Source organism: Corvus moneduloides, chromosome 11 (genome assembly GCF_009650955.1).
Source record: "Corvus moneduloides isolate bCorMon1 chromosome 11, bCorMon1.pri, whole genome shotgun sequence".
In the NCBI taxonomy this organism is placed as follows: Eukaryota; Metazoa; Chordata; class Aves; order Passeriformes; family Corvidae; genus Corvus; species Corvus moneduloides.
In genome coordinates this window covers 13,150,575-13,294,753 of record NC_045486.1, presented here as the reverse complement: position 1 = coordinate 13,294,753, position 144,179 = coordinate 13,150,575, and the positions used below count along the sequence as shown (strand labels likewise).

The 144,179-nt window shown below is 39.3% G+C and overlaps 3 protein-coding genes and 2 long non-coding RNA genes across 30 annotated transcripts; 1 reads left to right on the top strand and 4 right to left on the bottom strand.

Moving 5' to 3' along the window:
* Positions 1 to 3,810: 3,810 nt before the first annotated feature.
* Positions 3,811 to 14,518, bottom strand: ARF4 (ADP ribosylation factor 4). Its single transcript, XM_032120382.1, has 6 exons — positions 14,233 to 14,518; positions 8,100 to 8,180; positions 7,499 to 7,608; positions 6,294 to 6,365; positions 5,655 to 5,780; positions 3,811 to 4,767 (listed from the first exon to the last, which is right to left on the bottom strand). Exons 1-6 carry the CDS (start codon positions 14,297 to 14,299, stop codon positions 4,681 to 4,683), a joined length of 543 nt encoding a protein of 180 aa, XP_031976273.1. The 5' UTR covers positions 14,300 to 14,518; the 3' UTR covers positions 3,811 to 4,680.
* Positions 14,519 to 16,122: 1,604 nt separating this feature from the next.
* Positions 16,123 to 38,478, bottom strand: DENND6A (DENN domain containing 6A). The gene is made up of 20 exons (XM_032120379.1): positions 38,157 to 38,478; positions 35,108 to 35,146; positions 34,959 to 35,001; positions 32,139 to 32,251; positions 31,066 to 31,146; positions 30,589 to 30,694; positions 29,404 to 29,483; positions 27,899 to 27,961; positions 27,197 to 27,252; positions 26,736 to 26,858; positions 26,462 to 26,557; positions 24,328 to 24,422; positions 22,512 to 22,577; positions 22,357 to 22,421; positions 21,626 to 21,715; positions 20,866 to 20,919; positions 20,670 to 20,779; positions 20,002 to 20,104; positions 18,452 to 18,526; positions 16,123 to 17,974 (listed from the first exon to the last, which is right to left on the bottom strand). The coding sequence occupies exons 1-20, from the start codon at positions 38,460 to 38,462 to the stop codon at positions 17,843 to 17,845; spliced, it is 1,896 nt and encodes a 631-aa protein (XP_031976270.1). The 5' UTR covers positions 38,463 to 38,478; the 3' UTR covers positions 16,123 to 17,842.
* A 2,624-nt stretch (positions 38,479 to 41,102) lies between these two features.
* Positions 41,103 to 45,346, bottom strand: LOC116449181. Its single transcript, XR_004242266.1, has 3 exons — positions 45,264 to 45,346; positions 43,512 to 44,722; positions 41,103 to 43,002 (listed from the first exon to the last, which is right to left on the bottom strand). It is a non-coding gene; the product is annotated as an uncharacterized LOC116449181 (long non-coding RNA).
* A 134-nt stretch (positions 45,347 to 45,480) lies between these two features.
* SLMAP (sarcolemma associated protein) lies at positions 45,481 to 129,964 on the top strand. Of its 26 annotated transcripts, XM_032120352.1 has the most exons (25): positions 45,481 to 45,558; positions 45,678 to 47,028; positions 78,758 to 78,911; positions 85,473 to 85,545; positions 86,356 to 86,392; positions 87,790 to 87,852; positions 88,877 to 88,972; positions 89,243 to 89,314; positions 89,990 to 90,130; positions 90,721 to 90,858; positions 92,086 to 92,254; positions 92,340 to 92,390; positions 92,903 to 92,953; positions 96,375 to 96,437; positions 102,053 to 102,109; positions 105,504 to 105,587; positions 105,845 to 105,904; positions 111,077 to 111,199; positions 111,731 to 111,805; positions 115,658 to 115,978; positions 116,793 to 116,910; positions 117,224 to 117,395; positions 118,810 to 118,944; positions 122,396 to 122,485; positions 123,485 to 129,964. In XM_032120352.1, exons 2-24 carry the CDS (start codon positions 46,831 to 46,833, stop codon positions 122,477 to 122,479), a joined length of 2,535 nt encoding a protein of 844 aa, XP_031976243.1. In that variant the 5' UTR covers positions 45,481 to 45,558; positions 45,678 to 46,830; the 3' UTR covers positions 122,480 to 122,485; positions 123,485 to 129,964. The 26 variants fall into 26 exon arrangements, with proteins under 26 accessions (XP_031976243.1, XP_031976249.1, XP_031976244.1 ...); XM_032120358.1 differs by lacking the exon at positions 96,375 to 96,437 and having other exon boundaries at positions 78,758 to 78,905; XM_032120353.1 differs by lacking the exon at positions 122,396 to 122,485 and having other exon boundaries at positions 78,758 to 78,905.
* LOC116449182 lies at positions 76,660 to 77,977 on the bottom strand. The gene is made up of 3 exons (XR_004242267.1): positions 77,917 to 77,977; positions 77,343 to 77,412; positions 76,660 to 76,901 (listed from the first exon to the last, which is right to left on the bottom strand). It is a non-coding gene; the product is annotated as an uncharacterized LOC116449182 (long non-coding RNA).
* Positions 129,965 to 144,179: the final 14,215 nt, after the last annotated feature.

Below are 144,179 nucleotides of genomic sequence, written 5' to 3'. Positions count from 1 at the left end.
CCTGGAACCAGAAGATGGAGCTGTTTAGAGAACAGACTTGCCTGGTGCTCTACCTCCCTTCCAAGAAACGGCAGCTCGCTCCTGCTCGCTGTGCTGGCACTCGGGCTGCTGCCTCTTTCCTCCTTCAGAGCAGGGAGAGGCAGCGCACAGGGAAGCTGGAATCTGCAGGAAGCAAGTGGTGAGGACAAACACGGCACTGGAACAGGCCCTTGCACATAGCAGATAATCCTTTACTACATTTAGGAGGAAATTCAGCCCCCTGAGCTGGTGGTGGGGAATCTCCAGACACAGTATCCTCCCTTTAATTAGGAAACTGCAGCAGCAGATGCTGACTGCCAATAGCAGCCTGTCAGGAACATGTCAGCATGTCTGGAATGAGAATGCAGCACTAGGGTTTAGATTAAGAAAGGCACAGTTCAAAAAACCTGGGTTTTTTGGGTGAAAGACAACCCTTAAATACACCTTTGGCCCAAAGCCCCATGCTCCCAAGCTGTATTTACATCTGTGTGAGGTAACATACGGTGCTTCCTACTGCACATATGGTGATTTTAACTCCCATCTTAGCTGTTCCTACATCTCTGGACCTTGCCCAGCAATTAATTCTTCCTCTCTAAATCCCATCCAGAACCCACATTTGTGGAAGTCCCATTCAGCTTGTCTCTATTTTATTTCATAAACCTAAACTCACCTGTATTTGTTCCTCATCCAGCAATTGGAATGGTCCATGCCCTTCACAACAAAAGATGGGGTAAGATTTTCTTTGCCTCTTTGTGTGTGGAATTTGTTTGTTTTGATTACTCTACTTCCTCAGACCAGCCATTAAGGAAAAAGGAAAATCTCTTTGCCTTCTACTTGAATTTCCCATCTCTGATTCATTCAATTCAAGAGAGACTATGCTGCTTCCTGCCTGGCTGTTGTCTAAGGAGGGAAAAGTTTCTTTTCTCACGCTGGATCCTGCTGTGGACAAACTCATCACTCACAATAACATGACAGAACTCAGGAAACTGAAGCACTGGCCTTCTGGAGGCAGCAGACTTGGCTCGTTTTTAGGCTCTGGGTATTGAGAAATGTTTACCTGTGTATTTGATACACACAAAATAAACCAAGTTCTGCCAGATCCCTCAGACTGGTCTGGCAACTTGGAACTCCTATTATTCTTTTCCCTGACCATATCCATTCCAGACAAAGGGGTCTCTTAGCCTCCTGTGACAGTACTTGAATTCTTGCACATCTCTTGTGTCATTGCTATTTTTGAAGGGTATAATTCAAGCATTGTGTAAAGTACCTTCATGTATCGTGATAAAGCAAGCAATGATGCTAAATATGATTGAGAGAAGGAGGAAGAAAGGAGAGGAGAAAAATGGTATGAAAAACCCAAGGGGAACAATACCCAGTGTGCTAAGGCATCAGAGCTTTCAACATCTCTAACTGTGTAGTTGCCTCGTTTCTCACATTCTTGGCATAAAAAGAAAATAGCTTCAAATCTTCCAGCTCCTCCAGTAAGAGGAAAGGCCTTAAACATTTCAGTTTTGGCAGGTCTGCTTTATTCATAAATCCAACAGCAGCATACAGAATGTAATTTCTTAAGTCCCCATTCTTGACAAGGGTGGGAAAGACTATTTGGACACGGTGATGTGCAAAGTTTCATCATATTGCACTCAAACTGCCTTTGTCCAAACCTTTTTAGAAAGATTTCTTAACAAGGGACTAATAATTGGGCTCTGAATTTTTGTTACTAGCAAAACCCAAACCAGTGCTTTACACAAACGGGCCACTCCTGTAAGCAATGAAAAAAATGAAAATCATGCCATGTACTTAATCTAGAAATAAATTGTCACCAAGGTCAAATAAAAGAAAACCCACTCATTCTTCAGTACTTTGCTCTCTATAGTTAAGCTGGCCATCTGACACACTGAAATAAAGCCTCCCATATACAAATATTACTTGACTAATTCCCCAGTGCAGTAGAACTTACCCATTGTTTGAATATGAAGCTGATGTTTACAAAGAGAAATTTCAGCTACTGAAACTCACGATTTCCTGTCACTACAGTGAATGAGGAACACATTTTTAGCAGTCTCATGCCTGTTCAAGATTTTGAACTTCTGGGACAGCAGCTCAGTTCAGGTATTTGACTTCTGATAGGGAAATGACAAACCATGTTACTACCTAAACTCTTAACAGACATGAAAAAATCGGATGCTCAAGGGAATTTCATCTTCCTCTGGCGAGAAGGGCTGTACTGTATGTTGTTACTGATATACAACATTAACTTTGTCTTACTGTATTTCCATGCAAGCTGTAGCCTTAACCCTCACGCAGACTCTGTCACTCTTAAATGAGGCTGAAGATCTTAATTACTTTCTGACATTGAGAAATTATTCATTTTATAGCAGAATTACACCTACTGATACAAAACCCAAACATGGTGACTCTGAAATATGAACTTATACACATGCTACAACTCAAAAGCATAGTGGCTTAACAGAGCTCACCTAAACTTGAATATTAACTAATTTAAATAATTAAATGTCTCCCAGGCAGAATGTTTCCTTCATGGTAATAGGCCTAATTTAAGTATCTACTGTTTCATTTAAATACTACCTCTAACTGTGTAACAAGCACTGTTTCATTTTAACCTACTGGGACTACAAAAACCAGCTTGCATTAGGCACAAGCTGTCTCTTCTGAATAAGGTGTACCTTTTAAGGTTTAACTCAAGGAACTGCATTGCTAGAAATATGCACATCAACAGCTACTGATCAAATGCATGGGTATATCAGCTTGGGTTAATAAGTAATCAGCATTTCATTAAAGGTGCAGGCAAAACCCTTCTCACCTTACACTGTCTCCTGGGTTTCCGTTACACATTTGAAGACACTTAATTACTGTATTCAAAAACTCTGGAATGTTCCCTGCTTAGCTGTGTTCACAGTAACAGTACCTTCTAAGAACTTAAACCTCACTTACAGCAGAAGCTGCCCAGGAAGGTGTTCTGAACCAAAACTAGCTTGAGTTTACTGGACCTCATCACCAGGATTTCTTGTAGCAAGGGTAACCAGACCTGGGTGGAAAATGAGGAGCACTTAGCCTGAAACTGCAACAGAATCATGCTTTCAGTTCCTGAAGACATCCAATCAATAGAACAGCATATTTTAGCTGGAGGGTTGAGCAATATTTGCCTTGATACAGCAGACAGGCAACAGAAAAACAGATTCTAAACTACCCATTAATAGTGGCCTCAAAACACGTTAATTTATGCCTTTCGAACTACAGAGGTGTAAGGGGACAGAAATATGAAAGCTGACAGTAGCAGTTGTATAGAGAAGATTTTGGGGGGCGATTATCAGCATTATTGTAATATTTGCTACATCCCTGTAAAAGCACTCAAGTTACCTTCCCAGCTAGCCACCAACAAAACGTGTGACTCTCCTACTGGAACCCACATTGGTTTTCACATGTAGATACAACTATGAAACAGACATGCATGCTTTTCAGGCAGTTCGAATTTGTTTTATTACAATTTTTTAACTGTTAGTATTTTCATATCTGGACATCTTAAAAGGAATTTTAGGTTTACAACTTCAAAAGACATTACAGAATTATGTAAGCCCCGATGACAGCTACTCTACTGCACTGTATACAATTTGGTTGCCTCCCTTCTGTGTCCTGCTCTACACAGCTCCAAACAAGTGAAAATCTGAGACTGGTGTTCATATTCAAGCTGCAGGAAAGCTCAGTATATGGAAAAAGAATAAGTGATAATTTGCATTCAACTATTTCAGGACTCAAGAAGAGCATACACAGAACTATACATTTTATCATTTTATTAGGAATAATTCCAAGTGGGTTATGAAGAAACTAATTCATTGAGTTTGATGAATTTTCCAAAATTTCCTTATGAAGATATGTTCACCAACAAACAGTAAAACTTCAGCAGAACTATTATACACTGGGCAAAAATAGTCAGGCTGATACCAAAAAGCAACATGCAACATAAAAAAAAAGATACAACATAAAGGAAGACAATCTGCTGAATATTAAAAACAACCTCAACATGAGCTCTTCGCAACCAGCACAGAACTATTCTACCCATCAAATCCAATTCACACAAAGGCAAGTTGGGCTAACAGAACCCAAGGATTAATAAAATGTTCCTCAGTGCAGTAGATTTGTATAGTGTTTTAGAGTATTTCCTTGGCTTGGAACAAGCAGTATTAGGAAATCTTTTTGGCAAGGGAGAGAAATAAATACATACGGAATGCTACATTTTTAAATCAGCAGACTGTCTGAGGAATGAAACAGGGCATCAGTAAACTAAGAGTAGCAGGGAGAAAAAAAATTAAAACATTAATTTATTGGGGCTCAAAGAGTATTCAAAACAGATCTTAAAGATGTCACAATAACTATACTCAGGCATTTAGGCTAACAAGGGGAATAAAATCAGAAGATACACTTTTTCCAAGTTAAGGAGATTTTTTACCCAAGCATATTGCTATCTTTGCAACATGTAGCTCGGTAAACAATAATTGGCAACGAAATAAGTTGAAACGCTGTAATATCCTGCCCAAATATCAGTTCCAGATACTGTAATAACCAAGATGCAAACTAATTTTGTTGTAACAAGCCTAGACCACTTATATCAAACATGTCCCTGGTGAAAGAGTCATCCAGTTGGAATTAGCGTTTTGAGAGTTCATTTGACAGCCAGTCAAGTCCCTCATACAGACCAGTTCCTTGTGTAGCACAGGTAGCCTGGACATACCACTGTTAACGCAGAACACAAAAATTAAACTTAAATACTGACAAAATGCAAGCTAAGTTATGACAGTATGTGAGACTCTTTAGTGTTGTTATAACTGTGTTAGTGTTGTAATAGTGTTCTTTCAGTACTGTTTTGTGCTGTAAGTAGGGTCAAGATTGAACAAATGGTATTTTTTAAAGTTTTGAGAAGTACACATAGGGTAGAGGAGGTTCAGACATTATCCAGAAACTCAAGTGTTGGCCTACTAAAGGCTACAACACAGTTTAAGGCACCAAGAAACAAATACAGAACTTGTATTTGGTTTACATGCTGAAAACGACTTCTTGTCTCTGGAAGACTGCTCTTCAGGAGGTGGACATGGAATTATCTAAATGAATGGACCTCTGAAACAGCTTCTATGGACAGGATCTTTGTGTGTCAATACAAACACTGAGACTACAAAAGGTGGGATGGTTTATGTGAAGCAAACCTGCATCTCTAAAGCTTGAGCAGATGGAATCAAACGCTTCAGAAGCTACTTAATTTCCTCCTGGAAGTGGGAATGCAGAATGCATTTGGTCTCCCAGAATATTGTGAAAACAGAAAAGCCCATCACATTCTTTTGTCAAATGCTGGATGTGTGTATTTCAGTGACTGACTGGAGTATTTGTATGTTTTCAGAAAAAGGTAAAAAATGAAACACCTGTAACAGCTGTACACACTGGATTATACTTCTAAATCACTTACTTTGAACAAGGACCTGAATTACGCGTTATAAAGTTTAGCAGCAGTTATGTGCATCTTTCTACAGAAAGAGGTGAAAACTACCCTTTCCCTTAGAGGAAATTCATGTTTATGATATAAAATAGAAGTAGAAAAGAGTTCAGCAATCAGAAAGTTTAGCACTTACAGTTCTGTTACGCAGGGACTGAAGACCTAGTTTATCTGTCATTTCACTGATTGCCATGGCATTTGGCAGATCCTGTTTGTTTGCAAACAGAAGCAGCACTGCATCTCGCAGCTCATCCTCCTGAAGCTAACAGAAAATATAGGCATGTTATTAAATTACCTCAGTTAAGTATATCAGTTACTTCAACAAACACTAAAAAAATCTAAATACTGATTTAAGGGTTGTAAACATCTTCACTCTTGCTCCTGAAGTCACTAATAAGTATTGAGTGAAATTTAACTAATATACAACAGAACTCCTGCAATTAAAGAAACATTTTTCAATTTAGAAAGTTTAAATTTATGGGCACCCTGCTGATGAAACATTCTCTAGCACCAATTTGTTCTTCCCAAATTCTTTTTCTGCTGCATCTATCAAGGTTTCATGAATGAAAGGTTTTGACACATTATTAGTTCTCTACAGAGTTGAAATTACAACTCTGTGCACTACATGACCCAGAATTACCACGTGAATACAATATGCACTGTACAAAGTCCCTAGAACTTTTAAATCCTAAATCTCTTAGGGAAACTGACAAACATCCAAAAATAGGACAAAGTCAGTCTAACAATAATACTTCAAGAAGATACTGATATTTACCATTTTCTGCAGCTCTTCTGCTGCTTCCTGGATTCTCTCTCTGTCATTGCTGTCTACCACAAAAATGAGGCCCTGTAGAAAGTTTAGCAGATTTGAAAAAACCAATGCAAATGTGCAGCACTATGTTAAAACTCATATTGAATATTGTGATTGCTTACCTAAGAGAGGGGACAAATTTAACAGAAATTTCTGTTTAAACAATGCATGATGTGTGTCTGAACAACTACCTAAGTCTCAACTTCAAAATAAAGTTATGAAAAAAATGCAGCAAAATTACAAAAATGAACTCTTCCCCCCTCCCCTTTCACTCATCATATTGAAAATCACAAGTGCTTCAACTTCTCATATTTCACTGAAAAAACCCACACTGTTAAAGGAATGTCTGAATTTGTTTTAAAAAGTTTGTACTAAACAGTATTTTGAATAGCATCTCTGTTATTCAAGTGTCCTTCTTACACAATTTACTCTTAACCTTTCAGTTTGAAAACCTTACTTTTATCATTCTCTTCAATGAAAGAGATGTGTCTTTTAGAAGTATTCAGTAACAGGACAGTAATAAGGAACTGAAATTAAGTATTACTCTGTTCACAACAATAAGGTGCAAGGTCCCTTTTGTCAATCCAGACCTCACTATTTTTCTGCACCAATCATATGCATTGTGCTGCACACAAATATCATGGAAACAATTCTATATTCAACACAAAAAAACTCCAAACAAACCCAGTCCAAAAGTTTTCTGACACTACTAAGCAATTTACGTCATTACTTGTGAACCAAAGGAATCACATTTATGTCCCAAAAACTGACTCTAGTCACATCAGGGTGAAGCTGATACTTTTTCATCAACTGTTAACAAGATCTTTTATCATATTTTAGACACTCAGCTTACTAAAGACACTGATACAGCATAGTAAAAGCCGTATATTTTAAGAGTTCCTCACAAGAAACCAGCTGCTCTGGCACATTACAGAACACTGGTAAATCCTAAAGGACTCGATCCTTGGGAGGCTACACTCACAACTAGGCTTGAAGCCCTTAGAGTAAACTAACTTCAACTAGAATAAAATCTGGGTACCCTCAGCAGTTGCAGGTTCTAGTGCAGAGCCTTTCTGAAAGAAAGAAAACAACTTTCCATATATACTCTACAAAACACAATGAGGCTTTACAAAACAGGTCTTTAACTACTGCCATCTGAGAACTCTTACCTGTGTGTTTTGGAAATAATGCCTCCAAAGAGGTCTAATTTTATCTTGACCACCAACATCCCAAACTGTGAAACAAATGTTTTTATATTCTACCGTCTCCACATTAAAACCTAAAAATGAAGGAGTTTAGTAATTAGAATATTTAATTCTGGTGTTAAAACATAATTCTAACCATGTTAAAGATAGATACTTCATAAGCTACACTTCTCCCAAGTATGTATAAAATGGCTTCTCAATATTGAATTGGTGGATCAGGAAGAAAATTGACTGAAGGGAGAAAAAATAATAATCACTTAAATCCAAGTCCAAGTGGCTGAGCAAATCTTCCAGCCACAAACTGTGAGGCTCATGGTGTTTGGGGGAAGAGGTGCTACTGATCCGGTTCCTATCCTCCTGCGCATCTGCTACTGGCCAGAGTCAGACAACGGATTCTGGTCAGGATGTCTCTTTGGTCTGACACAGTTACGTTATGGCAGTACCAGACAGTTCATGTTTGTCTTGATTCTTATTCTAACAGCAAAGATAGGAAGTCCCTGCACCCTTCAGAAGCCTGTCAGGTTTAGAATAACAAGAATAAAGATATAAGAACTGGTGATCTTACCAATAGTGGGAATTGTGGTGACAATTTCTCCTAGTTTCAGTTTATAAAGAATGGTTGTCTTACCAGCAGCATCCAAACCAACTAGAAGGAAGAGAAAAATTGATTTAGTTCATAAACTGAACTACAATCTGCTAATTTAAAAACATGCCATTGTACATGCAGAGTACTAGGGGTTTTTTTACTAAAACCAGCTTTTTAAACACTCTTAATTAACTGCTGATAAACTATGTTTTTCCCCACCTCCTCTACCCAGCACTGAGAGAGAACAAGCCATGAAGAAAACAAGCTCAGTAAGACACTTCCATTCACAACCTAAGGATTCACAAGTTTCTAGTCATCTTTCTTAGTATTTGTGTTAATTAAGCTTTATCATTCACTTTGGAAGTTTCTTCTGTCTAAATCAGGAAGATTTTAAAAGCCTAGCAGTAATCTACAAGCAGCACACAATTTCTAACTGATCACACATTTGTTACTTCACTAAGCTCAGGAAGGCCTCACTTACTCAACCTTCTGCAAAGTTCAGCTTCACAGGCACATGGACCAACTGAAGCTGGCACTATCCATCAAAGACACTTCTGTGTTCCTTATTCCAGTCTCTCCTCCCTTTGCTAAAACATTTCTTTAGCACTGACAAAACCACGTATATAAGGAATCTCTCATCATCCCTCCACATACACCCCAAGGGCTGTAACTTCTCTCCAGGATATCGCTTCTATACATTGAGATGCACTAGGATGCGTCCATTAGGAGCCTCCACTGTTGGTCTTTACACAAGATCTGCTGCACTTAAATTTGCTCTTCTGTTTCTAAAACAAAAATTAAGCTTGATGTTTTTCCAAATAAGCTATGTGGTATTAAATATGTGATCCTTAAGAAATAAAATAAAATCAAGCCCAAAAGACTTTTTGGAAACATATCACCAACACTGTATGCATACATTGTAGTTTTCCAAAACTATTTGTGAAACTGCTTATTGTGACGCATTTTAGAACACATAAGTGTAACTCAGAATAGAATTCTTCAAATTAGAACCCAATACCTAGCACACAAGCACCTCCATAAACAGCAGGTACTAAACACCACAGCACAAAATGTCTATCTGCGAAACTTAACACAGTCAATCACATTTTGTCCAAACAAAAATATACCCCATCAAAAGAATTAATTCTTTTGCAAGAAACCAAATGCTATCCTCATTTTATAAGGATAATACATATTCTTAAGTGCTCTCAGTTAACTACCTACTCTGCAACTGCAATATATTAAGCTTTAAGAGGTTTGGTGACTTGCCTATTAATAATACAACTGTTTCCTTAGAATCACCAAAAAAATGGAATTCAAAATTACCTACTTACTCAGAATGAAACCAAACTCTTGAAAAACCTCCTCTTTCTCAAGGCACAAACTGCTGTTGCAGCAAACTAATTTAAAAACCCTATCTATAATTGTCCTATATTCTAATAGTGCACACAGGATTAAACATACCAATGCAGTTTCTTTGGTAATGTGATTGCAAGTTAGAAAAAAAAAAAAGTTGTTCTAATCCTTAATGTCATGACAGTATGAAGGAAAGAGGGTGGGGTGGGAATCTACCACCAAAACCAAAGCTCCTTGACTGCCCAAATACTCAAAATGAAATTTAAGGGTTTTAAGTTTGCTGTTGTGTAAGTGTTGGTTTCTTTCAGAAACACACACAAGCATGAACAAAAAAAAGCTACAGTGCAGCAGAAGTTACACAAGAACTTGCAAGTCATGAAAATTGTAAATGCCACAATTTTCCCCACACCAGTGAAGTGTCAAGTCACCTTACAAAACCCTCTAAGCCAACTTATGAACCCTCAAACACTCCATCTATGCTGAAAGGCAATGTTTGTAACAGCACAATGCTTGAAACCCAACATTATTTTCACACAGGTCAGCCTCAAGTAAGCACTTGTTAGGATGCCTAGATCTTGATAGGAACATATAATGCCCATACATGATATGATAGGGTTTTTTTCCAGTAAATTAAACATAACATAATTTAGTGAACCACCAATTAGTTACAACTAGTACTCAAAATTCTCCTCTTACTGCTCCCCACCAAAAAAATAACTCTGTTATCAATATAACAAACACTGACAAAATCTGTTAAAATTAACGATGTAAGAAAGATGCCACTGTCTACACAAACTGTTAGAGCGTATTTGAGGTTTATACTAACAACAGAGATAAAGACAAAGAAAAAAGCTAATCTCATTTCAAAGAATGTACACGGGGTATTGAGATCCATTTGAAGACATGACTCAGAGTTAAGAAATTAGAAACTAGTCAAGAATTTTAAACTACTTTCTAAATTACAAAAATATTGCCCCAGTTACCCACTCTACCCTTGTGCCATGACCCACCAACACCTCAGTGGTGCTGGCAGAAGGCTACAGTGCCTATGTAAGCACAAAGCCCAGAGACTTTGCTTAAATCCACTCTTACCCACAACTCTTGATTAAGCCATTGGACTTTGCACTGAGGCAGGCTGAGCTATGGGGTTATGGATACATGTTTTCTTCTGGCATCACACTTGAGGCAGAAGCTTAACTGAGGGAAGGACCTTATGCAAATCACCGTGACCCTATTTGCAAAAACCACCTCTTTTGGTCAAACTGCAAATGCTATGAAGCCTAAAGAAGCAAGTCATGAAAAGCAAAGCATCCATTCATATTTCTTACTCCAATTTGCAATTTACCACCCTTTTCAAAAATTTCAGAGCACTAAATCACACTTAATCTTTTGAGCTGGTAGAAAGTGTAACTATTTTTTTTAGTAATCCAAGAATAAACACGTTTACATTTGAACTGGAACACTAAATTCAAATCTATGAGCTACTGCCACATCATAAACTTCATCAAGATTAAAAGCCACATCTTAAATCCCCAAACAAAGTAAATTTCCAATTCTATATTTTCACTGATTCTACTGCCTGACTGACCAGTGTCAAGACCAAGGTGTACGAGACTCGATGAAGAGCTAACGTTCAGCAGTTGTACTGCAAAGCACCAAGACTACAATAAAGTACAGATGGGAAGCACAGACCTGTACTTGCAACCATTTATCTTTAAACTGAATCAAACATCCTCTTCTTCTAGCTGGAAAAAAAATATCTACAATGCTTTCATGTGCTGCTAAAATCACTGTGTTTCTAAGCCCTTTACTCCTCTTAAAGAGTGTTTTATTTACAGCCTGTTAGTTGTGTTTCTAAATCTCAAGCTTCTAGTTCACTTGTCCCTGGCAACATCATCCCTGACCACATCACATCCTTCATTAACCAACTTCCTCTTTGATCACTGGTGGCTGAATATCAAGCTGCCTCTGTTATCACAGCACAGAACTTCATAAAAACTATAGAATGCCAACAGCATGCAAACCAACAGTTGTCTAAAAAAACACCCCCACAAATAAAAAACAGCTAAATGGTTATGATCTGTACAGCGACACAACTCCCAAAGAATCTGACATTTTCCACCCAATGGATTTAATAATTACCTTTGTATTTGAAACTCCTGAGTAGTTGCTATGTCAGTTAACACTTGCACAGCTACACCAAGATACAGAACACTAAATTATGATACTGGAAGGTGCACAATGAATTTATATCTTTTTTTTTCAAGGACAGAAGACCATCAGTGAAGAGTTTCACAGACAGGTGCATGTAGGGTTAGGACTCAAGTGTTTCTACTCTTGATGCCCCAGCTGCCTAATCTGACTTTCAGACATTCAGCCCTATCCCACAGTTCTTTCTTTTCCCTCATGTTATGCCTATTTATAAAGAAAATGCATGACTCTTTTTTTCAAGCATTTCTTCCAAACAGTAACTTAATGTTCTTGAAAAATAATTGCACAAGTGCATTTTTTAAAAAACAAAATTACTGTAACAGGATAACATTAAATGTCCACCTATTATCATAAATGGAGTTTGAGAACGTAACAGATAAGTGAGTGCTGTTGGTAATGGTCCCTGATGAGAAATACTCAAATTCTGCAGAACTCAATAGCACAAAGTCTGTTCTAGGAGCTAAATTAATTCTAATTTATCTTCAATTCTGCAGAAACCAAAGAAAGCTGTGAAAAGGGAGTTAGAATTATAAATTAATCATCTGTTCATTATCAACTCACATAATATTTTTCCCCTAAGTACTTTACCTCATAAAGTTATTTCTTAATTGGTGTTCTACATATGGAAACTTAAATGCTTGGCCTTGTACAGCCCATTCTCAAACCACACACCAAAAATTATAACCTTGAGGAAAAGTTTTAATTCTATCCCAGTATTCATTTCATTCAGATGTCTCTCCTCAAAGTACTGATATATGATGTAGAATGCTATAAAGAGATTATTTTTTGTTTTACAGGTATACACAAATTATGTCACATCCAGTGTAACATTCTGCTTCTAATCATCCAGTTTGTCCTGTAACACACTCTCATCACAACATACCCCAAGTTTTACTCTCCTATACTATCTAACAAATATGGTGCTGTCCCATGCTCTGATCCAGCCCCGCATTTTAATATAAGGCCTTAAAATCAAAAATTTTAAGAAATAAAAAAATAAATTCATTTGAACAAACTGCTAGAAAGTGCACCTTCCAAAGCCATCTCTAACCTAAATTTGACCTAATTTCCTACCAATGAAGAGCTTTGCAAGCGGTTTTGATATGTATGACATCACTTTCCTGTTTTCAGTACTTTGCAGAATGTAAGAGAACTACAAATACCACAGAGACTGTCTCATCCTACAACCTACAGTCAAGATCACTTGAAGACTTCACTTCGTTCATTAAGAGACATATGAAGAGTCTGGCTGTTAGGGAGACAATCAAATTACCTCCTTGAAACCAACACATGAACTAAATAGCCTTGAAGACTAAAATTACTGGAATTATTTTGAAATGGATGAGAGTCTCTAATTTCAAACAGATAAGGTACAACAAAAATTACTGGGTATGCAATAACAAACTTTGCCATCACAAAATATATGGAGAACCTGAAAGATTATAAATAAAAAAAGCTGCACTGCTGTGTCTGCTGTGCATATCCGAGCAGCATTGGGGATGGGTGTGTGCCAGGAAGTTTCAGTTAGAACCCACTCCCATTGCTGGCTATATCCAAATGAGCACTTTATATAGTTCCTTACAACAAGCTACTTCAGTCAATGGCCATGAACTAAATTCCATTCACTTTGGTAACAGAATTTGAGAAAAATTTAGAGGCTAAGAACTGTTTGTACATAAAGCTTGCAGGGGTGGGTAGGTGGGTGGAAGAAGGCAGGGAAGAACTCAAAGCGGAGGAGGAAATACCAATGCAGTATGTGCTGGCTTTGACCTTTTGAACTATAATCTGAAAGTGAGAATCTTCAAGAGCCACTGGCTCCAACTCCTACTCAGCCCGTGTCAAGGGAACAGATAATTTCAAAATAAATGGATATTCAAAATAAATCATTATGGGGAGACAGTAAAACTAAGCAAGTACTGCAAGAGCAGCTAAAAGGTTTTATGGGTTTGTACACGAGGCACAGAACTAATGCCCACAGAGGCTATACCGAAACGCCCTTTCACAAGAGTCAGGATACAGACAGTACAGCTCCCTACAGCTGCCGAAAATCGGCCATTATACGGCAGTTCTTACGCCCCTGGTGCTGCACACACCAGGCTTTGTCACATCCTGCTCGCAGAGCCGCAGTGCCGGGGCAGGAGGGCACGGCCGGGGCGCGGGGCTCGCTCGGCCCCTCGCCCGGGGACACCCGGCCCTGCCCGGCCGCAATTCCATCTTTGTTCCGCGCGCGGCCCGGCGCAGGTGCGGGAGCGGGGCTCGGCCTCGCCGTGCACGGCGGGACCAGAGGGCGGCGGGCGAGGCAAGGAGGGGAACGGGAACACGGCGGGAGAAAAGGAAGGGCAAATACATCCCGATCCGCTCACCCTTCCGTCCCCGCCACTCTCCCAACGCCCCCCCAGCCCATGGGACGGGCACAGCGCGGTGTCCGCGCCCCGCAGCCCGGGACCGGGCGACTCCCCCGCTTTGACCCGCGGCCTCCCCTCCCCCGTCCGGCGAGACTCGGCTGTGCGGCCCCGGCCGGCCCGGGCTCCGCGGTGTCCCTCACCCATGAGGATGCGCATCTGCTTCTTGCCGAAGAGGCGCGAGAAGAGCGAGGAGATGGTGAGGCCCATGGCGGCTCCGGCGGCGCTGGGCGGCGGCGGGGGAGCGCTGAGGGAAGGAGGGCGGGAGGGAGCGCGGCCCGGCCGGTGTGCACGCACAGATCCCTCCGCGCGAGGGGAGGCCGGCGGCGGCGGCGGGTGTTCTGTGACCGGGGACCTCGCTCGGTCTCTGCCACGTCACGCTCACCGCGGCCGCCCCGGCTCCAACGCGGACACGATCACGTCACGCTCGCCACATCCCCCGGCCGCAGCACCGCCCTCCGCCACACGGCCCCGGCGAGGCGGGGACTACAGCTCCCGGCAGGCGCCGCGCCGCCCTGAGCCCCGCGCGCATTTGCCGGTGCCGCGGGGTACGACGGGGGATGTAGGCGGGCGCACCCACCCGCCCAGCTCAGCTTCCGGGTCGCGCAGGGCACGCTGGGTGCGGCGGACCCCGCCTCGGCCGCCGGGACACGGGGCAGCCCCGGTAACGCTGCGCTCGCAGCCCGCAGCGAGAGACTGGTGAAAAAAATCCTCGGAGAGCCTCCAAATGCACCCCAATAGCGACAGGGACAAAAATAATAATAAATAATTTTTTAAAAAATCAAACAAGCCCACCCTCCGCCCCGAAAAAGCAAACCAAAACAAACCAACAAAAAGCAGCACTGTGATATGTTACTATTACTATACTATTATTATTTTTATATCTCTATCCACTACTACAGTAGTGATTCTTAGGCACCCCGGGCACAGCAGGGCCGTGTTCTCACCCCGCCCTGACCCTCCCCCGCGGCCCCGAGCGGCAGCACAGGGCGAGCGTGGCACCGAACTGATCTCGGTCTACAGGCCAGGGAGCACCAGACACCGGGAGGTAAGAGGGGAGTAAAACTGAACCAAGCCAGGGTTAACAGTCTATTAACAGAAGGTATTTACTTATCCTCTACTAAAGAAAAATATTGTTAATGATCTTTATTAAGATACTCCCAAACCAGATCCTAACATTTGGCTACTAAGCCAGACACTTTAAGCTGTTCTTTTCATAGAACCATAGAATAGTCTGGGTTGGAAGGGTTGGATCATCTCATTCCACCCCCATGCCATGGACAAGGATACCTTCCACTACACTAGGTCCTCAGTGTCCTATCCAAACACAATCGTGAACACGTCCAGGGCTGGGGTATTCACAGCTTTGCTTATGGGTAAGGTTGAAAATCTTGTTCTAAATTTTGTTCTTCTGAACCAAAAGCCTGGTGTTATTAAGATGGAAAGTTGTATTTTTATAAAATAATAAATCATACCTTAAATCTAGGTCATGCCTAAGATGTTAATGTGATCCTGATCAACTACGAAAACTAGCAGGAAGCTGTAATCTAAAGAGCGCAGTTCTAGGTTTCCAGTACTTACCTATCTTCTATTCAGAGCATTCAGTGTTTACGCTTTTTTTTTTTTTTTTTTTTTTTTTTGGCTAGGAAAGTTAAGCTTCCCTGTACTTGAGGATAGTTACTTTCTAGATCTCCAAGCTGGCCTATTCTTACTGTGTCTGAGTCGTTACTAGATACCTTTCAGTATTTCAGTGCTTTGAGTACAATCTAATAAACGCTTGCTTTAGAAGTGAACACTAGCTTTAAAACCCAGGCCCTGCCATTTCCTTTGCTGAGGATCCTGCAGCTCTGTCATATTCCAACCATGATGTGTAATCAAACTACAACACTACTCCATCACATTTCTGGTCAGCTCAGGCATACAGCTTCATCAAGCAGCAGTCTTTGCAAGCTGAACAGCTTTGCTTACACAGGAGAGGGGAAAAACCAAACACACCCATTTTCTAAGTCAGGTAACTTCCAAAGAAAAAAAAATAAAAATCAGACTCTTTTATTTTTGTTTAAAAAAATACGTATTTGCAGTCATGTGCTAGTTATCATAGTTGTTACCAGTTTACATGGAACTATACAGTGCTCCAGGTTAAATATTTAAGATAACTTAGGATATGAATGGCCACTTAATAATTTCTAGATTAAAAATGCTTTTCATCAGGACGTGCAAAAAAAAATTTTTCAAGTTAGCAATTAATGCTGAAGTGGTATAGTTTAAGTAATGTGATACATTAAACTTTTGGTCATGAGTAATTGTGTACAAAACATAACAGTATTAAAATACATTATTTTCATAAAAATACAGTTGTGACACTTTATATCTAAATAAGACATTTTTAGAAAGATGGTATGAAATATTTGTTATACAAAAGCATTTTCTTATAGCAGGATTATGTCATAAGTTTTTAAAAATGCTATCCAAGCGCTTAAAAGCGGAGTGGTTTTTTTAAATAACTGTGATGCACTTGACATATAAAAGTATATGCTGTGTATACACAGTAGCATTACATTTACTGTACTTGAAACTGGTCAAAGTACAACACTACATGTGGAACAGCTGAGTTCTTATATACCACTGAAACTTGTTCAAGAAGATAAACATCCCATTCTTGTTGCTTAATAATGCAAGAGGAAATTACTCTTTATGCATGTCTGCTGTATGCACATACCGAGAATAATTTCATGCTACAATTTTTTTTGCCAGTCTGACCTGTCCAGAGGCTTTTTTCAGCTGAAGCCAACATCTTCTCCCTCCAGTCTCATCACCTCCTCAAACACTTGACTAGTGTAAGCCACAAATAATAAGGTTACAAATTATAACAGGAGCTGACTGGTATGATGTCCAACCGAAACAGACTGTGTATCAGCTAACTCTACCCAAATCACCGATTTTAAAATCCCTATTAGAACACCACAGTGTTTATTTCCTGTGATGAACACTACATGCTTGCATTTACACAAGTGACCACTTGAAATCCTGGATGTCAACAGTTTAAAACCACAAATTAGTATATAATTACTTTAAGGCATGTAAGAGCACCCTAATAACTGACACTGAGTGGAAGAGACTTCCCTTCAGAAAATTTTTGTCAGCTGCCTTCTCTTCTTTAGAGATGTCAAATCAGTATCATTTTGGAGAGATGACAAGAAGGAGAAATGCAGAAAGTTAAGAACAGATCTGGTAATTTCAGTTGTTCCTAAACAGTTTTGAAAGCTGTGATTTACTAGTAAAATACCTCAGTTAAAAGGTATTCTGGCCAAATCACCAATTTGTCAGTTGGACTTACCACTAGCTAAAAACTAAAACAAAAAAAGAAAGAAAAATAATTAGATACTACATCAACAGGACAGTACAGGATCAATATTGCCTACCCCTGAGTAGGATTGGGTATAGCAGCACCAATTGGAAAACATTCTGCAATGCCAGCACTGCACTGTAGTCCTATACTGTGGCACAGCTTCATATGACCACAGATTATTCTTTAAGAGCACTTATTTCAAACAGTATTAGACACAAGAATCCCTTTAGTTGCATTGGTATTGAAGTGGAAAAAACAGTGAAAATGATATAGTGGGCTATACTATTAGTACAGTCCAGTTGTAGTGTTAATGTTTTACAGCTGTGTTCCAAACTTGGTAAGCCACTGTCTTCTGTGAGACTATTTGCCTTTTGGTTTTCAGCACCAAAAGAGCCCAGTAGAAATCATGTTGTGCCAGTTTTGAGCAAGATGTCCTGTAAGTCATCTGGCAGCGCCAGTATAATATCATTGATGTGTGTCTGCAGCTTTTTCAGTGTGTCAGTTTTCACAGGAAGATGTTCTCTGTCAGCCTGCAACTGCAAAGATACCAGAAAACATGATTTCTACTAAAATTGCAAGTTTACCTTAAGAAATATTGAAGTCATGTATTAGAAAATATGGAAAATGAATTCCTCATTTGTTGACTGAGTAGGAGTTTGGACAATAGCAGGTTTTCTCAGCAATCATACAACAGTGAGAGCAACACTGATGTGGACTTTCAGTTATAAAAAGAAAATTTGGTTTTCTTCTTCCCTGGGGATTCAGCTCAGTTCCAGAGTTCCAACTAATTTAAAAAAAACCCCAGCAATACAATGCTTCCAGCATAGCTGGCTGATGTTGGGAAGCCAAATAACTTTTCAGGCATGGCTGAAATTGACTGTTTTTGTTTTGAAAGCCTGAATGAATGATTGACTCTTTACCTACATCAAGAAGAATATTTTCATTTATGTACTTGAAAAAACAACTATATAATGCTTTTATGTAGCTAAGTCATGTTCAATTCAGTTACTTACCAGTTTATTTTTTAACTTTAAGACAAGATCCACCGTTTCTACCTCAGTATGCTTCTGACTCCAGAAAACCAAGTTCTAAAATTAAAAAAAAATTAAGTGTTTAAATATTTATGGTTACATGTGTAATTTTCAAAAGTAGTCTTAAGCTATAACTAATGTTCAGAATAGGTATTTTCTTTATTCCTATGCCATTTGCTAACCTCACTTGACCCATGCACTGTCTTTACTGTGAGCTGCAAAATCTACTTTATTTGCCTGTTTGCCCAGTACTTCACCTAATAGCAAACTTGCACACAAACACAATACAAATAAATTAAAGGGGGAAAAAAGTCTTGCCAAACAGGTTTAGTTTGAAAAAGAGCATCTACAATGCAAAATGGCAGTGAATGATTAGCAAATCAGAACTGCCAGCACAATGCAATATTAAAGCACTTCAGGGCAGTGCTTACTGTTTCTAGGGCATTAAAGGAGATCACAGTTGATAACTAGTAAGATACAATCAAGTGAATTTTCTTATGGAAGTTCTGTTCCCCTACCCCCTTATGACTCACCTATGAAAGACATTTGTTCATGTACAGGGAAACATTTCTTTTGTGGATCAAAAGAAAAAACAATAAAGAAGCAGAATTGGTAATAAATTTGTAACACATTTCCTTTTCTTTGATTAAATCAATGTCAAATACAGTTGGATAGAGTCTATGTTGTATAACTGACCTGCAAATTATTTGGGCTGCTCTGTTTGAACAATCTGTTTGAATTTGCTACATTGTACTGTTTGGGAATTGACAAGGCAAGGGATAACAACAAATAGCTTTTGAAAAATAACCAGAGCAATCTTGTTTGCTTGTTTTAAAGCTGTGGCATTGCCTTCCTTTATTTTTGTTCTTCCTATTCCCTCCTAGCTGTACAATGTCTTCTCCTCTTGCAATTCCTTTATCGGTTGTTCTAACTCAAATTATATTGATACCCACTTTGGCTTCTTAATTAAGGAAGGGATCTTACAACATAAAAATATTTATGTGGCATTTTGTTATATATAAACAGATTTCATTTCTCAGCTTTCACTTACTGTGGATCAGTTGTAGGCTTATTTACTAACCATGTCTAATTAGCTGTCAATTAGCCTGTCAAATTCGCTTAATTTTTACCTTTAAAGGTACGAACTCTATCACAACTGAAAGTATGTTGTCAAGGATGCCAAGGATGGAAGCTGAACAAAATAATATTACCAAATAAGAGGAAAAAGCTTTTTTTGGGGGGTGGGTGTGTGTATTTGATTTTTAAAATATACAACAAACCAAAAAGTACTAAAGGTATGTTTTACAAACGATGACAGTTATGACAAGTGAACTGTATTTCATATTGTTCTCTTGCTGTGTTAGTTCTAGCTTGTACTTGTTTAACAAATTCATGTTTTACTAGATCAGAATTCACAAAACTGTCAAAAATTTCACGTTCAACCTATGAAAATGGGAGTAAAACTGACTTGTGGGAGAATATATTTTTATTGCAAGATGATAAATATAATCATAGGCACACATTTTTCTAACCTCATTACAGAGTGCTTCTAAATGAAGGGCCTCTAACTTCTGTGTCATTTCTTTCTGCCGGCTCCTAAACCAACCATCAAAGTTTGGCGATTTCAAAAAATGCCTGGTAAAACACCAAAGAAAAATACATTTTATATTTTAAGTACAATTTGGTAACAGGGTTTTTTACATCATCAAATGTAATTATATTTGAGATTGAAGAAGATATTAGAACCCTTTCTCTACTTTCCAAAAGATGTAATATTCTGAAGTAGAGATTAACGGGTGCTTCTATTAATTAAGAGAAGGATTGAGAAAAGAAGGTAAAGAACGTGTCTGAAACACAATAAAGATTAGGAAATTTTAGGAAAAGAAAAATCAAGGCTCAGTTTGAAACAGCCTAATTTTTATCTTTGTGTTTTATTGGAAGGAGGAATCAAGCTAAGACCAGAAATAAAACCACAAATAACACTATCTAATAATCTACAGAAACCTGTAACGTTAGCAGAGAAAGAGATTTAGGCACGTAAAGTATACTTAGTACTATCAATTTCTATTAAAGCATATATTCTAAAAGAAAGCCTTATTCAAATCAATCCTGATTTTAAGTTTGCTCAGGAAAAAAACAGTATTAATACTACTGATGTGTCTTAATTTAGATAATTTTTTATGCTGATGAAATAAATTACCTGTAAAGTCCTATCCAATCTCCCTTTAAACCTGAGGTGAGCTGTGGTCCTGCTTTTTCCAGTGTCTTCATGAAGTCATCTTGGCTAAACTGCCTCAGCTGTGGTGGACTCTGTGGAAAGAAAGAAAATAAAAAATTAGCAGACCTTAATTTCTCCGATCACCAATTTCCACCTCATTCAAATTATACTTCCTTACCTTCCAGGGTGATATGCATTTCTGCAAAGGCATTAGGCTTGCCACATAACGTTCCTGGGGAAAGGAAAAGGAAAGGTTGTTTGCATAACCAGTATTAAAGATACACAGTCCACGTGTGTGTTTACTTATTGCTTGTGACCACAGCATTTTCTCTTCTCAGTGTTAGTACAGGGTGCGGTTGTGCGTATTTACCACATGAGAAGACAAGAAGGAGCTTATCTTATACAGATTGTACTTCCCAACTCCAGAACTTTAAGGCAGCAAAGTTCAAGAAGGACATGAGGCAAAGAAGGACAGGAAGCAAACATACACATAGAATATCTATATCCTGAACTTCAGCCACTGGTAAACAATCTCTCTTTCCTTTGGGAACAGTCTACAGGTACCTTCATATCATGGGTGATTCCAAACAGCAACCACACTTCATATCAAGTGTTTGGAAGAGATTTTCTGAGTCCCTCACCCAGACATTAGAGTTAGAACTAACCCACGGAACACTGTCTGAGCTGTGGCCATCTCTGCTCTAGCAAGGCTTGGCACAGGCATGGCCAGAGCCCCAAGGTGTCCAAGGCACAGGGAGTGGGGCCATGGCCAAGTGTCAGGTGTGACAGCAGGAGGCACCTGTGCCTCGCCAGCTGGACCCAGTACTGGACCCAGGCTTGATTCCAGGGGTACACTGGAGAGCTACTGGACTTAGGGTAACTCCAGAAAAACTACTCCTTGTTACTTACGTAAAAACTCAATTAGTCTAAGAACTCACTAATGGAATAATGAAACTTTCCGTCAATTCCAAGAAATACCGCCGAAGTATCACACTCTGCGCTTCCGTAGGACGTTTCTGTTGTACTCCCTTAAAAAAAACCAAAAACAACAAAACACAGTCAGTCTGTTACTCCAAAGTATGTAGGTAGTTGTGGTGGGTTTACTTTTCATGAATATTTATTCCAGTGTTTCTGTATTCATTTGCCATAAGCCCACACACAGCACCTCCTACCCTGAACCTGGAAAGGAAAGCAGTAGCATCAAGTCCTTTTGTAAAGAAATATTTGTCTTTGCAATTACTGATTTTTTTATTTTCATGTAAAGAAACTCAAGGAAAGAAACGTTTCTATAAACAACTGTTTGCAAATCAGTTAAAATTTGGTAGCTCTGAGTCTTACATGCCTCATGTGTGAGACTTTTAGACCAAAGAGACTGCGGGTGGCAGAGGATGGAAAACCTCAACAGATGAACAGATAAATACTTGTAATCCTCTAAACTATTAAGCTAATTTATTGAGTCCTACCATTCATATGGTTATAGAAGCTGCTAACAAGGCAGCAGCCCTTCTACAATGAGGGTGTATATCAATCTATTTAGTTATGACTGGGGCAAAGGAACCAGAATCCAGTTTCATTTTGATTACACAGTGCAGCCTTAAATGAAAATACTGTACAACAGTACACAAAACACACAAACCAGTTTCCATTAAGAAGTGACCTGCACCATTACCTTTTGCAACTGCTTAACGATTTCTTCATCTTTGTTCAAGTATGGCTTATAAGAGGTGTAAACACCTAAAGAAAAAAAGCAGCATATAGCCAAAGGAGAAATGAGGTATGCCTTTTAAAATCGTAACACTGGCAATTTAACTCTGAAGTTATTACCAGGTTTGGAGTCCAAAGTTTTTAGGTTCTTCAGTTTTTTCACTTTCACCTGCTTTGGAACTTCACCTGCCAAAACGCATAAAGTCATCTTACTTGAAGCCTATCTAATATTGTAAGAAACATTAGAAGCATTGACAAGAATCCAAGTACATATCCAGAACACACATGAACGACAGCAAATAAGACTTTTCACTTTATATACGGGTTCCTTGTTGAAAAGAAAAAACCAAACAAAATACCTGAAAATCAACAAAAACACGAACAAGCAAAAAATGAACCAAAAAACCCCACAAACAAAACCAGCCAAAGGATGACCTTCCAAATCCAAGAAGCCAAATAAACATACAGATATATAGCAGTGAATAATTGTTTTCTTAATTTCATATTTTTATTCCATCTTCCTTTGTTCCCCTTAGTGTAAATGCTTTTGGGAAAAAATCTTTGGTACCTTGGCAAAATTAAAAATTGTATAGAGGAAAATAAAATAGTAGCCACGGATTTAGTGTTGTAAGAAAATTAATTTAAGCCTCCTTTGTCATATGCCATACTAAGGGCTTTTGTTTTGTTTTTCCAATTTATCCTGCTCCAACCAGTAACTCTAAATCCTGTTATCAGTCTTGCAGCCTCAGCAGAACCTTCCTCCTAAATCTATTTGGATGCTTGACTTTAGAAACAGTAAAATTGCTATTGAAACTGCAGAGTGGGGGAAAATGTAAAAAAAAAAACCAACAAAAAAAAAAAAAAAAAAAAAAAAAATCAGAAGCTCTCTCTTTATCCCTAAAGAAATAAAATATACATTTTTCAAGACAGGTCAGACAGATACATCTCTAGAACTTCCTGACTAAGCATTTCCCATAACTACATCAAAACTACAATTTCATACTTAAAGCTGCATATCAGATTTGAAGGCCACCTGTTTATACGGCTTTTCAGAGTTTAATTAAGAGTCTACTATCCAAACATTAACTACACAACAGTGAAGTAACTCCTCCCCACACTACCCTAAGCCCCCACAGGTATTCTGACCATAGACAGACATGGTATTTTAAAGTAAAGCAAAACCTTGCCTAATTATATTGAACACAGTATGTAATCTTTAATTAATTCAGTGTATTCAGAAATTAAAATTAACTTCTTCTGCAAAAATTAATTTTATGGTGTTTTATCTTAACTACATATTTATGCATTCCCACTGTCAGAACAGCATAGTGAACCTGTCACAGCAAACAGCTACATTCAGGAATTTCATACAATAATTAGAGTGGTGCAGTATTTTACTACAGGCTGGCAATTGACATGTTATACAAAGATTACATCAAAATTCTACTCAATCATGTAAGGAAATCATCCAGACTGAACAATTAATAATTACTGGAATATTGCCAAATTAGAAATATATTATCAAAATATTGTCAACAACTTTTTATATTACTGTAACATTCAAACTTAGCTTTCACACAGGTCTTATGTTCTGTGCTGGCTGTGACTGATTTATTACATTCTACTCACACTAAAATTAACATCAGTAATATATTATGTCTCATTTTAATACCTTATTGGTAGAGATACAAAATCAGGACTCTGTGAAAGGTAGAACGTTATTACTAATGAGTATTACTACCTTTTGCATTTAATATACTAGATTTGACAAGACATAGAGAAGTCAAGATTCTAATTTCACTTGACAGATTTACATCCATGAAAATTTAGTTAGCATTAAACTAAACTAATGGAACATAATTACATATGTTTGTAAATAAATAAGCACACAGTTAGATCCCATCACACAGGATTGTAAAAGATATTTTTATTTTACCTGGAAGTTTGATATCTCCAATTCGGATAATGTGAGGCCAGTGCTGAAGTGTTTTAGCAAAAAAGGGATTTGTCACCCCTAGAATGACAGATGGCCTAGAAAAATAATGACAGTGTTTAAAATACAACAGCAACAGCTTTTGCCCTAACAAATACAAAAGGTAAACTTAAATTCTTAACTTGAAATTATTTTCCTTTGGTATTTAAGAGAAACATTTTAAATTGCACATAAGAGCACAAATGTTTATCAAAGTTTCAAAGTTTTAGAAAATAAGACAGAGGCATCTTAAAGTACAAATGGGAGTGAAGAATAAAAATTACATCATCTGCTTAGACTTGGCTAAATTCTGCCCATTTGCAATGGCGAGAACAGGGCATTATCTGTTATTGGAGTTTTGTGATGTGTTGGTTTTTTGTTGGTTTTTTTTTTTTTTTTTTAATGAGCAGGAATCTGACCCATATTTGAAAGACAAATTGCTACTTTTCAAGGTTTGATTGTAACAAACTCTCAGTGCTTGAATGTGCACGTCATTAAGAAAATGAGACACTTGATATGCCACTTGCTTTAAGCAGTAGTTATCAAGTGATGCAGCACAAACACATTAACAGCACTATGCCCCAGCTCACACCCTGCCAGATTTTTCTGTCTGCTCTGTGCTTGGCATCTGGCTTGGGGGGTGCACAGGGGCACCCAGGGAACAAGAGGCAATAAGAGCACAGGGCTGCTGCTACAGCATAGGCCTGCAGAATTTGGGATTTATAGCACTGATATGATGACATAGGAACATATTTTTCAATATAGTGGTTTCCACCCATTTTACAGTCAAACATCAGCTAAGGAATATAGCAACAAGTCTCACTGAACCTGCCATCTTAAAAATAAGTTATCATTTTGTCAGATTGGTCTTAAAAATCACAAAATTTAACACTTTCTGTACACTATCCTTAAGTTTCCCTGCCCCCCTCTTACTAAAGTAATAAAATACACAGAATTGGCATCATTTGGATTCTTCACCTTCTTAGATCCACGGCTTTAAAAACCTATTTCCAATTTTTCCAACTGTTTGTTTTCCATAAGAAAGAGCAATTTCAGCTCTATTTCAAATACTAATCCATGTAGTGACCAACCTTTCTATTTTGCTACAGTGGATGCAATTTTGAAACACATGCAGTTTAACCAAACTCTTCCTGGAATTATTTTTAGAAACTAAATTACATACTGCATAACCATTCCCATGGAACACAATCTAAAACATATTGCCTATGTTTATGTGTTTTTCCACTGCTCTATCTCTGGAAATACATCAGTTGAGAGGAAAACTACAGTAAAAAAACCAACAAAGCAAACAAAACATCCAAATCAACAACCTCTGCCTGTTCTGATATTAGAAGAAATTTATCTATTAAAAGATCAGTGAATCTAGCATATGCACTCCATTCCCAAATCAAGCTACATTTAACTAACATGTATTAAGAAATACTGGAGGCATATGCTCTCAAAATAAGAGCAGGATTTAGAAGAAATAAAGAGGAAAAAATGTGTCCTTAAAGCAGTTTTAAACATCACTGGTTTTGGACATTCACATTCTTAAAAAAAATAAGCTTAATTTCTGAATTATTTACAATAATAACCTAATAAATTTAGTGAAGAGATATTTGATTTTTAAATTGTCTCAGTTAGGACACCAACTGACTTAGCTTTACAAAACAGCTGTATGGATGTTGGATTCTACAAGTCACTTTGTTTTGCAGTTAATTAAAAACTAAAACAATTACAGCAGAATTTCCAAGGAGCTACTCTGGAGCTGGTGTTGCACAGACAAACCCTTATGGAAAAGCAAGAACTTTTCTTGGTTTCACACTTGCAGTTTGACTCATTCTGTAGAGAAGTATCCAGTGAAGCTCAAGCCTAGTTTAATTATGGCATTGTTTCATAACTTCTTTGTCCTATCTAACTGGAATGAAAACTTGTATCAGTTGTTTACTGCACACTGAAAGATAAATCTTACCAAAAAAAAGTCTAAACCTTATTCTCTAATGATAGAAAACCAGAATAGTTAACAGTATTTTAATCCTAATTTATGGTTAGAAGTGGTTTTGAGCAACATCTTCCCCAGAGAGTTTTATTTACTTACGGGGCTTGTGTGCGAGTTGTGTATTCTTTGAATTCACTGTCGTGGATGGTGAAGTATGGCCTGAAATCACTGCAGTATTTCAGTGGTGAAATGCAGCTGCAAGGTACAAAGAGGATGAGCTTGGTTTATGTATTCAGTGCAAACTTTCATGAAAGACACAAGCAACTCTAAACTTTGTAATGCTTTTTCACACTGAGATCAAATGAAGGTCCACTCAGCTGCAATGTTACACTGACTCCCTTTAACATTAGTTAGGAAGCTGTACTACATTTACCTCACAAGGGCCAACACAGTTTCTGAAGACTCTGCTGGTGACGGTGCCATCACAACAAGTGGTTCTCCCAGCAGCACCAGCTCCCAAAGCATCTGAATGTGAAAGAACACTGGACAGAAACACCTAAAAACAGATTGAGGTATTTTAATACATTTGACATCATAAAATACATATTTCTTCTGGTTAATAAAGGGATAAAAAGGAAGTTTGGAGTAGTATTTTAATAGTAATTTGAAAACATAAAATACTCTTGTAAAATGGAACATTTAATGAACTTGCTCATTTATTGCAGTTTCAGCCTGTATATTGTCCAAACTGTGTTTTGGCAAACTTCACAGAAAAAGAGTATTAAAACCAACACTGATAAATGTCGCATACAAGCAATGAGACATGTTAAGGAACTGTCATAATCAAAAAACGTGGGAATTCACAACTAGGAATAGATCAGCCCAAACTCCTACCTGAAAAGATCTACTTCATGAACAGTCGGTAAAGCCATGGAGATCTGAGCATCTGCCTAAAAGACATCGCAATGCTTGGTTTTTAGTCATCAGAACACCTAGGTATTAAATGAAATGGTTTCCCTTAAATGCTTACAGACAGTAGACAGTATATAGCCTAATTATTTATGTACTGCTGCAGTATATAGCACATTATCTCCACAACTACCTTTGTGTTCCATGAGCAAGATAGCCCCCAAGACAGACACACACCCCCCCCCACTTACAGGCATGTGACTTTCAGTCCAGAAAAGATATAAAATACTGAAGCTGTTTTAAACAACTGCACATGAAAGCACAGACAGATTTGTTTAATAACCATCTCCTATGACTAAAGACTTTTAATTCTAGATTCATCCTCAAAAAAACCCAAATTATCCAAACATTAAAAGATTGTTCAGGTTAGTAATTTTTTCAGCCAACTATCTTCTTCCAGGACCTGGATATCTATCCCTGCTTAGGGTAACTGGGTTAGAATATCCTTTCTATAAGAATCCAGATCGGGACTCCTCCATTCAAAGTTTCAAAGACTGTGGATTTCATTATTATCAAAGTGTATGACAATTTGCTACCAATCTTTTCTAACAAGTTTAAAGTAAAAGAATGAAAGCACATCTCTAGCTTTGTCTGGGTTTATATACAATATCAGTATCTAATCTCTACCTGGTGCATATTCTGTACTATCGGTGTTGTTCCAGGCTTGTCACGATATGTTGGAATCCGCAACTTGGAAAGAAAAAGAAAGATTTATTTTCCCCTGTATTGAATCCAGCAGATACTTAAAATGCTGACTTAGAGATAATTTGTAATATTTAGAGAGGATATACTGCAGCATGATGCTTGTTTACAGAACTTCCACCTACAGAATTTCCAATTGCAAATTGAATATTAGAATATGAAAATAACACTCTAGTTAAAAAAGAGACTATTGGTAAAATAAGTCAAACTTGTTACTGTAATTTCAATTAAAATACCTCTAATGTTGGAAAGAATGATCTGAAATAAGGTCTTGGGGGTTTAAAACAGTACAGAATTACTTTTAGAAAAAATCCTCTCCTAAAACATTAAGATGTTCTGGTGAATGAGGCAGAATCCAAATAGTCTGAACACAAGTATACTTCTCTGGTCTCACAGTTTGCATCTGTAAGTCCTGAGTACTAGAAATGTGGTCATACTGGAGGTTGGTATGCACAAATGGATGTCATTTACACACAACACTTAAAACTGCCCAAGCAGAGTAAGAAAACAGGGACACAGTATCACTGGGCAGTAATTAGTTTTACTCAGTTTAGGAATGCAATTTCAGCTCTCATGGGTAAGAATTATTTATGAGATAAAGGCAGGCAATACCCAAGCAAGATATATCTGACACTCCTCATCATCCAGCACCCAGAACTGTTTTATTAAATTTCTGCTTTCAGAACAGCTTCAGAAACTTCTTTCTCTCCCTGGTGATGCATACGTCTTGCCATAAACTTGAGAGCATCTGCTGAGAAGGTACTTCTGGCTGTAACCTCCAATTTCATCAAACCCATTTAATGGCATTTCATATGGAGATGTTACGACTCCCAGTGGCCCAGTTCTTAACCACTGTTTAAGCTCTACACTTCCTCCCCATGCACTAAATACAACTTCTTTAATAGTTTTCTTCAGACATATTTCACTGCCATTGAAAATTATAAACAGCACAAGCAATTATTTCTGCTGTGTGGGCCAAAAATGATTTTTACTTGTCCACTTTCAGGAACGAGAATGATTTTCATCAATATATTTAATTTGCTTGACTGGAACTTAACTCTCAGTATTTTCAAGTGCTACTTTACGTTTGATTTGACAAATATAATTAGCACTAAAGTCTCCTAGAATACAAATTGCAGAGGGATGATACAGACACTGCAATTAATAGTTGTACTGAAACATCGCTTTTTAGTATCTACAAAAATTAAAAATTAACCTAAGCACCATAAAAGATCCTCCCCCCAATCAAAGCACTGAATCAGGATCTTCCAGACCTTCACTCTGAGTGCAGTAAACATCTGTTTACTGCTCTCAGTAAACTCCTGTTTGGAAGAACAGGACAATGAAAACAAGGCACAAGGCTGTGAGGACCTGTACAGTAAAAGGTGGGGGAAACACCCTCAGAGAAGAGCAAGTGCAGGAGTACTTACCTTCATTATAACACCCATAATCGGCAACTGCAGAACTTTCCCTGGTACTGGTGGTGGCCAACGATCAACGTCACTACAAACTGAAAGAAAATATGAGAGTTTCTGTAAGCTATAAACCATGATCACAGAGTCACCTTTGTGCACACTGCAACTTTAAATTAGTGCTAATAGTCCACAGCTGTTCTACTTGTCTCTGGATCACACTAAATAAGTTTTACAGCCTTTCAGACATTCTATATGTATTATTCCATTAGAACTGTAAAGTTTTTAATTTCAAGAAAACAGTGTTCTCTGGTCTTCCATTTTTTGTAGCAACAGGACTTCCAATTAGGTGAAGAAATGTTATCTGCAAAACCACAAAAGTATGTACTAAAAAACTTTGAAAAGAACACCTACATTTATGTACATTGGCTACTACTGCAGAACCAATAAATACCAGCCGTTAAGAAAAAAGTTGGCTTCTATCTTGGCTAGAAAGTTCTCCAGCATTTTCTTGTGAACCATTATGAATATAATACATAATTCTCATAGTTTCTGATTATTTTGCTCATAATACAACCTCTCAAGAAAACAGGTGATTGAAAAATGCAATTCCTTCATGGTTTATGCAAATTGTTGCTCAGTGAAAGCAAAAAAGCGAGAAAGTTGGATGGGGCAGGCACAGTACACAGAACAGAGCTCTTTCAGGCAAAGAGCAAATAACTTTCCTATTTGTCCTTCTCCAGCTCTTTCAGCTCTGCAGTAAGGCTGAGGCACCTGCTACCAGTGCTGCTCTGTTGCTTTTTCCATTTGGTCAAAAAACAAACAAATCACACACACAAAGAAAAACAAACCTCAAGCAAGATGACATTTGTACAGTTGCTTAGCAAAAGTTGTCAGACTGCCCAAAAGGTCTTGGGCAACAAAGAGTGCAAACTAAGGATTGCCATCAGCTCCTTGTGCTCAACAGCTGGTCCTGAAACACACACAACCCTAGATGTGTTTCAGGAAGGACCTCCAACTCTCCCAGGGAGGATCCAGAGTTCAGTTAGCTCTGTTCAGTGATCTAGAAGTCAAGCCAGTTTGCTAAAATTTCAACCCTCTACCCTGCAAGAAGACAAAACCACAAACTAGAACACGACAGTGTTGCTTATTTCTCCAGAACAAGTACGTGATAGCGTAAGAGCTCCGTTGTAAGATCAGTACCTGCTTCCAGGAAAGCTTCACTTTTTTCAAAATATTCTGGCGCTATTTGCTTGAGCACAGTACGAAAGAGATGGACATAAGGCAGCTTGCTGATGAGGACCAGCGACTGGAATAAGGAGTTACAAAACAGAAACACAATTTCAAATTAACACTACCCCTCGGTTCTACTGCACCTGTTCCCCTCAGACAACACCAAGTGTGACTTTTCTCACATATGCAAGCCAACGACACATCTGACTACAGACAAACTGCAAACAACCCCAAAACTTCCCAACTTTTTGTTTTTAAACACAGACACAAAACTATCTCTTCTGACAGTAGAGCTGGAACATAGCACAGCTGATGCAAAATTAGACCAATTTAACATAAATTAATAACTAATTTAGTTAGAGAGCAAGACAGTTTTCCTGTTCCTCTGCAGTCACTGAAAAATAATTAATTTGCAAATTAATATTTACCTAAAAGAACTGAAATTACCTTCTGGAAATAGCCTCTTTTTAATGATTTGTCTCGAACTTGTCTGAAATACACATAGCCATAGTAATATGCTGAATCTTTCTGCAAAAGAAAGGAAAGAATTCAATACAACCACCTGATATTGCCCCCCTTTCTGAAGCATTCAACAGACAGTTTAAAAGCCTATTCCCCTGCAAGCTCCAAAGTTGATTAGCTACAATAAACTAGAAGGATTACTGTGTTTATTGGCATAATCTTTTTTCAGTAAGTACTTCAAAGAGAAAACTTCAGTGTGTGGAAACAGCTGTGCTTTCTGGCTTTACTATTTTTATATCTACATTCTCCTGACACACTGTGAAACCAAAAATAGAAATAATTTCCTGAGGAATAAATCAGCATTAACAATTCTGCAAAGTAGCACTAAAAAGATTTTAGCAGTTAAAAACCTTAAAGCCCTGACTTGAAGAGATAAAACCTAGTCTTTCAATGTACTAGTTTTACAAAAGATTCTTGGAATATTACAGAAGTAGGCTCTCACATTTCAAAGACCAGACATCAGCTTCACCCTTCCTACAAACAGGAATTCATGTGTTGGCCACATAAACAGAACTAAATTGAGTTTGAGAATCAGGCTTCCAGAGGCCTCAATATTCCCTATGGACATGATGAGAACAACTTTTGGCCGCTACCTCTTTTAGGTAACTGCTCCATCTTCAAAAAGTGAAGGGTGGAAACTCAGAGCGATAGCCCAAGTTGCTTGGATTTTTTTTTAATAACATTATTAAGCACTTCGTATTTCCACAGCAGTAATGGTTCTTACAATTTGATCTACAGGTTTCTAGTCAATAATGAAATAGATCTGGGCTTCAATTTAATTCCTTGTAATCGAAAATCCATACTAATAAAACTTAAAGAATAGTTAATGAAACTAATTATTATTATAATTATAATAACATGCTACAACAAACATGAGTTTTGACTTTCAGGACATCCAGTTCAGAGATTTTTCTTTTCAAACATTATATTTAAAGGCGAAGACCCACAAATTAACATTACCCAAAAGAAATTTAACTTCATTTTTTCTCATTTCCAACCTTTAAGTAAACTGGTAGATCTCTATCCAATTGATCCAGAAAACAACACAATGAGACCTTCCTTCCAGGAGACCGTCGGAATCTAAAACAAAACTGTGTGTCCCCAAGACAACCTACATGGGGGAAGAAATAAACAACAAACAGACAGTATTCTGAGTTTGAGCCTTGTTTAACGTGAGCACTTGCTTACAGCCAAAGAGGTATCAGAGTTTTGGTTCATTTATCTTGCATTGCTCTTGTGAACATTTATATCTTCATAATTTTATAAGTGAAAAATTTGGCACCTTTGGCAACAGTAAATATACTGTCCACAACAAGGAAAGAAAGTCACTGCCTCACAGTGACTATCATGCCCTCAAACAGGTCAAATGGCTGTTCTCCTACTGGCATTACCCATTTCATCGGTATGCCTGTATAGTTTTCATCATCTTAGCCATGTCGTTCCTCTGCTAAATGGCTGCACTTTCCCTCTTTTTTTGACACCATACAGTTCACACAGAAGTCACACTGTAGGAGTGCATTATGCTGATATCTGTAAATCCACAGGCAGGTCTAGGATTCATCATTTTGAAAGCTGCAAAGCTAATTGCTGAAAACTAAGTGAAACTGAGTAGGACTTCCCAGTAATATCCCCAAGGAGTGAAGTTTTCCTTCATTTCTATCAAAATGAAATTCTTAAAGAAAAATGTAACTAATTCTCCAGGGAACTGTTCACCAGACTTGAAACTTCAATTTCATTTTCTCTTTCAGTCACACACATTCTGCTACAGCAAGCACAGACAGCCCAGCCCCTCAGTCAGAGGTACTGGCTGTGCACAGCAACACTGACATGCCCAGAGCACCCAGCTGAGTCCCAGAACCCCTTGAAGCTGCAGTCAGAAACCCTCAATGCACCAAGACAAAACCAAAAGCAGCAAAACATGGTGTGATGGGATAACTATCTAATTCAAATAGATAGTGAAAGCAAGTGCTCAGCAACAGATCCAATGATAAGAAGAAAAACCACAGCACATGACAATAACACAGCACTAAATATTTGCTTCAACTTTTCAAAGCTTGTTCCCTTCATCCAAAGAAAATACCTCACAAACTACTATATAAACCTACACACAGAAGACCTAAAAGTAAATTACCCTTAATCATTAATGTGTTGAAATATAATTCAGAGTATCATGTCTTCTTATGGAGCAAGCTCTTCCAGAAAAGATTGGTAAGTGTCTGTAAATGTCTGTTCTACCCATGCAGAGAAGGTCCAAGCATTATTTTAAGGATAACTGTACTGGGAAACTCAGCTTAAAACCACAAAGAGTGTCATCATCTAGTAGCTGACTAAAACAACTTTCCCCTCTAAATTCATAGCCACAAGTACTGGAATAATATCTCTTTGTAGTTGTAAGAGAAAGAAGTTGAATTAACCTTTTGAGCCATGAAAACCTGGGATGGACTGACCTCACATTTAGCTGCAAGCTAATAACTTCTTTCACTGCTATATTACATCAAGCTTTCTTTTTTATGTTAAGGCCTATGATGAAAAAATAAATCCTACCAGACAGGATGCACTTCCAGCCTTGTGGAAGGCAGGTTTTACACAGGGAACCCCTCCTACACCATTTGAAACTTAAGCCTACCAAGATTGATCAAGAACCAACAGTTCTTAATAGGGACACTATAAAAAGCAAAAAAGTGGGATTTTTCCCTGCTGAAAGTAGAACCTCCTTACCTATTCTGCCTAAAGCAACTTTACTACACTCTTATTTGAAAAAATACACCAAAAATTTTTAAGAAAGCAACCTTCGTCACTAACACATGATTTTGTGCCTTCAAGACACCTTTTAAAGACTGAAGATACAACCATTAACAATGAGAGTAGTGAGAAGATATCATTAATTCATCTTCTCTTTCAATAACAGAAAGAAGCTCTGCCTCTATTTACATACAGAATAGCAATAGCAGAGAAAATATCTTAATTTTAATGACATTTAGACAAAGGAGAAAAACTAGCCAAAATACTTTAAAATAAATTACATAAGAGAGAGCTCACACACATTAAAAGCACAAATCTGCATCACCCCCTGTCCAAGCTGTTACACTGCAGAGCATCCACAAGCAGAGTCAGTGCAGTTACAGGCACAAGGCTGGTCCTGCAGGTTTTGATTTTTGTATAGAAATAAACGTGAAAGTGAGTGTCTGTACTTCTGCAATATCTTTTTGCAGGTGGTCCAACCCATCAGCCACATGCCCCAATTTCTCTTTGGGAGCCGAAGTTTAGATTCAGGAATAATTAACAAGCAGGACCACACACAGGCACAGCAAGAATGGAGAAGATGGCTGAGGTTTTCCCTTCACAACCATTCTTTCTAAATGCTTTTGAATTTAAAAGTCAGATTCACTGTTATGAACTTAGAAAATATTTAGTGCTTCATGAGAAGAGGGTTCCATATACTTCCATTTGTTTTATTAAATCCTTCAAATTCCGTGCCTACTCTCCTTTCTACAGTGACAATACTATTATTTTGTTTAAAGAGCAAAATTAAGATGTTCATTCTTTACTTGCCAAGTATTCTGAAACGTCTGCACAAATGTCACTGGAAGGTCTTACACACTTACATAAACCGGAGAAGAATCCTCAAACCTTACTGCAATGCAGACAGTTGCAGTTTTATATTTAACCTTAGCTACAACATTTCTGTATTGCAATATTAATTAAGATATATAAATACATATTTGATCTAAAGCCCAGAATACATCCTGTCAAATTCTATCTTTTTTAACACAGTTTAGTCCCACAACAGATGACTACAGAGTAAAGGAAGCACTTACCCGAATTAGAATCTGGAAAAGACAAATAGCAAATATTGGTTTTCTAAAAGGTAGGGAAAAGAAAAGAGAGCTGTTATATTTCCTGAGATATAATGTATTTATATATTTCCTAAGCTAAAACCAAATTATATACAGCAACCATGACTTACCTCTTTATCTGTGAGTTTGGAATGTGGAGGATATATTACCTACAAGAAGAAAATAGTATTATTTTATTTGAAAACAAGCTGGGTATAAGCAGTAAGTTTCCATCAAATATTTTAACAATACAACCCTTGAACACCTTCCTAGCCTGAGGACATTTTCAATTGTAAGCTATTAATATTATGTCTCAGTTCTTATCTTCATATGCTTTTAAGCTTTCTTGATCACCCATCTTTACAAGGTATTTTGGATGCCAGTTAAGAGACCATAAACATTCATTTAAAAAGGTGTATTCAGAATGTATATTCAGAGTACTTGAGATTTTTCGTGCAAAAGGTCTCAAAGGAGAGCAAGATTACATCTTCTAGATTTAACTTGTACATGCAAAATGCACTAGATTATTACCTTTAAAGCAAACACACACTGGTGTCTGAAATCTGTTGCAATCAAAAGTTAGGTTGGAGTAACCAAAATTCAGCCACAAAACACCCTCTATATTAATACTAACTCTTGGAGGATGAACACTAGCCCCGAATGACAACTGTGAAAGCTCAAGGAATAAACTCAGTGTCATGGCTTTTTGTACTTACAGAAAAAAAAAAGATAACGTAAAAAGTTTTTGCAACACAGAAACCAAAAATGATGCAACACAATGTAAGATGTGGAAGCATACATTACACTTTTTATTTAAAAAAAAAAAAAAAAAGAATGTGCAAAATCAGTGATTATGCAAGCAAGTGAGAACAGAATGTACAGGAAAGAGGACAAACCTCAGATACTTAAATTTCACCTAAAAAGGTCCTCAAAACAACCCACTCCAAAACTACTGAAATGAGTGGCTACCTTGCAAGCAAATGAAATTTGAAATAAATTCCAGGATTATGTTTCAAAGGTTTCAGAGCTCCCAAAACTGGGACCTAGTCCAGGAAATTCAGAATGCAGGAACAGTAGCTCCATGCAGAGTCCTCATCTTACCATACAGCTAACACCCCCTTATCTCATTTAATCTTGTTCTACAAATATAAGTAAATTTATCTCCTGATAAAATAAGACTATCCTGCTCTATAGAAAACAACAAATATACCCACTGGCTGATCTCTGACTAAGCACCTTTCTGTCCCCCAGCCATAAAGTCTCCAGTACATTTTTTTCCCCTCAGTCTCCTACCAAATGATGTCCAGCTGTCTAAGACATTATGAAGGAAAGCGTTTCAGCAACTAAAGCTGAAAGCAGACACGAGTGGAACACATGCATTCTGCATGTAGCAAACCCATCAACCATCTTTTTTCCAACTCTGAATATTTTCCTTTGCTATCTTATGCTAAGAAATACACTAAATGTAACTCTCTCAGTAGCTGAATGATGCTGAAATTATCCACATTTAATCAGAAGATTGGCATACAGACTTGAATGCATACTTCTCCTCACTAGCAGGTGTTTCTTCCCAGAATTCCTATATAAACTGAAAACTAATTATTCTTCCTGCAGCTACATTGTGGAAAAAAACCCCCAGGCCTTAGTTCTGTAAACATTTTAAGTTCCATTTTAGGCACCCAGTTAAATCAACGTGCCTGTCAACAGAGGGGTCTGCAGCCAGGACAGAGGCCGTGCTTCCCTCAGCCACTGGGCACAGCAGCTGCCCAAGCCACAGGTTACACAGAAACGTTTGTCTTTGTTGTTAACACCACCTTATAACATCAAGAAGAGAACTCAGATAATTAGCACAGTATGCTGGCGTTTTATTTGCATTTATCTTTGGTGAACAGTTATGTATTTTACATATTATAGTAGCTGGATTAGTTGAATTTTAGGCTAGTCTGCCATGCATTTATGCTGGCATCCCTTTAAGGCGAGGCAAAGAAAAAAACTTTCCCAGCAGACCAAGAGTTTGCTGCGCAGTCACATGGTGAACAGGGTGAAACAGGATGTGAAAACTGATGCGAACGATAGTTCTTCTCTCCGTTTCTCAGCACTGTGAGCTCCCTGCGCACTCCCAAAGCAGTGCCACAGCTATCCTGCCCGTGCCCTCGGTGCATTCCCAAAGCAGTGCCACAGCTGTCCTGCCCGTGCCCTCGGCGCATTCCCAAAGCAGTGCCACAGCTGTCCTGCCCGTGCCCTCGGTGCATTCCCAAAGCAGTGCCACAGCTGTCCTGCCCGTGCCCTCGGCGCATTCCCAAAGCAGTGCCACAGCTGTCCTGCCCGTGCCCTCGGCGCATTCCCAAAGCAGTGCCACAGCTGTCCTGCCCGTGCCCTCGGTGCATTCCCAAAGCAGTGCCACAGCTGTCCTGCCCGTGCCCTCGGCGCATTCCCAAAGCAGTGCCACAGCTGTCCTGCCCGTGCCCTCGGCGCATTCCCAAAGCAGTGCCACAGCTGTCCTGCCCGTGCCCTCGGCGCATTCCCAAAGCAGTGCCACAGCTGTCCTGCCCGTGCCCTCGGCGCATTCCCAAAGCAGTGCCACAGCTGTCCTGCCCGTGCCCTCGGCGCATTCCCAAAGCAGTGCCACAGCTGTCCTGCCTGTTGCACAGAGAGCACAGCTGTGACACTGCCACGGCCCGGCATCCAGCTCGTGTTGAAGGGAAACTCTTCAAACCTGTAGAGAACCTTTTCACACATCTCAGTGACCTGGAGAACGCTGTTAATTATGAAGACCACTCACATTCTCCTTATTATCACGCTTTCTAACACCTAGATGCCATGGAAATCGGCACTATTCGTATGCAACGAAAGCCGACGATGTACTTCATACAAATCTCGGCACGCAAACCATTATTAATGCAAACCATTAACAAGGGCCCGCTGACAGCACAAGCAGCACCATGAGAAGAGCTGACCGAAGATCACCAGCCTCACCCGGGACAGCCGGACCAGTTCCCCAGGGCGCTGCCTCGCTCGCCACTCTGGGGCTCCGCACAACCACGTTTCCTCAAGCACGGCCGAGCTTCCCCCGCCTCTGTGCAACACCGGGACCAGAGGAAGCGCCCGATTCCGGCGGGGCCCCGCCGCAGCCCGCAGGCCGCGGGGCGAGCGGTGCCCCCCGCCCACCGCCGCACGTACCTCCACGGCCTGGCCCAGCTCCAGGTCGAAGCCCACCACACACACGCAGTGCAGCCAGGCTGAGAAGCGGTCCCAGGGCAGCAGCGACAGGCACTGGTCGAGACTCTCCGGCTCCGCCGGCGCCGCATCCTCCGCAGCCGCCTCGGCACCGCCCGGCCCCGGCTCCGGGCCCCGCTCCCGCCGCGACATGGCCCCGACCCCGGCCCCGCCGCGCGGAGTCACGTGACCAGCGGCGCCCCGCCCTCTCCCCCTCGAGCCGCCCGGAGTGGGAGGGGCCAAGCCGGCACCGAGGGGAGGCCAAACCATTCCTGAGGGGAGCGGGGGGGGGAGCGCCCCCCTGCGGCCCGGCAGGGAAGGGCGGCGGTGCCGTCGGCCCGGCCCGGCCCCTCCCAACAGGCACCGGGCGGGCGGAGCTGCGCGGACAGGGACAGGGACGGGGACGGGGACGGGGACAGGGACAGGGACGGGGACGGGGACGGGGACGGGGACAGGGACGGGGGCAGGGGCGGGGGCAGGGACAGGGACAGGGCATCAGCTACCCGGGCTGCAGACACCGCACCCGGCCCCGGGGAGCCCGTCCCACCGGTGCTTAGCGGGGTGCTCGTGGCGGCAGCTCTGCAGGTAAAGGATCAATCAGCTTTCTCTTCCACTTCGACATGTCCGTGACAGCACCTGCACGGGGACGACGTGGCCGCCAAGTAATTAGCGGGCGTATCTCCATCGTGTCCTTTGCAACGCTGAGCACGGCTCCGGAGGGAGATGGAAATACCCCTCTGGCTGATGACTGGACAGCTTCACCCTCACAGGAAACTGGGATAATAAAAAAAGCATCCAAATCTCTTAAACTCTCTTTTAGTGCCTTAGCCAAAGCCCAAGCTCTTTATTTAATAATGTAAGAGCTTTCAAATATTCTTTTAGCACAGTCCAACAGCTATTTATATTTCATTATGAAACATTTTGTAGAGTTAAAAGTGCTAAATAGCGATTTTATTTAATTAAAAAAAAATTAAAAAGAAGTCATGCATGCACCCCTCCAAACTCCTGACCTCTTTTTATCGAATTATTCACACTAGACTTTTGGTTGACTGCTACTAGAACAGCTTCAGCAGCAGTAGATGCAGACAGGCTGCTTACCTGAATCACTACATGTCATTTTTTCTCCACGACAGGAGTTGTAAATATTAAAACCAGAATAATACATCTATACATACTTAAAAAAATTTTAGGACTCCTTAGATGCACTGTTTTCTTAAGACCCATTAACAACATTTGTTTATCAAAACCAAACTGCTAGAAGTTAAACTATGCTTTGATCATTCGAGTAATTTTCTAGACAAAGGCATAACAAACATATAACTCAGACAAAATTATGGCACGGTAATAATTTGAGATATCAAATTATATCATGGATATAATTTGAGCCTTCAGTTATCATAAACCATTAGTGGCAAAGTGAATATTAGATACAAACTGAGATAGGAATGGGGTTCTGCAGTGTGCAGCCTCAGGCAGGGCTCTACAGGAAGATTCTCACTATCTCCAGCTGCTTCATGTATCTTACAGTGATACCATGCAACACTCACAGATTTTTCAAGTAGTTAACTCCTGAATTCTGTAAAAGATTACCATCCAAAAAAAAGACATGACTAAGACTGAGCTTAATCAAGTTCAACTCAGCGCAATGATTCTCAGTAGCATTTCATTTGCTGTTCCCATTTAAGAACTGAAACAGCCTGGCCAAAAGCTTTTATCACTTGGTTTAAGAAAATACTCCATCTCACTGCTTCTTATAAGCCCTCCCTTGTTTGTACTTTTATACTTTCCCTTGCTTATATTCTTGCTGTGATGGGCAAACCAAAATTTTAGCTATTATCATCATGCATGTACTTCTAGATTTTGCTGGCCCCTATTTTTTTCATGTCAATTAAAAGTGTATGTGAAATAATAAGAATAAAGTACTTACTAAGAGTGATATGCTCTGCTCATTTTATTGAACAGTAAATTAATTCCACCTGATGCTTAACAAATAATGTTTTGGCAGAAGAAAGTTAAGAGAATAGACACACAATCTTTGGTAAGTACTGAAGAAAGGATTCTCACCCACTGGAGACATTCCCAATACTAGGGAAATGCTGGTTCAGAAAGATTTTCACCTAGCCATTTCATATACATTTTAGTTTTGATAAATTGTGATTATCTTCTTCAATTAAGAAAGAATGTACGTTAAGAAAAAAAATATTTCTGCAACATTTAGAAACATCTGAGACTGCTTTCTGCTTCAAGAAGTCTCAGTGCAGGACAAAAGATAGACTGATTCAGAGTTGGGAACCTACTAATTGAGAGCATTTTGCTACTTCTTGCAATAAAGCCTCATGAAACACTAGGGCTCTGCATATGGAATGTGCCCTTACAAAGCTCCATGAACTCAGCCTAGTTTTGCAGAAGTACAGCCATCTGTTAATATTTGGAAGGGTTTGGACAAGAGAGACTTCTAGAAAAAGCACACCCTGTGATGTCAGTTGCTAGAATAAAAATGAGCAAAGGCCTATGTGGGACAGCTGGGTTCTAAAGATCCACAACTGTTCAGTGTTTGAGCCTGCCTTCCTTTTTTCCATGCTCTATCTTGCTCCTACAGCTGTGATCTCCATGGCTCTGTCCCCCCCTCTCTCAGCAGGATGCTTTCTATCAGGTAGCAGCAAATGTTGTGTTGGCTGCTGGCTGGCCAGGTTCCATCAGCTTCAGCAGGGAGTGACTGTGCAGACTGCTCACATCCACAGAGTAACACCAAAGAACTGCATAAACATCATCTGCTCATCTCACCTTCCCCCTCCATCCCCCGCCTCGAGATTTCAGTTTAAAGCAGTATTTTATTTGTACTTGAAAATTAGATTTGGTCTAATAAATACATTCATTTAAAACAAATAAACACACACAAAAAAAAGGTTGTAATTATTTTTGAAGCACCTTTTCTATTTTTCAAACAGCCACAGAAAACATCAAACATTTCAAAAAGTCAGTATTAATATTGACTGTTTAATTGATATATTAATAGAAAAGCAAATAAGAGCTGGTCACATGATGACTGTTCTGCTAAAATGATAAAGCAGTGAAAATGCCAGATACATTAACTTGCCTGATTTGATTTGAAATGAAAAAAATACTGCATGTAAAATTAGTTATGTATTAGCATAACATGTATTAATGGTATGTATGTTACATTATACTTATGTATATACACCAAATACATATATTATCAACATACTATGCAATGTACATTGTATATATAAATGGATAGGATATATAGTACATAAATAATATATTTTAAATCATTGTATAACATTCATATTTGTTACATAACGTAAATTGAATAGTATATTCAGTATATGCTTACTACATATATTGCATTAATGTAATTGTCTATTATGTTGGTAAGACACTCATTTGTATACTGGATACTTGTATCTTTTTTTTAATGCAAACCAGAAATAGGAGCAGGGAAGGATCTGAAAGAAAATGGAATAAATGGAGAACCTACCTGACAAGAGAGGATTAAACTGGCTAAGTTGCTTATTTTTTCAAAACTAATGCTGAAAAATAATGTAATCGTTCTTTACATAACCAGTCAGAGTTAAAAGATCATGAACAGAAAATAAGTCTGAAACTAAAGAACAATAATAGCACTAAAATAAAAAAGTGTAACTGGTTCACTAAATCTGGGGTGATAATTAGAATCAATTTTTTAAACACTGGAGAAAACTTCTCTGAAACAGTTCCTTACTTTTTGGCAGCTTGGTTCAGAATGTTTTAGAAGCTACTTCTGAGGCAAGCTTGTTTTGCAAAAGATACATAAGGATGTAAGTAACAGTTTAAACTCTGCTTTACGTTTCCACACCGGTCTATACAGCAGTAAATGCCTTCTTAGACTGTCATATTTTAAATGTGGTATGGCAATTATACATGGAATTTGTTGTATTTCTGAAAATCAGTAAAAAATTGATTGGATAAATTGTTGATGAATATTTCAGGGATGAGAACTCAGTAGAAAACTGCATCTCCAACTTTACCTGTTTATTCAGCTTTCACTATCAGTTTGCATCTCAATTTTTACACTAGAAACGGAACTGTTGCTATACATGACATGCCTTAGTCATTCTAAATGTAACAATTTCTCTGGAATCAACATCTCCCACTAAGCAACTGGTTCATACCTCTGCAGTGAAAACTTAGTCTGATACATATTAATTATTGTGGTAGCCCTTTGGATCATCATTGCACAGTACTCAGAAATGTGGCACTGAGTTGCCTATAATGCTGCTTGGTGCTTTTCTTTTTGAGTCAGTTACAGTTACCTCAGAATTCACGATAGGCTTCCATCAGCAAAAGACCTCATTTTTCATCAAGTCATTACAACTTCGACACCCTCAAGCCAAAATCCAGATGTTTTTCAGGTATGCACATAAACTACCTCAGCTGCATTTTAAGTTCCTGAAACAGCCACCAGCTCTTTAGGGGACAAATGTGACAGTGACAGTCCCCTCCTCTCCCTTTCCCTTACCCAAGATGGCTATGGAGAGGGCTCTTTCTACCCTCAGCTATGATGGCTATCATAACATTTTCATGGACTTCCTGCCCGGAAAAAGGATGGACACAGTGGGATCGTGCTGCCCTTACTTAACATGGCTGCGAGGTACTCTGCCTGGTTCAGCTGTGTGACAGCGTTTGTAGAAACGAAGCAGGGGCTGACATTTCCTCCCTCCTCCTCCTCTTTCTCCTCCTCCTCTGAGCACAGCACAGCGGCCGAGCACTTCACACAGAAATCCTCATCCACCTGTTGCTCTCCACAGTTCTGGGAAGGACACTTTCTAGTAAGCAGCAGACATTTCATAGAATACCCATACGATAATTGGATCCTCATTTCAGAATGCAACTGCTTTCTATGTTTTCATTTTAGCCTATGACTCTGCCCCTGATAACTTCTGAACTCATCAAGCAATTTGAAATAGGAGTTAAAAAGTCTGAGGGTAACTACACCCATGCAGCTCCTCTGAGAGCTGGCACGCATGCAGAGAAGGAAGGCTCAAATTAATGTTCTCGATGAGCAGTGGGTACAGCTCAGTTGTTACATGAGCCATTCGGCAGTGCCAAAGAGAACTAGAAAGGCAGCTGGCACATACCATTGCTTTCCTGAGAGATTGTCAGAGTCCAATTTCTCCAGGGGATGAAGTAGGGTTCAGGCAAACATAGTATTCCAGTGGCTTACAGTTTAAATTACATACTTACATTATTATTATGTTATTATAAATACTTAGAGAGAACATCAGAGAAAGTTATCCACTGCTTAGTTTATTGTTTTACCTGATTCTCTTAGGTCCTATAGATGGTAATGGATCGTCTTCATCTCTAATTTTACTTTCAGTCTCCTTTCTCCATTAAACATGCAGACAAAAATACAGAAAATGCTCTCAGAAACATTCTTTTAATTCCAACACCTGTAGTACCCTTTGCTCCCAACTTTTTACACTTTGCAGTTCCAAAGCGCTCTCAATTATTTCTACTTTTGCAACTGGTTCTCTCAAATATAACTCCTAATGGACCTAAATTTATTCTCACTTTCTCCATCCTCTTTTTATACCCCTTTCCTTCTCCCTTTGATTAGTTATGGCACCTTGTGTGCTGTAAGCAACAGCCACACTGAATTTGCACTTATTAAAACAATTAGTAAAAGTAAATTACAATTATATTTATCACAGTAGTACAATCTCATAAGCTGATGAAAGCCACGGAGTGGTGTGCGAGATTTTTTTTTTGCCCCTGTCAGGAGAATTAAAACTATGGATAAACAGTTCTAAAGCTTCCACCTATCAGTTGTTTGTTTTTGTCTTCATAAAATCAGACTTGTCTTTAATCTTGGATTTCATTTCTTTGTTTCAAACACAGATGCTACAGCCTGGTTTTGCTGTCTTTTTCTCACTGGATTGTTGGACGAAAATTAGTCTGTAACAAATCAAACCCCCTCCCCAAATCACAGTGCAGTCAAAAAGAAAGGGAAAAAAAAATGAAGGCAGCCCTGAGATTTTACTGTCCTACAACTCAGAACACACCAGTTGTGCTTTGTCTCACACACTGCACTGCCTTACCTTGATCGCTGCTTTCCCTTCATCCACTCCTGAACTGCCTGGCCCAGCTCCGCTCCTGTCCTCCACGGCTGCCAGCTCTTTCTGCCATCAGAGAACCCTCCCATATCCCTAATCCTAACACCTTGTCACAGGGTAATTATAGTGCTGGCACGACTACCAGCATCTATCTTATATCACACAATTTCCACTTGTTTGCTTTACAGGCAATGATGGAATTAAGAATGTATTTGGACTGGAGAGACTTGTTTGGCACCAGCCTACCATATGACCTTGACAAGCGACCTTTCCTTGGCTTCTACAAAACGGGCATAAATATGACCTTGGATGATGCTCCGTGACGTACTGAGGGAAGACACAGCACCAGTGACCCCACCTCAGTCCTGTCCCTGCAGCCACTGCTCCAAGAGTCCCCCTGCTCCAGCTGCCAACCTGAAACAAGACATGGCAAACATGGCCAGCATTCCTCCCGCCCCAGGACACATCACACCACACTGCGGCTCGCTAGGTTTTTAATCTGGGATCATAAAACCACCAGAAGCGCACAGGGAAAGCAGGCGGATGTTCAGGAGACTCCTGCAGTTTCCCATGCAAGCTCTGCTGAGAACGTGTCACCTCAGCTCCTGCTCTAAGCTCCACTCTTTCACAGAACCACAGAATATTCTGAGTTGGAGTCAGATCATCGAGTCCAATTCCTGGCGCTGCACAGGGAGCCCCAGGAATCCCACCCTGTGCCTGAGAGCGTTGTCCAAAAGGTTTGTGAACTGGCAGTCTTGGGGAGCCTATTCGAGTGCTCGACCCCCCTCTGGGTGAAGAGCCTTCTCCTAAAATCCAACCTAAACCTCCCCTGACACAACTTCACGCCGTTCCCTCCCCTTTATTTATAAGGGCTGACGGCCCCCGCTCGTCCCCTCCCTCCCAGAGCTGAGCACAGCGACGGCAAAGCGACGGCACGGGGCCGCGGCTCACTCACCTCAGCGACCTGCCCCGTGCTAACACGTCCCAGCCGTGCCCTTCCAGGAGGAGGAGCAGCCCTTTTCCCTTTTCCCCTCTCCCCTCTCCCCTCCCGGCCCATCCCGCCGCCCCCTCCCCGCGCGCCCGGAGCGGGGCGGGGCCCCCCAGTTGCCGCAGCCTCACCGCGCGCAACGCGCATGCGCGGAACCCGCCGGTGCGCACGCCGCCTGCCCCCGGCCCCGCCCCGCCCCGGCCCCGCCGCCGCGGCCACACCGGGAAGGGCTCCAGGCGCTATGGCGGCGGCTGCGCGCAAGGTAAGGGGGGAGTGGGGTGCGCCCCGTGCCGCCCGCGGGGCCGCGCGATGCGGGGCTGAGGGGACGCGGCGAGACGCGCTGAGAGACGAGGCTGACCCGGTTTGTTTTCGGCCCCGCAGGTCGGAGGAAAGTTCCCGCGGCCGGTGGCCGCCTGAGCGGCAGAGCGACCGAGCGGGAGCGCCCGGGCCCGGCCGCCAGGCCTCTCCCGCCGCCGGGGCAGCGGAGCCGCACTGGGCGGGCGGAGAGCGCGGGGGTGCGCAGCGGGCCCGCCTCATGCGTAGCCACCTGCGGAGGGGCTGAGCGGAGCCGCCGCGCCCCGCGCCGGGGGTTCCTGGCGGGGACTTCCCGGGGCAGCCCCCGCCGTCCGCCCCTGCGGAGCCGCCGCCGAGGGACGCACACCGACCCCGCCGCCAGCCAGAGCCGCCGCCGGGGAGCGACCTGTCAGCGCGCCTCGCAGGCCGGCCCCAAGGACCCTTCCCACGCGTTGGTTTGTCCTCGGGAGAAGGAGAGTTGGGAGCCTCTCTATGCCTTATCAAGTTCCTTATCTGAGCGGCTCCCAGAAGCTGTAGACCAGTTTAGCTTTATCTGGTGTAGGGGAGAAAAACAGTGTAGCTCTCGCACTGCATCCTAAATCGAGGACCACCTATTCTGCTGGGGTTTAACACATGAAGATGGTGAAATGCGGATTGCTGTGTAAAGCAGTAGGTCCCTGTTGTGAAGCGAGGGCTTTGTATTCACCTTCCAGTTCCTGATCTGTGCCCTGTGAGAGAGGACGCTAATCTTACTCCTTCATCCCCCTTCCCTAAACCTTTCCTTGCTTCCATGTTGCATTGGTCAGACTTTTGGTCAGTGTTGTTTACGGAAGGAGGGGGGAAAGAAGGCAGTTGAGGTTACGAACAAAAGTACTTGTATGACTCATCTACTTGGATTTAAGACATTGTATCCTTCTTTCACGGGGCCTTTGCTTCTCTCTGAAGGAATCAGATGCTTATTCCTATTCTTCCAGAGGAGGATGGATTGAAAGTTGTATGTTTTAGACTTTTTTTGGGCCACTGCTGATGTTAAGAGACATAATGGGGCTTTTTCACTGGATTATTGCCAGAATTAGTTTACACACTGAAACAATGGGTTGTTAGGCCTCTCATACGATAATATTTGTCCTGCTTTAATATAAAGTTGCTGTGGAGGTGTTTTAAAAATTGTGGAGGACAGTCTGCATCAGAAGAGGCTCTCTTCATCTCTGGTTGGTGTGGCAACCGCAATCTGTCCTCGATGCCTTCAGCCTTGGCCATCTTCACTTGCCGCCCGAACTCCCACCCGTTTCAGGAGCGTCATGTTTACCTGGACGAGCCCGTCAAGATCGGCCGCTCCGTGGCTCGCTGCCGGCCAGCCCAGAACAACGCCACATTTGACTGCAAGGTGCTGTCCAGGAACCATGCTCTTGTCTGGTTTGATCACAAGACAGGCAAGGTAAGGTGTTTATTTAAAAACACTGAAACTGCACATTTGTTTTAGTAAGTGTCTGTAGACTGCAGATCACTCTGGGTTTTGCTGTAGTAAGTGTGGTTGACTAGTGAAGGAGTAAGATTTGTTTTAAAATTATAACTTTCCAGGTAAGTTGGTAATTTCTTACAAAGCAGAAACTGAATATTATGAAAAGTATATAAAACGAACAGTTGAAAATGGTTAGAGTACTGAAAGACTTGCGTGTGTCTTATTCATTGCTGGAAGTAGGTGATTTTGAGGTGAGTCATGCAAATGTGAAAGCACATTGTATCGATATAGGGTGTAATAGTATTTTTTTCAAATGCGGAGAAATTACTGTTTTATCTGTGTATGTAAATTGATTGTGAGGAGCGTTGAAAACGGATTTCAAAAAGATACTGTGCTTGGTTGGTACTCTTCCTGCTTGTCCTTTTGAAATTTTGTGGAGTATTTGGTTTGGTTCTGATAGAAAGTTTATCACTGGGAACACGAGTGTAATGAATGGCACTCATGACACAGTCTTATTGATAGTGAAAATGGTTTTAAAATACATCCTGTGTTCTTAACTGTTCCTCTCACAAGTCTGGCAGTCTTGTTAAGCGAAATTGAGGGGTCCTGTAGTGCGTGTTTTGTCCACTAGGGATTGAACTGGGACAAGTAAAGTTGTTTTACTTAATGACTGTCAAGTTAATTTTAAATAGCCAGAAAAAAATTAGCAGAGTGCAGACTACAGTTGCTCAGCACTGTATTTTTTTCCCAAATATATTGATGTTATGCCCTAGAACTTAACATCCTCTAAATCAGCTGGATTTTAGCTTCACACCAAGCCCTTCTATGAAATGCAGTCAGTGTAGCTCTGGATTTTAAGAATAATATGGTCTGCAATTAATGCAGATTTTTTCAGTAGTATGACACAGAAGGAGGAGCAGTACAACGCAGTCAAAGTTCTTAACCTTCCATTGTTAGCTATCCTGTGTTATGCAATACTTGGGCATGATGGGACAAGACAAGCATTTAATTTCCTAAGGCTGGATTATGGCATGGCTTTCAAGTTACCTGCAGGTAATTGTGCAAACTGCTATCTGTATTAAACGTTTCATTAAGCACGCTGCTTTGGCTCTATTGTGTGTGCGTGATGTGCATTCTTGGATTCTAGAAAACTTAAGTGCTTGAAATACTTTAAGTTTAGTCTTTAACCTTTCTTGTTTGATTCAACAAAGTAAAATGTTCCGATTTATTGTGCTGTCTTTAAATTAGAAATTAGTATGCATGTGGCTTTTTATCAACATTTCTTATGACTTAAAAGATTTTAAGACCCCCATGTGCTCTAATATGGTTACAAACAGTATGCCGTATTCAAGATGGTTAATTTGACAAAGCACTGAGTGTTGAGAAAATATGGTAACTGATAGATAAGCTTCAAAGACCATCAGCTATGGGGTTTTTTGTTTGTTTTAAAATTTCAGTTAGCTCTGGCTTCTCTAATATAGGTAAAAAATTTATGTGCTTACTCATTTATCTGTTTTAAAATAGCAACTTAATAGTGGTAGTAAGTAAGAGGATTGTATTTAATAGTTCTCGAGATACCATCATGTGAAGATTTGACAGGGGTCTGATGAAAATTGCCAAGGTGGGGATCTGTAGCCATAGTGATCAAGTAAAGAATGGGTTTGGGATCATGCCCTGGAATCCACTCCTGATACATGTTAAATGTGGTGATGTTATAAAAGGTTTAAAGCATTGGTAGAGCAATGTGGAGAATTTCAGATTCTGTGCTTGTTTCTTAGCAATATGGACTGGCTTTCATCTGATTGAGTGTCTGAATGGTAAATTATGAGCCAGTTGGAGGAGAGGGGGAAATACACCATTAGAGATAATAGGTATCAAATGCTGGTGTGAAAAGGCAGGTAGAAGATACTGATAAACACAGGCTTGATCTTGAATCAGAAGAACTACTTAAAAAATTCTGTGGTGTTTTCAAAATGCAAACAAAACCATGAAACTATGCCAGAACATTTACATGCAGGAACATCTATTATCATTGTTTACATAACTGCTAATAAGCACATCTCATTTAGCAAATTGTCATTATCCTATCAATGACCTATATTTAAACCTGCACAAATTCTTTTTGTCAGAGTATTTGTAAACATTTCTTAGAAGCTTATATATGGGATGTTTATCAATTCTGGGTTTTTTGAAAAATAAAAGACCTTCAAATGTTAATTTAGTAATGAGAAAAACCTTCAGATATTTCAAAATGGTTCATGAATGATCTGGGGCTACAGTTTTGTAAGCTGTGGACTCTGGCAATACCAGTTTCTGGCATTACCAGTCACTCAGTCCAGTCTCTGTGCTGCCCCTTGAGCTGCCTTTCAGTTATACTCTCATACTCTTTGGTTTTTTCCTGAGGGCTTGGAGTTTTATTTTGTTTAGTGAATCATGTGAGTGATCCTGTTTACTACATAGTCTGTAAACAATTTTATCGATATCATCTGTAAATAGGGGTAGAACCTGCAGAGAGGGAGCAGCAGTAAGCAATGCCAAGGAAAGTAGTACAAATTTTTTTTCCTTAGGCAGAGGAAGGCATAAGCTGAAATATGTCACATAAGTAGACCAAGCTGAAGATAACATGTTACTTGCAGTTGAAAGATGTGAATGTTTGCTTTGTATAAAGGCACTTTAATTATGCATGGAAAAAGTTATTTGCCCAAGGAGATAATGTCTATGTAACACCAGCATTATTAAGGATGAAAGTGGGATGAGTTTTTGAGATTACCGATACATACCAATTAAAAGCAGGTACTTAAAGTTGGATTTGCTTTTAAAAATATTTTTAACATAATATCTAAGCCTAAATATGTATATGATTAAGGTGGAAGGAGATGGTGGTGGGATTATCTGTACTTGAACTTTTTCTGTGCTTAGTAGTACTTCTACAGACAATCTGTGCAATGCCTCTTTTTGCCTGTGTTTGTAGATACAGCATAATAACTCCTAGTTAACTAGTGGATTTTTCATGCAGTGATAACATTAGAATATTATGCTTAGAATTAATTTTGATTTTATTTTTTTAAAGTAATTACAAGGTAATGAATCTGGGTTTTTTTAGAGGTGCCTGAAAAAGTGACTCACTAGATATGTAGGAAGTAGATGTTGTGCTAAGCATGGAGTGTTCCAAAAAGTGTGAATCAAAGCAAAAGAAAAAGTGGGCTATAGTTCACAAAATCTAAATATGTTTGTTCAGCTCATATTGCTGCATATGGGAAGAAGCTCTTAAAAATTGCATAACTGAAATAATCTTAAACTTGGTTTTTTGGGTTTTGTTTTCATTTTTGAAAACAAACAAGTGGAAAACCCTTGAGAATTTGTATGTGGCTTCCAGGCTGAAATGCTTCTGACAGATGTTTTAGAAACTTTTAGTAGAAACCTGAAGCTTCCAACAGATACCCAGGCTTTCAAAATCTGGAATTATTCAGTGCCTTAGATTGTTTTGAGTTGCTATTATAAGTACCTTTTATAGGGAATTCATTGCCACAGTTTACCAAATGCTCTGAGAAACTGTGAAAAATAAAGTATTTTCTTAGAGCAAAAGCACTCCAAAGAACTGGTCATTTGTAATAACTGAAAAAAAACCGTGTAGGCACAAGTTGATGTGTTAATGGTAGCTAATACTATTGTTTTCATTTAACTCAAAGTGGATATGAATTGAGCACATTCGTATCTTGGTGACATAAATGCTAACTATATTGAAATCCATAATCCCCGTAATAGTAAATGAAATTGATTAAAGCTGTGCTTTCTGGCTTCTAGATTTAAAATATGTGAGATAAAAATACTACAAAGTACGTCCTGCAGGGAGCACCCTCTTCTTTAAAGAAAACAAACACAAAACAGATTCCCCCCCTTAAAAAAAACCCTTCAAAAAACAAAACCCAAAACAACAACCAACCAAAAATCCAACAAGAAAACCCAAACCCCAGCAACTCAAAACAACCAGCCCAAAGGTACAGCCTGTTTAACGTTGTGATCTGAAGGACACAGTGCAGTTTACTCTGGTCGTGTTTGGGGACGACACCGAGCCTGTGAGTGTTGGTGTGGGGGCTGAGTTGATCTGCTCAAGGGCAGGGCTGCCCGCAGGGCCCTGGCTGTGCTGAGTGAACGGCAGACAGGAACCCGAGGACAAACAGCAGAGGCTGCACTTGCAAAGGAAGAACCCCTTGCAGCTTACTAGACCCTATCTAGCATACTTCATCTAATTTTGGACCACTAGTGTAAGAATTACATTGACAAACAGGAGCTGAGATTAGATAGTTTTTCTTTGTGCTGTATTGTACTAGGGATAAAAGTAAATTGATGTGAAAGAGAGCAAACGAAATTTGTAAAGAGGAAATATGTTGCTCACTTAACATGACATAAAATGTTTTGTGGATATCAAGAACTTGGCACGATTCAGGAAGTACAGAACATTTTCTCTGGACATTCTGTTAGTTCAGAAGTATTTTAGTAAATTTATCTTAAAAAACTAAGTGGGATATGAAAAATGGTATTTGGAATTGTAGGGTTTTGGTGGGAGGTTTTTTTCCTGCTGCTTCCAGTAGAGATTCCTGTGTGATACTCTGGCCTATTTAGTGTTTATCTATGTAAGGGATGTTTAGTTTCTCATGTATCAGTAGCTCTTATTTCGATAGATGCCATGTCTGTTATTTGTTTTTTCCTCTATTATATCTTTTCAGCTTTCTGTTAGGATTGTTGTCTGAGAGATGTACAGATATTTTATTTTTCAGTACTCTTGATGTAGCTGTATGGTTACCATCTGCAGTGGGGGCACTTTATCTTCCAAACATTGAAGACACTTTATCTTCCAAACATTGAATATGTGTTCCAAGTGCCCTGGGGGACTGACGTGGGGATCTGCCGTAATGCACTAAGGTGAAACTCCAGTGCTTGGGTGCCTCTGGTAAGAGGTTGATGTCAGGCAGCCCTTACATACACCTGTTAATATTTTTACGTAAGTGCTTTTCACCCTGAACGAACCATCCAATTTTATACTGATATCATCATGAGAATAGTATGAGGTAGGGAGCTCTTGCTTTTGACAAACTTCAGCACCATGGTTTTAGAAGCTGGTGTAGGAGTGAGGGCAGCCATTTATAGTAGAGGTAAGTCAGTGCTGACAAGGATTTCCCTGCAGAGATACCATCTAGAGCCACTGCTGCAGAGTTAATACTGTAATTCTTGGAGCTGATCCATTGCAGTCATGATGCATCTCTCCTGAGCCAGGAACACCAACACATTGATTAGGCTTTAAAAACAAACAAAAATCCCTTTTGTATTTGAAATGAATTTTTACAAACCTCAAATGAATCAGGTTACTTAGCCAGAGTGAAGGCCAGAAAATGTGTTTTTCTTAGATCTGTAATGGGATGGTTTGGGTTTGCTCCTGGTCCCAGGCTTATAAATGCAAAACCTTGCTTCCCTACACTTCGATTATATAAAGTTGTTCTTGATTTTTACTTTTTCGTGTTAGTTGGGCGATCCAATGATTGTTAGCAGGTGGATTTACATGGCACTGGAGAAATACTTTGATTTGGCTTTATCTTCTCATTTTTCTTAATAAATGCAACAGCTTCATGTGCTTATTTATCTAATGAAAGTAATTGCATTTATGTATGCTGTGAAGGGCCATGTGGGTGAGGAGTGTCTGTGTCATTGTGTTACTTTGGTTGTGTTGATTTGAGTCTGATCTAGCTAGAATTCTGCAAAATGTGTTGATACATACTCAGCTGTTTTGTTGCATTTTGGGTTTTGTCATTTCTTTTAATAGATAACATAAAGTGAAAATGATTGTTGTTTGTGGACCCAGGCCAGTGAAAAGGAAGGAAGAATGCTGTCTCCATCCCTATAGCTAGCAATTTTACAGTCTATTGCTGCTAAATTATATGATTGATTGTTGTCTCAGGATTTTCTTTTGAATCACATCAGTACTTGCTTCCTGTTAATGTTGCTCACTTGCTGAGAGTTTGGGTTATCCAAGAGCTCTGAATTTTGTTAGATCTTGCTGTGACAATGCATTAGTGTTCCCAACTTGTCTGTCTTTGCAGAAATGTTTCTGCTTGTGGCAGAATTGTTGGAAGAAGGCTCAGCATTGTCACATTTTTGTTGAATATAGGCAAGTGTTTTTTCAGTCTGCTCTAGGAGTGGGAACATCAGGCAGAGAGATGGGTTGGACTGTACCATCTTGCAAGAAGACATATCTGTCTGCCAGAGGCCCAGAACAGCTTCCTCCTTGAAAAGGAAAATCATTGTGCTGGAGCCAGACAATTAATTTGATACAATTTTCCTGTTGTGTTGTACCAGACTTGTGTGTGATTGAGCAATGCTTTAGAGTTTATTTCAGTCTTGAGAAAGTATAAATAAATGATGAACTTCCAGCAGGCTTATAATAGAAAGTCCAAAATCCTGTAGTAACACTGTAGTTGAGTGGAAAAACACAGAAAATGCTAACAGGAGTTTGACCTTTTTTGGGTTTTTTTTTTTTTACTTTTGTAAAAAGTAAACATAAAACATACTGGGATTAATCCAGGGTAGTTTAGGGCATGAGGAATTTATAAAATCTTTACAGAGCTAAGGAACGTTACAGTATTGATAGTTGAACTGTGGTGTGTAATGGAGGGAAATATGTGCTATTCATAGAACTTTTGGGTTATAAAATAACATTAACCAACTATTGGAAAGACTGAAGAATTGATAGTGAGATGGGCTCAATTGCAAATGTCCTAATAGTGTAAAACAGGAGAACTTGTAACTAAATACAAAAAATATTGACAGTATTGTGCTGCTGTTAAAATAAGTTTTTCCCCAGTGGGAATATCTTGTTTAGTTTTCGTTTTTACATGATAATTCAAGTGTGTTGAAAATATTTATTACAGAAAGTCTTCAATACAGAAAGCATACAATGTCTCATGTATGTATAAAAACTATATCAGAACAGAAGGGTGACCTTTTGTTCTTGTGTTAAGAGAGTAATGGATAGAAACCTAAGAATTAAGTTATTAGTGCTGCATATTCTCATAATTACACCTGTAGTATTTCTTCCATAAAAATAAAATAAATGCAAGAGCTTAAAATAGAAAAGTTACGGATGCTTGTAACCATGTATTGAGTAATACCCTTTTTAAAGGAAGGAATTGAAATGCTTATGTTTCAAATCCAAGATGAAAAGCTCTGTAATGGACCAGATAGATATTTGCACAGCAAGTTCTTTTGGAGACACTTGGTACTGGCTGCTGCTGTCTGCATATGTCATTAGTCTTATCTGATATGGAAGTTTTTGCTCTTAACTGGAATTTTTCCAAAGTTGTTCCTTTTTTGGAAGTTGAGTGAGATTAAGTTTAAACCTAGATTTGTCTAAAACTTAGTCTTTGCCCTAGTGTCAATGTTCTGTAAGTGGTTTTTCTTCTTGTTTAACCCCACCCCAGCAGAGTTTGATAATTATGCCTTGCTCTCTGGTTTTTTTTTAAATGTTTTTTCATGAAGTGTAATTCTTAATTATGTAGGTTAGAAACCAGATCTCTTGGTTCTGCAAAGCTGAGCTTTTAGCCTGCCTACCTTTTTATCTTTTAGTATTCTGGTGACCTTTCCCAGTAACTCGTGGCACAATTAGCTGTCATTCTCTGTTTTTTTTTTTTGGTTGTTAGCTGTGATAGTTATGCCAGAACTTAGGGGCAATAGAATTGCAAATCAGTTTCCGTAGTGTTACTTGTGATTTTATTCTGGCATTGCTGGGTTTTGCACGTATACTTATTGCTTCCAGGTGCTTGAAGAATCTGAAAGCTTTCAGGAGGCATAGTGAATTATTTGTAATTCTTCACATGTTGAGCTCTGTTATTAAAAAAAAAAAACTTTGTTTTTTATATCTGATTGTGGAAGAATCCATTCTGCAGCCAAGTTATTTTTTGCAGGTCTTTGATCTCTGTAGGTAATAGCAACTCCTTGTTGTTTATTTGCTATCATTACAGGGATTCCTCTTGCTGGATGCCAGAGGATTTTTAAGGTTATGACAATATTAGCACATATTTTTAAGAGACAAAGAATAAGTTTGATGGAGTTTCTTTTGTTTCTATGGATTCCAGAACTTTAGGTCATTAAGTAGCTAAGGTGGTATCTACTTGGAGGGAAGTTACAATACTGTGAACAAGGACAGCAAATTCTATGGCATGGATGAACTGGCAGAGGATAATTAAGGTTGCTGTGGACCTCAGGAGATTGTCTGGTCCAGTCTGCTGGGCCACGGCAGCTCTAATGAGTTGAGGTTGCTTGTGGACTTGGTAGAGGATTTTGTGTACAGAATTAATCCCTGCCAGGAAATAAGCTTCTGAGGTCAGTGTCAGGCGTATTAGCTGGTAGATTAGCCTGTGTTGCTGTTGTCTTAAGTTATGTTTCTAGCTTCCAGTATATGTATGTCTAGATAGAATTCAGTATTATGCATACCTGGAGTACTTCTTTTATAGTGCAATTTAAAATTACCACGAAAACTTGTCAGGAAATTTTAAAATAATTTCTGGAGGAAAGGAAGCACTAAATGAAGGTCATGAATGTTCCCAGTTCCACTCCTAATTCCATAAGGGTGGAAATAATACTACACTTTCACTTATAGCTGTCAACCACTACTTCCTTTTTAAGAACTCAAAGGGGAATTTTTTTTTTTTCATCTTCCTCTTTGAGGACTTTTCATTGACTGCATATTCCAGCACTTGTAAGAGAAAGTCAGGAATACAAATTGTCATGGAAAGGGTTTGTTTGTTTTTGCAATCTCCTTAGCTAGTTGATGTTAGGTAAAGCTACTGGTTGTGCTGCTTAAGCAGAGCTTTGGTAGGTATCTAAATATTGTCTGTGACAGTGAAGGCCAGTGATTTGGTATATGAGCAGAGCCCTTTCTATGTAATTAAGGGAAGGACTGATAGGCTGCTATTTATATTAATAATATGTTACTTATAACACAGAAAGGCATGTGGATGTTCTAAGTGTATTTGAATGCTCTTTACCCATGGCGTCATTCTGATCTTTGGTTACATTTATGAATGACTCTAAATTAGAAAGTCAGAAGTATATGTGCTGTGTTTAGATAACTTCTAACTTGCAAGTAAACAGAGAGAAAAGTGTTTCTGGAGGTTTTTGTACTTGAACAAATGCACTGTGTCAACAAACAAGGATAACCTTCCTTTCAAAATGCATATTTTCATTTGGAATCTCTGTACACATGCTGCCTCACTGACTGAGATCAGCACAGGTTGTACACCCATCCTGTTGCAGGGTATTACTTCCTGATAAATTTAATGCAGATCTACATTTAGCTGCAGATTGACCTTCCCTTATCCCATGTTCCAGAAGTGGGCTTGGGAAGGGTTAGTTTGGCAAAACCCTGCACCAACACAGCTGTCCTGCCACAGCTGTCCCAGAGCCACTCTGGGACATTCAGACTGCATTCCTGGGGGCTCCTTAGGTCACCCTGTTCTGGGATTTTGCCTGCTTCACAGGTCAGTATAAATGTGCCTGTACTTGAACGATTTGTATGCAGATGTGCAGGTAAGAGGGGTTTTCTTGGTCTCCCCTGGTTATCAAATCCAAGTGTACTCATTTTGCTTCCTTCCTTTCCCACACAGCTTAGTGTTGAGCCTTCCCAGGATAAGTGTTACTGGATAAATTTTAGATGATGATCTGAGTTTTATAAACTAATATTAAAGGATTTTGATGACTACTATGCTTGATTTTGAGATCTGTAACTTGTACTCTCTTTGATGTGCTTTATAGTTTAAACTTGCTGTATGCATCTTCTTTTATAATTGCTGTTTTGTAAATAATTGCTTTGTAATATCCTTTAAAGCCTTTTATGAAGGCGTAGTTTTGAGTCTAATGTTAGGGTACTTGTAATTTTGTAACATTATTTCAGTGACTAGATCTGCTTGCTGGTGTTGTGCCTCAAATCTAGAAAGTATGTTGAACCATTCTGCTTTCAATATTGCTTCAGACAGTTGTTTTACGGGGGAGAAAAGCTGAGTAGAGACTATTTTGTCTTGTCCAGACCAAAACTCTTCAGACAATAGAAGGATTTAAGAAATAATAAGTGCTTGGTTATACTTGCAGACATTTGGAAGAGGTATTTTTTTTCAACTGCTACACTCATGCTGAGGTGTCCCAAGTATTCTTTTTCATGGGACAGTAGTAGTGGCAGGATTTTAAAATGCAAATTTGTGATCATATATGGGCAGAAAATGTTCTTAACCTTAAAGTTTAATTATTGTGTTTACAGACACTGTTAACATGCATTTTTATTTCAAAACTGGTTATATTTAATATATAAAAATTATGTTTCATATTTATATTTAATGGGTGAGACAGTGGAGACACAAAAAAAGAAAACAGGCAAATCAGCTTTCTAGGTACAGTCTCTTCTGTCTGAAAAGAAGTTGTAACTTTGGAAAGTTCTGCCTGAATTCACAAATAAAAAAAATCACAAGCAAAACAAATATTTTCGAACATAAGAAGTGGCCAACTTTTTTTATTTTGCTATTAGCAGTGACAGTGTAATTGCTAGGACATGAAAAAGGACTTTAGTGAGTGTACTGAGTCAAATATGAAAAATGGGACAATTCAGGTTTTTTTGTTATTTTTGACCCATATAACTCCTGCTCTGGGGGTTCCTTTCCATAAAGCTAGATACGGTGAATGGACAGGACCAACCTGCTGCTGATGAGAGAATCACAGAACGGTTTGGGTTGGAAGGGATTGTAAAGATGATCTAATTCCAACACCCTTGCCATGGGCAAGGACACCCCCCACTAGACCAGGTTGCGCAGAGCCCCATCCAACGTGGCCTTGAACAGTTCCAGGGATGGGGCATCTTCCATTTGTTTGGGTTTGTGGTTTTTTTTCCCCATCACTGTTTCTTTCTTGGTATTTTTTAACTTCATTGTTTTCATTAAGTACTAGCATAGTAGTAATAGTAGTAGTTGTTGTTATTATATTCCAAAGTAGTAGAATTTCTGTCAGTGCTTTTAATAATTCTTGATGAAATGTCCCATGTCAGTGGAAGAAAAGCACACCAGTAATAAATGACCACAAAATCAGATAGGTGTTAGGTACACTACATTTACTCAAACATCTGTCAGGAGTGCACTTTTATCAGTTGTGTTCATGAACAGGTCTGAGGGCCATTTCGACATCTTAGCAGGGTTCTTTGGGTTTATGCATATGCTGTGTAGATGTAGGCTGGTGGAAGTGAGCTCCTTATTTCCCTCATGCATTGTATTTCTGAGCATTTGAAAGAGTATGAGCTGTACTTGCCTTTTTAATGCAGCCTTTGAAGTATGAGCGTTGTTTGCTGGCATCTTAAGAGAGGGAGGAGAAAGTTTATCTGCTTTGATAAACAAGCCTTTGGAAAGAGGTCTGTGACCTTGCTTGAAGAAGGATTATGATGAGAGGAATGTCTTGTATCTTTATTTTATATAATCACAAGTGGTAAATTCAGTTAAATGTGGCTTGTTTACAGTGTAAAACACTTAGATACCTGCCTACACTTGAGGCATAGTAAGGGTACTATAATTTAAATGTCTGAATTATGATAATAAACATACTTGTTTAACATGCTAGCAGTGTATGAAGCCAAACTTAAAAGTTTTGAGAACATTATCATTTAAATACTTGAGTCGTTTAGTCTTTTTCAGCTTTAGAGCTTCAGGTTCTGGAGAATAGACATGGATGAGTGTTCTTTATAAAGGTGTTAACAGTTTTTTTCAGATGTGTTGATTTTCTGCTTGGGTAGAACTGTTAAAGATGTCCCATAGCAGAAAGCCTGCATGTCTTGCATCTTCCCACAGTGCTAATGAGAAATTGCATTATGAAGACTGTGGTGGAATAGAGTCTTTGTTATTTGCTGCAAAACTCAGAGCTGCAATTCAGAGAGAACTCTTGCTTTTCAGTTTCAGTTCTACTCTTCTACAGGATTTTGTTCCAATTCAAAAGGTACTTTTTTCACTATCGATTCCTGTGTTCCTCTGTGCTTTCTAGTGCCTTAGACAGAACGACTAAAGCAAATAGCATAGAACAAAATCTTGTCAGCTTACATTGTACAGTGAAAAGATATTTTAGAAAATCTGAGGTCACAGAACCTACATGTTTCTGAAAATATTGGTGGTAACACTTACTTAGAGCAAGATGCTCTTGCCACCGTTAGGGCAGTAATCTAATTGAACAGGAATAGTGAAATGGAATAGGCAGCAAAAAAGCACAATGAACCCCAGCATCAGAGTAGGGTGTTCCTTGTTTGATTTAGCTGATCCTCTTGAGGCTTAAAGCCTCTGTAGCAGGGAGTTCCTCTCTGTATTGTGTTTCTTTGTCGATTGCTGGGTAGTAACTTCCTTTCATTTTTAATGTATGTATATTACCATTAGAAAATGAGATACTTCAGATTGTGGAATTAAATTTCCCTTTATTTTTTCTAGTTGAGATGGTGAAATAAAATGTTCTGCAAAATACTGATTCTTAGGAAGGTATTTGACAAAACTGAAGAAGTAAGAACAAATCTATGGCAGAAAAGGTTATGGGTGCACAGAATATTTCTAAACCAGTTGTCAAATGCCAGGTAAGCCCTTCTGCATAACTGGTCCATCATTCATCCAATCCTTTTCATGTTTATTCTCACACTTGGGCCATTCTTAAAACAACTAAACTTAGACTTCAGCTCCCTTGTCTGTAATGTTGGTCCTTTCTTCCTTCCAGTCTTTGGGATGAAAAGAACTGCAGATTTTTAAAAGAGTTACCTGTCTGTTTTTCACAACGCTTCCCCACTGGAGTCCATAAGTAATCCCAGCTGCCACCTTCCTCTTGCTACTGTCCCTTTCTGCAAAGTACGAACAACAGTCGTAGAATTCCAGCTTAGTGCACCTTGCCTTCATCTCATCTTATGTCCAAGTATCTTTGAGTATGTATCATGTGGTGATGGAGCAGCCAGTTATAAGTGGGCTTAGGGGTTGGAGAGAGGCTGGAAAGGCTGAAAGAAACTTTTCTGATCCTGTGTCTCGTTCTTTCTAAATACAAGCAACCAGTTCTCAAAGCCTGGTAGTCATGGAAGGTTGTGTTCAGGTGCTGTGAGGGCAGGAAGCACATCTGTGTGGTCAGGTTGGAGAACTGTCGAGGTGAGCTTCATATCAGCACTGAGGCTGTACTGGGGATAAACAATCGGGTGAGAAGAGCACTGAGCACTGAAGATACCGTGGAATTTGCATGGGAAATTCTACAACGATGGGATAGAGACAAGGGGATCAGTTAGAAGTGGATCAAGTGATACAGAGGGAATATTGAAACTGAAGAGCAATTGAAGTCACAATTGCACACTCTAGATTGCAAGTTGCCCTTTTTTTTAAAAAAAAAAAAAGACAAATCAACAGGAAACATGTATTGCTACTTCTCCTTTTTACATTTACTTGTGCCATCAAGTGCAGGTACCCAAAGAGCAGAGTTCTGCGCTGTTGAAATATGATCGTAAATGTTACAATTATCATTTAAGGTAACAAAGCTTTTTATTGGGGATTTTCTGTGTTCTGCTGTTTGAATATTGAATTTTAAAAACTGCTTACTTCTCTCAGCTTAATTTCTCAGGTTCTGTCAAAATATGCTTAGCATGGTGAAAAGAGCCATTGTTACGAGCAATGCGGGGATGGCAGTTGTAAGGAGCTGCATTTATAGTGAAGTAAAGTATTTGCAGAGCAGACAGATTTTTTTTTTTTAATTATTGAACTAATTGTGTAAGTGGAAGATGGGTCATCTTACAGGAAAGATTTTAGGAAAAATAGTTTCAGCTGTTTATATAAGACTTCCTAGTGAGGAGTGTGCTGTGTCTCTGCCATATTTGAGGCACTTATTGTGAACCACTTCACCTGTTTTTGATTGTGACTTGCTAAGGAGAGCATTCCCTATCAGAGCTCACTTCAGTGGTTTTGGTTTAAGTTGAAATAGCAGCATGGAAGTACTTGTCATTTATGTGGTTCAGTCACAGCTAAAATAGTTTGTTTCATACTTAATGTATTTTTGAATATGTTGCTTCATGAAGAAATCTACTAATTCAGTTTGCATTTTAGCTGATACTGAGTAGAGATGAATGTTTTTATCCTTGAACTGACAATGATAACTTCACATCTGCAGAATGTAAAAGCTCTAGTAGTTTTCTTTTAAAATTAATGGTAATTTTTTTTTTCTTTATTAAGTTCATTATTTGGTTGAATAAATATTTTTACTTTCTTCTTGTGGGCTTTTTGTTTTGGTTTTTGGTTTTTTGCTTTTTGAAATTTTATTTCTGTTTCTTTATTTTTGTGGCTTAGGGACTGAATCCTTCTAATATGCATTGAATTTTTAGTTGAAATTATGCTGCACATAAATCTGAGAGAAGGCAACCAGTAACTTATTAAGTTGAAGTGTTATTGAGGTTCCAGGTGATTCATTGACTCACCATAGAAGCACTTCTTTCTGGGTTGCTGACCAAAATCTTAGTCAATCATACACAGCTGGTAAGCTTTTAGAGAGGAATGAGAGAAGGAAAGGTGATAGCTGATCCTGAGTGAAGTTTTGTTTCTCTTGTCTAACTGGCAAAGAAGTAAATGTTTTCATTCTATCAGAAAGTCCAATGCAAGAATACTTCTATTGTAATTTATCGTGGAGTATTACTGTCAAGTGACTTACTTTGTCTAAACGATTATTCGTTTTCTCTTAAAGTAATAAGCAAAAACTGGATTAATGGTTTGCTCCCTGGTTACTGTATATATGATATGATATATCATATATATATATATATGATAAGATCCAGAAGGACCTTCTGAAATTTTAAGAATTTACATTTGCAAATTAGTTTATTCAAAATATTTGCATATTCATAGAATAGTTAGGAATAAAGATTTAAATGTGGTTGGTTTGAAATGCCTGCCTGTTTTGCTTTTAGAATAATAGCTTTGTGAGTTCTCTTGGGATTTTTCTTCTCTGTTTTATTACTCTGAACTATTGATGTAGTTTGCACAATTTTGTTTACTAGTTTGCTGTTTCTGGTTTTTAAGTTTTCAGGCTAAACCTGTCAAAGGGAAGTGAAGAAAACATCAACGTTGCTGATGTGCCTGTTAAGAAACACTGAGGTTGAGAAACAGGTGGCAGAAAGCTGCTGGTTGGTGGTTGATGATAGTGTGTCATGCTTTGCGTTAGTTCTGCTTGGCACTGGATGAGTGGATGGTATTGGAAGTATGGAGACACTCAGCTGCTGAGTCTGGAAGTTGGCAGTCCATCCAGTTTGTGCAGTCAGGAGGTAGATAAGCTGCTCAAGTTGTCCGGTTTTGAATTAAGTGTGAAAAGTGTAATGTAACAAGGTAAATGAGGCACCTTTGTTAACAGTACATGTTTATTTTATTTGACTCAAACTAATTTCAAGAGACAGAGAAGCAAGCCCTGAAATAACTGTAGTAAAAATGCACTTTACTTGTCCCATGAGAACTTGTTAAGAATTAAATAATATACTTTAAGCTCAGAAGTTCAGCACCCCTTAGTTTTTAAGGTACCTTGTTGAAGGTTGAAAGAGTACAGGATATTCTGTGATGTTTTATCTAGTCCCTTGTGTGCTTAGCACATGTTGCTGTTGTGTGCTGGGGGGGGACTGGTCTGCACTCAGTTTCACCACGTGTCTGTGAGGGGTTTGTCTATTCCAAAAGAAACCAGAACATATAAACAGGGAGGAAGCTGGAGGTGTCCTGCGGTGCAACTTTTGAAGTGGATGTTTGGGAGAGCACAGAGCACAGGGTGTGTTTCCACAGTTGCTGTGAAATGTTGGTGCTCCCAGCACAGACCTGGTGTGAACAGGGGAGCTTGGTGGGATGCAAACTATTTGAAATAGAGAGAGAAGAAAGCAGAGAGCCGACTCCTGACACTTCCCTGGAAACCTAGACGGGAAATTCTGAGTGCAGTCAATGAAAGTTCTACGCAGTGAAGCCAAGAGATGTGTAAAGGCTGAGGTTGTGCATGCGGTACTTTCCTGCTGCAGTCTGTCATTTGAGAATGTCTAAAATACAGTCGCTTCCTCAGCCCCGAGGAGCTACTGTCAGGTGGCAACAGAGGCAGGAGGTAATTTTAAGATCAAGTAGGAGAAAGACTAACTTACTTCTTTCTAGGTCTGTGGTAGACAGACTAATTCCTGCCTGCTAGCCAGAGCACTGTGGAAAGGTACTTTCATGTGAGAGGGCCTTGCCCTTTACTTGTTTCCTGAATCTCTTAGATTTTGTAGCTTTGGTGGGTATTCACATGAATTTGTGTATAAGCAATCAGGAGAGCTGTTACTGATCTATATACAAATTTCATATTCTGTTTGTATTATAACAATAACATCTTAATTGGTTTAAGGCTGTCTGTGCAAACATGTGAAGTCGCTTTTCTGGTAAACACTTGGAAATTCCTGTAACGAAAGTGCCACAGATTTGTTTAGGATTTTTAAAATTTTTTTTTTATGAAACAGCGCTAAGATGTAATAATCCAGTGAAACATTCTACCAACCTGCATCATCTATTGCGTTTGATATGCCTGATACTTGCTTAAGACCTGAGTACACTACTTGGCTGCAGAAGAAAACCTTTTTCCAAAAAATTTGAAAGAAGTAGTAGGGACACACATTTTTCTCTTAAACTGGTGTTTAACCATGTTGCTCTTAATGCTGCCAATTCCCTGTGGCCCAACCTATTTTCCTTTGAAACAAGCTTTGGATAGCCTCTAATTCTAATTAAAGTTTATTAAAACTTTGTACTAATAGCAGACTAATTATAGGTAGTGTAAAAGTCTTGCTGATTTTTCTTTAATCAAAGTGTAATCTTGTCTACAGCTGTATTAAATTTGAGCTTGGATGACAAACCTCTTGGTATGTCAAAGCTTATTACTTAACAGCAAACATGTTTTTTGTGGGAAGGCTGTGTTTGTACTGGGAGTGCAGTTTGAATGTTATGTGAACTTAATTTGAGGGCTCATCTGTTTTGGTGATATACAGTACAGATGCTTTTTTTCCATGGAGTAGATGGGCCAGTGTAGATGGGACTGATTTTGTGCACAGTGCCAGTGCATTGCCACTGTTATTAAGTGTCATCATTTTTAATGAAAAACTTGCTGAGCTTTCTTCCATGCTCTGTTGGGACTATAGATTTTGAAATAAATCTTTAGATGCTTTTGTTTTGAGCTTCCGGCGTGTGTCCTTCTATCGGTTGGGGTTTTTTTTCCTTTTAGTAAATGACTCATTCTCCTGGTTTGCTTTGGTTTCTGGACTTTATTTTAAGAGCACAGATAATGAATTTTAACAGAATTTAATACATTAAATATCAAGAATACGTTTCAACAAAGGGCTGTCTTTGTACAGAAAAACCTAACTGTTCTCAGAACAGCAATTTTTTTGAAATGCTGATTAGACACAGAAAAAATCTGCATGTTAATTCTGGTTCTTTTGCAGCATATGGCCAATTTCTAGCTAGATATTTTTTACCATTGATTAGGAAGTTCAATTTCTATATTTAATGGGAAAAGCCTTGGACAGCATTCTGGTTTTTACGTTGCTTGCTTATTCTGGGTGGAATTCCAGTAACTTGCATAATTTCAGTATCAGGAACACTGAAGTTGAGAAACCTAATTTTAAAATTTGAGCAGTATGAGAATTGTTAAAGTGGATGTTGAAGTGTAGAAGTAGTTTGTCTGGGAGGCTTTAGACTGTAAAGATGGAATTAATAGTTCAGGCAACCTACAGAATATATGGGTATATTCCTATAATTAATGTAAAAATTCAGTATTAAAAAAACCCTTGAACAACCAAATCTTCAGCTGTAGTTTCTGCTCTGCTTTTTGTGGCTTTGGTTTTTTATTACCCAGCCTGGGCAGTGTTTTGTGTATCGTGGCCTTGCCCTCTAGTGGCTGCAACTCAATTTTAAATAGTGAACAGAAAAGGCATTTTCGTGCTTAGGGAAGGGATTTGGAAAATTTCTTTATGGTGGTTTAAAGAATTAAAACATCAGTGGAGGCTTTTTCTTCTTAGACTGACAATCTAGAATCTCTAATGCTAGAAAGAGGTTCTTTTTGTACTTTGAATTTTTTTGTCTGTGTTCTAGAGGGAAATATGGCACATTTAGTACAAAAAATTATAAGGCTTGATAATGCCTTTTGAGAGGTGTGGATGACCACTCCCTCAGGCTTTTCAGGTGAAAGGGTGTGGGATTTCCAGCAGTACTTTGCAGTTTCCCTGCTCCTAATGGCCACTGGCAGATTGGTTATGGGCACTGATGTGTTCTGGGTACATTTCTATTGACAAAGAGATAAGGAGATTTCGGTTATTTTGTGTGTGTGTGTTGTTTTTTATTTTGAGCTTGTCTGAAGAGTCACATTCATGGGCACGGGTGTTACGAGTGTAACATCCCTCATGACCCTGATGGAAAGTAGCTAGGAAAAAAGCCAGCAAAATACTTCTGTGTAGAAACCTGTACCTTGGCAAGTTTTGCCATGTTAGCAACCCTTCTAATCTGTGAATCCAGTGTACCGTGTATGTGATTTTTGCCCTTGACTAAGACGTATGAGTCGTGAGTCACTGTGTTTGATACTGTAATTACCACATCCTTGAACGCCTTATCTGCCCTCTGCCCATTCCTCTGCTGGGGTTGTTCTGACGTTGTGAACCTGTGAGAAGGTTGCCCCTTGTTTTGAAGCCAGTAGGACACAGCTAAAGAAATGGCTGATCAATATTCTGTAAGATTGCGTATCAAAAATCAGCTCATACATTCTCTCCCATTGCTGGCAGACCCATCTCCATATGTGGATTTCTTAACTTAAGTTGAAAATAAGTCGTCTTTTTCTTTATTGTGAAATTGTTGATCTCAAAGGAGCACCAGAATAAATCAGCCTTTGTTCATGAATACCAGTATTTAATTACTACTTGCTTTGAAAGTCCTGACCCAGGAATGCATTGCAAATAAATGCAGCCTCCTCCCAGGGTATTTTCGCTCTCACTTTGTTGGAGGTATGGCTTGGCAATGCCTTGAGTACAAATACTAAACTCCCAATTGTCAGATTTCTCCTCTGTGCTGGAAAATGAATTTTCCGTCTTTGGATGGAGCCGCACCCTTCTCTTTTGGTGTTTGGTTTCCAGTTAATTGCATTTGCTCTCTACATGGAATGCTGAAGTTCAAAACACAGAATGAAAATAAATTGAATTTAGTGTTTAAAAAAAAAAGTTTTGGTCTGTCCTTGATGCAGAGAAGTCTTCAGAAAAGCAAGGAGGAGCATACTGCTCTGGTGACCTGTTGTTTTCAGTATGAGGAACTGTGTAGTGAACTCTCGCTACACTCTATTTGGGTAATATTTGTGGTTTGGACCTCTTACAAAATTATCTTGTTTGACATGATGAAAATTAGTGCAGTGTCATTTGTGCTAAGGCAGTTCCCTTCAGCTAGGACTTGTACTTCTGCATCTTTATTGGCTGCCTTGAATTTATATCACAGTAGCATTACATTTATCCTCAGGATGGGCATTTTAACTGTAGTTTAGCAATGTGCTGAACATTCTTTTCCTTGTGACACTTGTGCTCTGTTAATAAATAATTCAGGAGCAGATGATGACAGAAAGCAAGAAAACTTTGCTTTGTGCAAAGGAGAGATGAATTAACAAGGCCTGCTGCAGTTGTTTGTTTAAAAAAAAGTAAAAGTACTGTAGTAATATTAGACAAGTCCTTTCAGATGGATGATGTCCCTTAATAAAAGGAAGAGAGAGACCTTCCTAAATTTTTCAGGGTATTTTGAGAATTTTTATATATATAGTGATGATGCCAAACCACTATTGCATTGCATTTGGAGGTGTCTGTGAAATGTGATAGTTTTTTTCTTTATCTGAATGTGTGATCACTGGGAGTTTTTTCCACCATAAACCAAGAGCAGTATGGAATTAATGATAGTAGGTAAACACAGTGTGGAAGGAGTAGAAATGAGAAATGGTTTGAAATAGTTTCAACAACTCCCTTTATTCTCTAAACAGTTGAAAAGTCAGCATGTGGGAAGAGATTCTTTGCCAGGAGTAGGGGAGCTTTGATGTAATGATTAACTAATTTAGCAACTTAGCATTGAGTAGCAAGACAGTTAAGCAGCTTTTGCAGTTCTGCACCTGCCTTGAAATGTCTGGGGTTATATTGGGAGTTGGAGTTTCCTGATAAACTAACGAGCTGCCTCACAACCTTTTACTTTCGTATAAGTAGATCTTCTCTTCTGGCAGAGTATCTGGTAATCTTGGTTTCTGTTGTGGTTTTTCTCCAATTTGCTTGCAAATGAAAATGTAATTGTTTGCTGATAGAAGTTCAGTAGTGCAATTTTCTTAGGGGAATTTCCATTTCAATTAATTTTTTACTAGTTATAAAGTTATCTTGTTAGCTCAAGACTTTTGAGGAAGCAGAAACAATGGATAATGTTGGTGTTGGATTTCTCATTCTGAGTATTTACTGACAGATGCTGATAGTATTTCAAGATTGCTTTTTAAAAAACATTTGTTTTTAATTTGTCTTCTACTTTTTCTGTCATTTCTCCTTATTCTTCAGTGTTTTGCCATAAAACCAATTCATTGGGTTTCTTTAGTAGGTGTTATAGAAATTTGATTTGAGTTTTTGTTTATGCAAGGTTCTTATAAGGTCAGTCAAAATCTAAAGACCAGGAGAGATTTATGCCTTACCTCTGCTCTTAAATTAGGGCAAAGCTCTGTCCAAACATGACTAACCTCCCTCTTTATGTCATACTTTTCATTGCAGTAGTCAGAGACAAACCCACACTTTATTTCGGTCTTGAACTTCATTAGATTGGCTAAAGAATGTTAACTATCAAGTTTAACCATTTTTTGATTGTGAATTTAAGAATAAAAATTATAGTTTTCTGAATAGCCTTAGTGTTCTTCACTAGTGCAGAATATCTATGGGTTCTTTTGCCTCCTAAAGGTAAGAGTAAATTGCAATAATACATTACAAACCTTTAGAAACATGTATTTGAAAAGAAATTATGATTGTATATGGGAACCTGCTCTTTGCAGAGCTTATTTATTTTATCTGGATACATGTGTGGTACAAATACAGTCTTTGGGAATTTCTACACTTCGAGAGCAAGATAACTTTACTTATTGCAAAGTTTGAGTGTGTCCTGTTGCCAAACTTTAATTACATTTATTAGAGTAAATAATAGTGTTTAGCTTTCAGACTAGTTTTGTAAGAAAGTATTCCTATAAGGCCATCAGGATGGATGAGTATTTCAGCAATATTTTACACTTAGAAGTAATTATCCTGAAGAAGCCTGAATTTCTGGGCAATGGCCAATTAGGGGTTTTATTTCTTTATTTTAAAGCTGCATTAAGTTGCAGTATATTTCCATAATTGATTAATATAGAGAACACAGTAGAATTAAGTGAAACCTCAGGAAGTCACCTTGGCCATGTGTTTTCCCCAGGGTCCATGTTTGATGTGATGATAGAAGTTGAGATAAATTATACAAAGTAATCACTGGTGTCACAGTGATACATGATATGTAGCTGTACAAATGTCTTTTGTAACAAGAGACTGAGCTTCTTTAATGAAATATAGCAGAAAACTTCTTTGCAAGGAGTACAATTTCCTTTTAGAAATCTGGTTTTATCTACTTCTCACTGGTTTTGAGTCCATTACACAAGTCAGCGTTTTAATATGGAGCAGGAAAAGTTCTTTCCAAGTCTCTGGATGTTATGTGAGATATTGTCATCTATGACAGCAGTAAGACAAAATAAGTCTCTTCTTTATATTGTTTTAGTATTCTAATGAGTCAATGAGCATCTTGGGATGATGTGTGAGTAATCATTTCCTGGGAATCTTTCCGTTGATTGTACTTTATTGTTAATGTATTTTAGTTTTGCACTTAAAGCAGTGATGTACCTTAAAATTCTCTCAGCATTTTCAGGATGGAATTAAAATAGTACTTGAGAATTTTCATGTAGGCTAAAAATTCAATTTCCTCACGAATATTATATATAACTAGTACTGAGCTGGGTAATTTTTTTGCAGGAAATTTTTGTGCTTTGTCTATATTCAGAATGGAGTTGCATCTTTTCTGCAAGTGTTAATGTCCTTAATCTATTTTGTGATTCATGTACGAAAGGAAGTTTTAAAGCATGGCGTATGTGAAGGGACAGACTTTCATTCTGCTGTGAAGGGAATAAATATAAAATTTTTCTAGTCGTCCTGAAGCCATCCAGCACTTGTAGCAGAAGGCTGATACTCAGAAATTCTTGTGAACTGTGAGGACAAAAGTTAAGTAAAAGGGACATTCTAAAGAGTAGTAATTAGTAACTATGGTGACAGATGTCTCACTGTAGCAAGTCAGTCATCTATATATAAACCAAATTACTTGTAAATTAGAACTCTTCTTCTACATCTCTTCTTTTTAAAAATAGCTTTTTGCATCAAAAGTAGTGACATTGATGTGTAGAGAGGGATCTATTTTTGTATGGTGTTGTCACATTTTGTGGTAAAACATTTAATCTTGAGGTTTTTGGTGAGTATCTATCTTGTCATTCTCCTCCTTTTGACAGTGAATGCCTTTTGGATTATTTGAATAATCTAGGGATAGATTAGCACTCAGATGCATGAGCAACTTCTACCTTCTGCAATCACTTCATTCCATGCCTTGTATTTCCTGTGAAAAATTTTATTTAGAAGAGGAACGAATATTTTGTATCATGCCTGGGATTGCTTCTGCTCACATCCTTCAGCATGAATCTTCTACAAGAGTGTACTTACAACAGAATTTTGAGGTGGCCTTACTGTGTAATAGGGAGTGTCCAGGACTTGTTCTTCTGTGACTCGGTGTTGTACTACGTTTTTCCATTATGGAATGTGGAATTATTGGGAGGTGTTAACTTCACAACTGTCAAGTTAGGCTAGAAATGTTTGTTTCTAGAAAATAGTGTGTCTGATTACTTGAATGCCTCCAGTTCTGCTGGAGAAGGGTGAAGGCAAATAGGTTAGCAAGGGGAAACATCCTTTGTGATAATGTTTCCATTCACATTGGTTGTGCAAGGTCATAGTGCACAATCATAGAATAAAAGCTTCGTTTCAGTTTAATCTGTTACTTAATATTGGTATATATGATATAGATATCATCTTATATGAAGGATTCTTTCCCTGTATAAACTGTTATCACCATAACACTACTGGTTTTTTTCCAGATGTTTTCTTGTTTTAGGTGTTGGGAGTGTTGATAGTTCCTCTCAGAGCTAAGGTAAATAAAAGCAATCTGAAAGTGAGTTAGTGACGTTCCTACAGTTCTGTACTGACCGTGGGGATGTTGAGCAATTCAGGAATTATAATGCAATTTATTTACTTAATTATATTTTCACAGAATCACAGAATGGGTCAGGTTGGAAGTGACTACAGTGGGTCATCTGGTCCAGTCTCCCTGATCAAGCAGGGTCATCTCAGAGCGCATGGCACAGGACTGTGTCCAGATGGTTCTGGAATATCTCCAGTGGGAGAGACTCCACACCCTCTCTGGGCAACCTGTTCCAGTGTGCAGTCACTGCACAGTAAAGAAGTTCTTCCTCATATTCAGGTGGAACTTCCTGGGCATCAGTTTCTGCCCATTGCCTCGTGTCCCATTGCTTGGCACCACAGATTAGAGCCCAGCTCTATCTTCGTACACCTCCCTGCAGATACTTATAGACACTGATGAAGTCCCTTCTCAGTTGTCCCTTCTCGAGGCTGAACAGCCTCAGCTCCCTCAGCCTTTCCTCATAAGAGATGTGCTCCAGTCCCTTAATCATCTTTTTAGCCTCTGCTGGACCTGCCCCAGGGGCTCCGTATCTCTCCTAGACTGAGGAACCCAGAAGTACGTATTTTATGAAAAAACATGAATTTCATGAAAGCAAGGATGATGCAGGTCATGGTTTTCTTAATTCAGCTTGAGGCAGCTGTTCTCCTAATACAGAGAACTTCGGATTCTGGTTGTGAACTGTACTTTTAAGTTCTTATGTAATTTGTGTACCGATTCTGACATGTAACAATTGACAGAAGTCAGGTGGTTGACACTGTAAATACAGCCTGCTCTCTTCCGTTCTCTTCTTGACTGATGCTGCTTAGGAGCCAGCTTCTGAAGTTTGCTCATTTTATAGCTCAGGTCATCATTACATACCAACCAAATTAAGCAAACTGAAAATGATAGGAATTCTGAAATCACACTGGGTTTTCAGCTGTCCCTGCCATCAAGCCAACTTTACTGCTTTCTGTGATGGCTAAGGAGCAGATAACTCACCACTGTTCTGGTCCAGCTCCCTCATTCCTTTTGTCCATTACCACATGTGATTCCATGGTGTAGTGGTTGTGAAAGGTGTGGGGGACTGTGGTTTAAAGTTGAGGGCAGCAATGCATAATTACACAAACTTTTGGAGACAAGCAGCAGAGATTTTTCTCCTCATTTTCATGTACATGCACAAATTTTAAATTGTGAACGTGTTTTTTTGCTTTTGTTTTAAACTAGAGAACTTGGATTGTGATACAGTTTGAGGTCCTACACCTAAACTTTTAGCCATCTTCTGCTATTCTCTTATTACTTGGAAAAATGCAACAATACTGCTTGTCAATTATACTTGATAAAAATAGCTCAAACCATTTAATAGAGTGTTCTTAAGCCACGTGTAGCTACTTGTAAAACTGAATAATTAGAAAATATTGCTTAATATTTTTAGTAGCCTTTCTGTTAATAAGGACCACTTCCTAATACAAATCAAAGGTCCTTGTAAAGTAAATGTCTGATATCCTCTTTCGGAATTTTTGGATGTAAAGTAGATTATCTGTAACTACAGATGTTGAAGAATAGTATAGAGCTATTGACTAAATAGTAACCCTGAGTCCTTTTCACCTTCAGATGAGTAAGTTGAGTTCCAACTACTAGCAAACGTTGAATAGTGATGTAGAAAGTAAATGTGATGCTTAAGTGGGCACAACACATAGGAGATGGCATTAAATCTGCAAACATACTTTTTTGTGTTTTTCTTTTTTGTTGATGATTTTAATATGCCAGAATTTGAAATTCTGATAGGTGTATCTGTAAAAGTCAGCAGCTAAAGTAAGCATTGCAAAGTCATATGTCAAAAAAAGTCAGTGCTGAAATGTTTGCAGGTACAACTTGGACTTGTTTGCTTTGTTCTGTTGAGAAAGGTGACATTTTGCTGCTGAGGAAGGCACTAGAGCAGCTCAGGATTGTAGATAAACACAGGTTTTATGCAGAGTTTATCTGTTGGTGCCTGTCAGTGCTGGGCATTGCCTTTCTACCTACCTTCCTCTTCCTCCCCACAAATCCATCCATGTTCCCTTCCCTGTCATAGTCCCTGTGTCCTTTTCAGGCAAAGTCTGCTGACTCCACTCACACAAAAATTAAGCTGGGTGACAGGGCCTATGGTGAACTTCAAAGCACTTGAACAACCAGGACATGGCAAGCAGCACAGGGATTAATATTTTATAGCACCTCAAGTAATACATCTAGAAAGGCCAAACTGTGTTTATACCCGGGTTCAGTTACGCTGGCACAAAGCTGCTTTTAGTGGCACAGTTTATTTTGCTTGACAACAGGTAACAACCAGCAGAGTTGTCCTGGCAGTACAGACAACAAAACTTCAAGGTGTAAACAGACACAGGAATAACTTGGTCAGCAGAAGAGCATATTCCCTGCTGTCCTTTCTCCTTTAGCCCTTTGAACTACTGGCAGGTTTGGAAGGATAGCATTGGATTCCTGGGGGTAGCTGAAGATTTTAACCTTTTCTCATCAGTGTAGCTGGATTTACATTGGGCTTACACTTTGAGTTAAAAACACAGTGACTTTTTTTTGTCCAGTGATATCAAAGAATGTTAATTTTTTCTCATTTTTTTTTTTAATTACTGCATAGAAAGAGTGGTTAAGTTTATTATTTTTTAGAAAAGTTACTGAAAACTACTAGCAAGTTTTGCTTCACTTGAGAAAGCCAATATTTACGGTCCCTGAAAAGCCAACTGCCACTCCTTCACCCTGTTCAATCTGCCTGGAAAATCCCTTTCTTCACAGCTGGTTGCTTTTAGTTTCGTACTGTGTGCTCGCCTGGCGTAGTTAGTCATTTTAAAAAGGAGATTTCATAAGAACTCAAAAGTTAATGCACTAGTTTTGATTCTAAGTTGAAGGAGCAGGGGTTTAGTAAGCAAAGAGCTATTAGATCTGTGTGTTTAAGAAACAGAAAACTAAATAGAAAAGCAATTTTGCTTGATGTACCCCACCCTGTGAATTATGCTTGCTTATGGATACAAATACTTCTACTCCTTGATAGGCGGGTGGAGTTAGGCAAGTGAGAGGAAAGGAATTTAGGATCTGTCTAAGCAGACCAGAATGAGGAACTCAATCAATTGGATCTGGAGATAATTTAGCATTTGAACTTCTCTATCTTACAGCCAAAGAACTGACCTGGAATTCAGTATGGTTTGCCTAGTGTATTCTGCTAGCAGAGTGCTGCTCCCAAAATGAGAAAATGCTCAATATTAAGACTTCAAAGAAGATAAAATAATATTTTAACAATATGAGAGAAGAAACTTTCTAGCCACAGTATGACAAATGCTGACCATGTTGTTTTGACCCTGGTATGTGTTGTTTTAAAGTCTTTGGCTTTGCACAGTTGGACTTGTGCACAGTGTACTTCGCTTCCTGGTAGAATTCTCAGCATGCAGTGAGTAAACGAACACAGCTGTATTACTGCTTAGTGAAGTTTTACTCCAGGGCAAGTATTCCAGTTTCTAGATCCCTAGTTACTTGCTGCTTTTGAGTATTAGCTTTAGTACTCAGGGGGTGCATTTATAATGCCTGCATTAATTGTTCAATGATTATTTAGTGTGAGTAGGGGAAGAATCTGTCATCGTTAACTGCAGCATTTTATGGTTTAACTTCTGTGGCTGACAGCCTTGCTGCCCCTTTGTGGCAGTAACCATGGCAAAAATGAAGCTGCCATCTCCTTACTGGTTATAGTTCATAATTTGACAAAATAATTTAAATGTTTCTGGTTTAAGCTAAAGCCACAAAGGTATAACAGGACCCTGAAGCACATGGGAGTTCTGTGTACTTCTTTCACAAAGGAAATAAGAGGTGAGAAAATGAATGCTACACTAGGACATTCTGAAATTGGGGTTCTCTTTCTACATTAGTTGTTTAGGCAGTGAACATCTATTTAATAAATAAAATATATTAATTTTTGACTTTCTGTAAAAGGCAGTAGCCTACATTTTGGTACTTACTTACTTAATATGTAGTTCTAAAAATAATTGCCCTGAACTGCAGTTTCAAGCTGGGTTAGGTGGAGTAGCAGTAATGTGCTCTTAAAATGGCAAAGGATGGCTGTACATAGTAATAGCAAATATTAGAAGTTTTAAAAAGCTGGTCAGTTGTTTGTTCCTGTCGTTCTACTGTAATTAAATCGAGGTAATTAAATCACTGAATAAGTGTGCTACTTTCTTTTTAAGATTTTCTGTGCATCTCTGAGCCCATTTTTTGTCTTCCCTAAGATTCTTTAGAAGTGTCTCATCCTGTGCCAGGCCTGCATATGGCTTGGGAAAGAAAACACTTCATGACTTTCTCACTTGTCAGGCTAAGTAAGGAGTTCTCTTCAGCCTGCCTCCTGGAAGATGTTACAATAGTAATCATTAAACAAAGTGGATTTATAGTTGCTACTTGGTTTTATTACTTTGAAGAAAACAGTTTACCTACATTTCATAAGTTAGGTTAAAATCTGTCCTCCTGGAGAATTTGCATCTTCCTAATATCAGTTAGAATTAATATATTTTATGTGCTTAATTTTGATGTATTATAGTTTGGGATCTCTACAGAAGAATCTTCTATTTCTTTAATCAGAAAATAGTAGGAATTTGTTATAGGGGGAAATCATAGTTGTATCTATCTAACTGCATGAAAATAACACATGAAGTGTGATTTAGCAGGTTGTTGATGCTCTTCTGAGGCACTGACCTAGAAGAAAGTACATTTATTCCATTTGTAAAACTGAACAGTAACTCGAAATATTATAAATACTAAATTTGTGAAATAAGTACATAATTTCCTTGCAAAACAGGGAAACAAAAATATGTAGTTTTTTGAAACTTCCATAACGTAATTTCTAAGGAAGTTGGACTGTACTGGAGACATTTGTGTGTACTGATGAACTTCAAGTTTTACCTTAGAATAAAATCTTCACAAATTTTGTGGAAGCAGCTTGGTAAGGTGTCTGCAGTTAACTGATTTTATTAATGGCATATAAGTGAGAGTGGAAATAAACAATAAATTACTAAAGAAGAAATACAGGCTAGGATTTTTTTTTTGGTCTGAGCTGTTATGATAATGGAGAGTAAGTTTCTTGAATACTTTGTGTGTTATCTTGTATTTTTTAAAAAAGGAGGGGAAACCAGCGCTCGAGCAATATATACAGCTATCACCTGAATTAAGGATGTGATAATACTTCTACAGTCCTCAAAAGCTGAGTTGTTTCGAATGTGCATGAGCTGCCATCTCTGCTCTACATTGGACTTGTTAATATGAGGTACAGAAGGGCTGGGACTTTGCTCTGAAGAGAGGAGTAAATTATAAAAGCAAGTATAATTAGGCCAGTATATGCTGCCCTTTCTCCTGTCGGCACCAGCTTAAGCACCTCCTCGTGTATCTTGCATCAGCTCGAAACTGGTTTGCAGTGACTAAACAAATGCCTGAGCCAGTCCAAGTGAGGAGGTGGTGGCGCAGCTCGGCAGTGAGAGCTGGGAAGCGCAGGAGCTGGGATTGCCCCAGGGGCCAAATCCACAGATCTGATGGAAGGCATTGCTCTGAACCGTCTGATCCGCAGCACATTTTCCCCCTAAATGTCTGCAAAGTAGAAATCTGAGGAAAAACCATTTTCTGGCAGCGTTTTCTCCTTTGTGCACACAGGATTCATCGGCACTGAGAGCTGGGAAGGGCAGATTTCATCGCTGCTCTATGGGCTGGCAGTGCTGCCCGAGCTCGGGCTGCGCTGGGAGCAGGAAGGACAAATAGTGCTGGATTGACAGAAGGCGCTGTATTACACAGCTGCTGTGTAAAAGGCGTTGGTTTGGGAATCAGAGAACCCTCTGAGCATACCGTATAATTAAATAGTGCATCAAAAACCGGGACTCTGCCACAAGTGGTAGTTAATGTATAGACACATTTGTTTCAGGGCTTGCACTTGATTTTATTTCCTGAAGGTAACTTTGGTAACTATGCAGAAAGGATGGAGGGATTGACCTTTGAGAAAGATCATTTGAACTCTTCAAAAGCAGCATGGAAGTAACATTTGAATTTGCTACTTGAAAGGGACCGGCTCGGTGGGGTTCCCAAGCAATGACTACACTAGGGATAACTGAATCCTTCATAGCAAGATTTGAAGGCAGTGTGTTTTCCCTTCCTTAGACATCAGCTATTAGCATGTGGCTGGTATTGCTTCTTTACTAGGTGCAGGAAGAGGAGTATGTACAAACAGGATGAAAAGACTTGAAGAGCATCACTTGCCTAAAATTTATGTAATACAATTCAGTAGTATGCAGTTAAGTGGACATCAGTTACATAATATTTAATGTGCATTTTCTGTGGACATTTGTTTACAAATATCCTCTTGCGGTTTGAATTTTGTGTCTGCTGATATTTTATAAATTTTATGTGGCCGATGCTCTGTTGCACTTCTTTTCCTGTGGTCACTGTCCTGTATTTCCTTGTGCTGTCTCATCTGAGTCCTGTTCGTAGATTCTGCAAAAATGTGCATATAAGGGGCAATGATTAATCAAAACATTAGGAGGGATAAAAGGCAGATATGCACAAAGAAGAGAAGGGTGGAGAAAAGCAAATAAGCAGAAGCATGTTTGTTTCTCCTTGCCTGTGACTCACTTTTTCATAACAGAAGAATTTTCAAATGAAGAAGAAAGCTAATTCAAAACAAACAGGAAGCAAGAAATAATTACCTCTGCACTGAAGCGTGAGAGGGTTCAGTACTTCCAGACTATTAAATTAACAGGGTAATTAATTTGATTGGCTTTTAAACATATAACTTATAAAAGCTGTATTATATACTATTATGTTAATAGATAGTATTTCATAACATGGAGAGTATTATTTAGAGTAGGGTGGGTTTGATTATTAGTACAGTGAATGCAGTCATAATTTCTTGATCTATCCATAATTTATGTTTACCTTCATCTTTATCAGCTTATGACTGATTATTGTTTTCTTTTCCTTCAGTTGAAGATCTAAGGCATATCTGCTGAGGGGGAAAAAAACACATATATTGCTTTTCATTCTTTCACATGCTGCATTTCATTTAAAACACCTACCTGAGCTTTCCTGTGCTGGCATTCCCCTTAATTACGGAGTCCTGTGTGCTGGACACAATGGAATTTCAGCTCTCTGCTTAGGCACTGTGTTATGCCATATAAGATCCATATCATACACTCAGTGTCATTTTCCAGTACAAGATCTGAAGAGCCCTGGTGCTGTGCTCCCACTCTATTCTAAACCCATCTTTCCCCTCGACATTATGGTTTTGAGCTGTCTATCAGGTTTTTTTTGAGGAGTGTGATAAGAGAGGTAAATAAAAGCATGGAAAATTTTGCATGGAATGCTGAAAAAAATAAAGGTCAATTGCTTTTATGAGAAAAACATGGGAATACATCCATTTCTCTGAACACAGCATCTTTTCCCCCAGCCTTGTGCCTGCTTTGGGCCTTGATGAGATTCTTTATGAGTGCAGGAAGCCAGCGATTTCTACCATTCCAGCAGGTTCCTGTAGTAGCTGTTGTTATCTTGGAGTACTGAGATTGACTCATTCCAGTAGCTACACCTGTCAGTAACATTCTGGTCCCCCCTTTTATGCTGTTACTGCTCAGGTTGTAGCCAGTCACTCCGGTCTTCTGCCAGGTGACTCATTTGTAGCCTCTTCTCAGATGCAGCAGTTTTGACTACAAGTCTTGTGTCATAAGCAGTTTCAGCTTCAATAAGTTACTATTAAAATTTAATTAACTCTGCAGATGGGTATTTACAAGTCTACTTGGTGATACATCAATCTTGAAATTAAGTTAATGATGTGAAATAATATTGCTGAGAAGTAAAAGCATCCTGTTAGTTTTCTTTAGTTTCACTGTGGTCTTTTATTGCAATTCCTGAATTCTATGTTCCGCTAGAGGTTTTCCTTGTGCCCTTAGTGCTAGCCTTCCCTATAACAAGTTTGTCATGCAGTACTGTTACCTTAAATGTATGAGCAGTTAGGATTTTTGTGTGTTGACCAGCTTAAATATGAATTGTTACATGTATATGGCAAAAGGTGTTGTTAATGATGTGTGATCTTCTACTGCAGGCAGTAGTTCAGGCACACTTTGTAGCAATTATTTGCACGGTGTATGTGCTAGAATTCAATCGTGTTAACTCAAAATCAAATACCTATATTTCTTGATAATGGGAAGGTGTTGCACCCTGAGGAGGGTGTTTGGAGTTTGATATAGTTGTTATTTTCTATAAATAAATTTTTTACAAATAAAATTTTACTTGAGCTTATATTTCTTGTCTTACTTTTCCCAGATACTTTACTGTTCTTTTTGTTTGTTTTTCTACAGTTCTATCTTCAAGACACTAAAAGTAGTAATGGTACCTTTATTAATAGTCAGAGACTGAGTAGAGGATCTGAGGAAAGCCCACCATGTGAAATTATGTCAGGTGACATCATCCAGTTTGGTGTAGATGTGACGGAGAACACGCGGAAAGGTAAGGGTATGGATCATTTTTTGGTTTCTTTTCAAGTATATTTATTTAGAACATCTTATTACATTATAGTCTTTAAAACTAAATTACATTCTCATTGTAAGAAAATAGTTTTGTTTGGGTAGGTTTTTTGTTACTTCTTCCCTCCTTTGTGCTGACAGCCCTATGCCTGTGTGGTACCAGATCAACAAACTCATCTGCTGAAAACACAGACTCTTATTTCTGCCCCCATGCCCCTAGATGGATTTTAACTGGGTTGTTTCCATGGCCTGCCTTCTTCCGTGGCTCTGGGCTGCTACTGTGCAGGTCTGGAAAAGGAGGCTCAACTGGAGCCACATGTTTATCTATTGCCTCACTTAAATTGACCTACAACAATTTTAAAAGTGCAACACAAGCATGTGTGTGTAGTGCTGTATTGGGCTTTTTGTGTTTGGATTTCATTGTTATCTTATAATTGTAATTACCTTTCTTTCAAGCCCTTCGAACCCTAAGGTTTCAGCTAATAGTGTGGCAGAAGTATGAACCTGAATTTCTTGATCAAGTAGTCAGTGAAGGTTTGAAACAGGCTAATTTCATTCTTTTCAGGATACCCACTGTTTCTTTCTGTGACTGCTACTGATTTTATTTTCTGCGGGTACTTTGAAATGAGAATAGAAAAAGGTTGCTAGCTGACAAATGCGGTGATGGCATTTTTGTTTGGTTTCTTTTTCTTGATGTCTTCTTCCCAGTATGCATGCTCAGGAGATCTTGCATTGTGGCAACAGCTCTGTATCTGTGTTAATTAAAATGCAGCCTCTGTCTCTTTTCTTTTGAAATTACATAGTATTTCAGGAACCATTTCATTCTCTTTCTGAAGACTGGTCTGTGTGGGGATTATTAGATTGTAATCAGTATTGTCAAGACTTTTTAAAGTTCCCTGATGGGTCTGCTGCTTTCTGTAAGCATTGAACTTCTGGTCGTGTTCTGTAGAATCCTTCCTACTCAGTAACACATAAGATTTGGCAGTAGAATGTCAGAAGTGCCATCACCCCTTTTCTACTTTACGGCTTTTCTGAGCAAGACCTTCATAGAGCTTTTCCTTAAAGAGTAGTGTATTACAGAAGAATGAAAGAATAATATTAAATTGGAATGCTGATGATAAAGCTCTTTAAAACAAACAAATAAAATGTTCATCAAAACAAACCTCTCTCAAACCCCCCCTCCCCCCCGCCAAAGCCCAGCAAACCAAACCATAGTACAACAGGAGAATTTTTTTAAGTGCATTAAGTGAACAAAACATAAAGATGATGCCTGCTCTGTTACTCATGAATTTTGTCTTTAGCCAGATGGGTTGTAGTTCTGAGCTCTGTATCAGAGGAAGGTTAATGAATATCTTTAAAGAAAACACTGTTAAGTAAAGGTGTTGTTAAAGTATTTTGTCGTGGAGAGCTTTTAGAGCTGTAGTGTTTTTGAGTGATTCATTGTAGTGAAGGTCCCATTACATTGTTTTCCTTTTCTCAAAAATGATGTTGCAAAGATTCAACTCCAGGATGCCTAGCAGAAATTATCTGGGAGTTACTTAAAATGTTTCCATGTGAAGTGATTGCAAATATTTATGAATACTAGCAGTGTACATGGAAGAAACCAAAGGAATACATTGCATCAAATAAACTTGGAACTATTAATCTGATGAGATGTTGTCCTTGCTAAGAGAAGCTGAATTTGTTCAAGTGTATTTAGTCTAAAACAATTTTATTATAAGATTTAGTTGGAAGAAAAATTGGAGTTGACTTGTTTTTATCGGCACATTGCAGTTAGTTTATGGAAACGTTTGTGGAAAGTTCATGGTAAGCAAATTCTTGCCATGAATTTTTGCCAGTAGTTCTTTGCTGTGGTTTTATGTTAGTTTTACAAAGCAGTCCCAGTGACCTGGCATTTGTGTAATGAGTGATCAGATAATGCAGGCTTCCTTGTCCTTTTTCTGGCTTTGAACATGGAAGCTGTGCTCATGTTACTCATGAATGTGTTGGGCAGTCTAATGAGGAAGAGGATACAGCTTTGCTTTCCTCCCTCTCTGCTCCCCCAAGCTGTGAATGAAGATTGTATCATCACAGGGTGTTTACCTGTGAATGCAGTTGGAATGCATATAAACATAGGTTTTTCACCAGTTCATTTCAGTAGTCTTAGATGTTACTGTTAATCTAATCTAGTCATGAAACAGACAGGAAAGTAGGTTTTAAATTGGTGATTCCCTTTAAAAGCACTTTGCACTCTGGTATTTACATAATGCCTTATTTGCACAAGACATTTCAACAATCTACTGTGTGTAATTTTAAGGTAATGACAGGATAGAACGAGTGTACTTGCCCATGTAAATTCTGAATTCAGTCAGTATTACTAGAATACATTTATTTTATTGTTCAGGCTGTTTTAATAAGTAATTTCCTTGTAAATGTGATCTGGATTTGGTTCATTAAAATAGCGGCATGTTCAGTATGTGATTTTTCAGGTTATCAGTACGAACACCAATTCCTCAGCTTCCTGCTGCTCAGCCAAAGTCAGTAACAGGTCTTGGAGAAGTGTTTGCATCCCTCCTGCTTCCTTATTTGTCCACTTGCTGTATTACTGACAAGCACAGGGGCCTGGCCATTTCCCTTTCCTTAATACAGCACTTACCTATTAATGTCTTACTCTATGTGCTTTTCTCTTAGTGTGGTTTATGTTCTTCTAGCACTTTCTAAATTTCCCACTTGGTGCCAGAGCATTCCAAGAGTTAACTGGTGATATTTCCCTGCATGGAAAGGAGCAGCAACATTGCAAGTCAGGGTCAAACAATACCAAGATGATTTAGTTCAAATATAGTTTATGCACTTCTTTCTAGTCAGGTTTGGACTCTCTGATACATCTGTTCTGTCAAGAGGTGTTTGAGGGAGGTCGTGCAAGTAGGGAGCCCAGTGTGTGCTACAGAGCAGTGCACAGACCCCCGAGGGATGTGGGGAGCTACATTAATAAGTGAAAATAAAAACGAGAGCATCATTGGTGCATTGTCTCTCAAGGAAGCAAAAATTGAGACAAACATAAATGTTTTCTGTGTTCTCATTGTGCTCCAGTGCAGCAGAACCTGTCGGGGTTCAGGGCAGATCTCTGGGGTTTTGGAGCTATGAAGTATGGGGCAGCTCCGTGTTTTGGAGGGAAGAAACAAGTTCATGACTGGAATGTGGAACAGCAAATGGAGCAAGAACAGGATTTTACTCCGTGGAGGGAGCAGTGGATGTGGAGCAGCTGTTTCACGCCATGGAGGGGGCAGTGGCTGTGGAGGGGGCAGTGGCTGTGGAGGGGGCAGTGGATGTGGAGCGGCTGTTTCACGCCATGGAGGGGGCAGTGGCTGTGGAGGGGGCAGTGGCTGTGGAGCGGCTGTTTCACGCCATGGAGGGGGCAGTGGCTGTGGAGGGGGCAGTGGATGTGGAGCGGCTGTTTCACGCCATGGAGGGCGCAGTGGCTGTGGAGGGGGCAGTGGCTGTGGAGCGGCTGTTTCACGCCATGGAGGGGGCAGTGGCTGTGGAGGGGGCAGTGGCTGTGGAGCGGCTGTTTCACGCCATGGAGGGCGCAGTGGCTGTGGAGGGGGCAGTGGCTGTGGAGGGGGCAGTGGCTGTGGAGGGGGCAGTGGATGTGGAGCGGCTGTTTCACGCCATGGAGGGGGCAGTGGCTGTGGAGGGGGCAGTGGCTGTGGAGCGGCTGTTTCACGCCATGGAGGGGGCAGTGGCTGTGGAGGGGGCAGTGGCTGTGGAGGGGGCAGTGGCTGTGGAGCGGCTGTTTCACGCCATGGAGGGCGCAGTGGCTGTGGAGGGGGCAGTGGCTGTGGAGCGGCTGTTTCACGCCATGGAGGGGGCAGTGGCTGTGGAGGGGGCAGTGGCTGTGGAGGGGGCAGTGGATGTGGAGCGGCTGTTTCACGCCATGGAGGGGGCAGTGGCTGTGGAGGGGGCAGTGGCTGTGGAGCGGCTGTTTCACGCCATGGAGGGGGCAGTGGCTGTGGAGGGGGCAGTGGATGTGGAGCGGCTGTTTCACGCCATGGAGGGGGCAGTGGCTGTGGAGGGGGCAGTGGCTGTGGAGCGGCTGTTTCACGCCATGGAGGGGGCAGTGGCTGTGGAGGGGGCAGTGGCTGTGGAGCGGCTGTTTCACGCCATGGAGGGGGCAGTGGCTGTGGAGGGGGCAGTGGCTGTGGAGGGGGCAGTGGCTGTGGAGCGGCTGTTTCACGCCATGGAGGGGGCAGTGGCTGTGGAGGGGGCAGTGGCTGTGGAGCGGCTGTTTCACGCCATGGAGGGGGCAGTGGCTGTGGAGGGGGCAGTGGCTGTGGAGCGGCTGTTTCACGCCATGGAGGGGGCAGTGGCTGTGGAGGGGGCAGTGGATGTGGAGCGGCTGTTCCCGCTCCGGAGGGCGCGCGCGGGGCGGGGCGGGCTCGGCGGCCGCGGTGGCTGGCGCTGGGGCGCCCCCTGGCGGGGGCGCTGCGCGATGCCGGCTGTGCCGGGGCCGGGCGGGAGCGGCGGCCCCTCGGAGCGCCCGGAGGTGAGTGGGATGGAGAGGGGGGTGAGCTGCGGGGACAGGGGGTGTCTCAGCCCCACTGGGAAACCAGGGGTTGCTCCACTGCCTTTTCTTGTTAATTCCTCGAAAGACATGCTATAGACCTGAATTTAAACCATTGCTGCTGTCCTGTGCATTCAGTACTGTATTCATGTTTTCTGTGTTGCTTTACCTTTCCCTCATGCTTGCTCCTTATTTTTCCAATTGCGATGAACTGATAGCTAAAGATCAGACTGCAGGGTTTGGGTGTTGTTTTCTTTCTCACTATTTTAATTTTATAAATTTATCAAAATGCTTGGTATCCTTTCCCAGTCACTGTTTATTTGAGACCTTTTGCTAGATGCCTATTGTATCTTAATTTGACATAAATGAAGCTCCTAAAGATTTTAGGAGATTTTTGTTAGTCTAGCTGTTGACAGAAAAACTTCAGAATTATATCATCTTACCTGATATGTGACCCAAAGGTAAAGCTGTCTGTTGGTATTTAATGTCAGGTATCCTAATGTTTTCTTATTAAAATCACTAATTTTCTCTTAAAGGAAAAATTCTTCATTATGAAAGCTATGTATTACAGGCTACAGCTAGTATTGTTAATATATTTTTTAAATGTTTTTGCAAACTGGATTTATTCCATTATAAATAAAGACCCCGAACCCTGCAGATTAATCTATTCTGCCCCGGCAAGTAAATTTAATACTTTACCAGGTCAGCCTGAAAAAACAAGGTGCTCTAGCCAGGAGACTGTCTCCAAAGCATTAGCTTTTAGCTATAAATAAAGGTCAAAACCAGCTTGTCTTGGTTGGATCATTTCTCCTGTATTTTTAGATTCTATTGAGGTAGCTTCCTTAAAGACCTGTCTCATTTCCCTGGAGTACTACCAATGTCCTAAAACACCCATTGCCCTTTTTTTTCAAAGCCAGATTAACTGTTTTACTGATATTAATAACCGAGAAAGTAGAGCAGCTATTTGTCTTTATATGTTAGTGGGTGCTGGAGGTATGGTGGTACATGATAGGTCACCACACACTCGTTTGTATCTCATTTGTGGTAGTATTTTGGGAACAATGTTTAGCTAACTTTCCATGTATCTGGAAATACTTTTTACTTCCCAATTCATAGAACCATACAAGGGGAAAAAAAAGTCAGCCAAGGCAGACATAATTTGACTGTTTGCAAAGGCATCGAAAATGGTATCAGTAACATTTTTTGAAACATTGTATAGAAAGTTTGAACTTAATGTAAGAATCAAATATTGCATTTCCTCCTCTATTCCTTAGACTCTTTCTAGAGTTTGAAGAATCTTGAATTTAGTCCTCAAGGAGCAAGTTTACCTCTTCTGAAACAAAAGGCTACTTGTCTAGGGCTACACAGTAGATGTGCACTACAAGCACCCTGAAACAGAGATGCATTGTCTTGGATGATGCTGCTCATGGTGTTCAAAAGGATGTACTTCTCAGTGGTTCCTACACTCTTCCTCTGCGTTCCCTTTTCTATCCTTGTTTGTAAATAATAATCACTTGTCAAGTTCCAGATCTTGAAGTGAGTGTTGGTAACACGAATTGGCTGTGTTACTTTCTAAGTGCCTGGATTTGCTTGTAGGAATCTTGTCAAAAAGGCAGCTCATTACTTTGTTTATACCTCTGCATTCCTGTTACGTAGCGCAGGTAAGATGCATTCCTCTTCACTCACTTTATGATCAACACATTAACTTTTTGAACTTACTGTAGTAAAGACCAGTTTCAGGTATTGCTGCATGTGGAAGAGTTGGAACTGGACCTGCTCCACAGCCAGGACTGAGTACACAGCATAACCTGTTCAAGTTTGTAATGATGAAGTTTCCTGTGTCCAGAGGAGGTTTGAGAGGGCAGACCCAGGCACTGGTGCTTGAAGGTGTTCATGCCTCCTCCTCTTTGCCTGTCTCAAGACAGTTTGCTTCGTTACTATAACATTAAGCACTGAACTTACAATTAAATAGTGATGGATCATGATGACGTAGTATTTGTTTCTTTTCAGTTACCCATGGATGTATAGTCTCCACAATCAAACTGTTCCTTCCAGATGGAATGGAAGCTCGATTGCGATCAGAGTAAGAATAAGTATTCACCTGTACCAAAATTCACCTACTGTATGATGAGGATTTGATGGATAGTATGTTTAAAACCATCATGGGAGCAGTTTATTTTCCTGTGATCCTGCAAAGCAAGTAACTGAAAGCATGGTTCTTTTGCAGGCATTATGAGAAAAAAAATCTCATTTGCTTGTTGTTTTTAGTAATTAAGGCACCTATGAAGAATAAAGAAGTTCTCTAAAAGAAGAAAAAAATTCTTATGTAGTCAGGCTTTTCTGACTGGTTTACTCTACTGAAATGGGTATTAGAAACAGAAGAATATAGAGAAAAAGAAAGCAAATGAGCAAGTTCTCCTGCCCTCTTTCTTTATTTATTATTTTGGCTCCTTTAAATGCACATGGAGTCAACTAAAGTGAAGCTAATGGAAACTCAGATGAATACTGACAGCATTTTCTATGTATATGCACATTCTTGAGAAGTTTTCCAAGAGTAGTAGAAACAAAAACTTTAGCATTTTGTTTGCACTGAGTGCTAATCACAAATGACATAATTTTAGTCATCTTTCATTATCAACAATTCTATGGGGTTTATTGCTTATTGAAATATCCGTTTATCATTAGTATCCAGAAATACTTGCAGGAAGCTTTAGGGTGTCTTTGCTTGTGGGAAGATAAGTAAAAGTAAGTTATTATGGGAAATTTTCCATTTAATTGCACGTCCAAATAAGAAATAGTAAAAATGTATGATGTTAAATTTTTAGTACTGGTGAAAATGTCTAAGTACAACATTTGTGCATTTTGTGTTTACTTCCTTTTTTTTATTTTTTAGTGTTATCCATGCTCCATTGCCAAGTCCTGTTGACAAGGTAATTCAGTAATTTGCTGGTTTATGCCTTATTCAGCCACATGCTGTTTTCAGACTTGTTATAAAGGTGAAGAAATAGTGAAGTCTGTCCAGTAACATTTGGATATGTTTTCCACTGCATGTTTTTACCCAATTTAATATTTTGAGTGACACTTAAGGTAGAGAAGTAATGCAGTATTACAGTGTGTATTTGAAGGTAAGTTGACTTTTTACGCTGTGGCACCTGAAACATGGCTTTGGACCAAAACCGTTGATGTTAAGATAGTTAATTTCCAGGTACAGGTTGACAGACTAACAGGTCTTGCATAATTTAATACTTGATGTTCTGTGGGACCCAAGAGTAGCTCATGATTTGGTGTTTAGATAAGGTCTGTTTTCTTTATATCATGTTTTTTATGGAGGAGAAGCTGTGTTGCAGTCTGGAAAGTACTGTCATGTTCCCAAGGAAGATTGAGACCAAAGCTCTCTGCTTCTCTTGCATAGATGGAGTTGCTCACTGTAGAGTCATGGAGTCAGTACTGTCAAGTGTAATTCTTAAACCCAGTTTTGGTAATGTGGGGAACTTGTAGAAAAGCTGTTAATAGATATTCTCTTGAGAAGAGTGATCAGGAGTTGATTATTTCTCAAGTCTCTAAAAGGAAGGATTAACTTAAATAGGTTCTAATCAGAGTTTTAAACATGAAGAACAAAATTTCAAGAAACTGTGGGAACTTATTTATGAAGCCAGCAACCTGAGGAGTTTATAGACTGTGTTTAAGTTGAGATTTCAAAGCAGTATGTGTGGCTTGAATCCAGGGCAAGGGCAGAAATCCTGAGGAGAGACTGCAGGTATAACTGTGGGAAAACAGTTAAAAATTATTTCAGTGTAGGAAGCCTACAATAATTAGTAAATAAATAGATTGGCTGAAATAAGCCCACAGAACAACCCTCTGCTTCTCTCCAAGTGAAGAACAGTTTGTTATTAATCAAAGATATTGCAGGTATTCCTTAAATCTGAAGTTGATACTTTTAAAGGGAGATGATGATGGTGATAACAGCAGAAAATCTGCAGTCATAATATGTGTGATGACATTGAATAGGAAGCCCACGATTTGTGTTTGTCCTTGGGCTGAATGGCTTCACCTTTGTGCTGCTTGTTTCTTTTTTGTCAGTTTAGTCTCAGCTGGAACAAAAGCTTTAAACTCATTGGTGTGTTGGTGGTTCAAGAACTTGTGTAGACAAACACAGTGGGGCCTAAGTCTCGAGTTGGAAAGTTCTATGATTAAAAAAAGCATAAAGAGTAACAGAACAATAAATGAAGCAAAATGCTGTTAATAGATAATCTGAAGTTTACCTTTGTGACTAGATCTAAGTGAATTTTGCAAAACCCTTCTGAGTCTTACTTATCTTCTTTTTCAGGTTGCTGCTAACACTCCCAGTATGTATTCTCAGGAATTGTTTCAGCTTTCACAGTATCTACAAGTAAGTTTTTTTTAAAGGGCATTTAGTTTGGCTGAGTATTTTTGTTCAAAACACAAATCTTATGCTGTGGCTTGCATCTGTTGGAAACTACACAGGAAGGGACAGTGCTGGCAGCTCTTCTTCCTCACTGGTATCACCAGCCTTTCTGTGCCTGCTTCTGTGTCAGTTTTAATAGGTGTGTTTTTCCCAAGATGTCACGTCACAGAAGAGTTGGACTGCAAAATGGCAGCACATTAAGTTTAATGTGTTTAATGTGTGCTGATAGGTAAAAGTAAACTCTTTAGAAAGGATGATAAAATTAGCTTTCTGGGAAAAAAATTGAAGCTTTTTTGCTGGTAAATGCTATCCAGGTTTAACTGTGTATAAGTTCTACTGATTTATTTTGCCCGATTTTGTTTGATAGTGGCAATTTTTATTTGTTCACATCAAGGCTTTTGAGATAGATACTATCTTTATACGTATTTGCTGACTTAGCAGGAAGCAGCTCATGCAGATGCTCTTTCTTGGGAAGCCAAATACATACTCACTCACCAATCTGTTCATTCTCCATATCCTGGAGTTAACGAAGATGCTCTTCTATCTTCCTGTCATAAACCAAAAATCAAACAAAAATAGGAGTTCTTGCTTGGCATTTCTCTTTCGTGACCTCATTTGAGGATGAACAGCTCATTGCATGGAAGCTGCCAAGCTGCCTTTTGGTGTCTGCAGTTTTGTTACTCAAATTATTGACAAGACAAAGTGTCTTTAAGTCTTGGAAAGAATAACAGTGTGTTCTCAGCATGTGCAACATAGCAAAAAAAATGAAGGTTTAGGAACCTGAGGTTATAGGATGGCATTTTCCAATTAAACTATCCAAATAAATTTGTGGATTCATAAAATGGAATGGGGCTTCTCATGATTTTGAACAAGTGACAGTGTTTGCCACTCACATTTCCTTTTTTGTTGTGTTTTGGGATCTTTTCTGTTACTTTTGATTTCCTGAGTTGTTCTAGCTGAACTGACTGGTGCCCTGCTCTCTTCACAGGAAGCCTTACATCGGGAACAAATGTTGGAACAGAAGCTGGCAACCCTTCAGCGACTACTTGCTGTCACACAAGAGGCTTCAGATACTAGTTGGCAGGTATCTGCAGGCATCCTTTTCCTTATGGACTGAACTATGCACTGCCATACAAATTTTAGCTGTTAATGGGGGAAAAAGCAGCAGAAATAATAAAAACTTCATGGTGGTTCTCTAAAACTGTGCAAAACACAATGTTTAATAAATGTTATGTACCTTTGAAATAGCTATCAGCAGTAAGTACTCCAACAAAATTCAGGTCTTTAAAGCGGAACTCTACTGGCACTTCATTGAGCACATGATAGTTCTGAGGTGATACTTCTTTTCTTCTAGGCTTTAATAGATGAAGACAGGCTGCTATCAAGACTAGAAGTTATGGGAAATCAATTACAGGCTTGTTCAAAGGTAAGTAGCTCGCTTAAAGTTGAATGTTAGGAATGCTGAAAGGCAGCTCTTTTCAAGAGTTTTGAAAGTAGCTAGTTGTAGGAAAGCATTTGGAACATAAACTTTCCAAAATGAGCCTATGCAACTTTGATAATCTTAGTAGCAGAAAAACTGTTGATCTGCTCTGTATTTCAAGGCATCTCAGTAAGTGGCTGTTGTTTTCATTGCCCATGTCCTGTCTGATAGTCAAGTTACAAGTATATGCTCCCCTGATTGTTGTTTAGGCCATCTATGCCTGCCTTGGATTTTTATTTTATTTCTATTTCCTCTCAATTATCTACGTTATAAGTGTAAGGCCTTTCCTCTTGTAGGTTCCTGGTTTGTCCAGTTGTAGGTCTCCTAGGCTTGACATTGTCTTAGCAGTGCCCAAAAATGACCCATAAATTTCCTGGAATCAAAGCTGACCATTGAACATGTGCTACTATACATACACTTCAAAAAATAACTTGTTTGTACCCAGTTGTCTGGGCGTAGGAAGAATCAAGAATCTTTGATCGCTGATTTGTACATAACGTTTTCTTATCTACCAGGAATTGCTAAACATTTTTTAATAGAACAGGCTTTATCACAATCTAATTTATTTAATGAGCAAAATTGTAATTTATATTCTATTCTTGAATTATTTTATATGTGCAGAATCAAACAGAAGACAGTATACGAAAAGAGCTTATAGCATTACAGGAAGACAAACACAATTATGAGACAACAGCCAAAGAGTCCCTGAGGCGGGTCCTTCAGGAGAAAATTGAAGTGGTCAGAAAATTGTCTGAAGTGGAGGTATTGAAGTTTCATGCCTGGTCTCCTGGAAGTGCTGAAAATAGTTGTAACTGCTGCTATTTACATGCCTGTTTTGTTGCTGCAATTCGTCAGTATCTGTTGTACTGTGACACTTGCAGAATATTAAGTAGTAGTGTTTATTTCTTGTATTGGACAGGACTAAGATTGTTCTTTCAGCTCCTCCCTTTCCCCCCGATTTCAAAATTCATGAAGCTGTCTTACAGAAGTTACTGTGTGTGTGACATACATGATGGGAAAATGACATACATGCAGTAAAAAAAATACTGTAAGACCTTGTTTAAACTGTAGCATTTATAGAAACATATGCTTAACTACTTGTACAAAGTACACTCTAAAAGGAGCTTTTACAGTTAAAGTGTTGGATACTTTCTTCAAGATTTCTGCCCCTATAATATCTCGCATTATTCTCTTTTCCTTTATTTTTTTTCCGTTATCATTATTTGCTATATTCCCTTAGTTGGCATCCTGTGCATATGTAACTGCTTGGAAAAAATAGATCATTTGCAGTGTTTGGTAGCTTATTGTCTGTCTTTTGTTGTTATTTACTGCATAATAATTCTGTCTTACAGCGGAGTTTAAGTAATACAGAAGATGAATGTACACACCTGAAAGAAATGAATGAGCGGACTCAGGAAGAATTAAGGGAATTAGCTAATAAGTACAATGGAGCTGTAAATGAAATTAAAGATCTTTCTGACAAGCTGAAGGTAATGACAAAACTTCATCTGACTTTGGATAGAACTGTGATAAATGGAACAAATAAATACAGTTTAATTTCTAATGTAGCAAACAAAAAAGGCTAAGAAACTTGTTAAACAACATGTTAACAATAGAAAGACACACATCATCTTCTACATATTCTTTAGGTTCAGTTTTAATGTCATTGAAACTGTCATCAGTTAAGTAACTTCCTGAAAAGGTTCCCTCTTCATTCAGTTTGAAAGTTACCATACTTTTGGAGCTGAAATATACTATAGTATAAAATTATGTCTAGTGTAAAACTTTGTATCCAGCTGCTTTTATTTGGACTAGTAACGTTCAAGCTAAACATCTTAAAGGTAAGAGGAATGAAAACTAGAATTAGAAATAAATTTGCATTTCATGTTGCCTCTTTGTGCAGTTACAACACCACATAGTAATAATATGGCTCATCTTCAATCTTGCTATTAAGTTTGATATTAAACTAAATATCTAAGTATATTAATATTTAAGGTCCTTTGTGCTGGAGAACAGAATAATCACTTCATGATAAAGCCTGTTCTCCAAGAGTCTCCGATCTAGATAAATAGGAGTTGTGGACGAGGGAGGTAATGGTGTTACCTCTGGAGACCTGAGACAGTTGTTGCATTTGTCTTGGATAAATACTGGAATTGGAGCCTAGGTTCCTAGTTCAGTACATCAGTGAAATTTTTCTTTCCAAATTAAAATGTTAAATTGCTGGTCTTAAGGCAGTTGTTTCCCCAGCAATGGGTTGATCACTTATGATGATGAGTATACACAGAAGAATCAAAATTGAAACTTATTACCTTGTTTTGAGGGAGGAGACTGTTTGAAACTTATGATCTTGAGATCCAGCAAAGAAAAATGTGGCTTTCAATCAAGTTGGTCTGTATAATGTACATTCAGTTCAGAAGGGCTCTTGGGTTTTGACTGAATTGAGATGCTGGGAGACTTTGGGCATTTCTTAGTTCTAGGGCCCTTTACTGTTGCTGTAACATTTATGTTCCTCAGTCAAAAAGTTAGTTAAGATATTTTGAGATTCTCTCAGTCTACCTGAAGTGAACTTCATGTAAAAGTAACAGATTTTGATTTTTTTTTTCCTTTATCTGATTAGCAAAAAAAGTTACTTATGTACGTTTAGTTGCATAAACGTCAAGAAGATCTATTCTTCCACATGTTAATTTTTTAACATTTTTAAAAATCTTTTTGAGCAGGTAGCAGAAGGAAGACAAGAAGAAATCCAACAGAAAGGACTGGCTGAGAAAAAGGAATTGCAGCATAAAATAGATGAAATGGAAGAAAGAGAGCAAGAGCTTCAAGCAAAAATAGAAGCTTTGCAGGCTGATAATGACTTCACCAATGAGCGGCTGACTGCTTTACAAGGTTAGTCACTAGCGGGGAAGGAACTTTGATTATTTGTTTTTCTTTTTATCTGTGAAATACCTTTATCTTGGACTTCTGTTTACAGTACGGTTAGAACACCTTCAAGAGAAAACTCTTAAAGAACACAACAGCTTAGGTAGGTGTGATCAGTTTCTTGTTTCAAGCTGGTTTCCGGATTTGCTGTTCAGTTACTTTTGTTATGATAATCTTGTAGTCTCGGTGTCTGGTGGAAGAGTTCCTATTCCCAGTTATCCCAGTAAGGAGCTCTCCTGGACTGGTGGTTCCGTGTCGGGGCAGGGCCAGCAGAGGGCGCTGCTGCTGCGGGTGTTTACTCTGGCCCGGGGCCCGAGGCTTGGAGGGGACATAGAAACATTAGATTTTAAAATACTTTTTAATCTATATATGCACATATATATGTATGTAATAGGCAGTAATTCTTTGGAGTTAATAAACCTCTTAGACGTTTGAACAAACAGCAACGTGATCTGTTGTAGGAAACACATCAAACTTTGCCTGGTTTGTCTGATAAGGTGCTTGTGAGGAGGTGGTATGAAAAGCCAGGTACATTTCAAAATGCTGTGTTTATAAAGAAACAAAACCCAAAACATTTTTCTTCGTTCCAAAAATAATGCCCTTTCTTAATCCTAGGCATACAAGTTGACGACTTCATACCTAAAATTAATGGGAGCACAGAGAAAGGTAGTGTATCTGAAGGCTACCTTTTGTCTTATGGTTGATGTTTGAAGATGAAAAAATTCAAAATGTTCTCTAAAGTTTTGCTTGGAATTATTTCTCTTTGAAATGAATTTGTCCACTCCTGGCCAGCTTTTTTTTTTTTTTTTTGCTTATGCTTCCAGTCACAGTGTTGTTGGAAAGTTTCGTAAAATACAACAAAACAACTTGGAGGCTTTGGAGGCTGTCCTTGTTTGTTGGGGTTCTTTTTTGTTTGTGATAGGCTGTCACTGGAATCAGGAGGTGTCTACTGAATGAATGATGTCAGGGTTGTGGCACAAGAAAGTGAAGAGCTCATTGATTGTTTTTTCCTTTTAATTTTCCTTTGCAACACATAGACATACAGTATTTTTCTAGTGAAGTTGTGTATGCTAAGTAAAGTCAGCAAAACCTATTTTTTTTATAACGTAAATATGAAAAAAGTGAGTATATAAAATTTATAAATAGTGGAAACTAACTTTTTAAAACTCAGGAGTATCTTTATGTGAAACAGGAATTAATACAACTTGATCTAAGTGATAGGGTTTTTTAGAGGCCAGTTAGTTAAAGCCAAATAGTTTAGCTCATGTGTCTTAATGTACACGAAGTTTTTTGAGTGAAATTGTCCAATATCACATGTAGCAAAAAATATTCCAGTTATGATTCCAGATTGTTTAATTGGCTGAGATGTATTTATCCTCTTATGTAAATTTTAATTCTTTCCTTGATGTAGCTTGCTTCTACAATCTGAGGAATGGTGGTAGGATTGGTTTGAAGGTTTGGGGACCTATATAGAGAACTCATGGTTTTAACCAGTATTCACAGTGTTTAAGGATTACTGGTTTTGTATTTTTGAGACAGAATTTTGAAGCTCCATATGCATATTTGTAAGTTAAGAGGTTCTTAACTAGGGAGACCAATAGCAAAATCAAAAGTTAATCATGACATAACCTCATGGCTGGTCCTTATTGGGACCAGGAGGAGAGATCTGTTAAACACCTACAGGAACTGTACCAAAACCTCCCCTAAATCTTCAGAGTGCTGGTTGCTCTAAGCGTCTTAGCATTTTAGGCCCTTAGCTGTGGTGCACACTGAGGTTGGCAAGCAGGACACTCAATATTTGTTCCTAGTTCTGTAGACTGCCATGAGATTTTATTTTTATATAGATTGATCCATCTTGTTGATGCATAATTTTAGGTTGGTAATAGCTTAATATTTGATAGAATGGTTAAGAAATGAGTCTACTTTTCTTTTTTTTTTTAAACTAGACCTAATTTGAAACATACAGTAAAAGGTGTTGAGCTCTGACTTCAAATATAAATTATTTCATAGAGGAATAATTTATAACATCATACTAGACTTGGTTTTTTTAAAGAAACAATTTTTGTTTGTTTTAAAATTGTTGGTAGGAATGTCATGTGAGTTTTTTAAGTACTGATACCTTTTACAAGTCCAAATTTTAAAATTGCACATTTAAAAATCATTATGTGATTATAACAAATATCATTATATCACTGAAACTCACTTTTTTGGTCAAAGTTGAAGAAGCAATCCTTTTTGGACTTATTTTGGATTGTATAAGAGTCAGTGTCATCTGAATGGATGTGTGACAAGATAGATTCCTCCATTCTATAAGTAACAGTGGAACGTGTGCTTAAACCTGGAAGTTTTAGGAAGCTGTTGGCCGAGTTATTTCTCTTTGAGTACAGACAACATATAACTGCTCATTCAAGTTCTCTTTCTGTGTGTTTATACAATCTATCACCTTGTTTGTCATGCACATACCATGCTATTTCATTATTCTGTATTTTAGCATAGTTTTTCATTATTCTGTCAGTTGTACATTTTTCTGCATCTCTGCCATACCTGATCCATCCCCGTTTCTCTGGCATTTTACAGCTTGCTGCCCTGTGTTCTCTTCATGACAGTCTGTGCCTTTCTGCATCTTCCGGTCCCTTATGTAGCCCTTGTGTGACAGATGGGCAGTTATTTGCTCTGCCAGATTTTGGATTTTGTTCTCTTAAAAGCAGCAGGAAGCAGTTACTGTTGGTTTTTCATTGGGGTTTTTTTGCTGTGTAGTTTTGCATTATTTTAGAAGAGCTAAGAATTTTGGGTTTATAATGCAGATTGAGCAACTTCGGGAATTTAAGAGGAAAACTGTAAACCCCATGTAAAATCAGTATGCTTTTTAAAATTCCTTTTGTCTCTCGTTCTCTCAAAGTATGTGCACAGGCACACTACCTGGCCATGACAAGAATAATGATTTTACATTACTTTTTTTCTGTGGCTGTAGCAGCCAAGAGTTGTATTCAGAGTAGAGGAACTAAGAACTCATAGCCTCTCCAGAGGCTTTTCATAAAAAAAGTGTATTAGAGGATAATGGTTAGGCATTCATTTTCTCTCATTGCACATCTGGAAAAGCTGGTGCAGAAGAGAGGAACTTGTTTGTACATCAAGCCCCTGATAAAAGTGGTGTAGAACTAAGTTGTTTCAAAAAGTGGTATTTTTCTCAGTGTGTTGCACCACACCTGGCTTTCATCTTTAAATTTTGTGAGCCATATATTACATAAAGAAAGATATGAGAAATTTGTCTATGATCACTTAGAGGACCAGGTAAAAATGGAGAAAAAAATAAAAAGGGAAGTTTAAATATGGAAAATAAATTTTAGAGCCTGGTGCTGTTTTTTAAAAGCTCTGTCCTTGTGGGTTAAAAAAAAGTTTATAGAGTAACTTTGAAATATAGTAAAGCTTAGTTTTGCAGTTGAGCTTCTGATGTCAGAGCTAATGATTGAACAATTTGGTTAGAATGTACCATATTCTGCAGCTTTGTACTGATGACAGCCTTTTCACACTGCTGGACTCTTGGTCAAACGATTTTTGAGGTTCTTCAGAAATCTCCTGAAGAGATGCAGGAATTCTGATGGAGTTGGGAGCTGAACAAGAACTTGAGTAGACTTGGGAATGGAGCCCAGTTTTAGGAACTCTGCTGCAGAACTGTCTTTTCAAAGTGAAACTGTTTAAAAAGTGTAGGGAGATATTCAACAACACTTTTAAAATAGAGGGTATTAGATATGAAGAATCAACATGAAGACTAATAAAAAACTTAGAAAATACCCTTTTAAAGCTAATAAAAATTCTGAAGAATATAGGTTAAAAACGTGTGTCTTTTGAAAATGCAGTTGAAGTACTTCTTTCTTCTGATCAGTTCAAAAGAGTAATCTATTTCCTAGTATCCCTCAGACATCATTTCAATTTCATGTCTTGTCTGCTTGCATATTAACTCAGATTTGATTCAAAAGTCCATTGTGAGTACACTGACAAATATTGTTAATATGCCTTTCAAATTTTTTGTTGCATCAATTTGAAAATGATAAGAAGATGTAAACTGAAGTGTTTCTTTCTCTACTAGAGCACTTTCTTTCAAAGAGTGGAGGGGACTGCACTTTTATTCATCAGTTCATAGAATGTCAGAGTGAGTACAAGAGTGTTCACATTTGCTTTAAAAAAACAGAAAACACAGAAAAGGTGGATGAAACCAGAATTTATCACTACTATTTAATATTTCTGTAGTAGCAGAAATTTCCTAAGTGCAGAATTGTGGCATTGTGGTGTTACACAGATGTCTGGTAGAAGAAGGAATAGGATATCTTAGCTCTTGCAAAGTGATGGTCACGTTGTCTCTTCTTCTCAGCTCATCCATTTTTGTGCCCTGACCAACAAAAGGGTGTTATGTTGCCACATGATGTGTAAAACTGAGTGTAATTTTTCACCTGTTACAAATTAAGTTGAAAGCCTTTCAGTTTAAGCAAATATCCCAGGCAGAAGGACAGACATGAGGTGCCTTTTCACATATCTATAATTTGTCTGATAACTAAAGGCCTTACACATTCTCCAATTAGTTGTAATGAAGAACAAAAGGGAAAACAAGTCCATAGTTTGTATGTGGAAATCCAAGAGACTGTTAAGAAAAACAGAAAATTGCAATACCAATCTTTCTAAAGAGGTGTTATTCTGGAATGTGAAATGTGTTTTTCAAAGCAAATGACTTTTGAAAATGAGTAATGAAACAGCACTGTCTGCACATGTATAATTAAGGAAAAACTGAAGATGTTAATACCTTTTGCCTACCAAAAGAAAAATATCGTTAGAATGAAGAGAAGCAAAGTGCTACTAAACTTCAAAAAAACCCAGAGTTTATAGAACTTATGTACGTAAAATTGAGCAGAGAAGCATTTAGAAGCAGAAATAAGACAGTATCTTTTTTTGACATTATGCCCATTGGACTCTTTCCTCTCAAATTTTCACGAGGAAGTTTAGCAGACTTGTTTGATTTTACTTCTTGTGATCCAGATTGCAGTGCCATAAACCGAATGACGTGATACTGCTAATGTTTGTCAAAGCAAATTTAAACTTTATTTATTTAAAAAATGTTTATTTAAAAAAATTAATGACTGCTAGCTGTCTTCTGTCAGGCTGCAGTTTAAAATAATTCTAAATTTTGCAAAGATCTTATATGAATCATCTTTGATCAGTACGTAAAAATGAAGTTAAATGTTTGAGTAAACTTTTTTTGTCTAGACTGAACATGAGGAGCACACTGTGTGATGTTCAAATACAAATTGGTTGCCTGTTTGCATTGTTTGGATGTTAGCTGAACCAATTTTGACAAAACCTAGATTAGTATCACTTCGGCAAACTAAATGTGATCAGTCTTGTCACTATTGAGAAGGAAAAGTGATCAACAGTATCTAGTAAAAGATTTTAAGATATAAAAAAAGTACTAAGAAGGGTAAAATTAAGATCAGTGTATTTATGCCTACCCTTTCTCGAGACACTGAAAGCTAAGAGTGAAGACACTGCAAGGCCTCGCCTGCTTCACTTTTAAAAGAATGAATATGAGTTCAAAAGGGTTCAGTATCTTGTATTTTTTATGACAGTTTAAGTTTTTACTCTCACATCAAGAAAAAATCCAAATCATTGGCTCTTGTATTTCTTCTTGGACCGAAAGTTTGCCTTTTCCGCATTCAAATGTGTTTAACTAGGCCTCACAATATCATGAGGTTAAAAACTGCAAACTGTACAATGTATTCTTTATCTTTTGTACGTAAATGCTACCCTTCAGCCCTACTCCTATTCTTTGCTCTGTGTAGCATCAAGGGTTGGGAACTCCTGGGAAGAAAAAATACAGTTCCAGAGATTATCAGGAACTCAAGTTTTAAGGTACACAGAAAATAGTGTAGAATAATATCATAAAGATTGGCAATACAGAGAGAATAAATAGTTAATCATGTGGTAGTATGTTGGGGTTTTGCCCAGAGATTTAAGTATTGAGAGAGGAGCAGGTTTATTATTTAAACAATAATAATACAATAAAAATCCCAGAAACCAGATGGCTTGTAAAATCCTGCTTCTGCAGGTTTTTAAAGATATTTTGTAATTATTTTTATTTTTTAAGCACAATGCGCTCACAATATCATCCAGTAACGTGTCCTGATCTGTAACATGTGTGGAGTGTTATGAAATCTGGCTCTGAATGATCTGGGAAGTCTGTTACTTTCTGATCATTACATCCAGTTCACTTGTTGCTCATTCCATAGTGGTTTTTTAGTAACCACTGGTGAAAATCAGTGGTATCAACAGCAGAAGTCGCGGTGCTTCTTTTTGACTAGTATATGATATGCATTATTAGCAAAAATGTGATGATGTATAGACCAAAGTAAGATTTGTTGCCCTGCTAGATTCCTGTCTTTCACATCCAGTCTAATCCTTCATTTGTGTCCTGATTTTTTTCCCTTACTTTGTGATTTTTGCATTTGATTTTAAATGCAAGTCTACTTTTTTTTTCTTTTCACCAAACTGATTTTTGCAAATTTATTAACTGTAGTTTTTTGATGGATTGATTGGTTATTTTTGACTTTTCCTTTGGACCTGCAGGTGTCAAGTAAAGTTAAAGCTGTTTAGTATCACTTTTTTCAGATGGTTGGAAATTTGTATGTTGAGGGACAGGTTTTTTATTGGTTTTCAAACCTGGCCTTCTTCAAAACTATTTTGATGCCAAAATACAAATATAGAGGGGCCATGTTACTTAAGTGATAATTTTAATGTTAACAGATCTTAGCTATTATATTGCACATAGTGATAGGCAACCCAAATCTAAAATGGAGTTCTTAAATTGAAAAGATAATAAATGCCTAAAAACCTAAAGGAAAGCTGGCTTTAAGCTGCATTCATCAGCAAAAGGAAATATGAATTATCTTAGAAATGAACTGAAAGCTTAACTTCACAGCAGATTGTATCAGTAAAAACATTAGTTAGATGCATCTCTGTGCTTTCTGCTAAGTAGGGAGTGGATTGCATGAAAGCTAAAATTCTTTTGTGCCAGAAATTAAAGATAGGATCCTCACCCTAAATTATATTTTGGTAGCCAAGACTGTACGTCTTGATCCAGGGAAAATACGGATTTAAAAATAAATTGGGTTTATGAAGTTTTCTGAAATAGTAAAATAAAAAAATGCAGGGATTTGAAAGAGATGTTATAAAGAAGACATCTCTTTAGCTTTTGCTTTCTGATTGTTGTCTGGATTCTGCCATTTTTAGTGACTAGGGTGGTAACAGTGAAAAATAAAATTCTGTGTAGTTTGGTGATACTAACATCCAATTTTCTGTGTATTATCTAAATACACACCAGCATGCTGAAATAAACTACCTTTTTGTTGGCTTATGCCATATATTAATGGTAGCGTTATTGAAACACAGAGAATGTTCACTCGTTCTGGAAGTTAGGAGAGGTGTCAGTCACCAAGTGCAAAACACTGACTGTGCCAGCTTTGGGTCAGGCTGGGCAAAGGGACTTGTGTGCTGCTGCTCGAGGTCTTGGCTGAAGAAACAGTGCCAAGGAGACACCTTTTGTATAAATGGTGAAATCAGTAATGGACACTAGAAAGCAGTAAGCCACCACAGAAACAAAAAAAACCTAAAGAAAACATGCCTGTAATTTCTTTTAGTCATGGAAATGGAGTGTGAAGAGCTGCTGCAAAAGTTAGTTTGGAAAACATCTGTGCCAAGGAGGGTAGTCTGTGTTTTGTATTGTAATTATTCAAGGTTTAGCAGTTACTGAATTGTGAAAGCTAACAGATCTATCAATTCATAATGCTAAATTTTCCTCTGTAAGCTGATTATAGAAGCCTATTTTAAGCTAGCAGCCTAGCATGGTTGAGGTGTTACCCCTTCAGATCAAGCAGTTGAAAGCTACTTGCTTTTGCATTCAGCTGGTTTTTTCAGATCTACAGGGAGAATTCCTCAGCTCTTTCCTTGCTGCCTTCCCTTCCACCTGTCTTCCAGCTACAGCTGAGTCCTGGAATTATCGTATATGAAGACTTTTGTTTAGATTTATTTTATTTTAAAATGGAAGAGGACTCATGATATCACTCGAGCTCCTGACTTGTGGCTGCCAGTAACTTGATTCCTTCCACGGTGCCTTTCTCAGTGTAGGCACAGTCATTCTCACCAGCTCTGAGGAACTCGAGGCTGTTCTGAACTTGGATGATGAGTGATCTCTTACAGTTGCTTGAGACCTAAAGCCAGTCCTGAAAATCCAGTGTTGTGTTCTGTGTATTTCTGAAGCAGTATTAGTAAAATATTACACTAACGCAGGATAATTTTTGTTGATAAAAGTAGGTGGGGGGAACATCTGGTTTAGACTGCTTTATCTGGCTGTGGGGGAGGGTAGAGGACGGGACAAGCTTTTGGTCATGAAAACCCGACTTCAGGGCTTTTTGTCTGGAAGCTTGTATGCCATCTATGGTTGTAAAGGATATCTCCTCCCAGATCTTGTCCTGCATCTGTCCTTAGATTGTCATAGTTACAGCAACGTGCCGTCAGAGTAATCTTCAAAAATACTTGAAGCTGGAAATTCTGACTAAAGTTATTTCATTTATTTTTTTTAAGTTAAAAATTTGAAGTGGATTTACTGTCATTCAGCTTCCTTAGTCTGAACTCTCCTGTTTGTGCTGTTCATTCAGCCTTCTCTGTGTCTCAGTTACCTGCTAACAGCACATGGAGTAACCAGCAAACTGCATTCCCTGCCTGAGTATCAGGGATCTGAGAGGGAGAGCACAGAGGGGAGGCAAAGGCAGCTTCAAGCCTGATATTTGAGGACTAACAGCTTTTACCGTGGTCAAAATCTACTGCACAAAACCTGCAAAATCTACTGCACAAAAACCGAGGACTTGATCTGTAAGATGGGACCCTCAATAATTCTGTGTTGGCATCACTTCTTAAGGAGTTTGAAATAATGAAATCTCATCTGAAAAAAGAAGTGAATTATTCAGTAGTTTTTTTAGTGTCTTTGATTAATCCAATCCTGTTCTTCCCTTGGTGTTCTTGTTTACCTTCATGTCCTAGCAGCAGTTAGGATGCAGTTAGCTATCTAGTCTCAAATTCCACTTCTAGGGTTTTTGTGCACCTCACATACATGGAGTAGACTTCCCTAAAGTAGACTTTTTATAAAAACTCCATTTTTCATGAACCTGAATGTGATGCATTCCTGATTTTTTGAAGGTTTGTGTAGCTCTTTTGAAAGATTTCAACAAAGAAGGGCTATTTCTGTGTACCTTTCACAGGCACTGTTAAAAGCAATTGTGATGTGGAGGAGACTTCTCTACTGCTGTTTTATTGTGGTGCATTTCTACATTTCTGCTGTTTTGGGTGGATGTCTGTTTCAGGCAACCAGCTCTTCAAATTCCTTTTTTGATCACAAAACTTGAGGAATACATTAATTATTTGTTGCTTCCTATTAGATTTTTTTTTTAAAGTACATAAAGTTAATTTTTCTAAATTCTCATTAGTGACCTGCAGCATTATGTAAGTTAATAAGGAGAAATAATTATGCACTGTATCACAAAGTTCCAGTAGGCTTGTGTGCTCTGTTTCATTATTCTGTACCAGAATAAAGTTTTTGTTCAAGCCTGAGTAGGAAGTAATATTATCAGCTTTTAATTTGGTCATGGAATGTACTCTATGTAGATGCGTGCAGGGAAAAGCTGGTTAAATTTGAGCTCGGAAAGTAACACTTATTTTGTTTGGCAGACAAGATCATAGATGAAGGACATCTAACCAAAGTGGAAGAAACAAAGCTTTTGAAAGGTTAGACTTCTGGATTATTTAACTGTTTTTGAAGCATGCTTTTTCTGTCACTCAGTGCATGTTCTGTGTTAAGCCAGCAGTTTGAGTTTTGATTGAATATGCATTTGAGGAGAAATTCAATAAAGGGGAGGGAAATTGTTTGCTGAATTCTACTCCAAATACTATTGCAGGGTAAAAAGATTTAATGGAAACCATTTTTGGAGATGGAGTGCATGAAATGCTAGTCTCAATATTGACTTAGTTCTTACCTGAATATTCATTAAAAATATATATATGTAATAATTCTTATAAATTCAATTCAAGCTTTAATGCCTGCATGAATTCCAAACAGGATTTTGGTTTTGTTATAGGGCTACATGGAAATAATGTTTGGTGTAATGTTTGGTGTAATTTTAAGTGTTAAATAAAAGTGTATTTTAATTCGACTATTTTCTAACTTACACCCTCATAACTCTAAAATAAGTATTAACTTCCTAAATGTGTCTTTTCCAAGTAAAATGTATCTGTGCATCTCTAACTCTTTTCTCTAATGTGTAAAGCAAGTTAAATTAAAGGAGCCAATTAGAAAAGACTTACCTTGTCAAGGAACAGTTATCCTAACCCTATAATGCCAAGGTCAGGAATGCTGCAAAGTGTGCAGGTCAATATTTCCCGTGTATCTAATAATGTACAATTGTTTGCACTTGCAGGATCACTCCTCTCTTGCAGCTTTTTATTGATGTCTAGACATACTGCCTCATTTCTTTACCCTCTGTCCTTCCACAAAGTGTTGTTGTGTTGAATAAATGTTAGTTTGTTAAAAGGTCCAGTGTTTTAGAGATACTTATTTTGTCTTCTCTTCCTTTAATGCACAGAGTAGCACCTTTAACCCCTTTCTGTATGTGAGGAAGCTATAGACAAGGTGCCATATTTGGCAAAAGAATGCATACAATAACTGTAACGTAATACTTGCATGCCCCTTCCATTGCAAAGCCCTGAGCTATTTTTAGTGTTTGGTAATATATTCTAACTCATCAAGTATGATGTCAACACATTTTAATATACTTTATCACTTCGGCTATATTTATTCAGCTCCGTTTTATTATGGGAAATAGGAACAACTGCTGTGATATAATACAGTACAGGAAGGGGGTTTGTGCTTACGACTCTGGTTCCAGAATAGGAAGCAGGTTTCTAATAATTTGTCTTTTTGACTTCTGCTGCTTCACATGTAGAACTGGTGCATCTTTCCTCTGGTGCCTAATCTTTTGTGCCTTGTTTCAGAGGGAGGAGGACAGGAGGGAGGAAGATGCTGGTGTACCGAGGGTGGTTGGGAAGGAAGTATATAAGGGGGAGCTGTGGGAGAGAGAATTAATTCAGTGGTTGGAGCTCGCACTGTTCCTCCCATTTTGCACAGAGCAGTATTTCTATGGATGCCCAGATATGGTAAAGTTAGTTGGAAATGGATCTTGCTCAGCTTAGTGCTTCTGGATCGACCACTAATATAACTGACATGGGTGAGGCTTTTAGGTTATACTTTTCTGAATAGTTTAAAAAAGCATGTATTACTTGGTTTAGTAATTATTGCAGTTTCAATGACAGTCCTTTGAGCTTGATTCTATATGATAATGTAAAATGTTTTGATTTGTAACATCTTTAGGTATTAGTTAAAAACCTTATTCCTAAAAATAAGAAAGATCCCTTTTTGTTTTAGCAAAGAACCACCCTCAAAGATTAAGTTTTTAACTACAGCAATCATGATGAACTTTGAAGTCTGCTAAAATCATGGGAGTTGTTTGGAATAACTGCCAGGTCTGAACCTCTAATGTGCTTTAACTGTACAGGTGCTTTTTCCCTTCCTCTTCTCCAGTTATTTCGGTTGCGTTAGGATGGGAAGAGTCTGGCTCTTCATCAGCTGCTTTGTTGTACCTGCTGCCTTCTGTTTCATGTATAAATAGATGTTAATCTGACACAGTTATAGAGAACGTTTCATGTTAGATGAAGAAAACTTCAGGGGTTTTTTTTCTGTTAACCTGTCCATGTTCTGTCATGTGGGTTTCCTTATGTAGGTGCACAGGTTGTCACCAGTTTCCACTTACTTAGTTTTGGAGAAATTTAGTTCTGTGTATTCTCTCATTGTTTGAAAAGATGTCTCATTACCCCTTTGGTTTTCACTTATTTTCATACACTAACCCTATTGTATAACACGATTTATTTATTGATGTGCTTCTTTCTTCGTGTGTCCTGGTACTTCATTGTTGCATGTATGTTATCGACATGTGGTGAAATTATTTGTGTTCTCTTTGCTTTTCTGCATGGATGGTAGAAGTCTGTGTACTGGGAATGCTGTATTGACCCCTTTTTTATATAATATCTCTGCCTGGAACTTGAGACTCAGAGGAAACCTCTGTTAACCTGCAGGTGGGCAGCAGTGCTGTCAAAGCGAGGCTCCGAATAGGCAGCCAAGAAAGATTTCATTTTGCATAACCTCACCTGCATGTTAGTGACAGTTCCTTGCTGACAGACCTGCTGGGTTAGCCCACATACAGAGATGGTGTGTCCTTTTTTGATGGACCCATCAGAACTAAACCAGAATTGTTATTTAAGACAAATTTTTAAAAGTATATTTCAGTCACATATAATATTTAGACTTTGAGTCAGGGGTGATTCTGTTTGGGAAAAGGATGCACTGGTGTAATTAAATCCCCTCATTTTTTGAAAATATGTGATCTCCGCTAAAAATCTAGAACTGGGAAAAAAAGCCCAACAGCAAAAAAAAACCAGCAATCCAAAAAAACCCAAAACTGTCTGGCTTCACTAAGCTGTATTATATATGAACAGATATTTCATGAAGGTTTTTTTTTTTTGGTGGAAAGAACATACACTGCTTTCTCTTAATACAATTTAAACTGAAAATTCTTTCTAGGAATTAGTGTATTAATTTAGATTGCTGTGATTCTTTAATGGTTCACACCACACTTACTTTGAACAGTACAGTATGTACAAGACTTGTTGTTATTATTTGTCCAAAATACTGAGGCACAGTTTTATTCTTAACAGCAGTTTCTTTCTAACTTGCTACAGTATCTGCATTGTTCTAGTCTTCTTTTCTTATTTGTTTGCTGATTGAATCAGCTTTTCCACAGTTCCAGCTGGCAAGAACACAGCATTAGCCCAAGTTCAAGCTGTGCACGAGGCAGTTGCATCCCCTGTTAGAGGCTAGGCTGGGTTAATGACTCCAGGGATGCAGAATCCATTTTAGCCCAGACTTGCAAAGAAATAAGCAAACAGCAGGTTTTTAACTGTTTCTTGAACCAAGTCGTTTTCTATTGACATTTAGCAGTAGTTTGGTGTATAGGAGAAATTATGAACAAAGCATTGATTGATTGTAGTTGCTTTTCCTTGTCTTTTGCAGAGAACCAAGCACGAGTCAAAGAATCGAACGATTTGTCCGACACCCTTAGCCCAAGCAAGGAAAAAAGCAGTGACGACACTACAGGTAAGAGTTTAACTGAGATTTCTGTAACCTCAAATTGGTTTGAATTAAATCTAGGTAATCAGGAGCATTTTCTGAAAAGAATGGAGTGTATTATGCAGAGTCAGATGCAAGCTTAGAACAGGATTGTCTATTTTGCAGCTTCATAATTCAGCTCATGTAAATTGAGAGCATAAAAGCTTCTCTCCATGTAAAGAATGTGTATATGAGAACTGTCTGCAGTCTGCCTGCTCTCTGAAAGGTGTGGGGTTTTTTTTTAGATGCTCAAATGGATGACCAAGATCTAAATGAACCTATTGCTAAAGTAGCTCTTCTAAAAGGTAAACAAATTCACTTCTGCAACTTTAGATGCATAATCCGTATATGTAATCTTTTTACCTACCTGGTTTTTATCAAATGTGCATTAAAGTAGAATGCTGGAATTCAAAGATTTTAATCATGTAGTATAAAGAGTTAAATTTAAATATCAGTAATGACTGCTTTGGGCGATGTGATGTAAAAGCACACTTTTGAGTGTTGCTATAGAAATAATCTGTGTATAGAGGTAATCTCTGCACTCACCAACGCTATTCTAGGAATTTACATGTTATAACTTTGACTTGAGAAGTAGAGTCAGCACACATTTAAAATTGATAGCTGTGGAGAGGAGGGATTCTTCCATCACTGACATTTTTCAAGCATTGTCAAATTTTACTTGCATAGCTTCCATCACTGTCAGAAATGCTTCTGTTAGTTTGCATCTGATGGGTTAATCAAAACAAGATCTTAGATTTTCTTTTTAACACAATCAAGATTTGAAGTTTGTGTTATAACTGTAGTTAGAATGATTGCTGAGGCTTAGCTTTGAGCTTCATTGCTATAAAAGTAAATTTTTAAAATTTTTTGTATTGAAGACATATACTTAAAACTTAATTAGCAAGCAGGTATTTACATATTCATTAGCTGAAAATTTTTGTGGCATATTAATCAGTTATTACATTTAGCTTACTGAAAATCATTTTATGCTTCTTTAACAATTAGACACTCGATAAGATCTGTAAAATTATGCTCCTACTGGGATCACAAATAAAAAAAAAAGTCACAGTTCTTTGTGATTCAGAAAGACAGGAAACCATAACGGAACGTAGGAGACCTGTAAAAGAGCTTTTTTCTGCAATTGTTTACACTCCCAAATTTTACAACAGAAGGGCTTCCAAAAATTGCACAAATTACTTTTGCTGTTTGGCAACATGTATAAAATTGAGTGTGATATTTCCCAGTGGACATCAGTTCAGCAAAATAGTTTAGAAAGGAGTGTTTGAGATACTGGGCATGTTCTGTTTCGGGTTTGCTCTAATATCTGCAACTAATAGCAAGTATATTCAGTGACTTCCTATGCTAGAAGGTAGAACTCGATAAAGTTGTTTGTAGTGATTATAATAGTCGTTCTTTTGGTTATAAAATTGAGGTTGGCAGCAACTTTTCCACTTGAGGCTATTTATGGGCATTCCTATTTAGCTCTCACAAACCATTAAAAAATATCTGTGCAATGAATCATTTGCCCTTTTAATTTTTATGAAGCGCTTATAAACCCCACAGTTTTGTTTGAGTTTTTTTCAGTAAGGTATTTCATGTGCCTGACTTTGCCCTAAAAAGGATCTTATTTGCCTCAGAGAGGTTTTCAAGTGGACTTGTTATGCAGTCATGTAATTAAGGAAGAGTGAGAACATTTCTGATCTGGTGGCTGTTTGGAATGCGGAAACAGCCGCTGGAAAAGGCAGTGGTCTTGTCGGAATTTACAGAACAAATTAATGGAACAAGAAAATTATGAGACTTCTAACTGCTGTAGTTTTCTTCCAAGCATTTTTCATCAAAATTTCTGAGTGCGTTCAGGATTTGATTCAAGTTTCTACAAGTCAGAATCTGGCAAGGATGGGAAGGGGGGAGGCTGTCACAGATTAGTTGGCTTTGTTTTTTTCCCCACAAGGTAAATGACTTTATTAACCATTCATAACAGTTCCCTGGACACTTCTGTTTAAACAGGCTGTTTGTGACTACTTATTGCAAAGTTAAGGACAGGTAAATGTTAAACAGATGGAAAGAAGCAATAAATGTCATTGGAAGATTGGTAATCTTGTTCTTACTTACCAGTGTCCCTGTGTTTTCATAGTAATTACAAGACTGATCCATAGAATCTTAGCAGGAAATGTTTTCAGATGAGGGTTTGCTGAATAGTGGTAATTTACATAAGAAATTTTGAAAATCAACAGTGGTCAGTTGGATCAGAAAGTTTAGGAACCATTTGTTTTAAGTGAGAATAGCCAGATACTTTATTTTAAATATATGATACAGTTTCCTCCATGTGGATCTTACAAAGCTAAAAAAAATCTCAAGAGTTTTAATTGTTTTGTCTGACTTCACCAGAGTACCCTGAATATTGTCTTCTGAATAACCTGAGAAATCCTGCAAAATTCTGAAAGTGAGCTTTCAGAAGCGAGGCTTGAAGAAATACCAGGCTGCTCATAAAGTTGCTTCCACAGGCCAAGCATATACAGATAAGGGATCAGTTAAGACCACAGCCTGTGTGCTTCTGTTATCAAAAAAATTGTTTTAAATTAAAATTGTTAAAAAAAAGCTTTTTAAGCAATTTTAAAATTACCATTAGAGTCAATGTTAAGGGAAGCCTCACTGTACTTTTGTGGGAAATACTGGTATTAATTGAGAACATTTCTTACAATGTGGCAAACAAACTGATCACAGATTAAAATTTTCCATGAGGTAGAAAAAAAAGAATGAGGGTTTTCAAATTGCTGTATTTGACCTTTTCTTTTTTATTTAATTTTTTCTGGCACCTTGTTGTAATTAATGGTAACTCCTTAGCCTTCTCCGAGAACAGTTAGTCGTGATGTGAATTGGCTTCTTAAGGGAACTGATTCTAAGTGTGATGATATTTAATAGTTTTATTATTTATAAATAGGGCAGTCCTACTCATTGAAGAAGTACTTTTTAAAACTGGAATTAGCACAAAAATTGTATCTGCTTTGAGCTAAAAGACATTAAATTTTCAGTTTGGGTAAGACTAAAAAGCCAATATTCTCTTGTGCTTATGTTTCTTGGCTTTTGATTTAGAAGTGTGTCAGGCAGATGGAAATTCCTTTTTTGTGTTGAGGTAGGAAAGAGTTTACCCTGATGGTGCCTTTGCTAAACAGATTATGTTGTCCCTTAAATTGAGCCTCTCATCTCTTTTGAAGCAGTACTGTCTTTTATGATTTGTGCTTTCATTGACTGGAAAACACTGCCACCAGAAAGTTCATTTAGGGTGTCTGTTGTTGGATTTGGGACACTGCTTCTTTATCAGGTGTGATTTGAGCATAATCTGTCAACTTCCTCCTCCATTTCTTCTGAAAAGTCTCATTAAGGAGGGCTGAAAGTCTAATTGCCCTAAATCTTTATCCATGAGAAGCTAAGAACAAAACATGTTCAGTAAAAAGAAACTTGGATTTAGAACTAATAAACTATAAAACAAAGTATTTGGATGAAATATGTAGTCCTCTCTGTTCTTTCTGCTCTCATAATTTTGTTCTGAAAAGGTCTAAAAGCACATGTGTGTCCCCAGCTCTGCTCAAACCCACCAGTTCATTACTGCGAGAGCAGGAAAAACAGCCCCTTAGAGAGATGCAGTATGAATGCTTTAGCACGATTTGCTTAACAATTTTCTTAATTAAGAGAACAAGAAAAAAAAATCTACTTTATTGGTAACACATACAGCTAAATATGAATGTCAAAAGTATAACGATGAATTAAATTATGGCTTTTTATTTTTTCTTTATTAGTGAGAGGTCCAGGCAACCAAAGCAATACTTTTTCTAAGCCTTTATCTTAAATCCATATGGTCTGTAGTTGCAGACATTTATTGAGCAGGTAACTGTGTAACATGTCCCTTTTCTATCCCCCTTCTCCAATGATACACAGCTGGAATTCTTTCACCAATTTCCTTCCTTTACCTTTGATGTTTTATACCTTGACCTTTGTGTTTTTCAAATCCTGTACTGCTTAGAGTGTAACTCTGAAGTTTCTTGTGTCTTGTTGGTTTCTGCTCTCTCAGGCTGGGTAGACATAACAAAAGCCTCTTCTGGCCTGCACTCCAAGGTCACCCAGCCTGTCCTAGACCCAAAAAGTATAATCCAAAGAGCTTCTAAGGGGGGGCAAGCAGAGGGGAAATGACATCATTGAACTGAAGCTTTAATTGGAGAATTAACCATGATATGCAAATGAACCAAACCTTTAAAAGTGTGAAGAACCTGTGACCTGTCGTCCATCTTGGCATCCATTTTTGGCAATAGCTTCTGGCTCCCAGGGGGTACCTTTGAAAGCCTTTCAAATAAATACCTATTTTATTCTTTTACTCCTGCCCAGTCTCTGTGTCTAAAAGGCCTCTTAAGGCATCACCTTTCTCACCAAAGGAGCTTTATATCAAGTTTTAGCCCTGTACCTCTAGAGTTTATTAGTTCTGTTTGTGCCTATTGAAAGATCAGTTTATGCACGGACACTGCTTAAGGAAAATCTAGTAAATGAGAGTTTGCTGCATGCTGTTCCTGGCTTTGCAGAAGCCTGGAGGCTGGAGTGTTCCTGCATCTAATTTCCAGTGTATGCCCATTAGAGGACACTGCTCTTAGTAACAAATACTTAGTTTTCCTCTTTTAAATTCCTCCAAAACTTCAGCTGTAAAAGTATTTAATTTGTCTGTGACTGCGAGTCATCTCTTGTAAGCACAACAGGCATTTAATATGCATTTTAGCTAATACAAAACTTATGGGGAAGGGAAAATGGTTTTATTTAGTATTTAAATAACGTGCATAGACTTATGATCATACTAAAGATATACCTAATATTTTAAGATATAATAAAAAAAAATTAAGTGCAATATTTATCTTGGTATTCACTAAGGCCACTGGATGAAATAAGGAGGCTTGAATTTTCTTCTTTGTCTTAGTTTTGTTTTAGAAAACTTCCCTAAATTTTTCCTTTCCTTTTTGGTCCCCCGAGGGAGAGGGAGGGGCTGAGCCTGGCAGTGTGGTGGGTGGGTGGCAGCAGTGAAACACAGAACAGCAGCTCTTGCCTGAGCCTGTGCACTGAGACAGGCTTAGAGCAGCTTCCTTTAAAAAGAGACAAGTGGTAAACACAGTCAAGGATTGTCTTAGGCTTGTTGTTCCGTGTTTTTGTCAATCCAGAAGTCCTTGCCAGGCTGTATAGTGTTTTTAAAAACTCTCTAATTCTTCCTTGTTATTTTTTTTCATACTGCATGTTACGTACAATGAATGTTTTGAGGTTTGCATATGTTTTACTACTTCTAAAAATATATTAATATTTTTGCTAATATTTGCCTAATCCAATTTTGAGTTTAATTTAACTAACTTTGGAAGATTTGAGTAAAAAGTTGCCAATCATCACATGGCAGTGCAAATTAAACTGTTGTACAAATTTATGATTTAAAGAAAATGTTCTTTTACCAGATGAATTGCAGGGTGCACAATCAGAGACTGAGGCTAAGCAAGAAATTCAGCAACTGCACAAGGAGCTGATTGAAGCCCAAGAGCTAGCTAGGACAAGTAAACAAAAATGCTTTGAACTTCAAGGTGAGACCCAGATCAACTTGGTTCTGTAGGGTATTTATCAGGTAGTTCAAGATAAACCAACATGTTTTCATAGTACTGAGTACATCCTTGAACACTGTATATTTCATCCTTAGTCAGATAATGGATGTAATTGAATGTCTTCAGTGGTAGCTCTTTGTTAGATCATCCTATCGGCTATGTAGCTCTATTGTTTTTGACAGGAAATAGTATAGTCCAGTTTAATTTCATATTTACAGATTTGGTTTTTTTTCTCCCACACCAGTTTTCATTTAGCACACATGGAGTTTTTGGGTCAGGCAACAGATGATATTAATTTCAAATTAATTGTAATACTACCACAATAATGGAATGATGTCTTAGTATTAACTTTTATTAAACTACTTACACAGTTACTACCGTTGATAACTTCCTGAAATAATATGTTTGTTTAATCTGTTCATTTAAGGGGAGGTTGTGAGTAAAATTAATTATACAGCTGAAATACATGTTACTAACAAAAACTCTTGGGCACATTTTCACTTTTATTTATAGCACTCTTGGAAGAAGAGAGAAAGGCATATCGAGTGCAAGTTGAAGAATCCAACAAGCAAATTAATGCTCTGCAAGGTAGGAATTTCCCCCCCCCACACACACTCTTTAGGGAAACAATATAGTTTTGAGTGTTTCTGTGGCATCATAATCCCTAATAAAGGAAAATGTTTGAGTGTATATTTTAAATCTGATTTCTTTCATCATATCTTTGAATTTTATTGTGGAATGTTTCCTGTCAATTCCTATGGTTCTAATAGTCATTTAAAAAATGCAAAAGATGTAATCTGTAATAGATACCTCTTCTTCATCTCTTTTTAATCTTCTTTCTCAATTTGGAATGATCCAGGGATTCTTATTGGGACTGCCTTCAGAGCACTCAGAAGCTTAGGTGGTTTTGTGATACTCAGTCTCTTTATTGTAGGATCCTCTTAATGAAATTTTTCATTCAGATCCACATCCAGCATCAGAGCATGCAGTAAAGTTGTTGCAACAGAGACCCTGTCCATCCTTTTTTGAAAATTGATATAACCAATCATGCTCTTTTCAGCCCAAAATGATTACAGCAGGATGTAATCCCATGATTTACATAACTTCTGAGTCAGTCACATATTCTGTATCACATTAACTTGTCATCCATGCATGTGAGTGAGCCTGTTGGTCGAGTCTGTCAGTCTGTCCAGACTTAAAGCCAAAAAAGGTTATATTATGTTGTGATTTCCCTAGAGCAAGCATTAGTTTGAAGAGCTACTCAGCCACTGATTGTTACAAAACTAAGGAGCTTCATCCCTTGGGATCTTTGTCAGCATATCATTTGCTTTGGGCCTAAACATGTCTGGAAGCAGATGAGCAGACAGGCAGGTGGACTGACAGCCCTGACTTTCTGAGGAAGTCAAAATAGCCCTAGAAAATTGTTTTCTGGGCAGTAGTTTGTTGTGTACTGTGTCATATACTAGTTACACTGAAAAACTTAGGTAATAGCTGTTTTATGTGACTGTCAGAAAAGAATCTTTACATTTTCTGCCATTGCTCTTGTAAGGAAGAGAAGCTTATAGAATGCTCATCTTCAGAATGACAGGAGCAATTCAATTTTGAGTGTTATCTTGCTAATAATGAAAATTCTTCAATTAGTAAATGCCATAACAATGATTAGAAAATATTTGATAATTATTTCTGTGCAAAAAAAAAAAATTTTTTTCCTTCTAAAAAGAGAGAATGAAAGTAGGAACTTGACAGAGCCAAACTTAATTGCAAGATTCCTCTTCTCAATTCAGTACTTTTTTGTTTTCTGGATCCTTCTCAAGAGAGGTCTTGCTAATGTTCCCTCCTCTCTCTGTTGTAGTTCAAAATGTTCTGATGTTCATTGTGTGTTTTGCTGCTTCCCAAACTTCTAGGGTGTGACAGATCTCACAATTTGGAGGAAAGGTGTCAGGATTCTCCCTTGGCAGCCCCTGTGAACTGCAGGGCAGAAAAAAACCCAACCAACTGGCAGCTTCATGTATTTCTAGAAGTATTTTTGTGGAATCAATGTTTTAGGCCAGCCAGTGTTGCTGGCTTTGTTTGTGATAGAGAAGAGAAAGTGCCAGAGAAACAACTGAGGTCGTGTTCTCTACATGTCAGATTCATTAGATGAACACATAGGTAGAGCAAGGAAATTCAAGTAACTTGTTGCTCCTTATTAAAAAAAAAAAAAAGAAAGAAGTGAAGCATTCAGTTTAGATGAGGTAATGACTTACATAAACAAGAGATGTAATGGAAGTTTTCTTTCTAATTGTCCTCTCAAATTATATCCAGTGCTTCAGAAACGGTTCCCATATTGTTAGTAGTAATTTTCCTGTGTAAGTTATTTCTACAACCCCACCAAACTTACAACTCGTGTGTGTCCTTGGATTTTCATTCCAAGACTGTCCAAGAGCTTGTTTTCACGCCTGAACGTCTAAAGGGAAAGCTGTTCACCAACATGCACAGAATAAAAAAACCCACATTTCTTTGAAATGCTGCCAGCACCAAGAAGCAGGAGTTTAGCTTGGCTTGATGAAGAAAATACTATTGGGAAGATGTGGTTTGCATTCCTTTGCTCAGGCACCTGCTGTATTAGCAACTTGTAGTTCCTTGTGTTTTAGTGCATATTATTTTGGTAGGTTCAAGGCTTCTAATGTAAGGATACATGGAAAGGAAATTGTTGATGCATCATGTGTTGTCTTACTGTCAGGTTGTTCTCGTTCACTGCTTCGTTTGCTGTTCTGTTAGTATAAGCCTGTAGAAATTATTTTCAAACAAACGAGGTGGTAGTAAGCCTCATTTTGCTCATATATATTTAAAAATCCATCATGCTGCAGATGTCTTTGTTGTGGAACAGATAGACTATTTCATCCTTTACAGAATTGCCATGAAATTAATTTACTATTGTATATAGTAGCTCTTAGGTATTACAATATATAATAACTACCATATTTCTTCCCATTATGTCTTTTTCCTTCAGAGTGGGGAATTGGGTAATTCATAGGTTCTTTAGTGTCTTCAATGAGATAAATGTCTTGCTGGAGCCTGTTTAGAGGAGGACACAAAAAAGATGAATTTTACTTCTTCATTGCACATCAACAAAGTTTCTAGGTTGTACCAGTATATGAATTCTTTCTGTATGGCTATATAGGTAGCTACTGAAAAACATCAAGTATAATTGTCATGGAGGTGCAAGTCTCTATTGAGTACCTCTGATGTTCTATCAGTTTACAGCAAGACTCACGTTCTTCCTGTCATGCTCTATAATGGACTGAGAGGACAGAAATAATACAAGTAATCTAGGAAGGTTACTCAGCCTTGGTTATCCTCCCCAAGCTTTTCACTGTCCTTGTTTTGCCCTTTGGTTCTGAAACATACAACTTGAAATCTGTAATTCTGACCCCCTACAGTATCTTACATTAGGCTTTCAAGTGCTCTTAAGAATTTTACCTTTTCTTCTCAGAGTAATTCTTCAGTAATTTAACAATTGCTTTTCTGCATGTTGGAATCATGTGAAATACATTTTTTTTAAAAGTGAAACTCACAGCAAATTAAACACTTTGCTCCCATCAATCAGGGTTACAACTGTAGTTCTGTTGTTCTTTCATACTTCCCTTTCCTCTGTACTGTACTTTTTTTTCCAACCGTTCACAATGGATTCTATTTGAATATGTGTTTATGAAAAATTGTGCTCAGAGATGTCTTTAGTAATGAAAGGGTTTTAGATGGGAATAATTTATAGGGTTTGCTTCATGCAGAAATGTCAAGTAGCCTCGTGTATGTGACTGCTGCACATTTACAGTAAGCTGTAAATGCTAAAGGACCTTCTTCTAGCTCAGTATACTTGGTGCAGCTGTCCCTTTCAATTTAAAATTCATCTTGTGCTTTGAAAGATGCTTTTTGCACAGAAATAATGTTTATTTCCTCTACTGCATGTTGAGAATGGAGTAGAAATTACTCTGTGCCTCAAATATTTATAGACATCACAAGTTAACTGCTGAACAGGCAAACATTTCCAGTGTAGCTTTGCAAATGTTTGGCTTGTGACAGAAGCTTTCCTGCTTTTCCTCTTGTCCCTGAAAGCCCCAATGTCCTTGTCCTCTAATACTTGTTTTGCTTACAGTGATGTTGAATCTAAATCTTGGTTTCAGATTTTGGAAAGTTGCTTTGGTATCACATACACAGCACAGCCTTGGCTAAGAAAGCTTTGTCCAGACATAATTTTTGTTTCTTTTGACTCTCTGTATTACATGGTCCACATACTTGTGTCTTTAAGGGTACAGCATTTGACAAGATTAATGTATTTTTTCAGTTGCTTTAGGCTTCTTTAGTCCTGTTAAATATCAGTATGTTGAGAAAGGGAGGTAGGGTTTTTAGGCTTTTTAAGTACAGTTTGAAAAAATATGAACACGAATGTCTGCTTTCCAGCTCAGTTGCGAAGGTTACAAGAAGAAATTGAGAATCTTCGCAAGGAAAAGGAGAATGAAATTTCAACCACTCGAAATGAACTAGTGAGTGCTCAAAATGAGATTCTGTCACTTCAAAAAGTAGCAGAAAAGGCAGCATCAGAACGAGACACAGATATCTCTACACTGCAAACCGAGCTGCAGACAGTGCGAGCAGAGCTTGAACGGTGGAGGAAAGATGCCTCAGATTACGAAAAAGAAATTGTCAATCTGCAAGCCAGTTTTAAGCTCAAATGCCAGCAATGTGAGGAGCAGCAGAAGGAAGAGGCCTCTCGCCTGAAAGGTACTTGTTTGAAAGATGCCACAGAGCATTGCTAACAGAGCATCCTGCTCAGTGTGGTGAATGCCAGTTATTTGAATCACCATTTGTCTGTTGCCTGTAGTCATTTACTCTGTGTGTGTCTGTATACACACACACACGTATGTATTTGTGTGTGCACCAAGGCTCGTAGTGTTAGCAAAGATGTTTTGCATGTTTCATTGAACAGTTATTGTCAGTTATGCCTAAATTAACTTAGGTACTCTTTGATACCAGAAGTAGACCGAGTATAATTCCACCTAGAAAAGATAGAAAACTTTTGCATTTTGAGGGGTTCATACTGTCAAAACTTTCTAAGAGGACTTGTGTAACTTCTCTATAGTTTAAGCCCATAAAGGGGGAGCTCCTGACTTTTTAATTCTACCAAAGCTTCACCAAAGCTTATTGCTTTAAACATTCTTTTCCTTGTAACAGAGGCATGGTTTCTAGTGATTCTCTTGCTATTTTCAAGCCTTGGAAATAATTTTCTTCAAATATGCATTTCTACCACTGTTTCTAAAATACTAGAGTTGACCCATAAAAAGACTGTTTTCTATTTCTTTGTACCTTAGAAAAAGCTTTAATGAAGAAAGTAACTTCCCTGGTAATGGGTCATAAACCTCATAATAGTAGAAGATACTGTAATGTTTTACAGGTGCTCATGAGAGAATTCATGTGATATGATAAGTATATTTGAGATTTACAACCAATAGCAGCTTTTCCTGCATTTATTAGTTGGTGTTACTTGAAGCAGTCATGAAATAATTTTACTTAATTGAATTAAATTTATTCATTGCAGATGAACTTGAGAAGTTGAAGGCAGAGTGGATTGCTCTGGAAGCTGAATGTGTTAAACTGAGAAAGGAAAATACTTCTCTTACATCTGAACTTCAGCGACAAGAGAAGGAGCTTTCTAGGTAAGGACACAATGGTTTGTCTGGGAGGTACCTCAGCAGCTGAAGAGTTTTGTTGTTGTTGGTTTTTTCTCCCAAAAGAGGTACTAAATGTTAGTTATACACAGCAAGCTGGGGACATATATTTAAAAGCAAGACCATGGCCAGCCTTTTGTGTCAGCACTTTGTACAGGGAAACGATAATGGTCTGTACTTCTATGATTGCTCTAAGCTGACATTTACATGTTAAAACCAGTGTGTTAAGCTTTCAAGGATGAAAAGTGCCTGTTTATGTAAATTTAAAATGCATAAGGAATCAATTGGATTTGTTTTTCAGCTCTCAGAAGCAGAGTTTAGCACTGACCAGCGATATAAGTGTTCTTGAAATGTCTCGAAAGGAACTTGAAAATCAGATGGGATCTTTGAGAGAAAAACATCAACGGGATGCAGCCAGTCTGAAAACTCAACTCAGTGAAGCTGAGAGTCAAGCAAAAGATTTTCAGAAAGAGGTAACACGAAACATTTCCATTTTGCAAGAATGTAATGCCCAATGGCTGAACTTTAAGCTAAATGAAAAGGGAAAGTTTTCTGGTAATGAATTTATTTCTTATGTTTATTGCAAGCAGTTTAAATGGTAGCTAAGAAAATATAAACTGGGAGTCAAATCTAAAAAGCAAGACTTCAGGTAAAAACATGTGTTCTTTGGGAACTTCCTAAACCTTCCTTTCATGCATTGCTGTAATGAATTTACTTTTAAGCTGTTCAGACAGGTAAATCGTTACTCAGAGTCTTCATGACCGTCAGGATCCAGAGTTTCTTTAGCTGTTATGAGTCAAAGTTAATTCTTTTTTACAGTCTGATCTTCCTGGTTAGATTTGAACTCTTTTATTTGACGATGGGACTACACATTCTTTACAAAGATCTCCTTTTATCTTAGTGGATTTGTAAGTGCCTAAGGAAGAGCCAGCATTCTGAGCATGTATTTAATCTGCCTGGCCTCTAAAGATTATGTCTGTAGGAAGGCCATAGTCTCCAACACTTACTCCTTCCCTCTTTGTGAGCAGTTTGAGTGTATCCCCAGCCACTGCTCTTAGTTTCTTTTGCCGTCCTTTTGTTTAATTTATGATTAATTCATCCATGTTACATTCCTTACAATTCTCAGAATTTGAAAATCCCAGTTATCTTAATCTCTGTTTTGTAATCAGATAAGTATTTGTAAAGATGCCGCATCTTCTAAATTCGGGGTGAGTGCCAGTACTGAAAGTCATTGGTTCTGTCCTTACTAAGCCCAGTCAGGAGGACTGCTGGAATAGGAAAAAATGGGATGTGGATTTGAAAAAAGAAAAGCTACCCATTTTGTAGGAACATGTCACATTCACCCAGTACTGTTTATTCTTGACCCACACTGAGGGTTATGGCATGACAGTAACAAGGCATAATATTTTTCTAATGCCTGCCTTGCTGTTAGGTTTGAATTTGCTGTGTGGGAAGAGGGTTTGATTTACTTCATACAGAGTGTTTATTTTTGCACCTATTAGAGGGGTGTAGGTATTTAAGCTGCAGCCTAGATGTAAGACCACTATTCAGATGTGAAGGACTCCTTGTTCCCCACTTTCTTGTTTTTTATTTGTAGTTTTTACAGTCTGTTCCAATATGATAATAAATAACTGGTATGAGAGATTAATTAAGGCTTAGCATTTACTTTGTATTTCCTTGGGTTTAGTAATCCTAGCCCTGCCAAGCTGGGCAAAAAATTTTAATTTAGAAGAAAAGGAAATCTAAATTCTACCCTGCTTTTGTGGAGAGTGCACTGATGCAAGGCGAGTTAGTCTAGGCAGATGACAGAAAAGGAAGCTGTGTGCTAAGCTGTCAGCATGTGTTGGGTGTCCAGGGGTCCACAGATTGTTCTCTCTTTGTCTTTAGTATGAAAGAACACAGACTGTGCTCTCAGAGCTGAAGGCAAAGTTTGAGGTGGCTGAACAACAAAACCAGTCACTCACGGAAGAGCTCAAACAATGTAAAGAAAACCTGAAGCTGCTACAAGAAAAAGGAAACAACGTAAGTCTGTACCAAATGTGTGGGGAAGTCAGGTTATGACACTGGCAATCCTGTTGATTGAAGTAATATGGAAGAGTCAAAGAGAAAAGGATGGACTTTAAAAAAAAAGCTAGCTGTATACCATATTATGCAAAATTCCATTCTGGTCCTACCTGTGCAGATTTGCAGATCATTACACTGTTACAATTATGCATGAAAGTTAAACTTACAGGTGCTTGACAGTTTTAAGTATGTCCTTAGATATCTGCTCTCTTGAAAACATGTGGCTTAAATACTAGTGAATCAGAACTAAGTAAAATTTTCTGATTTCGAAGAGTGATACAGGGGTAAAAGCTGAGAAACCTGTATCCAAATGAATTGAGCAAACTTTTTCAAGCTGCTCTTATTTTATTAGTATTTATTACAATGGATGCTCCTTCCTTACTCTTGCTTATGCTTCTTAACCGTGGTTATCTCTCATGGGCTCATTCTTTAAACAGTAAAGTTGAGCTGTCCTTTCTATTCACTAATGAAAATACTGTTTTCTGTTGCAATTTATTTGAGAAGTTGTATCATTAGAACTGAGTTCCCAGCTGGAGACAGCTTTTTATTTTACTGAGATTCTGAAATGTTCCAAACGTTAAGGGCGTGGCAGACGCATTATAAGGTGGCCGCAGCCTTATTTTAGGTCCCTTACTACCCTGGGAGGGCTGTTTTTATCTTCCTGTACTGCCTCTGTGCTCAGTGCAGGGTGAACAGCTCCTGTAATGCACAGTACAAAACAGGAGGATAATAAATGCTCTGTGACAGACTTTAGCAAACTGTTTATCTGACTACAAAGAAGGTTTTACAGATCCCATCCTCTAAAATCAGCTGGATGCCAGAAGTTTGTATTAATATCCTTACCATAATCAATTCTTGAATATAAACCTCAAACAGTATAGAGCTGTCAAAGATGTAAAGAATTCAAAGCATTTCTCACTTTTTTCAGCCATATTTTCAGGAATATGATTTCATAATCCTCTTGGAACCTGATTCTTGCTTAGAATTTTTCTGCAGTGCTCAGATAATGCTGAGTTACTTGACTTACTTAAAGCAGAAGTCAGAAACAACCAGACAAAAACCCCACCCCATTTTAATGGAAGAGATCACACTGAATAAATAATTGTGAATGTGAGATTTTCTGCTCTGTTAAAAACATTAACCTCAGAATCAAAATGATCAGTGGAAAAAGGGGGATAGTAAAGGGTTGAAATACTGTGAAGGAAATTGGAGCACCTGATGAAAGTGGAAAAGCTAAAAGGAAATTTTAGGAAGAATTAAAGGTGAGTATTTAAATGAAAGCAGGAGCCATGGCAGTTGCCAAAATCTGCTTGCATAAGAGGAGTTCATTGTGACAGTTGAAACCTGGAGGTCAGGGTGTGATGAAGAGCATCCTCCATATAAGGGCAAACTCTGCTCACCAAACATTACTCACAGTCAGTAATGTAAAACATATCCATCTTGGGGATTGTTTCAAACATCATGGATACTGGGCTGAGTTCCAAGGTCAAATTTTTCAAGTACCATTGCCCCCTTATGCTGGAATCATTATCTGCTACTTCATTTCCGAGGACAGAAAGTGACTTCCCACTGTGGGATTTGTTCCTTTTTGCAGCCCATCTGTGTCTGAGTTTGCGTATCTTCATATTCTAATAAAATATGCACAATTTTATTGAGGCACCTAGTTACAACGCTCCTTGACAAGAGGGAGCTTTATTATGTATTAATAAGTCTGTGAGAGAAAAATCTAATCATTTGGAGGTGATCTCATTGAATATGATGAATATTTATCATCGGTTTCGTTTGCCAAGAATGTGTATAACTTACAAAAAAAAATCTATTGAATTGTTCAGTGAACCAACAAATGTTAGAAAAGACAAGGCTTCTGTACTCCATTTGGGATATCATTTAAATATTAAGTTTTAATATTTAAGTTTTACTTTTAAAAAAAAGTTTGCAATGTTGTGTTTTTGAAATGCTTAGCAGTGTGGTGTACTACTTGTGCTTGCATGCTTGTAGTCACTGGTTACTTCCTGATGCGCTTTACATGACAGATTTAATTATGTGAATGGTTTGAGAACATCAGCTGCTCTGGTTGATTTAAACCTCTGGCACTTTTTTGAACACTGCTGTGATCATTTCTGCTTTCTGTGGGAAGGTGGCACTGTGATTCGTGGCACCCATGACACAAAAATAATCCTGCATGAAAAAAACTTCAATAGTGACACATAATTTTTCTGTTAAGTATTTGCCTTGATTGAAAAAAAATTAATTGAACAAGACTAGAATACCTTCTAATATTCCTGTGTTTTGAACCATATTGGAGGTTCTATGAATAAGTGATTCCTATAAATTAATAACAGGATGAGATATTACTTATTAGTTACAATGTTTTAGAAAAGTTAAGCATGAATTTATCATTTGTGTATTTATTTGACTGAACAAAATCAAGGTAGCTTCAGCACAAACAGTTTCAAAAATATTTGGCATGGTTTGACCTTAACCTCTGTTTGTCTTTGTGTGTGCACAAATATATAGAGTAGGATACAGAGAAAGCAGATGTCTTCCAAGGACAGCTTAAAAAGCATTTAGGTCCATTTTTGCTTTTAATTTATCGTATCACAGATAGAGGCTGTTCATCCAGAATATGCAGTAGTTTACATGAATTCAACATAGCTGAGAAAACGTGTGGATGGTTCTGAGGAGGCCATAAGCTGTTTGAACCCTGCAGTCTGGTCAGCTGCTGGTTTGGCCCAGCTGCAGCATTCGATCAATTTTCAGAATTCCATTTGGTCACAAGGCTGCTGACCTGGCAGAGATGCTGAGCTCTGTGTTATCTCTGATGGAAATGTGCTTCTCTGCTTTTTAGTAACTGAGTGTGGATTGTACAGTCATGTTACAATCTCACGGAAATGTCTGAACTACTGGGTTTGCCTGTGCACGTATCTGTAATTGATTCACTAATGGAGGAAAAAGATTGTTTTTCCGGAGGCTGGTGATGGAAAATGGAAAAGGCTAACTAGCAAGGAATGAAGTAGCTGAAAAATCCAATTTTTGGTGTGAGTCTGTCTCTCAAGAAATCCAAATGGGATTTCCTCTCACTTAGAAAAACTAAAACCAACTACAAATAAGATACAGGCAAATCGTTTAAGATTTGTATTGTTTTCAGGTGCTAAATTCCAAGTTGTGACAAGAGGTTTCTTGGAACATTTTCTGCTTACTTCCCTTTATTTTTAAACATCCCTGTTCATTTGAGTAGAATGGTGTACTAACTTTGTATACCAGATTAGATAATACTGTAATGTGTTAGACGTCTTTAATACATTTCAATTAAAACAAAACTTACTGACTTATTTTCCCCTCTCTAAATCATCTTTACCTGATTGATTTATAGCACAAAGTGATTTTTAATATCCCTTCCCTTCTTTAGCCTTCCATATTACAACCCGTCCCAGCCGTATTCATCGGCCTAATCCTGGCTTTCCTGTATTGGTGTTACGGCCCATTGTGGTAGCGAAAGGTACAAGCACTACTGTTCAGTCAATGTATGTTTGTCCCTCTCACCTGTTTGTGCCATTTCTGTATCAAATAGTGCATGGTGAAATGCTCACAGGTATTTCTTTACCTGAAGCAAACCCTTCATTTAATATGCCATTCTGTTGACACTGACGAGCTGAGCAATCCACTAATCACTTAACATCTCTGTGATTTCTTTAATTCTAACAATTAATTTTGTTCTCACTGGTGCTTGAACGTGCCTCTTCTAACTCGGTCTCCGTTTGTCCTTAGCAAATGGGCTGCCTTTTGCGCGATGCTAGGGCTTGTAAGAAAACCTCATTGCTTAATTAACTATGAAAAATGAAGAGTTTGCCTCTAATAATAAAATTCAGCAAGCTTTGGTTCCTATCTATGGACTAAGAAATTCCTCTCTGGCTCTAAACACTTTAATTTTTCTCACTATTGCTGATGGAAAGATGGAAAAAAAGACAAGAAATAGGTGGTTGGTTTGTATTCTGAACTCTCAGCTTGCATTTTCTCTTGTCTCTCAGTGTGTCCTCCTCTTAAAATGCCATTGTTGTCATGCAATATTGTGACAATCTGTTAAAAATGATGTTAGGATCTGCTACACAGACCTGGATTTAAACGGTCAAAAGTTAAAGATGTGCATAAACTTGTGTCTAGCCTTGACTTGGCGCAAGCCATGATTTAAACATCTCAAGCCCTCGCATGTTCAGTGGCACATTTCTCTGAGGTGTGTACAATAACATACCTGGAAATACGGAGCTGCCAAAAGTCCTCCAGACGATCCTCAGTCATGAAGAGGTGTGGAGTTCCCTGTGCTAGAGGAGCGTGGTTTGCTGTGGTGCTCCAAGTCAGGACTAGCCTGCAGCAGGGCTCGTGGGTAACACTGTAGTGATGCCTATCAACAGGTACTCAGGACTTGCAGGAACCACGAGGTAAACTGATTAGTATGAATTAGAACAAATATGATATTGATTTCTTTTTTCTCTCCACACAGAGACAATGGCCTTGGATGCCTGTGATGGCAGCTTTGGTTGCTGTAACAGCCGTGGTGCTGTACCCAGGCCTAACCAGAGCTTCTCCATGAGAACTGTTGTTGAATCCATACACCGTCCTCCCTTTAGAAGCTGGCAACATTCATATACTGAGGGAAAACAGATTAATTCTCTTCCTTTTTACCTCTTAATACAGCACAGCTCTGCGTGAGAACAGCAGTAGGGTCATTTGCTTTAAATTGTATAAAATGTATCTGTCTATAAAGAGGGAATAAAATTGTCATTCATCATACTGTGAGCAATATTTTTGCTTACAACTTCATGCAAGTTTTAAATTAGTATGTTGGGATTCTGAATACTATAATGGTGGCCTAAAGTAGGCTTCTTGGTACCAAATTATTTATAATGGCTAGGGTTGTGGACACTGACTTTAGAATCTGATTGCTAGATTTAAGAAGATGATACTGATTTGGACATCCAAGCCAAGTAACCTTGCAGATACTTGGGAAACAGATGCAGTGTGCTCAGTGCCTTTCAGTATGATCTATTTTTTTTTAAACTAGTGTATCATTTTACTTGCTGTTAGTCACTGAGCTGTTGGGAACAAGACTTAAGAAAACTTCTCTTACCACGCCTTTCGAAGGAAGTGTATTTTTCTTTCCTAAGGATTGCTTTATTAATGGGTTTTGGGAATAAACACAATTCATGTCCAGCCTTAAAGAGATAGAGATACTGATGGTGAAGACCAGCCTAAAGTATTTAGTGTGCGCGTGTGCGAGTGTAAGCATGTGTGTGTTCTTGAGTGAACTAAGGTGTTTCTGGGAGCAAGTACTTGGTCATTTGATGGACATAGTGCAGTGGTTCAACTTACGTTAACTTTAGTTTGAATGTAATTTATTAAATTTCATGTATTTAAAGAGATACGTTCTTTAAAAGTATGAATACCTTCTCACATATCACATGTATCAGTTTATTTTTTCAGTCATTTGATACTTTCTGACTTGAGCTGGAGAAGCTCCTTAGAATAAGCTTTTGTGGACGTAACTTTATTAAGAGAACTGCTACAGTACGTCTGTGATCAGCTGAGAAAATCTAGATACATAAAATACTACGAAATTGGAATCATATGCCTGATGAAGTATTGTCAGGTGAAGATGATTTTAATTTGGTAGTAAAATTTTGTGGATCCTTATCACATGGCTGTAAGTATGATGCAGTGGTCCCCATTACAAAGTTTATTTTCCTTATCTGAGTACTATAACCATTGCTATTTGCTGACTCTTGGTGGGAATCACTGTAGTTAGTGCTGAATTAAATGTAGACAGTAGTTGTCTTGTTCAGCTCAGCAGTTCTGTCAAAAAGGTTTATTAAAGACTTAAATAATATGTTAAAGAATGGTAAAGTAAAATGGCTCTGCTAAAGGAAACTTCAAAATAGGGAGGTAATCTCAGCAATTCGATTGGCTTTAAAGAGTGTTATGGCAATCGACAGATAGTTTAAATATTTAAATAGAAATTTAGCATATAATTTACTTTGTGAGGTTTTAAGGGTCGTTGTCCTTTAATTAAAGGTTCTATCTTAAGTTACATGGGATTTGCTAATGGGAGGATTATTAGTTGGAGAAAATAGTCCACAAGTGACTTGTAGAAAATAACTGTTGTCATTTAGTTTGTTCATTTCATCCTTTTCAGTTGCAGGAAGCCACCCAACCACAGAACACTCATATGCCAGTGGTACTTAGTACCTCTTGTATATAGGTTATTGCAAATATTGTTCTGAAATGCTTAACTTCAGAATTACATTTTTTAAAGTAAATAATTGTTTTAAATCTATTTTGTAAAGATATAAAAATACAATAGAATTTCTGGAGTACAGATTAAACTATTTGCACTAACACACGTGATGTGCATGATTTAATAAAATAACTTTACTCTCCCTATGCATGTTTGAGTTGAATGTCATTTGAAAACAAGAGATTCATGCTAAGTTTCTTTTGCACTAGATATTGCCACAGTTACTAGGCACAATGTCTGCAGCATGTCCAGTAAGAGCAAAAGACTTTTTTTTTCCCTTTTATTTCACATTTGCACTGGTTTAAGTTTTGGTCTAGCTGATCCGTCTGTCTGTGGTTTTCGGAAGGAAATGGGGTAGGAGAGAACCATGGAAGGCTTGGGAGCATATTGCCATGGAGGAGGAAAAGGTGTTGGAGCTGCAGGGTGGATGTGCCGGTGGCAGTGGTGCTGAGATGGGAGGAGCAGTGGCTGCAGGTCCTGGGCCATAGAGGAAAGCCCTGCTGGGGAAAGGGAACCTGATGCTGCCTCCTCACTCTTTAGCATCTCAAACTGCCCATTTGTCCTTTCAGCTGCTGTTTCTTGTGCAGTGGATTCTCTTCCCTCCTCCCTGCTAGTAGCAAGTCGAGGTGGCTTGAGGAGGTGGAGCCTGGTGGAGCTGGGGTCCCTCCCTGCTGGCAGCAGGGAAGTGCCAGGTTCCCTGGGAGCAGCCGGGGGGACCCTGCACTGCAGCAGTGCTGCCTGGGGCTTAAGTTTGTCCTTGTATTAAAGACAAGTGTTGTGTTTTCAGAAATCTTTAGAGCATCAGAGAGCTGCAGTTAGAGGCCCAACATGGTTGTATTAAAGGAGAAATATTTCTAATTTCATTATGTGCATGTATGCATATTTATATTATATATACACAGGTGCATAGTACACATTGCATGGGGGTTTGTGCTTACAAGTATACCTAATGCAGTGCCTTTTCCAGGAGTTCTTGACATTTGCATGTTCAAAATGATAAGGAATGAGCTAAAATGCACAGTTCACTCTTTTGTTGCAAGAATCCCTGGAGAAGGGTTGGGTAACTGGGAAGCTGCTGTTCTTCAGTGCTTCGATACTAAAACAGCAAGTGGAGTTATTTTGCAAGGACTCCTTGCACAAACCTTTCTAGGTTTTTTTATTGCTTTTTTTAATGGTAAGTGTGTGTGCTCTTTTACATTCATATTTAGGTTCTTTCTTTTGTGAGGCTTGATTAGCTAAGCCTTGGAGTTACTGTAACGAGCAGTGTTTTCACATGTGTGAGATGCTCCACTTGTAAAACAAGTGCTCTGAGCTTGCACTGAAGTTTGAGGTTTTAAAAAGGTTCCTCATAGTAGCAAAGCTCCTCAGAGAGTTGTTTTATCAGTTGCTAGTTCAATTTGGAAGATTTAGTATAAATCTTAGACTATCTGAACAGTTCTTCAGATTTGTCATGGTGTCTTGACTGAGGCATCTTTTTTAAATTCTAAAAGAATTCTACCTGTGTGGGGACTACAATAGCAGGCCTTTTATTTAAAAATATAAATATGTGAAAAATACAGTGTGATTTTCCTGTTCCTTGTAGCTGAATTAAATGTGTTCTTCCGGAGTCTTAGCCTCATCCTTTTTGCAGAATGTCTGGATTTTTTGGTGCTAAATGGAGAATTGTGAGCCTGCACAATATATTGCAAGAGTTCTCATAAAACAGTGAGAATTAGTATCAAATGACTGATGGCTGAAGCAAAGGTAATCAATCACCTGTGCACATATTTTTGGGGTATATCCCTAACTTATTTTTCTAATCGAGTCTTCTGAAGTATGTTACCTGTTCCAGATTTCTGTGTGCTTTATGTAAGATTTTGAATGTCTCCTGCCTTAATCCATAGGGTTCTGCCACTTGCAAGAATAATTTCTTTGGCTTGAATCTTCTCCATGACAAATCCACTGCCAAATTCATTCCACCAGCAGCATCTGAGTGCTTTAAAACACCAGGTCACCACTATGGCTTTTGGGAAGCCACTGTCCTTTGCACTGGCTCTGCAAGTGGGGCTGGCCAGGTTTCACCAGGGGCCTTTTCTCCCCTCTGGCTGTTCATCCACCATTAGTGTTTCATTAGCAACTGTCTCAAAATGTTGAGTCTCCGTTAATAATAGCAATTGATCGTATAAAAGAATTAGAAGCCATATTCTTTCCTTCTCTCTTGCATATACCTCTGGGTCTGTTTGAAAGGTGATTGCTTCCTGCAAACAGCTGCATTCAATTCCCCAGATCCAGCTCATTTGCTCATCCCAGTCCCTCTTTGCACGTGCTTATGAACACAGAATTCCTCTTTCTTTCATGGGGAATTGGGCTGCAGTATGGGGGGGGGGGGGGGGGGGCGGGGGGGGTGAGGTTCCTTTCCTGGGTTTTTACTTTGTACCAACTTGTTGAAAGTGAGCAGAGGTTTGTCCACAGAGCCAAGTTCTGCTTGGAAGAGAGGGGCTGCACCCATTGCTGCTTTCAAAGCTGGGTGCTACCAGTGTCTGACTAAAGGCTCCCAGCAGTAGGAGGTAAATCAGCAATTGAAACACAGGTTTCAATGGGAAGGGACATTACAGGCCCAAGTCCCCATTTGTAAAGGTAAGGGGAACTCATCTGATCACTAATCAGGATATCACAGTCATAAAACTTCAGACTGATTTCATCATAAGCAGCAGAATGTCAAGAAGTTCAGTATCTGTTAGAAAAAAAAAAATTCTTGCTGTAAGAACTTCAGATAAAGGATCAGTCACCTCTGTAGATAAGGTACATGAGCAACTACTGTCCTCTCAAAAAAACCCCAAACCAAACCCCAACCCTGTCTTTGAGTTCATCTTGCTTTGGCTTCCAAAAATTGGACTCCAATACATCTCTCTTGGAGGATGTTCTTCTGCTGCAAATGTTGTCCTCATCCACGGATTTGACATACCATGATCGTACCCTCCAATCTTACTTTATATGAATGAATTGAATTTCTTAATTTTTTTCTTCATCCCTCTAGTTTTTGTTGTCAGCTTTTTAAACAATTTTTTATTTTCTGAGTGTTCTTTTTTGAAGAGTAGATGCCAGAATAGAACATGTCCTTACAGTAATTACCTTACTAACATCATATAAATAAATAGACAATAAGCTTTATATCCTACTCTGGTATTCCTGGTTTACTGTCTACCAGAACTTTTTTTCAGGATTCACTGACTTCTAGCTTCTAGATTTTAACTGTGTTAATCAAATCCGTGTATTCCTCACATCACCCCAGTATGAGGTGCACCCGGTGGTATCTGACTTTGCAATATTGTTTGGTAAAAACCACTGTAGGCAGCAGGCCCAGGCAGCAACCTGTTCCCATGACTCTTCAGCACAGCACTGAAAGGGTTTTTTTCCCTTCAGGTTTTACAGAGATGACTCCTGAAGCTTTATTCGGGACTATTGATCATACACTGTTGAACAGCAGTGAGACAAAATCTGATCCCTGAAGCACAATAGGGAAAATATTCATAGAATAATTCCTTCACTTAGTTTTTACAAACAGAGAGCTGTTCTGTAACCTGCATTATTAGTTACAGTGATAGTAGTGTAGTGATCACTTTTATTGGAATGTCAGGATTTACAGAAGTCTTGGTTTAATAACACTAATAAACTCATTTTTAAAAAAAACTTTTGAAAGGGGAATTTTATTTTCTAAATGCTTTGACATTCTTGAATTTTTTGCTGATTGCTTCCCACAGGTTGTTCTATGATTTGCTTACATCTTAGAGTGAAGCAAAGCCAGTCCTTTTCTCAGGATCAGACATTTTACTCTCTTCCCTCAGCCCCGTCATGTTGTTTGCACATTACTGACACTTCCCTCTCTAAGCATTTCAAATTGGAGGTTGTTGACATGACTGAGTTTCTCAGTGTGCTCAGTGAGCATCATTCCCAGAGCTGGATGTGCCTCAGCTCTGAGGGATGTGGATGTGTGTCTGTGCTGCTCTGAGATTGCGCTTACAAGTGGTGGAACAGGACATGGTCACTGGTGTTTAGCAGCCATGAAAGGGAGTGGGGATGTAACTGAGATTCTTGGGTAAATGGTTCTCAGCTGTGGTAATGGAGATGCTGGCAGGGAGAGGTAATTCTTGTGTTACATCAGGTGAGACATTGAAAAAGCCAATGTGCTGCCAAAGCGTGTCATCCCTTCATCGTGTCTGATGAACAATTCCAAAGCCCGAGTTAAACTAAAAGCAATGTTTTATTACCTGATTGTGTTAGTATTTGAGACAAAAGGGTGAAGTCATCAATTCATTTTGTTCTATGGGAATAAAATTTAACCAAAAGCTTACCGGTATTTGTTTCAGTACCCACTGTTGGGACATGGATTTTTTTTTTTTTTTTAGAAATTCCGCACACACACTATGAGTGGTAAAGTACTGCCTTCAGTATGGAATGGATTTACTATTTTAATCTTTTCATGCTAGATCATTTATGAAGTTTATATTCTATTTATATTTCTTGTAAGGAGTTCTTGCTCTGGAAAATAATTTTATTGAGTATGTCATCAGTTTTGATGTGACAAAACTACTTCTTGTCTTGAATATAGTGGCTCTTACTTTAAAAATGTTCCAAATATGCAATATGTCTTCTGGGATGAATAAATGGTAAAAATTATGAGAATAAATTTACATCACAACAGAAAGCTGATTTGCATTGTACATAGTCTTTCATTCAGCCTAACTCCAAATTTCAGCACTCCACAACTTCTGAACCTGCTCCACTTGCTTTACTGTGCTAGAAAACAAGTTACTAATTAATGAATCAATTAAAACTTACTTTAAAATTGGAATCTATTTACTTGTTTACTTTTTGCAAGTGGGATTTGCAGCCACATGACCTTCCCTCCTCTGTGTGACGTGGTAAAGCCGGCCTCCAACAGGTCTGAACCCAGGGAGAGAAGGGCTGGAACACGGGGTAGGAATGCAACCTTGGTTTGTGCAAGAGTTACATGGGTTTAGTGGTGAGACATCCTCAGGGGATCAGTCATGGATCATCCTTTAAGAAGACCAACAGTTCTACAGTCTTTTATCTGCACTGTAAATCAGAGGGAATTCTGGAGCTCTGTTTCAGTGCTGATTCAAGAGAAGCACATTCACTGAGTCACTCACACAGTTTTCAGCAAGTTTGAGGAAGGAAAGTCTCCTCACTGTTTGGAGACTGTGTGGTTTGGATCCACCCCAGGGTGCAGTTTAAGTCCCCATGGTTGCACTCCAGGCTACCAGTAAGTCCTGGTGTAATACCCAGGTAATTTGTCTCTTCTGCTTCTCTGTTTAAAAAGTTAAATGTTTAAAACATTCTTCCAGATGGAGTAGATGGCTGGGAGGTTTGGGGAGGACAAGGAAGCCTAAAAAGGTGATAAATATAACTGCTGTTCTTCATGGGACACTGTTGGTAGCACTTAATGTTTTACAAATTTGTCTTGAATTCCTGTCTGCCAACACCAGTGCTGAGCACTCTTCCTTAGACCCTGAATGAGTTTATTTCCAAGTAATGCTACAGGTAAAAGGTGGTGATAGTTTGCTCATTTTTAAAGGTTCAGTGTCCATATTCCAGGCTCAGGTGTGATATTCCAGGTGTTTGGTGTTTCTGTTGTAAGTGTAGCAGCCACTGCTGACTAGCAGTTCCTCTGTTGCAGAACCTGACTGGAATCCAACTGTAGCTAGCCTTTGTGAGAGACATTATTGCTCTTTTTTTTCCTCCACTTTGTAATTATTGCAGTGGCACATAAGCAAAGATGTAGCCTGCAGCAACTTTACAGTAATTTTTTAATTGCATTTCCAGCCTTGGGTTGGCCAGGTGTTGGTGTGCCTGTGCTACAAGTTGCAGCAATAGCACATCCTTCCCCTGCAGTCTTCTCTGAACTCTAATTCTGCTTTAAAAGAATTATGACCCAGCCAATAATAAATAATTAACAATCTCCCTTATTATTACTTTACATGATTGCCTTTGCAGCGAGTGAGGGTGTACCTTAGCACATCCATGTCCCTTTTCAGGAGGATGTTTAGTAGACAAATACCAAAAAAAATGTTGTTGTCTTACGTGGTGTGTCTCACTTGAAGTCTAGAGAGAGTGCTAAAAAATTATTTGCCCCACACTGATGTTTCTTCCAGTAATAGAAGAGTAAATACTGGAATAATTCCATCCCAATGAGCACTTCTGGGATGTTTCTTTGGTGAGAACTGAATTGCTTTGTCAGATGTGTAGGATGTTGCATCTGCTTGGAATGTGAGTCTGTGAGAGGTCGCTGCTACTGAATGACTGCCTTAGATGGGCAGGGAAATGTATCAGGGAAACCTTTGTTGTAAAGTTTGTCAGGATGGAAGATGAGGCACAGTACTGGCAGAGATCATTCTCAGCCGAGGCACCTCAGTTCTGCTCATGTGCACGTGGACTCCTTAACAGTGGTGTTCATTTGGTTCATTTAATGTAAATTGTTTCCAGTTCCCATGAAATGCATTTCACTGGAGATTATTCTAACATGGTAAGTTTTCAAATGTAAAATAGAGAACAATAATTGCATATTTAGTCATATTCTGCAGCTGTGTGGCGTAATGTTTTAATTTCTTGGACATAAGTAAGACCTCAGTGAGATGCTGCTGGCTCAGATACTTCATCAGAAAACTGCTGTATTATTCTTTAGATTTTGAGCACATTTTGGAGTTCTTCAGTCCTTTTGGTTGTGAAGATACTCTGAAAATACAAAGTTCTAACTGTGTGATGTGAAGGTTGCTTGCTGCAGCCTCTGAACTGCAAGCTTGGGAAGTAGTGGGTTTGTCCTGATGAGAATGGCCAGAGGTGTCCGTGACCCAGGTGTGAGCAGCCATCTCCACTTGAGGAGAAAGAGGATGATGACTCAGGGCAGAGTCACATCCTGTTAACACTGGCTGGGGACACCGCCACTTCACTCTTCCTGCTTCTCACTAATGAAAGCTGAAAAGCGGTAAAAAGGAGCACCTGGAAGTATGAGAAAGGCCAGTCCTTCAGCGATCTGTGGCTGCCCAAATCTTGCATGCAAGTATCTCTCCCGTTCAGAAGCAGCTCAGGCTCAGCACTGTGTTTATGGAGGTCTCAGGGCCAAGAGGGCCTCGGTGGCTGCAGACCCAGGCACACATAATGGCCTTCCATCCAGCTGAGAACCCCGTGCTTTTCTCTGCAGTGCCAGGGTGAGGTGTTTTGCTGTCATGTGGGTTCTGCATTACTTGTGATTACACCTGCTCCAGTGTCTGCCAGTGTCCAGAGGGGGAGAGAGCTGGACCCCAGCAGTTGGCAGTACCCCTGAGTGGAGGCTGTGAATGCCCATCAGTGAAAAGCAGTGTCTGCCTCTCACATCTCAGGGTGCTGTGGTCTGCCTTGTGAGGTTGGCTTTCAGCTGGAGTCCAGCATGTATGTTAATAGATGGATTTAGATTGGATATTGGGAACAAATTCTTCCCTTGAGGGAGGTTGTCCAGAGAAGTTGTGGATGTCCCATCCCTGGAAGTATTCTAGGCCAGGCTGGATGGGGCTTTGAGCAACCTGATCTAACAGCAGGTGTCCCTGCCCATGTCAGGGGGTTGAAATGAGATGATCTTTGAGGTCCCTTTCAGTCCAGACTGTTCAGTGATTCTGTGACAGATCAGCTCAGTTGGTCAGAGCAGGTGCTAGTTACACCGAGGTTGTGTGTTTGATCCCCGTATGGGCCATTCAGGAGTTGGACTCCATGATCCTTGTGGGTCCCTTCCAGCTCAGAATATTCTGTGATTAAGTTTCTGTTTTACAGTGCACATTCAGTGGGCCAGCAAAGCTGTTTTTGCATGGCTTCCTGAATCAAATGAACACGTAGCAGAAACAAGCTGGTGTAGCAGAGCATGCAACTCTACTTACCCATACATTCTGTTTTAGTGGGATGAAGCTTTGTGCTTCTCAGTGCAGTTTTAATGATACAGAGGTTTAGATAAAGGTATGTTAAGCTTTTAAAATTCAGTGCGTTAGAAGGGTGAAGTTGGAGTCGCGATTTGTGGTGTGCTGTGTGCACTGATCTCTGCTGAGGCATCTTAGTTTGAAAAGAGGGTGTTTAGAAACCTTCCCCAAATATATTGGCTGCCTCCCAATAACTTTTAAACCGGCATTGAAGCTGGAGAGGATTTTTTTCTTTTGTTTCTGTGCTGCATTGCTTAATGCATGCAAAACTGACCCATTTAAGCAAGGAGCTTCTACTAACAGCTTGAGATGTCAAATCACAAATTTCAAATACGTTTCAAAACGTGTTTTGTGATGGAAAATACTTCCCTTACAGCCTTCTTGGGGGAGTCCTTGCTGGTAGTTGTTGCTTCTGTTTTTCCTCAAATATGTCAGGCTGTTTTTGCTGAAATAAATTATTTGTCATCCTCAGTACACAAAAGCCCTGGTAGCTGTGTTGTCTCTGAGCCTGTTGCCCCAGCAGCTCCATGCTGGATGTTTGGTTGTTTTGGTTTCCTGGACAATAAGCTGGTGGCCTGGAGAGCCTGGCCTGGCCTGGCCTGCATGAGGGGTGGCAGGAGCCTGCAGGAAGAAGTTCCAGGTGTCTTGAGAGGAAGGAAATGAGGGGAAAACTGTGTTTTGGGCAATGTTCCCACACAATGCAAGAGAGAGGCATGGTGTAGGGGGGCACATCAGGAAGGGAAGGGTCAAATGGGTCTGGGAAGGATGTTCCTGGGTTTTACCACAGAGGGACAAAGTACTCTTCCAGCCTTGAGAGAGCACCCCCATCCTCTGCTGGTGTCTGCTGCCTGCCTCCCTGAGCCGGGCTGCTGCCCGGAGCTGGGGGAGCTGCCCTGTGTGACCTTGGGAGCAGTGAGAGGGAAGGTGCTGTTTAATGTTTAACGCACTGTGCAAGAGAGGGGCCTCCCAGACAATATCTGCCTTCCTGCCCTATGCCTGAACCTCGTGGGAAGCCTGCTCCATTCTTGTCCCCTTCCTGGCATTGACCCCTGGGTCCACTGTGACCTGAGGCTTCCTCTCACCCGTGTAGGGCCAGCACCTTCCACCACCACATGAGAGCCGGGTCCATGGGCTTCCCTTTCCCTGAATACAGAAGATTTCTCCTGCTTTTTACAACAGGGAGGTGACCTGGAGCTGTGTTTGCACCATTAAGCCAGGTGAACAATAAAATAGCTGCCAGGGGATTTCAACTGGAGACACCCTTCTGGTCACTAAAGTGTCCAGGAAGCAAAGTCTTTGCTCTGGGCAGTCACAGCTGCAGGGAATGTGGTGGGATGGGATTTGGAGGAGATCACATTGCAGAATGCAGCTGGGTACGCTGCCATGGGGCACAGTGCCACTGCAGGGTGGGCACAGCCCCTGGTGAGAGCAGCTCTGCTGGCCCAAGTGCCAGGACTTGTGTGGGGCACAGTGGAGGGTGCACCTGTGCCTGGCTGCATCAGGAGAAGGTAAGATCTGGGGAGCATCTTTTCTGCTGTAGCAAGAATGACGTTGGTGCCAGCACATCCCTGCGTGATCTGTCTTGCCTTGGCTAAACTGTGTACTACGAGTGAGATGCCTTTGATGCATCTGTTGCCTCATTCATTGCCTCATCCATGGAGCTTGGCTTGAGCCATCCCTATGGCTGAGAGACAAAGATCCTTTTAAAACTTAAAAGAATCTTTGTTCTAGTTTTGTTTCATCTAATTCTCACTTGTATCTAATAATGTACATAATATATATGGAAAAAATTATCTTCACTTAAATGTTTTGTTCTCTATGCACATGCCAGTGGAAAATGCTTCATCGATACTTCCTACGATCCCGCAGACCCAGACAATGCAGTTCTCAGTACTGTTTCAATCTACATTTACTGACAAATAAAATAGTTTGTTAATTTTACTAGAAGCAGATGTCAACTTTCTAGACTCAAAGCAAAAAAACCACAAACCAACAAAGCCCCCAAAACAAAAGGAAAAAAACCCTTTAGACTCAGTGTGTGGCCTAAACACAGCGGTCCTATGCCTGTGCTGCTAATTGGGCCCTGCCTGTCACCCTCGTTAGCCCTTGGGCTTTCGGGCACTGCTGAGAAGGAACAGCCCCATTACAGAGCATTGCAGGAGTTGTTACACGATGTCTTTCTGTGGGAAGAAACATTCAGTTCACACCCTGTAAGTCCAAACTATAAGGTAAAAGTAATCCCTTTCTATTCTCTCCTAAACAGAACTGCTCCTGGAAAGCAGAAACAAACCCTAGTAATTGCTCTATGTCCCTGGAGTCCTTAACAGAGCATCTGCAGACATGACAGGAACAAGACCTGCTCCGGGATCCCTGCAGTTTTCCGCAATGGCAGAGATCAGTTCATGTGTTACTGTTTCGGTGCTCTGTGTGTGCTCAGTGCTGTGGCATTACAAAGAAGATGACTTTATTTTCCTGCTGCAAGGAGGTTGAAATCTTAACATCCTGAACATATGGAAGGAGAGTTTTCTCTGACTGTCCAAAATTTCATAAAATGTAAGCTGGGGGGAGAGGGGAGGCCACGTGCATGCTCGGTGTTCAAGAGAAAAGCTATTTGTGCTCAGTGTAATGGCAATATTTTTCAGTTGCAAGTCTCCTGTGCAGAAGTTTAATCTCCCCAATGTGGACAGAGTGAGAGTAATGAGAGCTACCCTACTTTTAACATGGCCAGTTTTCTAAGAACAAAAGAAATCTGTGTTAAGTATGTGATTTGGGTCACTTTTGCACCTTTTTTTTTGTCTATGCTTCTATTTATGCCCTGGCCAGTTCTTACACTCCCCAACCTTGTAAGAAAGTAAAAATGGTTACTAAACTTTAAGAGGGAAGAGACTGGTTTCCTAGATCTGATCTGAGCACCATTGCCTTTATTTATGTAAACAGTGACATCATCTTCTATTGCAGAACGGGAACCCTAAACAGTAAGGGGAGATAAAATTTTAGGAAGTGTCCTTATGACACAAGTGTGATTCATCTTTAGGTGTCTATATTTAAAAAAAGATGCTGTATCCTGAGTCAGATCAGTTCTGTGAATCTGACTTTGCTCCATTTCAAACTGTAATGCATTAGCAAAAATCAATCAATTTTTTTTTTCTTTTAAACTATGTGAAAATTGGTGCTTGCAGCCTGGTGGGGAGTGTGAAGAGCAGCAGAGCCAACCATTTTGTCCCCTTTCAGCTTTCTCCAGAAATCTGCTTTTGCACTCCTCCAAAAGCCTTTTGTAAGTGATGCCTGACCCATGCAGTGACAGTAACAGCTGCCTTGTTCCCGGGATTCAGTGTTAGTCATCCAGGGGATGGTGTTCAGGGCACTGCTGAACTGCCAGTAAAGCACCTGGTTTCCTACTGGATGAGTTTGCTGATGTCCACTAGAAAATATCACCACGGTCAGGTTCAGTCTTTTCTCCATCACACGGCGTGGAGGAAATGTGCATCCTTTTTGGCCAGAGCTGAAAAAGCAAAACTAAACACCACAGTATGGCTGGGTTGCTGCCAAGGGTGAACATCTGCTGTACAGCTTGTCATTCAGCCTGTAAAGACGTCCTGTGAGCAGCCAAGAGCACTGGCCTGGCTGGGTTCTTGCATCTTTTTTGTACCTGAATGGGAAATCACTCTCTCCAAAGGGGATGGCTGCAGACTGGCAGGCTCCACCTCTGTGCCAGCTGCACACTGGCAGCAGCACACGGACCTGCCTGTTGAGAGAGAAAAGCTTGTTTTCTCCTCACTTGGATTTTCTGTGCCATATTTACTGAAAAGAATTGCTCCTGAATTACCGTGAGGAAAGTAGACAAAAGCTCCCCATTTCCTAGCACCTGCCTTGCTGCAGGGACATGTCTCTATGCCTCTTCTTGCTGCCAGACTTCCTCTGTGCTGGTCAGACAGGGACAGAAGGCTGAAAGTTGTTTGGGTTGGTTTGTTTGTTTGTTTAAAAAAAATAACAAGTGTTTAGCAAGCATTAGTGATTGTTTTCAGTGCGTTTGCTTTCAAACCTGGCCTCATGCCACGGGAAAGGCTGGGGGTAAGTGCCGTTGGACACTGGGGATGCCATGGCCCAGTGTCCTCGAGCCATGTCCTAAACCTGAGAACTTCTTCTGAATTGTCTTCTCTGAATTGTTTCCTCGGTGAATGAAGGTAAATGTTGCATTATATCAGGGGCAGAACAGCACTTCCCCAGCCTTCCTTGTGTAGTAGCTGTTGCCACTTTTCCTTGGCTTTAAGCCAGGGTTGGCTCAGCAAACCTTTGGGTCAGAATCCTGATATCCCCCCTCTGGTAGTTCCTTTCCCTGTTGCCGCTGGCAGCGCTGCCAGGCTGTCGCTGGAGCCGGGGAAGCGCTCATGGACCCGCCCATCAGCCTGGGCCGGCCCTGGGAAAGGCTCCAGGGCTGCCGAGCTGGTTTGGGGGAGCTCACCAACTTGCTTTTCATGGCTCCTGCCAGGTTTCACTTGCTCTAATGCCCGAGTTTCACACTTAAACCTGAGGAAGATCACATCTGAAGGTGTTCTGTCTTTGCAGCTCCCTGTGGGAGGGGTAACTCCTTGATGGCACTCTGTTCTTTGAGCTTACTAAGTGTCTTCACCCTCATCTCAAAACAGCAGCTTTGTGAAAGCAGATGAACCCAGCTGGCGTGAGGGCGGGAGTGAGATGGTTTGGGGCATCTCACAAACATCCACCAGCTCCTCACTGGGTCCCAATATCAGCAGCGCCCCAAACATATCCTCAGTGTGCCCCTCGCCGGCCTGAGGGCTGGTGTCCTGGCTGACATGTGGGGCAAGAAGCAGTTTTCACTCCTCCTGCTTCCAGGAAGGTGAGGAGATTTGTCCAATTTTGGAGAAGCTGGTCCTCATTCAGAGACGATTTTGGGTGCCACCATCATGTGATGATTCTCAGGAGTATCCTTGACATACCATTTATTCAGAAGATATGCTCTGCCTGGTAACTTTAGGGATGTGTGTTTCTTTCCTGGTCTTACTAAGATCCTGGTGAGCCATCTGGAAATTTCATCCTATGATTACTCCAGAATCTGGAAGACCTTTTGTAACTACTAATCCCAGAAACAGATTTTTCCTTCATCCTGTCTGTCAACACAGCCCTTAACTTATTTTTATGGGCTTCAGCACATGTTTGAAGCATCACTGCCTTAGGATACAATCTACTTTTTCCGGACTATTTCAGTGTTCCTTATATCTACTTACAGCACTTTCTGAGGAAGGGCTATTTCATGGGTATTTATTAGGATCTTCTGTGTCCTTCAAAGCTTGACACATCTCTATTTGCACACCTAGAACAGGAATCAGAGTGACTTACATGCCATGAGCATGAGATCCTAGGAAGTTATACTTTGCAGTGACACGTATTTTATTCCAGTAAATTTGGATATTTATCATCATTAATGTTTTCATTAGTAAGACATGATAAATATTGCAATAAAAATATTGATCCAATTAAAGAAAGGGGGGGTTAAGCAAAAAGACTAATCTAAGCTAACTGGTGCCATGCTAGATTCTTGATATTTTGCCCTTTTTTTGCTGTGTCTTGCTCTCTGGCTCTTGTTCACCCAACAATAACTTACGTTATGTGAATGAATATGTGAATGAAGTTTGCTGTATGTGTTTTGACTGCTCTGTGGAGGGAGGGGGATGTGGCAGGCAGGAATCCTGTGTGCAGGAAAAGCTGTTTGATAGAGTGCCATCAGCATTGGGGGAGTTTGGGAAGGTCTGTGCTGTCATCTTGCCTGGAACCATGGCCCTGTGTTCCTGCGAGAGCATAAGGCCCCAGGCAGAGGCTCAAAGAAGCTGTCTGGAGGAGCCTGGGGGACACATTCCCCATGGCTGGAGCACAGCAATGTGATGGAGAGGCAGGAAGAGTCTGTGTGTGTGCACAGACCCAGTGAGGGGCTCACTGCAGGCCCCCAGGTTTGTTGTGTGTGTGCAGGAGTGGGCCCTTGTGCACTTGTGGAGCATCGTGTAAAGCCACCCTCTGCAAGTCAGGAGCCATGCAGGGAGAGCTGCCTCCTTTTTCTCTCTTATTAAGGAAGAATTCTCAAAAAATGTTTTTACATGTCTTGGGAACAACAGAAAAGCTTGACCTAATTGGTGTTCTAAATGTATGTCCATGGCTTCTGAAAGGCCCAGCAGGATATAAAACCACCAGTTACCAGTTCTGATTTTTGCCTGAACTTCAAAGTGTTTCCTTTTATGCAGTAATCTTAAAACTAGTCCAAGAAAACACTCACGCCATTACTTAGATATTCCAGTTATGCCACCAATATGGAAACTTAAATTATTATATTTCCCACAGGCAAAGCTTCCATCGTTAGTTAAGCTTGATGGTCTTCTGCTTGCTTGTAGGGAAGATACAACCTCCTTTCCATGGTCTGAAAAATGGTTGCAGCTGAAAGCTGAGCCAAGAGTGATGACGGATGGACTAAGAACATAGGACCTTAGCATAGTAACCAAATCCTATTTAGACTTTAAATGTTTTTTAATTATAGTCGTATCCTTCTCTGGAAAAGAAGCTTCACATGGACCAGCCAGTACTCATTTAATAAACCCTTTGTTATTTTAGTGTTTGAGATTACAGTTGCCATCTTTATCACTTGTGCCTCATGCCCAAACTTTATCAGTAGAGATAAAAGCTTGTGTACCTCCACTGATTAAAAGCAAAATCAGTCAGATAGGACCCAGTCCTATCCCCTAAGCCTTAGTCGCTTCGTGAAAGCTTTGTAGGCTGTGGTTCACCTGCCTGTGCCAGCATGGCCCTGTGTGATCTGGCAATGTGTTTATTTTGTGAGCTAGGCCATTGCACAGGATTCATTCATGTGTGCTCAACAAGCCAAAGCTGCTCTGCTCCAGAGATTATAACTACATATCAATACATTATAAAATTGACAGGGACATGGGGTTTTTTTGATCAGGTTATTTTGGGACTTTCTAGGTAAGTGCAGTTATGTAGGCAGGGTCTGAGGTATTTAATTTTTTCTGCTGGAGTGACCTCACGATAGCACTTGAGCTTGCAGTGAAGCCAAGGTAGGTTTGTCCCTTGGCCACTGGGCGTAGGAGAGCCCCAGCAGACACACCAGGTCCTGGTCAGGAGCAAGTCATGGAATGCCAAACAACAGCCACCAGGGCCAGCAGAGTCGCATCATACTCAAAGTGGTTTCAATGGCTACAGGATGTGTGGCCAGAAATTAAGAGATTGTTCAAGTATCATTTAGATGTAGAGAATCCCTCCTGCTCAGCAAATATCCTGCTGAGTTTCTCCTGGAAAATAATTCGATGTGTAAAGCTGTATCTTTTCCAAGTTATGAGGGATGGGATATAAGAGAGAAATGTCTAGTTCTCCAAATTTAGAAAGCCTGTGGGCCTCAAACTCTTCCCAGTTGGAAAATTTGCTGTTAAGAAAAGGAAACAGATTTTTATAAGCAATATTTAATTCAAGCAGTTGGCTAATTCTCCTGCTGCAAAGTTTTTAGGTCAAATTCTGATTCATTGATGTGGATCTGGAATGAAAGGGATTAGAAGAGGAAATGGACTATGAAGTTAGGAAAACTTTGGTTTCTTGTTCACTTTTTCCTACTCATCAAATGTATATTTGACCTATGTTTCTATTTTAAGTGTTGTAGGGAAACTTACTCCTACGCGTCTGCCTTTGCTCTTTTTCTGCCCATTGTCATCAGCTCTGCCATGGGTGTGTTCCATTTTACTGCTGCAGAAAGGGATCCTGATCATTCTGGACATGACATTGTTGTACAAATGCTGTGAATTTCTACATTTATTCCATTAGGTTAGAGAATGGAAAATGGGTGGTTTATTATTCTTATTACTCATTAAAAGTATGTGTTAAAACAGTGCCCTGTTTCACAATGTGATGTTCTGCAGTAGCTCAGGGCCTGAGGGAAGCCATGGCCAGTTCCTTCCTTTTGTTGCTACATGTGTATTTATTCACAGATGTGTGTGTTGTGTTCAGGATTCCTACAGGGATCACTTTGGGGATCCACCTGAAAACTTTTCATCTAGCATTAAGGTCAGTCTCCCTCTGTCTGTCCTTGTCATGTCCCTGTTGTATGCGTGACCCTCAGCTCCTGTTGTCCACAATCCCACTCTCTCCCAGCCTCCAAAAGCTTCCCATTTCCCGTTGTGAGTACTCTCATTCCTAGGTCTCAGAGACCTGGCAGTCATCTATCCAATGTCACTTACAGTATCCTGTAATACCGTGAATGATGGTTGTGAGTGCTTTTTGCTTGCTGTGTTCATAAAGCAGCTACAAAGAGACTGTTGGAGGAGCCGGGTCTGCATCCCACCCTGGAGCTGTTACTGTGGAGTTGTGATGGATTTACTGCTTTCATAAATGCAGCAAACAGCATTGCTAAACCCAGTGGTTTATCTGGGGCCACCCATGTGCTCTGGAAAAAATAGCTCATCCTGGGAGAAAAGAATGATGGGGGGTTTCCCTGAGTTTCCATTAATTACTTTGAGAGTAATTATGTTGCTCAAAAGAAAGAGCTGCTGCTTGTCTTGTGAGAAAAAGGAGATAAGAACAAAGGGGTTAAATGTGACAGCTCTTTGGGATACCAGCCCTGCCAGTGCTCTAGAGAAGGGAGAGCACAGTAGTGATGAGCCAAACTCACCTTGGGGCCAGTAATTAGTCAGGTGGGAGTTTCCCACTAGATTGAGGGTGTCCCGGTAGGTCTTCTGGAATCAGGAGGAAAGCGGGGGCTTGGCAGTGCAGAGGACCTTGTCATTTTTCTCCCAAGTTTTCACCATGTAATTCATGCTTTTCTCTGTAAAGCACTGTGATATAGTTTGTATACATTATGTAAAATAAGTTGTATTCTATTCTATTGAAGAAATACAAATATAAAATAAAGACAAAGGATGGAGTAAAGTAGCTGTGTGGTAACTGGACCCCCAGTCCCCAACTGTACTGGTTGTCCCATTCCCCAAGACTGCGGTTGCAGGTCTCTGCCACCCCTGGAATAATTCAGTTGTTTTCCACATGATGATACAATGTTAAATACAGACTGTCCTGGATGAAAAGGGAAGCACAGATCAAATTCTGTCGCACATCTTTCTCCAGGAGAGTCTGTCTCTACCATCCCCTGCTCTCCTGCTGTTTGTGGCATTGTGCAGCTCTTCTATCTCAGGAGTTTTAAGAAACAATTTTTAGCTGTGCTTCACTTTTTTGAAATTGGGAAAGCTCTAATACATCTCCAGCCACAACTGACACGTGGGCCCTTTAGGGGTAGTGCCTGTTGGTAATAGGACAGCATGTGGCCATTTGTAACCTAGGGAAAGCAAAACCCCTACTCTCCAGAGTTTGGGAGCGGGGGGAGGCTGAGAGGGAGGCGAGGATGGCTGTGAGCACTTCAGATGGGCAACTTGCTATTGCAGAAGGTGAAATCTACACAAAAATGCCAAGGGGAACCTTTTAGAGGAACAAAGATATGGGTGTGAGCTGCCCAGCAGCAGGGCGAGACCCTGCTTCTGCATTTAATGCCCGAGGCATGAGCCGCATCCCGAGCCCGCTGCACGGGCAGGCGCTGTGGGACGCGCAGCCTCCCGCGGAGGAAGAGCCGTAAATCCCAGCGGCTCCCGAGCGCGGCTGCTGGGGCGGAGGAGTCGGACTTTTGGCTCTGCAAGGCTGCCAAGGAGGTCAGCACAGGGGGCTCCCGGCACAAATCCTTCTGCTCTGTGGGAATTTCCCTCTTGAGCGACTGCTGCACTTTTTAACCCGAAGATTAATGGAAGGGGGCCGTGGAAAGGGCCGGAGTGCCGGTATTAGTTCATTAGTCTCCAAGCAAGCATGCAGCCGGTGAGTCACCGGCACCGCTTCCTGCACGCTGATGCTCTGCCTGGAGCTCTCCCAGCGATCCGGCCCAGCCCTGCGAAGGCTGGGAACTCGCGGGACCAGATTACCGCATGCTGCGACTGCGGGCTGTTAATGCTATAAAATAAAAACTAATCTAGATTAATTACACTGCACATGTTATTCATCTATAATCCTGCTCCTTGGCCTCTTTCCCTCCCAGCATAGCTCCCCATTGTTTTTCTCTTCCTCTCTTAAGGTGTCCTTGACTTCCTCTGTGTTTCTCTATTTTTTCCAAGGGCTGGGATGACAAAGGTGCCTGGCTGGCAGCAGTGCCTGCTCTGCCTGTTTGCCTAGGGCAGACCCATGTCTGTGTATGTGAAGGCATAAACAGCCGGTCAGAGCTGTCATTCAGCTTTGTTGGGTCACCAGCAGTGACTTCTGATGGCAGTGAGGTGCTGCAGCACAGGAGGGTGGGTAGCTGGAAATGCTCCTGGTCAGAGGATCATAGAGTATCACAACTTGGAAGGGACTCATTGGGTCCAGCTCCTGACCCTGCACAGGACAACCGCAAGACACCAGAAGTGATGATCCTGCTAGGGGATGCACACAGGATGTGTCTGTTTCAATGATGTTACAAAGGTTTGTTGCTACATCCTACAGAAATGGGTTGAAAATTAAATCCAGCCATGCAGGGGACCGGCCTGTAGCTGCAACCAGTTCTTACTCTGAAATAGGGCACTGTGTCAAACCAGTTGTCTTCCTCACATGGAAGTGGTGGTGCTTATGTGCAAATTTGTGTGCAGTCCTGGCTGCAGCCCTCTGCGGTGAGACAACCCCTCACTGCACCGCAAGGACCTGGAGGGAGAGCAGGGCCAAAATGCCAGATTTTCATCATTCCTAGAACACATCTCTCACCTGCACTGCTGACCCATGGCTGGGGAAGAGAAGCCCCAACCACAGGTCCAGGCCTGGAGGGCTGAGGGCATCCAGGTGGCCCCTCCAGCTCATCCTCCACCACAAGGATCCCAGCACAGGTTGGTTTAGCAGCAGGTCTGGGGATTGAGCTCAGAGGGACCTGCAGCCATCGTGATCGAGCATCATCG

Excerpts from the sequence above, each read along its gene's own strand:
- ARF4 (XM_032120382.1), bottom strand. The coding sequence starts at position 14,299 with ATGGGCCTCACCATCTCCTCGCTCTTCTCGCGCCTCTTCGGCAAGAAG. Across the intron at positions 5,781-6,293 it reads CAGAAGAGCTGCAGAAAATG|CTTCAGGAGGATGAGCTGCG; the intron begins GTAAATATCAGT and ends ATTTTCTGTTAG. Across the intron at positions 4,768-5,654 it reads AGTCCCTGCGTAACAGAACT|TGGTATGTCCAGGCTACCTG; the intron begins GTAAGTGCTAAA and ends CTGCGTTAACAG.
- DENND6A (XM_032120379.1), bottom strand. The coding sequence starts at position 38,462 with ATGGTTTGGCCTCCCCTCGGTGCCGGCTTGGCCCCTCCCACTCCGGGC. Across the intron at positions 22,578-24,327 it reads TGGAGATATCAAACTTCCAG|GTGAAGTTCCAAAGCAGGTG; the intron begins GTAAAATAAAAA and ends GCGTTTTGGCAG. Across the intron at positions 22,422-22,511 it reads AACTTTGGACTCCAAACCTG|GTGTTTACACCTCTTATAAG; the intron begins GTAATAACTTCA and ends TTTTTTCTTTAG.
- SLMAP (XM_032120351.1), top strand. The coding sequence starts at position 46,831 with ATGCCTTCAGCCTTGGCCATCTTCACTTGCCGCCCGAACTCCCACCCG. Across the intron at positions 90,859-92,085 it reads ATCTTTCTGACAAGCTGAAG|GTAGCAGAAGGAAGACAAGA; the intron begins GTAATGACAAAA and ends CTTTTTGAGCAG. Across the intron at positions 111,806-115,657 it reads GCAAATTAATGCTCTGCAAG|CTCAGTTGCGAAGGTTACAA; the intron begins GTAGGAATTTCC and ends TCTGCTTTCCAG.